Consider the following 144,179-nt stretch of genomic DNA (forward strand, 5'->3'; position numbering starts at 1 on the left):
CACACACACACACACACACACACACACACACACACACACACACACACACACGGTGCCTCACGTCCTAGAAATGCTATCTCTGCATTATAAACACCAGCTCTGCCACGCTGACCAGGGAGAAAAGGAGTGACAGCACAAGTAGACATTTTTTTTTCCCCATCATTACGTCACCGAAGCTGCCGGCTACACTCTGCTCCTGCATTCGTTCTGGTCCCCTTCACGACGCCATGTTGACTATTGGCGGATGCGGTCTCAAAGGCATCACTGAGCATGCGTAGAACTAGCCGCCGTCCCAGTTTAAGCGACAGAGACAGTTAGTAGGTCCCAGGCGGAAGTGTTTTTCTCGGCCGTTCTCCTAATGGTCTGCTCAGCATCCCGCAGAAAATCTGGTTGAGTAATGTTGAGGGGCTAGCTCATGGGGTCGCGAGCTGATTGGTGGGTAGTTCTAAGGGATGAATGAATGGAGGTTCATGAGGGTCATTGATATGGGAAACTGGGAGGTGGAATGATGGGAGCTTGAGAGAACAGTGAATCGGGATCAGTAGACTTAATAGTGGACGAAGTTATGAGGCTAGTTAGGATTAATTAAGTCTTATTAAACTTTGGCTTTTACACATTTTCCAGCACAGCGGTCTCCCCTCTTTGGATGCGCCCCCACGTCTCCTTCTGCCAGTATAACCCTCGCGGGAGTCGCAGGGAAGGGCGTTGGATTGATCTAAAGACTTCTTTGCAGCGCCTGAGCCCCAGTGAGGTGAGGGAGAAGAAAAAAGCATCTATAGAGCCTTAGCAAGCTCTGCAGTTTGAGGTCTGAGAGAGATAGACAGACACTGAAGTATGTGAATTGAGGTACCATTTGGATAATAGGTAGTTTCGAGTGTATAATAAGTGACATTTGAGTTATAAATTAGTTGGAAAATAGAGGGGAAAAAAACAGGAACCCCTCAATCAAATGTCTATTCTTAGACATACAAAAGCTATGCCTCACTTAATAGTTAACATTTAATTTGTACATTAAAATGTATTCCTGCGATTTTATAAACCTTTTTTAATTTAGGAATTTAATTTGGCTTAACAGTTTTATAACATTTTCTGAATTTTGATTAGAGCTTCATGTACTATAAAACTTGTAGATAATAAGTGTACAGTTCCATACATTATTTTAGCAACCATGTAGCATTTCATTCTGCATTTCTCCTTATTATAATATTATAGGTTATAGAGATAGGATTTCTTAAATTTGACGTTATTAAATTCAGTTCTATGCATCTCAGTGGTATAGTACTGGCTTAGCATGCACAAGGCCCCAGAACTAGGTTCTATCCTCAGTATTACAAGGACATTATGAAACTATACAGGCTGTTATTAAAACATAATTGCAGCTGGACATGATGATGCACCCCTTTAATTCTAGCACTCAGGATGCAGAGGCAAGCAGATCTCTGTGAGTTAAAGGCCAGCCAGGGCTATTTAAAGAGACTCTGACTTAAAAAAAAAACTTAAAATTGCCCATACTCTTCCAGAGTGGCCTTCTGGCCAGCTCACCTGAGGGGGGTTTCTGGGCAGATGATTGTGAGCACTGTAAATCGAATGGTGTCTACTCTGATGTTCTACTCTGCTTATTCCAGCTCAACTTTCATATATCTATTTCCCAAGAAAATCAGGAAATGGCCAAACCCCAGGTAAGTATATTGTCTGTTACTATATTTTATCATAGATGTAATGAGTTATATAGGAATCATTAGCACAAACTAGGAAACTAAATTACTGGGTTCAGAGAAAATGAAAAATTGCCAATTAAGGTCAAGTCAGATTGTTGATGCTTTGAGGGTAACAGATACAGATTCTTCTTGACTTAAAACAATGTTATGTCCTGGAGTTATGTCAACCTAAAATTGAAAATTCATTTATTACCCTTATCCCACTAAACATGATGGCAACATGGTATATAGCAGTATGTATAGTTTATTTCCTGGTGATGACATTGCTTATGGGAGATGTTGTTCTGTGCTGCTGCCTCACATCAAGAGACAGTAGAGTATCTTTAGCCCAGGAGAAATCAAAATTCCAAGTATGGTTTCCACTTAATATATACTATTTTTCAACAATGTAAAGTAAAAAAGAAGTTAATTCTTTAGTTAAGATTATCTGTGAGTTTCCAGTTTGTCTTTGACCTTTCTGATGCTATTGTAACCAGTACCTTGGTTTGCATTACTCATTAGAACAGAGCATACCAAGGCCTCAGCCAATGTTTTCTGAAATTGTGTTTTGGTGCATTTCTTTGCTGTGCATTTCATGTAGAATTGTCTTCAGTAACAGACTGGTAAAAATGTGTTCCTGGTTTCCTAAAGTTATTTCCCACAACATTCCCTAGAGAGAATGGAGATATATTAGTTTGGGAATGAAATCTCTTAGGAAAGCTGCTTCTCTTTCAAATGATTTTCCTGAAATAATTTCCTCAGTTGGATTTTTAATTCTCATGCATCCAGAAGACAAATTCCTCGAGATATTGATAACCTACCATCTTTTTTTTCTATGTTCCCTTTTTTATTGCAGTGAAATCTTGCAGTTGTACAAGTTGATAAATGCTAACAAATGTAGTTTGGTGTAGCTAACAGATCAGTGAGATGGAAGACAATTTTATCTCCCGCAAAACCTGTCTCATGCTGTTCTTTTTTTATTTTAGAAATAATCTTACTTTACATATCAATCCTCCCCATTCCCTCGCCCTCCAATACACCCATCCTAGACACTGACCATCATTTGGGGAAGGGCCTAGACCATCTTTCTTGTATTTGGGCTGCAATAGTATTCCTACATAGGGAATGGGCTCCCAAAGTCCATTTGTGCACTAGGGATAAACACTGGCTCCACTGTTAGAGGTCCCATAGACTTCCCTGGCCTCCTAACTGGCACCCACATTCAGAGGGCTTGGTTCAGTTCAATGCTGGTCCCCCAGTTTTACTACTAGGGTCTCTGTGCTCTCACTATGTCGGGTCAACTGTTTCTGTGGGTTTCTCCAACATGGTCTTGGCTCCTTTGCTCATCCCTCCCCCCTCTCCGCAATTGGATTCCAGGAATATGGCTCAGTGTTTAGCTGTGGGTGCCTGCTTCTGCTTCGATCCGCTACTGGATGAAGGCTCTGGGATCGCAATCAAGGTAGTCATCAGTCTCATTATAGGGGAAGGGCATCAGAGGCAGCCTCTCCACTACTACCAAGATTCTTAGTTGGGGTCATTCCCTAGTGCCAGACCTCTCTCTAAGCCTATACTGTCTCCATCTATCCTTTCTTGTTCTCCTCTATTCCTCCCCTGTCTCAGTCATCCTGATCCCTCTTGTTCTCCTCCCCCCTCTTCTACTCCCCTTCTCCTTTTCCTACCTCCCTCCTCTCTCCATGGCCCCTCCCCTCCACCCCCTGCTCCCAATTTGCTCAGGGGTTTTTGTCCCTTTTCCCTTCTTTGGTGGACCATGTGTTTTTCTCTTGGGGTCCTCCTTGTTTCCTAGTGTCTCTGGTGGTGTGGATTGTAGTTGGTAGTCCTTTGCTCTATGTCTAATATCCATATATGAGTGAGTACATACCATGCTTGTCTTTCTGTGACCGGGTAATCTCAGGATGGTTTCTTCCAGTTCTATCCATTTGCCTGCAGATTTCAAGATTTCATTGTTTTTTTCCAATGAATAATAAATACTCCACTGTGTAAATGTACCACATTTTCTCCATCTAGTCTTCAGTTGAGAGGCATTTAGGTTGCTTCCAGGTTCTGGCTATTACGAATAATGCTGCTATGAACATAGTTCAACATGTGTCCTTGTTGTAAGAATGTGCATTCTTTGGGTATATGCCCAAGAGTGGAATTGCTGCATCTTGAGGTAGACTGATTCCCATTTTCCTGGAGAAACTGCCACACTGATTTCCAAAATGGTCATACAAGTGTGCACTCCCACCAGCAATGGAGGAGTGTTTCTCTTTCTTTCGGTGCTGTTCTCTTATAGCAACACAATATGCCATCTGGTAAACTCAGGCAACTATAGATCTATTCTGTGTCATTTTGTTTTCTCAAGTGTGTCACATAAAATGGGACATGTATGTATAACCTTATTTTGAAATTATTTATTTGCTTTTTAGTTGATTTATTTACATACAGTTTGAAGAATATATACATACAGTTCAAAACTAATACAGAGAGGGCCACTTTAACCATTCATTAATCTTTCAGAACTATAGACAATACCACAGATAGGATATTGACATGATCAAGCCCAAAATATTGCATCTCTTTAAGACTCCTTCAAGGCTTCATTCACTGCTCCCTAACACCAGACCTAGACTTCTGGAAACTCCTTTCTGTTCTCTATTTTAGGAGTTTGGTTATTTCATGAATATGATATAAATCAGATGCTCTAGTAACAAAAACTCAGACTACACAAAGCCCTGTCTTTCTTCTCCAAATCAGTTATCTTCTGGGCAGGATGACATATAGCCTGAGACAAGAGAATCATGATTCCTGAGATACCCTGAGATACCCTGAGCTACATCCCCAAAATACAAATGCTGAGGATGTATCCCAGTAGTAGAACACCTACCTAGAGTGGGCAAGTCCCTGGCCTCAATTCCCAACACTACAAAAAATTATTGGTGGTATCTCTGTTCTGATATTGAGTATAATTGTATGTATTTACTGGATATTATGCTGGCTAGTGTGTTTGTTAATTTGATACAAACTAGAGTCACCTGGAGAAGGGTGCTTAATTGAGGAAATGCCTCTGTCTGATTGGCCTTATGGCGCAGCTTCTTAATTAATGATTGATGTGGGAAATTCCAGCCCATTCTGGATGGTGCCTCTCCTAGGTAGATGGTCCTGGGTTATATAAGAAAGCTAAGTGTTTGTAAACAGATTCAAAATGATGCTGTTTACATATTTTGGAATGCTTAGATCAAACCCAATGCACCTATCACATCAAATACTTACCATTTAATTCTGTCTAACCGAGCATATTCTGTACTTCGACCAGTATCTTCCTGATCCCCTCCAGCGTTGATATTAACCCTTCTGCTTTTTGCTGCTATTTAGTTTGATTTTTTAGATTTCACATGTAAGTACTAATATATAGTATTTGTTCATTAGGCATAGCAGACTCCAGGTTCATCCACATTGTAATAATGACATAATTTCCTGGATTTTTTGAGACAGGGTCTAACTGTCTAACCTTGGCTAGTCTGAAACTCCCTATGTAGACCAGGTGGTCAGGCTGTCCTCAAACTCACAGATATATGCCTACCTTTGCCTAAGTTTTGTAATTAAAGGCATATACTCTTATCTTGAGTATTGTGATTAGTGCTGCCATCATGTTGGGGATGTAGATGTCTCCTGAACATAATTCAAATATTTTGTCTACACAGAGAAGCCAAATTACTGGATTATATGGAAATTCTATTTTCAGTTTCTTTTCGAAATCTTTACCTTGATTTCTATAATGGTTGTACTAATTTATATTCCTACCAACCATGGATAGAAGTTCTCTTTTCTTTATGTCCTTGCTAACCCTTGTTATATTTTTGATAATAGTTGTTCTAATAACTCATGGTTCTAATTTGTATTTCTGTAATGACTAGTGATATTGAATATTTTTTCACATTATCTGTTGGTCATTTATGTATCTTTTTCAGACAGTGTTCCAGACTAGCAATGAACTTGCTATGTAGCTTAGGCTTGCCTCCTAAGTGTGGTTTACAGGTGCATGTCACCATGCTTGCCTGTGTCTTTTATCTTAGAAACATGTTCAGATTACTTATTTTCTTTTTTATTTATTTATAAGTTTCTCTTCATTTTACATACCAACCACAGTTCCCTTCCTTCCCCTCCTCCCGCTAACCCTTATCTTTCCCCCACCCAACCTTCCCATTCACTCTTCAGTAAGGGTAAGACCTCCCATGGAGTCAACAAAGTCTGGCATATCAAGTTGAGGGAGGACCAAGCCGCTCCCCCTGTGGCGATGCTCATTTTCAAGTGAAGTTGTTTACTTGCTATTGAGTTGAGTTATTTGTATTTTGTGGTTATTAATACCTTATCAGAAATAATTGCTTTTAAATAATTTAAATATAGTTTTAAATATTTTCTCCCAATCTACAGGTTTACATCTCCATTCGGTTAACTATTTCTTTCTAATGCAGAAGTTTTTTTGTTTTATCCTTTACCTATTATTATTTTTGTTGTTGAGTCTTAGAGGTCAGATCCCAAACCAATTACTGCCCAGACTGATGTTATATAGTTTTACACCTGTATTTCTTAATTTTTTTTAATTTTAAGGTCTTGATATTGAACCCAGCATTGTAGTTTGAATGAAAATGACCCCATAGGCTCATAGGCACTGGTGCTATTTGGAAGTGTGGCCTTCTTGAAGGAAGTGTGTCACTGGAGCCAGGCTTTGAGGTCTCAGAAACTCAAGCCAGGCCTAGTATGTCTCAGTCGCTCCCTGCTGCTTGCAGATCCAAATGTACAACTCTCAGCTCCTTCTCCAGCAGCATGTCTGCCTGTATGTTTCATGCTTCCTGCCATGGTATTAATGCACTAAACCTATGAAAACTGCAAACCAGCCCCAAATAAATGTTTTCCTTTATAAGAGTTGTCGTGGTTATAAGACTGTCTCTTCACAGCAATGGAGACCCTAACTAAGACCACCACATAGGCCTGAAACTGGCTATATTATCCTGTCTGGTCAGAAATTCTCTCAGCATTTGAGCATTATGATGACAGACATGTGCCACCATGGACAATTCCTGTGTTTTCTTCTAAGAGTTGTCTATTTTGTTCTGTTGATTTGTGTATCTGTCTTCCATCAGTACTACAGTGTCTTCATTAATGAACCTTAAAAATAAATGTTAAAATTAGGTAATGAGAAGTCTCTAACTTTATTCTATGTTGCCAAAATTCCTTTCCTTTTGTCTTCCTGCATAGATTTTAGGATAATCTTGCTTATATGTTTTACAATATCTTGCTAGGACTGTGATAGAAATCAAGTAACATTGAAAGGCATTGTAGGAGAATTGACATCCACGAATACAGTATACCTCTCCATTTATTTAGATCTTTAATTGTCTCATTGATGCTTTGTTGTTTTCAGCATACAGATCCTATAAATGTATTTTGTTCTGCTGAGGCTATCGTGAGAAGATACCACAGTTGATAAAGGTATAGTTCACTCATCAGTACCACTAAAAGTGACTTAAACAAACCAAAACTCATCGTCCTTGGTGGCTCTAGAGACTGGAAGTACAAGATCAGGTGTCAATAGGGCTCGTTTCTGGTGAAGTGTCTTCCTGACTTTCTGGTGGCTACCTTTTTGCTTGTCTTTATGCCATCTTTCTTGTGTGCATACCATAGGGGAAAAGGAGGGCAGGGAACTACATTTGCTGTCCTTCCTCTATGAGCTCACACCTATAAGATGAAGACCCACTCTTCTGACTTCATGTAACCCTAATTATCTTCTTAATCCCCCCTAAACACTACCAAGTTGTGGATTAGGATTTAAATGTATAGTTTTTGAAGGATACATTTTCAGTCGATAATGATATTATACATTGTAATGAGTTTGATTATGATCTTTTCATTATCTGTATATGATGTAGTTTGATCATTTTCATTCTCCTTTACCATCTCTTGTCCCCTTCCCACAATGCTCTAACTTTTCTCAGATAATCCCCCTACTTGGATATCTTTTTTTTTTCTTTTGCTCACCCAATGAGTTTCCTTAGGGTTATATACAGGACCATAGGTGAGAGGTTATTTACTGGAGCATGATGAACACCTTACCAGTGGCTACCCCACTGAAGAAAATGCCTCTTTCTCCCCACAGCAACCAATACCTGCCAATAGATCCTTAGAGAGGAGTGGGCCTTATTAGCTCCTCCCCCGAGAAAACCATTTAAAAATTCTCAGAGAATAACCACAGATGTGTCAACAGATGCAGAAAAGGCTTTGAAACTTCAAGAGTGTTTCATGATTAAAAAATATCCTCACCGGGCGTTGGTGGCGCACGCCTTTAATCCCAGCACTTGGGAGGCAGAGGCAGGTGGATCTCTGTGAGTTCGAGGCCAGCCTGGTCTACAGAGCTAGTTCCAGGGCAGCCTCCAAAACAATACAGAGAAACCCTGTCTCAAAAAACCAAAAAAAAATCCTCAGAAAAATAGAAAAAGAAGAAATGTTCTGGCCTTGATATGAAAAAAATCTTTAAAACTTCTAGAGAAAACATCAAATTGAATAACGCAAGCCTAGATTCAAACACAAGGCCAGCATGTTTGCTTTCCCCCGTTGCTGCTAAACAGCCTGAGAAAGCAATCCAGTGCAAATGTGCAGGAAAAAGGCATCATGAGTTTAAAACTAAAGTATCTCTGTTCAAGGAAGATATGAATAGAACATGTCGAAAACTCCAAGGACTCTATCAAGAAAAAAAATCTAAGGCTATTAACAGTGCTCAGCTGAATCCCAGGATACAAGGTCAACAAACAAGAATCAATCACAATTCTACAGACAGATGGTGACTACTGGAAAATAAGCATTTAAAAACAAAATCATTATAATAACTTTAAAAATGAAACACATACATATATATGAAGAAAACACATCATTATATGGTATTCTAACCCACCCAAAAGCCTGTGGCTGGGGAGGTCATAGGCCCTAGAAGGTAAACTGCAGCAGTTTTGCCAAATGAACATGATATGCCTGTCAAAGTGACTTCTAAATAGTTCTGTTTATCCTCATAGATTTGTCCTGCTGTCAGTTTTGGTCAAGGATGCTTCTTTTTACAGTGGGCAACAACTGTATAATTCTACTGATTGAATTTTAAATATAGAACCATCTTTGGGTCCCTGAAATGAATCCTACTTGATCATGGTATATTATTCTTTTTTGCGTATTTATAAGTCCAAATTGCTAGTATTTTAACAGTCACTGTTGTTCTCATTAGAGATGTGACTTTGTTTGTTTGTTTCTTTGTTTGTTTTAGTGCCAGGGCTACAACACTCTTCACAGATTCGGGTGAGGGCCTAAGGATTGAAATAAAGACAAAGGACAGCGGGTCATTCTTGCAATGAGAATGCCATTTATTGCAACAAGAGAGGAGCATTATATACCAGTTAGCAGGCACGATGGAAAACTACCAAAGTCAGAAGTTCATGTCCCCAGGGCCCTCTGGCAATAATGATGGACAGATAACAGGAACTTGCATTCAGGCAATAAGGATGGGTGGATAACAGGAACTTGCATTCAGGCTTCATTGGAAGATGGGAAACAAGTATTTGCTAAATAAGTTCCTAGTCACAAGCTGGTCAGCAGATCCATATGGGGGCAGGGTCCAACAATTCCCCCTCTTTTTTATGTATACAAATGAGCATTTGTCTTAGGTTGTCCGGGACATTAACGTCTGCTTTACCCATCATTGAAAAGCCTGCCCAGGCCCCGCAGACCCTCTGTCTTACGTTAACAGATGCCCCCCCAGTCTTACCTGTCAATGATTGTTTATTTGTCTTGTAGGCTCAGCCAGGCCTGTACTGAGGGGTAATCTGCTGTCAAGGAAAGCATGATATGTTTTGTTTGAAAATGGCGCTGGACTTGTGGCCTTCCCATGCTGCAAAGGCAGACTAGAGGTAAAACTGTGTTGCCCAGGGCCATAATCCCGAAGGCTAGCGACCCACTCCATACCTTAATTAACTGACCTGTCATCTATAGTCCCTTTAAGAGGGAGTCTCCCACAAGGGGAGGCACCCTGGTCTCAAAAATCTTAATTTGGGAAAATTGAGAGAAATTTGTTTTTATTTAAAGTGCCCAATTGTACTAGAGAAATATTATTTTGGGAACTTAGGGTAGAGGCAACCTCTCCTGGGAGTTTATCCAGCGTGCCTGCCATAGCAACTGATTCAGAGATAAACTGTAGCTGCCATGGCAGCAGCCACAGTAGCAGCCACGATAGCCACCATGATGTCAAAGTCTCTCTCCTGAGTGTTCCACTGGCATAGGCACGATACTAGCAACACGGACCACCGAGGTTGATATTTCACCATTCCAACAGCTTCTGAAGTGGCATTTTGGAATCAGGACAGGCGGGTTTCTGATGAAGGCCCAATAAGTCTTCTGATAGCTGGTGTGTAAGAACAACAGCTCTAACAGTGCATAACACCCCCAAGGACAGGTATCTTGTCCAATCCTTGAACGTTAACTGTAAAAGTTTTTATCTATGTTCCGTTCAAATACTGAGAAGGGGCTTTTGTCACTCATCACAGTCCATACTAGTGTCCAGTTGTTCTAAACAGGTCCTTTTTTCCCCAAAGGGAAAAACTGGCAAAATGAATTTTGTGTTTTAAGATGTCCAGTTCTTTGTCAGCTCCAAGATGAAGACTCACAGGTTTGGGAAGTCGAGGTAGTAGGCCTGTTGAGAAACTGGAAATCTTGAACTGACTGTTTTAAGGGTCAGGAACACTGGTTCATCAGATCTCACTCAAACTGGCTTGGGCAGGCTTTCACGGTCTCAGGTCCGGTTTTTCTGCGCTCTACACGTCTCACTAAATGGTCTGGCAGCCATCAAGCTTTATTCTTTTCCTATAAGAAAACAGAAACATTCCCTCCACCCCAAATTGGGTCTTTTTCACTGTCTGGTGTATGGATGTCCCCATCTGACCTGAGCAAAAGTTGTTAGAATTCCATCATGTTAGAATCTTTTTGTAGTAGATTGTTCACTGGCATCCACATTTAACAATTTTTAAACGAAGTGTTATGTACACCTACTTTTAGGAATGGGGTGGTAGTGGTGGTTTTTTAATCAGGGTCATGACATGATGCTCAGAATGTTGTTTAGAAGAATGGTATGCAATTATAGAATGTCTAGAAATCTTCCTTTTGTCTTTCTACTTCTGTTGTCTCTTAATTTCTTTCTGATCTGGTAGCATACTTAGTATGATTTCAGTTATTTTAAGTATGTTAAAGCTTGCTTTGTGATAGAGTCTCATTTGTTAATAAGTCACATGTTCTTGAAAAAGTCTGTTTTTAGTGGAGTGTTCTGGATGTCATTTGCATACATTCAATGGAGTTAACATAATTCTATATCTTTGTTAAATTTCTGTTTACTGGTTCTATGAGGTAATAAGAAAGGAGCACTCACTGAAGTGTCAAATTTGTCTATTTCTCCTGTCAGTTTCAGTTTTCAAGTACTCTGTGTGTGTGTGTGTGTGTGTGTGTGTGTGTGTGCTATGCATATGTGTTCACATATGTGGATGTATCTGTATGTGAATATGCATGTGCAGCCAGAAAGCAACATCAGGTGTCTTCCTTTTTTTGTGTATGGTAAGACCTAAAATGACAGACATCTTCCCAACCCTGCTTCACAAAATGTAAAGATCTCTTGTTAGATACACTTTCAGGAGCACTGTTGGAGGTGGTGTGTTTTTTAGACAGTGTCTTACTATGTAACTTCGTCTGGACTCAAACTCCCTGTGTCCTTCAAGCAAGCGTTGATCTCATAGTTCTTCTACCTCAGCTTTTGTAGTACTAAGATCACATGAGTGTGCAACTACTCCTGGCTTTGGGACTGATAGTTTTTGGTTTGGTTGGTTTGATTGTTTGGTTGGTTGGGTTTTGTTTTGCTTTGTTTTGTTTTTTGCCCTTATGTAATGTCAGACACTCTCTTGGGTGATTTTTTTCTTAATTTCTCACTCAAGTTCTACTTTGGCTGTTATGAATATGGTCACTCTAGTTTTTCTTTGATTGGTATTTCAATAAAATATTTTTCCATTCCTTTAACCTTTTTTCATTTATTTTATGTATACAGGTGTCTTATCTGCATCTATGTCTGTGCACCATGTGCATGCCTCATGCCCATGGAGGCCAGAATAGGGCATCAGATTTCTTGTAAGTGGAGTTACAAATGGTTGTGTGTATTGGGAATTGAACCCAGGTCCTCTGGAAGAAAAGGCCATGCTCTTACCCATTAAGCTATCTCTTCAGACTCATCTCTTTTTGCTGACAGTCTCTATATCTAGTACCAACTGACCTCAAACTTACTGTTTAGTCCAGGCTGGCCTCAAACTCAAGATCCTGTCTTTAACTACCAAATGCTGAAATTACAGGTATGCACCACCTTACCTAGCTGGTCCTTACTTTTTATCCAACTAGTATTATTACATTTGAAGAGTGTTCTTGTAGATAACAATGTAGTTTGAGTCATTAGTCTGTTGGAGCTATCATAACAAAGTACCACAGACTAAGTGCTTAAACGTCAAAAGTTTCTCTTTCAACAGGTCTAGTGGCTGGGAATTCCAAGATCAATGTTCTCTCTGACTTATTGTTTGGTTAGGGCCTGCTTTCTACTTGCAGGTGGCCTACTTGTTGTGACCTTGTTTTTCAACTCTTCACAATGTTCCTCTTCTTATACAGATCTTTATTGGCTCTGCTTTCATACCTTCCTTTAACTTTTCTTTTTCCTCTTATGGCAGTGCCTGAGATTGAATGTGGGCTTTGTGCTTGCTAGGCACGCACTCTACCAGTGATCTCTAGCCTTAACCCTTCATTTAAAGTTTAGTTCTCTCTAGAAATATCCTATCTGCAAATGTAATATATGAACGAGGCTCCAATATATGAACTGAATAGCATACAATTCAGTGCCTAATAATGCATAATATTTTTAACCCACTTGAAAATTTTCATTTAATTGGTGTATTTTAGTCATTTTACCTTTAATGTAATTATTGATACCCTTGGATTTAGGTGTACCATTTCATTATTCATTCACTGGTGTTTTTTTCCATTTTACTTGGTAGTGATTCCTCTTGTGTTGTAGAATATTATATTATTTTGAGGTATGTTGCTTTTGTTTATGTTCTGGAACATTTGTTCAATGATGCAAAGATGTGTTTGATTAAATATAATTCACCTGTGGTCAGGAGGCTGGGACAGCAAACAGCTGACAGGAAGCTGTAGGGAGGAGCCAGGTGGAGAAGCGTTTATAAGGAGGGGTGAGAAAAAGCATGAGGACTTCTTGGGAGACAAGAAGAGGTGAGCTAGGTGAGCTGCTTGCTATCAGCCTCTCTGGGAAGCAGGATTCTACCTCAACCTTTGAATCTTGAGTTCTTTAGCAGGACAGAGATTTAAATAAGTTTTCTTAGTGGCTTTGAAAGAAGCGTCAGTGCCTGAGGGAACAGAATTTCCTCAAGCCTTTGGCTCTTATGGCATAGCTGCTGCTGGTAGCAGCAGAGTTGCAGCTGCTGACTAGGATAGCAGCAACAATTAAAAAGAAAGACAACACTCTTGCTGCCTTTAATTTTTTAAAACCTTTTTTTGTATCACATAGTTTTTTATCTATCTGTGTGTGCTGAGAATTGAACCCAGAATCCCTAGTATGCCAAGCATACTTCTCCACTGAGTATTCTGTATTATTTTTTGAGACAGGGTCTTTCTATGTAGCCCAGTGATTTCTATTATATTAAGTTTGTCAAAGCTTGTTTCCCAGTTCATACATACTTAAAAAAAAGTATGCTCTGTTCTTTAGTAAGATATTCTGTGTGTGTTAGCAGTCAGTGGTATTGTTTAGTTGTATACCCTTTTGTTTGTTTGGTTGGGTTTTAGTTGTTTTGAGACAGTCTCACTCTGTAGCCCGTGAATGGCCTTGAGCTCACAGAGATCTGCCTGTTCTGCTTCATGGGTGCTGGGATTAAAGTCCTGTGTTGATTTTCTATCTACTGATTCTTTCCATTTCAGGATGTATTGGAACTTGATATACAGCCCCAAACTGGTCTCGAACTTGAGATCCCCCTGCCTCCTCTTCTTCCTAAGCATTGAGATTGCAAGTAAGTACCACCACACCTGGCCCTTGGCTGTATATTAGACTATATATCTATTTACATAATTTCTTTTTTTTGTGTTTGCTATAGAGGTTATCATGTTTACTTCCCTTTATACAGTATGATTAATGTTAATATTTTTACCTCTTTAGCAGGATGTATGAATTTGGCTATTATAAGTCTCCTTTCTGTTTTGGTTGCCATAGTTCCACATGCATTGAAAATTACACTGAACACTGTTACGTTGTTTTTGTCTCTTTGTTTTGGGGTGTTGTTTTTATGTAGAGTTTCAGTATGTTTGCTGTGAAGTCCCAATTTCCTAGGTTCATTTGATCTTCCTGCCTTGGCTTCTTGAGTAGGTGCCACAGCCGTATGCTACTACATATGGCTTCACATTGTTATAATTAGTGCTTTCAACATTTTCATATTTTAGAGGATTGAAGACAAATGACGTTATTATATTTATCTTTTTAAACAACCCACTGTGCTGTTCTTCCTTTGTTGTTGATGATTCAGATTTCCCTCTGTAATCAGTTGTCTGTCTGTAAAGTGCTTTTAGTAATTATTTTCTGATTAAGTCTACTGGCAACATATTTTTCCTTTATTTGAATATCTTTATTTCACTTTTATTCCTAAAGGAAATTTCCATATCACATGTAGTTTTTTCAATGTACCATCATTTCTTATTTATGTTTTGTTTGTGCATACATTGTGCTTGTGGAGGACAGAACACAACTTACAGAAGTCAGTCCTCTCCTACATTGTAGGTTTCAGGCATTGAACTCAGGCTATCAGGCTTGGAGACAAGTATGCTTACCTGATGAGATATTTCACTACACTAAGCGATCATTCTTTGTGGCACTTCAACATGCTGTTGTGCTTCCCTCTGCACTCTGTAACTTCTGATAAATATACAGTCATTTGAATAGTTAATTCCCCTATATGTATTATTTTCCTTTGGGTGTATGTTTCAGCAGTTTTATGATAATGTTTCTGTGTATGAAATCCTTTGTTTTTATCCTATAACAGACTGTTCTACCTCCTAAACCTGAAGACCCTGTGTTTTGTCAAATTTGAGACACAATGAGGAATTATTCTGTCAAATACATTTCTGAGTCACCCTCTTTCTCCCCGGCTTCTGGAACTCTGATAAACTGAGATTGGTATTATCCTTCGTGGTCCCAGAGATGTTCTTCTTTCCCTTGCTCACCCTAGTGCTTCCTTCCCCATTTTCCAGACTGGACAATTTGTGTTTACCTTGGGAGACTTTGCTCTTTTTTCCTAGTGTCTCCATTGTGCTATTGTGTCCTTCCAATGGGAGCTTAGTTTAGTTATTGTCCTCTCCAATTTTATTTATTTTTTAATTAATATTATTTAAATTAAACACAGTCTTATTTTACATACTAATCCCAGTTCCCCCTCCCTCCTGCCCTCCCATTCCCCTCACCTACCTCCCATCCCACCCTGTCCTCTTCAATTTTAAAAAGGTCCATTTTGTTCTTCATTAGATCTTTTGTTTCTTTGCTAAGACCCTAATGACTCCCTAAGCATTTGTCCTTCTTAATGTTTTTAACATTTTTTATCATTTTTTATTTTAATTTTAAATACCTTGTTTTACATGTCAATCCCAGTTCCCTCTCCCTCCCGTCCTCCCGCACTCCCCTTCCCCCTCACCCTCCCACCCTATTGCCACTTCCTTCCACATAGGGGATATCTAGAGTCTGTCATTTCACTCCGGGAAGGGTCCAGGCACTCCCCCTAAGAGTCCAGGCTGAGAGAGCATCCCTCTTTGTGTTATGGGCACACAATGACTGTTTGTATTCCAGGGATAGACACTGTTCCACTGCTCAGGGCCCCATAGGTTGCCCAGGCCTTCTCGCTGACACTAACATTTGGGAGGTCCAGATCAGTCCCATGCTGGCCTCCCCGCTGTCGGTCTGGGGTCCAAGAGCTCTCCCTTGTTCAGATCAACTGTCTCTGCTGGCTTTGCCAGCCCATTCTTTGCCAATTTGCTCATCACTCCTCTCTCTCTGTCACTGGGTTCCTTGGGTTCAGTTCAGTGCTTAATTGTGTGTTTGCCTCTGCTTCCATCAGTCACTGGATGGAGGCTCCCAGATGGTTATAGACATCAAGTTCATTATCAGGAATGGACATTCGAGGTGGTCTCTCCACTATTGCTTAGCTTGCCAATTGGTGTTATCCCTTTAGATCACTAGAGGTCACTCTGGTCCCTGATCTGTCTTCTAATCTATGATTCCCTCTTCCCCCTATTCTATCCCTACCCACTCAACTTCCTGTTCCCCCATGACCTACTCTCTCTTCCTCTTCTCTCCCCCTCTTCTTCCCAGGTCCCACTCTCCCCCACCCCCTCGCCGTGTTCCCCATCCATTCAGAGGATCTTGTCTCAATCCTCTTCTCTTGGGTACTATGCATATATGCATATCTTTTAGGTTTTTTCTTGTTTCCCAGACTCTCTATTAGTGGAAGTGCAGACTGGCACTATCCTGATCCATGTCTAAAACCCATATATGAGTGAGTACATACCATGTTTGTCTTTTTACGACTGGGTTACCTCACTCAGGATGGTTTCTTCCAGTGCTATCCATTTACCTGAGAATTTCAAGATTCCATTGTTTTTTTCTGCTGAGTAATACTCCATTGTGTAAATGTACCACATTTTCTCTATCGACTCTTCATTTGAGGGGCATCTAGGTTGCTTCCACGTTCTGGCTATTACAAATAATGCAGCTATGAACATAGTGGAGCAGATGCCCTTATTGTATGAATTTGCCTCATTTGGATATATGCCTAAGAGTGGAATTGCTGGGTCTAGTGGTAGATTAATTCCCATTTTCCTGAGGAATCTCCATACTGATTTCCAAAGAGGCTGTACGAGTTGGCACTCCCACCAGCAGTGGAGTAGAGTTCCCCTCTCTCCACATCCTCTGCAGCATAAATTGTCGTTGGAGTTTTTGATTTTAGCCATTCTGACAGGAGTAAGATGGTATCTCAGAGTTGTTTTGATTTGCATTTCCCTGATAGCTAAGGATGTTGAGCACTTTCTTAAGTGTCTCTTGGCCATTTTAGCCAAGTTCTGTACCCCACCTTTTAATTGGATCCTTTGGTGTTTTGGAGACGTGTTTCTTGAGTTCTTTGTAAATTTTGGAGATTAGCCCTCTGTCAGATGTGGGGTTAGTGAATATTTTTCCCATTCTGTGGACTGCCTTTTTGTCTTGTTGACTGTGTCTATTGCCTTACAGAAGCTTTTTAGTTTCAGGAGGTCCCATTTGTTAATTGTCAATCTCAGTGTTTGTGCCACTGGTGTTATGTTTAGGAAGTGGTCTCCTGTACCAACTCGTTGAAGAGTATTTCCCAATTTCTCTTATAAAAGTTTCAGTGTGGCTGGATTTATGTTGAGATCTTTGATCCATTTGGACTTAAGTTTTGTACAAGGCGATAAACATGGATCTATCTGCAGTCTTCTGCATACCAGTACCCAGTTATGCCAGCACCATTTGTTGAAGATGCTTTCTTTTTTCCATTCTACAGTTTAATCTTCTTTGTCAAAAATCAAGTGTTCATAGGTGTGTGGGTTAAAATTAGGATTTTCAATTTGTTTCCATTGGTCTACCTGCCTATTTTTGTGCCAATACCAAGCTGTTTTCAGGACTATGGCTCTATAATAGAGCTAGAAGTCAGGTATGGTGATACCTCCTGAAGTTCCTTTATTGTATAGGGTGGTTTTGGCTATCCTGGGCCTTTTGTTTTTCCATATAAAGTTGATTAATTTTCTTTCCAGGTCCTTGAAGAATTGTGATGGAATTTTGATAGGGATTGCATTGAATCTGTAGACTGCTTTTGGCAAGATTACCATTTTTATTATGTTGATCCTACCAATCCAAGAGCATGGGAGATCTTTCCATTTTCTGGTATCCTCTTTGATTTCTTTCTTTAAAGACACAAAGTTCTTGATATACAGGTCTTTCACTTCCTTGGTTTACATTATCCCCAGATATTTAATGCTGTTTTGCCTATTGTAAATGGTGATGTTTCTCTGATTTCTTTCTCAGTCACTTCATCATCTGTATATAATAGGGCCACTGATTTTTTTGAGTTTACCTTGTATCCTGCCACATTGCTGAAGGTGTTTATCAGCTCTAGGAGTTCCCTTGCAGAGTTTTTTGGGTCACTTAGGTAAACTATCATATCATCTGCAAATAGTGAAAGTTTGACTTCTTCTTTTCCTATTTGTATCCCCTTTATCTCCTTTTGTTGTCTTATTGCTGTAGCTAGAACTTAAAGTACAATATTGAAGAGATATGGAGTGGACAGCCTTGTCTTGTTCCTGATTTTAGAGGAATTGTGTTGAGTTTCTCTCCATTTAGTTTGATGTTAGCTGTTGGTTTACTGTATATTGCTTTTATTATATTCAGGTATGTTCCTGTTATCCCTGATCTCTCTAGGACCTTTATCATGAAGGGGTGCTGGATTTTGTCAATGGCTTTTTCAGCGTCTAGTGAGATGATCATGTGGTTTTTCTTTTGCAGTTTGTTTATATGGTGGATTACATTGATAGATTTTCTAATGTTGAACCATCCCTGCATTCCTGGGATGAAGCCTACTTGATCATGGTGGATGATTTTTCTGATGTGTTCTTGAATCCGGTTTGCGAGTATTTTATTGAGTATTTTTGCATCGATGTTCATGAGGGAAATTGGTCTATAGTTCTCTTTCTTAGTTGTGTCTTTGGGTGGCTTGGGTATCAAGGTAATTGTAGCCTCGTAAAAAGAGTTTGGCAGTGAGCCTCCTGCTTCTATTGTGTGGAATACTTTGAGGAGTATTGGAATTAGCTCTTCTTTGAATTTCTGATAGAATTCTGCACTGAAGCCATCTGGGCCTGGGCTTTTTTTGTTTGGGAGACTTTTGATGACTGCTTCTATTTCATTAGGGGTTATATGTCTGTTTAGATTGTTTATCTGCTCTTGATTTAGTTTTAGCAAGTGATATCTATCCAGGAAATTGTCCATTTCCTTTAAATTTTCAAATTTTGTGGAGTACAGATTTTCAAAGTATGCCCTGATGATTCTCTGGATTTCCTCAGAGTCCGTTGTTATGTCCCCTTTTTCATTCCTGATTTTGTTAATTAGCATGCTCTCTCTCTGTCTTTTGGTTAGTTTGGACAGAGGTTTGTCTATTTTGTTGATTTTCTCAAAGAACCAACTCTTTGTTTCATTGATTCTTCTCAGTGTTTTCCTGGTTTCTAATTTATTGATTTCAGCCCTCAATTTGATTATTTCCTGGCATCTGCTCCTCCTGGGTGAGTTTGCTTCTTTTTGTTCTAGAACATTCAGCTGTGCTATTAATTCTCTAGTATGACTGTTCTCCAGTTTTTTCATGTGAGAACTTAGTGCTATAAACTTTCCTCTCAGCACTGCTTTCAAAGTGTCCCATAAGTTTGTGTATGTTGTGTCTTCATTCTCAGTGAAATCGAGGAAGTCTTTAATTTCTTTTTTTTTTATTTCTTCCTTTACCCAGGGATGGTGCAATTGTGCATTGTTCAATCTCCATGAGTTTGTAGGGTTTCTGCGATTTGTGTTATTGTTGAATTCTAATATTAATGCATGGTGGTCTGATAAGATACAGGGGGTTTTCCCAATTTTTTTGTATCTGTAGAGATTTGCTATGTTTCCTATTATGTGGTCAATTTTAGAGAAGGTTCCATGTGGTGCCGAGAAGAAGGTATATCCCTTTGTATTTGGGTGGAATGTTCTATAGATGTCTGTTAAACCCAGTTGCGTCATAACTTCTATTAGTTCTTTTGTTTCTTTGTTAAGTTTCTGTCTGGACGTCCTGTCTAGCGGTGAGAGCAGAGTGTTGAAGTCTCCTACTATTAGTGTGTGAGATTTTATGTGCATTTTGAGCTTTAGTAATGTTTGTTTCACGAATGTAGGTGCCTTTGTATTTGGGGCGTAGATGTTTAAAATTAAGACTTCATCTTGATGTACTTTTCCTTTGATGAATTTGAAGTGTCCTTCTTCAACTCTTTTGATTGATTTTAATTTGAAGTCTAGTTTGTTAGATATTAGGATTGCTACACCCGCTTGTTTCTTGGGACCGTTTGATTGGAAGATCTTTTCCCAACCCTTTACTCTGAGATAACGTCTGTCTTTGATGTTGAGATGTGTTTCTTGTATGCAGCAGAAGGAAGGGTTCTGTCTTCGCATCCATTCTGCTAGTCTGTGTCTTTTTATAGGCAAGTTGAGGCCGTTGACATTAAGGGATATTAATGACCATTGATTGATGATTCTTGTTTGTGCTTGATTTATTGTTAGTGAAGTTATTTTGTGTAGTTTCTCCTCCCTTTTTCTTTTGGTGTTTTGTAAAGTGGGATTATATATTGCCTGTGTCTTTGTGAATGTAGTTATCTTCCTTGGATCTAGGTTTTCCTTCTAGCACTTTCTGTAGAGATGGATTCATGGATACGTATTGTTTAAATCTGGCTTTGTCATGGAATATTTTGTTTTCTCCATCTATGGTAATTGAGAGCTTTGCTGGATATAGTAGTCTGGGCTGGCATCCTTGTTCCCTTAGCGTTTGTAGGACATCTGTCCAGGATCTTCTGGCTTTCCTCGTTTCCATTGAGAAGTCAGGTATAATTCAGATAGGTCTGCCTTTGTATGTTACTTGGCCTTTTTCTTTAGCTGCTCTTAATATTTTCTCTTTACTCTGTAGGTTTGATGTTTGGATTATTATATGGCGAGGTGACTTCTTTTTCTGGTCCAGCCTATTTGGTGTTCTGTAAGATTCTTGTATTTTCATAGGCATATCTTTCTGTGGGTTAGGGAAGTTTTCTTCTATGATTTTGTTGAATATGTTTTCTGTACCTTTGAGTTGTATTTCTTCGTCTTCTTCTGTACCTATTATTCTCAGGTTTGGCTTCTTCACAGTGTCCCATATTTCCTGGATATTTTGTGTTAAGGATTTGTTGGTTTTGAGATTTTCTTTGGTTGACGACTCTATATCCTCTAATGAGTCTTCAACACCTGTGATTCTCTCTTCTATCTCTTGTATTCTATTGGTGATACTTGCATCTGTAGTTCCTGATCGTTTACCCAGCTTTTCTATTTCCAGCATCCCTTCGTTCTGTGTTTTCTGTATCGTTTCTATTTCAGCTTTCAATCCTTCTACTGTTTGAATTGTTTCCTTAATTTTTTTGGTTTTTTTTTTCTTGGTGCTCTTTAGATTCTCTGAGAGATTTGTTTATTTCTTGAATTTTTCCCCCATTTCATGGATGTTTTGTTTGTTTTTTCTTCTATTTCTTTAAGGGATTTCCTCGTTTCTTCTTTGAGGGTCTCCATCATCTTCCTGAAATAAGTTTTAAGGTCTGTCTCCTCTGCTCCGTCTATGTAGTGCTTTTCTGGTCTTGCTGGTTTTGGATCCCTAGATTCTGGTGGGGTCATGTTGGTCTTTCTATTGCCGAGTGAGCTCTTAGTCTGTCTTCTTCCCATCTCTTCTTCCAGTGGGTGCTGGTGGGGTCTTTCCGTCTCCACTGGTCTCCTTCCTTCCTGAAGCTGAAGCGGAGTTTGGGGCCTGGAAGGGCTGATGTCTTTCCTGAAGCTGGGCTGGCTGGGGTTTGGGGCTTGGAAGGGCTGATGTCTTTCCTGTGTGCACTGGTCTTCTGGATGCCAGGAGCGGCCCCGGAAGATCAAGGGGATGGGTGTTGGGTAGGGGATCCCCGCCGGAGACCCTATCTCATCTGAAGCTGGACTCGCTGGGGTTTGGGGCTTGGAAGGGCTGATGTCTTTCCTGTGTGGGCGGGTCTTCTGGATGCCAGGAGCGGCCCTGGAAGATCAAGGGGATGGGTGTTGGACGGGGGATCCCTGCTGGAGACCCAATCTCACCTGAAGCTGGACTCGCTCTGTTTTTAACATTTTAACATCTTTATTAATTCCTGTTAGAGTCAGTTCTTTGTCTTTTAATGTGAGTTAAGATTTTCCTGCTTTCTTGAATATATACTATTAATTTGGGGTTGTGTTCATAAGTTTTATGAAATTCCAGGTTTTTTGTGAATCCTAAAGAGAATGTTAGTTGTCTGTTTGTAATAGGCAGTTAACACAATTGAGTGCAGGCTGCAAGTTGTAGTCTGCTGTCTGTGGTTCAGTTTTCTATGTCTATTCAGTTTTCAAACCTTAACAATTTCATTTGTATCTGTCATGTATGCCTAATAGCCTGTTCTGGGATGTGGCTGCCCCTTCTTAGTTCAGTTCTCAAAAGGTTTGTTTTTCTGTTTCAAATTAGCTGCCCACATGCACAGCTTGAAAGTGAACCCAGGAGCAGATAGTGATTTTATGGGATTATGTTCCTAAATTCCTTCTCCCTGTAAGTTCCCAGGTACTTTTTAGGTCCCTGCAGCCCTTCTTTACTGTCTTCTGTGGAGCCTGGGGAACTCTCTGGCACTGTAGTGTCTCAGGACAGGGAGATTCTCTTCCCTCTTTTAAAATCATTACATTTAGTAGGGGTGAAGGGAGACACACATTTGCCATGGCACTTGTGTAAAGGTCAGAGGACAACTTGTAGGAATCGCTTCTCTTCTTTTTTGTTCCCAGAAGAGAGCAAGAATCTAGTCCCCTTCTCTTCTCTTCTTAAATTGTATGACTTCTGGGCCTGAATTCAAGTTGTCAGGCTTGTTAGCAAGTGCCTTTTCCTGCTGAGCCATCTTGCTGGCTCCTTCTCTGGATTTTAGGAGACTATACCAGATTCCACTGCTGCTGTGTGTTCTCTGTTTTGCAAGTGAAGCTGCTGGGTTTTCTGCTGCTTGATGTATGAGGAAAAGGATGGATAAAAATTCAGGGATGAACGTTAAAGGTTCCCTTCACTTAAAGCCAGACAAGGAGGTCACTTAAAGATCTTTGTCTGTGTCCATACTATCTTCTTGGCTATGCTACCTTTATCCTGGACCAGAGAATACCAGAGAAAAGTGGAAATCACAATCCATTAAGTTCTGGCATTTCTCCTTAATCTTCCTGGTGCTTATTACTTTTTCGACTCATCTAAATGCTGTTTCCTGCCTTCTGTCCAGGTTTCATGCCTCTACTAAGTGGGAGACACAGGGGGAATGTGGTCACTCCAGTTTACTTGGAAGCATGGTGCTACACTGGGCTGACCACTGTCAACTGGTACATGCTTATATACTTCAAATGCATGGGTCAACCTGATGGGACCTCATCATGCACTATTCTCAGCTGTTGTGTTGCTGGACTGGTAGACAGATGTGGACAGTGGTGGAAGTATTGGTATTGTCTGTTTCATTCTAATTTCTGTTGGGATAGATCTCTGATCCTAGGCATTTTCTCTTTAAGGGTAAAAAATCTTTGTCATTAGAAATGCAACAGAAGGACCCTACAAACCAATCTAAACTACTTAGAAAAGCAAAAGGGAATTGAATATCAAAAGGTGTGATTTATAAAGTGAATCCAGGAGCAGATAGTGAAGAGAAGACTTCTCTTCCTGGTTTGATCAATGCCTCCAAGGAAGTTTGTTCATTATATGTATAACCTTATTCATTGCTCTCCATCCACCCCTATTTCCTTCCATTTTCCTCCTCTGTATTTGTATCTAGTCAGTCATCCTTCTGATCTGTGTACTGTTGTTCTTCCTGATAGTCTACAAACACTCTTATAACCTTTGTGATTAAAGAACTTCTTTTAGATTTTGGTTTGATTTTAGTTGGAGTTCTCATCATGTTTCCTGGGCTGGACTTTAAACACCTGGTCTAAGTGATCCTCCTGTGCTGGCTGGCCTTCCAAGTTGCTAGAATTACAAGTATGTTCTCCCATGCTTGATTTTGACTTTAAAAATTTTTTTTATTTATGTTTTATTTTTTGGCATCGGTCTTCTGATAACATTGTTTTAGTTTTCCTTATCTGATTTTTTTTTGGATTTTCAAGACAGGGTTTTTCTGTGTATCTTTGTAGCCTGCCCTAGAACTAGATCTGTAGACCAGGCTGGCCTCAAACTCACAGAGATCCACCTGTCTCTGCCTCCTGAGTGCTGGGATTAAAGGTGTGCCTCACCACCTCCCAGCTGAAATATTTTAATTTCCTTTTCTTTCCTGAGGAATAACAATTTGTGGTTGAAAATTTCTGTTTCTTTTAGCATTTGAAAAGTATTAGGGCTACCTCTTCCTGATCTCCTTCCATAGAAATTTGTCATATAGATCCTGCACCCTTATAGGTAATGCTTTCTCTCTAACTGCTTTCAAGATTTGTTTGTCTTTATGTTTTTTCCATTTTTCTAATTTCATTTTACATTCCAACCACAGTTCTCCCTCCTACCCTGCTCATCTTCCCCCTAGCCCACCCCCAGTCCACTCTTCCTCATGGGTAAGGGCTCCATTAGGAGTCAACATAGTCTGGCACAATAGGTTGGGGCAGGGCCAGGCCCCTCTCCCATGCATTAAGACTGAGCATGGCATTCCACCATGGCTAGCTCATGTATCTTGATTATATTGTGGTCCTATTGCCACATATGTGGGAGACAGTTGTGAAGCCTGGACTATCAGCAGGGCCCCTGACAGTAGGACCACAATACAAACCTGGTACATGAGCTAGCTTGTTGGAGCCCATTCCTTAGGGTAGGATGCCATGTTCAGTGGCTTTGTCAAAAATCAGGTGTTCATAGGTGTGTGGATTGATATCAGGGTCTTCAATTTTATTCCATTGATCCACCTGTCTGTTTTTATGCCAATACCAAGCTGTTTTTATAGTGATGCCTCCAGAAGTTCCTCTATTGTACAGGATTTAGGATTGTTTTAGTTATTCTGGGTTTTTTGTTTTTCCATATGAACTTAAGTATTGTTTTTTCAAGGTCTGTGAAAAATTGTGTTGGGATTTTGATGGGGATTGCATTGAATCTATAGGTTGCTTTTTGGTAAGATAGCCATTTTTATGATGTTGATCCTGCATATCCAAGAACATGGGAGATCTTTCCATTTTCTGATATCCTCTTCAGTGTCTTCAAAGTTCTTGTAATAAACGTCTTTCACGTGTTTGGTTAGAGTTTCCCCAAGATATTTTATATTTGTGGTTGTTGTAAGGGTGATGTTTCTTTGATTTCTTTCTCAGCCCCTTTGTCATTTCTATATAGGAGGGCTATTGATTTATTTGAGTTAGTCTTATATTCTGCCACATTACTGTAGGTGTTTATCAGTTGTAGTAGTTTCCAGGTAGAATTTTGGGGGTCACTTATATATACTATCATATTATCAGCAAATAGTGAAAGTTTGACTTCTTCCTTTCCAACTTGTATCCCCTTGATCTCCTTTTGTTGTCTTATTACTCTAGCTAGAACATCAGATACTATACTGAATAGATAAGGAGAGAGTGAACAGCCCTGTTATAATGTCCTGAGTAGAATGTTTGTATGAAGAGTATCTACTTTATCCACCTGGAAAGATGCAAATGAACACACTACTTTCTAGGAATAAGCTCAGTTTTCTTCTTCCTACCTCTGCCATGTGTGAGTGCTCAACTCAAGTTTGCTCTCTAGAGAGCAAACAACATCTGGGGTTAACAGTACAACAAAATGCTCATGTATAACCAATGATCCAAACACTCCGGATTCATGTTATAGATTCAATTGTCTACAGGATTTTCACTAATGAACAGGGCTCTGGACATACTAAATGATCACACAAATCATTGCCTTTTGAGATTTTTGGGTACTTTTACAGTTTAATTTGAAAACAGAATTTTTGTAACAAATTATTTTTAACCAAATCATATCTTGAAAACTGCTTATATAGAAAACCCAGGGAATAAAGTTAACTGCTCATTGTGGAAGGCCTTATATCACATTATTACAGTAGAAAATACAGGAGGTAGAAGGTTACTGACAAACCAATGGCATCAGATTCAGTTCTACAGCCCCTGCAGCTCCTTACACACGGCTTCAGAAACCAAACCCATCATTTCCAGGAACCATAAAAACAGTTAAAATAAAAATTGCCTTGAAAGCCCTTATATCATGCTTGATATAGGGAGGTAGGAAGATGTAAGAACCAGGACACATGAGACATGACATTTTATCTACAACTCCTGTTTGCTTTACTGAGGATGTTGTTTCAAAATTCAGTCACCTTCTTCACCTTTAGACTCCGATTCCTCTTCAGCATTTTTGAGCCATTCTATAAACTTCTTCATCTGCTCAAGGAGGACACTTTCCCCCTTTGCAACATGTGCATCTTTATACCACTTCAGAATGGGCTCTTCACTCAGGACTACAGCTTTATAAAAAAAAAAGCACCACTATTTTCTGGAAGGCTTTCATGAAGTGAATGTTGTCATAGCAGTACTCCTGAATCTTCAGTAACAGAGTCAGCTCAGACTGACCCTGGGTAGTAAAGGCAGCGAGCAGAGGGCTGTATTGCTTCAAGTGCTTGATGGCTTGTTCTGCTACAAGCTCCTCTTTTTTGTTCCATTCCACGGTGCTCATCACATTGACCAGACTATCCCAATGACAACTGGTTATGGGATATTATTTTTTTCATCTCCTCCTTGACATACAAAGTTATGTCCTTGAAGGGATCCCCGCGGGACATCTGCTCCTGAAGCTCCTTCTGGAGCTCCTTCCGTGCCCCGATGGTCTGCTGGTTGCGGAAATATTCCGAAAGCTCTTTCAAGCCTGCCTCAGTGAAATACTTGGTGAAGTGCTCCATGCTTTGCTTATTGGCAGGGAACAGCTCCATCAGTCTGTTGTCCATGCTGACTTTCCAGAGACTTGCAGCCACTGCATTGATGTCTTTTTCATTTATCCATGATTTAAAGAGCTTTAGAGCAAATGCTGCTGAAACCCCTTCTTTCACCAAATTCTCATTATAAAAGCTGTTAAGAATGGATACATTAAGTGTTCCATTAGCCAAAAGAACCCCAGTCAACATAGTGAGCTTGTTCCTCTCTGACTCTGAAAATCCCTTTAGGAAGAGCAATAACTTATTAACTTCATCTTCAAAACCATTCTCCAGGTATTTGTAGTGCCTTATTAACTTGTTAAAAACCTGAGCAAATGCTTGCATGGACTCTAGGTCTTCTTGAGCTGCAAACACACAGACATCTGTGCACATCATGTCATCTGCCATTTTACCCTCTAGGGCCAGCATTCTGCCAGCCACCAAAATGTCAAAGAGTGTTTCTGCATAGCTACTGCTTCCAAATCAGTACCAGTTTCAGTTAAGCCTTGAATAATACAGTCTTGAAACTGAGTAGGGTCAAACCTCTCTTTTTCATCTCTTTTTCTGGTTTTAAAACACTGGCCTGAGGTATGGGGGGGGGATGAAACTGGAACATGTTCCCCTAAGTGAAACAATTATTCAGTGGAGTACAAACAATTTGTCATTGTCTTTTTAATCACAAGGCAAACTTCATTATACTATTGACATCCCTACTTAATTACATTAATGAGCTATTTCTATGTGTTTAAATATGTTAAGGAATTTTTAAATTAAGTTATTTGAAATGGTTGTGTTTGAAAATCAACCCAAAATTATAATGTAACATAGTATTACACTGGTAATGTGTATAGAGATAGCATTTATAATTCTGAAGTACTACTTATAGATTTAAGGCATATAACATGACATCTTTACTTCAGAATTTGTTTGATGATACCTGTGTCTTATATGAAATAAACAAGGTGGTGTAACTTAGAAAAAAAACACTGGTCTGATAGCGTTGGTTTTGGCTGGTTTTGATTATTCATAAAAGACACCCGAATTTAATGCAAAGAGAAAAGAGCCAGAAATCCCTGAGCTGGCGGCAACTGTGGTGCTGTCGCCTCTGTGACTGGCTTGTAGTTCTCTTTCATTGTTGCATCTTTGTGTGTTTGGGGTATCAGGGTTACTGTGACCTCATAAAAGAAATTTGGCAGTGTTCCTTCTCTTTCTATTGTGTGTAACAATTTGAGGAGTGTTAGAGTTACCTCTTCTTTGAAATTCTGGTAGAATTCTGTACGGAAGCCAACTGGTCCTGGGATAATTTTGGTTGAGAGACGTTTAATGACTGCTTCTATTTCATTAGGGGTTATACCTCTATTTAAAGTATTTATCTGGTCATGATTTAATTTTTGTATGTAGAACCTATCTAGAAAACTGTCCATTTTCTTTTAAATTTTCCAGTTTTGTGGAGTATAGGTTTTTGAAGTATAATCTGATGGTTCTCTGGATTTTCTCGGTGCCTATTGTTATGTCCCCCTTTTCATTTCTGATTTTGTTAATTTGGATATTCTCTCTCTGCCTTTTGGCTAGTTTGGATAAGGGTTTGTCTGTCTTGTTGATTTTTTCAAAGAATCAACTCTTTGTTTCATTGATTCTATTTTTCTCTGTTTCTTTTTTATTGATTTCAGCCATCAATTTGATTATTTCCTGGTGTCTACTCTTCCTGGTCAAGTTTGCTTGTTTTGTTCTAGAGATTTCAAGTATTTTGTTAATTCACTAGTGTGGAATTTCTCTGACTTCTTTATGTAGGCATTTAGTGCTATGAATTTTCCTCTTAGCACTGCTTTCACAGTGTCCCATGAATTTGGGTATGTTGTACATGTGTTTTCATTGAATTCTAGGAAGTCTTTAACTTCTTTCTTTCTTTCTTTGACCCAGGGGTAATTCAGTTGGGCATTATGCAGTTTCCATGTGTTTGTAGGTTTTCTAGAATTTGTGTTGTTGTTGAATTCTAATTTTAAGCCCCGGTGATCTGATAAGATAAAGGGGTTATTCCAGTCTTTTTGTGTTTGTGGAGATTTGCTTTGTGACCAAGTATGTGGTCAATTTTAGAGAAGGTTCTATGGGGTGCTCAGAATAAGGTGTATTCTTTTGTGTTTGGGTGGAATGTTCTATAGATGTCTGCTAAGCCCATTCAAGTCATAACATGTTAGGTCCCTTATTCTTCTGTTAATTTTCTGTTTGGCAGTTCTTTCCACTGGTTAGAGTGGGGTGTTAAAGTTTCCCACTATTAGTGTATGGGGTTTGGTGTGTGATTTAAGCCTTAGTAATATTTCTTTTATGAATGTGGATGCCCTTGCATTTGTGGCATATATGTTCTGGATTAAGACTTCTTCATGGGTTTTTACTATGATTAATTTGAAATGTTCTTCATAATCTCTTTTGATTAATTTTAGTTTGAAGTCTAATTTATTAGGTATTAGGATAGCTACACCAGCTTGCTTCTTAGGCCTATTTGATCAGAAAGCCTTTTCCCAGCCCTTTATTCTGAGGTAATATCTGTCTTGGACGTTGAGGTGTGTCTCATATATGCAGCAGAAGGATGGATTCTGTCTTGGTATCTATTCTGTTAGCCTGTGTCTTTTTATAGGTGAGTTCAGTCCGTTGATATTAAAGGATATCAATGACTAGTGACTGTTGATTCAGTTATTTTTTGGTGGTTCAGTGTGTGTTTCCTTTCTTTAGGATTTGCTTGTGTGGATTTATTTATTGCCTTGCTTTCCTGGGTACCCCTGATCTACTTGGGTTGAAGTTTTCCTTCTAGTGCTTTCTGTAGGGCTGGATTTGTGGATAGGTATTGAAATCTGGTTTTCTCATGAAATATCCTGTTTTCTCCATCTATGGTAATTGATAGTTTTTTTTGTCTTAATATTCTTTGGTTTTTTTTTGTTTTTTATCATTTTTTATTTTAATTTTAAATAGCTTGTTTTACATGTCAATCCCAGTTCCCTCTCCCTCCCCTCTTCCCGCACTCCCCTTCCCCCCTCCCTCCCACCCTATTGCCAAATCCTTCCACATAGGGGATATCTGGAGTCTGTCATTTTACTCTTGGTAGGGTCAAGACACTCCCCTAAGAGTCCAGGCTGAGAGAGCATCTCTCTTTGTGCTATAGGCACATGAAGACAGTGTGTATACCAGGGATAGACACTGATCCACAGCTCAGGGCCCCATAGGTTGCCCAGGCCTTCTCACTGACACTCACATTTGAGGGGTCCAGATCAGTCCCATGCTGGCCTCCCCACTGTCGGTCTGGGGTCCAAGAGCACTCCCCTGTTCAGATCAGCTGTCTCTGCTGGTTTTGCCAGCCCATTCTTTGCCAATTTGCTCATCACTCCTCTCTCTCTGTCACTGGGTTCCTTGGGTTCAGTTCAGTGATTAGTTGTGTGTTTGCCTCTGCTTCCATCAGTCACAGGATGAAGGCTCCCGATGGTTATAGACATCAAGTTCATTATCAGGAATGGACATTCGAGGTGGTCCCTCCACTATTGCTTAGCTTGCCAATTGATTTTATACCTTTAGATCACTCGAGGTCGAGGTCACTCTGGTGCCTGATCTGTCTTCGATCCTATGATTCCCTCTTCCCCCTATTCTACCCCCACCCCCTCAACTTCCTGTTCCCCCATGACCAACTCCCTTCCTCTTTACCCCCTCTATTCTTCCCAGGTCCCACTCCCCCCCACCCCTCGCCATGTTCCCCATCCATTCAGAGGATCTTGTCTCCATCCTCTTCTCTTGGATACTATGCATATATGCATATCTTTTAGGTTCTTTCTTGTTTCCCAGACTCTCTATCTGTGGAAGTACAGACTGGCACTATCCTGATCCATATCTAGAATCCATATATGAGTGAGTACATACCATGTTTGTCTTTTTGCGACTGGGTTACCTCACTCAGGATGGTTTCTTCCAGTGCTATCCATTTCCCTGCGAATTTCAAGATTCCATTGTTTTTTTTCTGCTGAGTAATACTCCATTGTGTAAATGTACCACATTTTCTCTATCCACTCTTCAGTTGAGGGGCATCTAGGTTGCTTCCAGGTTCTGGCTATTACAAACAATGCTGCTATGAACATAGTGGAGCAGATGCCCTTGTTGTATGAACCTGCCTCATTTGGATAAATGCCTAAGAGTGGAATTGCTGGGTCTAGTGGTAGATTAATTCCCATTTTCCTGAGGAATCTCCATACTGATTTCCAAAGAGGCTGTATGAGTCGGCATTCCCACCAGCAGTGGAGGAGTGTTCCTCTCTCTCCACATCCTCTCCAGCATAAATTGTCTTCAGTGTTTTTGATTCTAGCCATTCTGACAGGAGTAAGATGGTATCTCAGAGTTGTTTTGATTTGCATTTCCCTGATGGCTAAGGATGTTGAGCACTTTCTTAAGTGTCTCTTGGCCATTTTAGCCTCTTCTACTGAGAATTCTCTATTTAGCTCTGTAACCCACCTTTCAAGTGGATCCTTTGGTGTTTTGGAGACTTGTTTCTTGAGTTCTTTGTAAATTTTGGAGATTAGCCCTCTGTCAGATGTAGGGTTAGTGAATATCTTTTCCCATTCTGTGGCCTGCCTTTTTGTCTTTTTGACTGTGTCCTTTGCCTTACAGAAGCTTTTTAGTTTCAGAAGGTCCCATTTGTTAATTGTCGATCTCAGTGCCTGTGCCACTGGTGTTATGTTTAGGAAGTGGTCTCCTGTACCAACTCGTTGAAGAGCATCTCCCACTTTCTCTTCTAAAAGTTTCAGTGTGGCTGGATGTATGTTGAGATCTTTGATCCATTTGGACTTAAGTTTTGTACAAGGCGATAAACATGGATCTATCTGCAGTCTTCTGCATACAATAAAGGAACTTCAGGAGGCATCACCATACCTGACTTCAAGCTCTATTATAGAGCTATAGTCCTGAAAACAGCTTGGTATTGGCACAAAAATAGGCAGGTAGACCAATGGAACCGAATCGAAAGCCCTAATTTTAACCCACACACCTATGAACACCTGATTTTTGACAAAGAAGCTAAAACTGTACAGTGGAAAAAAGAAAGCATCTTCAACAAATGGTGCTGGCATAATTGAAAGTTTTTTTGGGCGTAATATAGTCTGGGTTGGCATCCATGGTCTCTTACAGTCTGCATAATGTGTGTCCAGGACCTTCTGGCTGTAAGGGTTTACACTGAGAAGTTGGGTGTTATTCTGAAGGGTCTGCCTTTATACGTTACTTGAGCCTTTTCCTTTGCAGCTTTTAATATTCCTTCTTATGTATATTTTGTGTTTTGATTATTATGTGACAAGAGGACTTTTTTAATCCAGTGTATTTGGTGTTCTGTAAGCTTCTTATATCTTCATAGGCATTTCCTTCTTTAGGTGGGAAAGCTTTCTTCTATTATTTTGTTGAATATATTTTCTGTGCCTTTGAACTGACATTCTTCTCTTTCTTCTGTCCCTATTATTCTTAGGTTTGGTCTTTTCGTGATATCCCAGATTTCATGGACATTTTGTTTTATAACTTTGTTGGTTTTTTATTTAAATTTAAATTACAAACAAGGTTGCTTCACAAGTCAATTCCAGGTCCCTCTCCATTTCCCTCCCCTCCTCCCATGCACCCCCAACCCCCCCCAATATCCCCTCATTTCCTCAGGGAGGGTGAGGCCCTCCATGTGGATGTCCATAGTCTGTCATTTCATCCAGGGCAGGGCCTAGACCCTCCCCCAAGAGTTCAGGGTGAGAGTGCATCTCACATTGTTGGATGGGCGTCCAAAGTCCATTTGTATACCGGGGATAAATACTGATCTACTGCCCAAGGCTCAATAGATTACCTAGGCCTCCTCACTGACACCCACATTCAGGGGGTCTTGATCAGTCCCATGCTGGATTCCCAGGCGTCAGTCTGGGATTCAAGAGCTAACCATTGTCAGGTCAGCTGTTTCTGGGGGTTAAACCAGCCCAGTCTTAATGACTTTGGTCATCAGTCCTCTCTGTCACTGGATTCCTTGAGTTCAGCTCAGTGCTTAGCCGTGGGAGTCTGCCTCTTCTTCCATCAGCCACTGAATGAAGGTTCTGTTTCCCAGACTCTCTGGCCATGGGATTGTAGGCTGGCACTCCCCAGATCTATGTCTAAAATCCATATATGAGAGAGTACATGCCATGTTTCTCTTTTTGTGACTGGGTTACCTCGCTCAGGATGGTTTCTTCTAGTGCCATCCATTTGCCTGCAAATTTCAGGATTGCATTGTTTTTTTTTTTTCTGCTGAATAGTACTCCATTGTGTGAATGTACCACATTTTCTCTATCCACTCTTTGGTTGAGGGGCATCTAGGTTGCTTCCAAGTTCTGGCTTTTACAAATTATGCTGCTATGAATATAGTGGAACAGACATCCTTGTTGTATGAATGGGCATCTTTTGGATATATGCCTAAGAGTGGAGTTGCTGGGTCTTGTGGTAGGTTTATTCCCATTTTTCTGAGGAATCTCCATACTGATTTCCAAAGTAGCTGAACAAGTTGGCACTCCCACCAGCAATAGAGGAGTGTTCCCCTTTTACCACATCCTCTCCAGCATAAATTGTCATTAGTGTTTTTGATTTTAGCCATTCTGAAAGGAGTGAGATGGTATCTCAGAGTTGTTTTGATTTGCATTTCCTGGATGGCTAAGGATGTTGAGGACTTTCTCAAGTGTCTCTCAGCCATTTTAGACTCCTCTATTGAAAATTCTCTATTTAGTTCTGTAGCCCACTTTTTAATTGGATCCTTTGGTGTTTTGGAGACTTGCTTCTTGAGTTCTTTGTAAATTTTGGAGATCAGCCCTCTGTCAGATGTGGGGTTAGTGAATATTTTTCCCATTCTGTGGGCTACGTTTTTGTCTTGCTGACTGTGTCCTTTGCCTTACAGAAGCTTCTCAGTTTCAGGAGATCCCATTTATTAATTGTTGATCTCACTGACTGTGCTACTGGTGTTATGTTCAGGAAGCAGTCTCCTGTACCAATTCGTTCAATGGTACCATCTACTTTCTCAGAGGTTCAGTGTGGCTGGATTTATGTTGAGGTCTTTGATCCATTTGGACTTAAGTTTTGTGCATGGCGATAAACATGGATCGATCCGCAGTCTTCTACATGCCAGCATCCAGTTATGCCAGCACCATTTGTTGAAGATGCTTTCTCTTTTTCCATTGTATATTTTTAGCTTCTTTGTCAAAGATCAGATGTTCATACATGTGTGGGTTAATATCAGGGTTTTAAATTGGATTTTTTTCTTCATATCCTTTACCCATATTGTCTCCTGAAATTATTGCTTTTAAGAATGGCATCCATTAGGTCTCCATTTACTTAGAAACATATTCCCAGTCATTGTATCTTTTCAGTGTAAACAAACACTTCAGAAAATTATGTTTTTACGTTTTTATAGTTTTCAAATAAACCTCTTTTTTGTAACAAAAAACAAAAAAAAGAGTACTTGTAAATCCCAGTGCTATTGTGAACAGGTCCCCGGGGGATATGGCAGTGGATGATTATAATATACCGTTTATAACATACTATTTTACCCCGGTGTAGGCTTAATATTTGAGTTTCTTCTCTTTTAGCCAGTGTATCTCATCCCAGAAACTTGTCCATACACTGACCTGTGTAGTGTATTCCCACATGATAGTCTTCAGAACAGGAAAACTTATATTCAAGTGTGCCAGTCAGGTGAGACCTTAGGAAGATAGTTAATCAAAACTCCAACAGCGTAACAGAGGTGAAACTTAAATGAGGGCGTTATAATACCTCACAGCATCAATAGGAAAAGGAGAGCCATCTGGGATATAACTCGGGTGCAGTACAAAAGAAAGAGGATTCTGTGGGTCATAGCCTTTCTTAGGGTTTATGAGGTTTAAAGCAAACTGGAACAAGGTTCCTGGAGTCATATTGTGACATTGTGACAGCATATCTGAAGTCTATGAATTATGTGGGGATCAATGGGTTAAATCTAGTAGGTTGTACCTAGCTGTGCCATTGAGGGGTGGCCACTAAAAACTAAGATAGGTAAGGTATAAGGTAGACCAGTGTTACTAGCCTTAAGGAACTCAGAGGAGTAGAGAACTGTATGAAAAGAGACTGAGCCCTGCTTCTGATGTAAGAAGTTCAAATGGATACTCAAGTAACATAAAATGATAGGAGTTTTCTACTCAGAAGAGAAGCCATACTTGCTAGGCTAGACTAAGTTTCTCTTATGTCAGGTTTACCCCTGAAGGATCTATGCCTAGTCACAATAGGAGATGGGGTTCTTGGCCAGCAGGAATGAAGAGTATTTCCCATCTGGGTGCTTGTGTTGGTCTCCCATGAAGTCTTGCTTGTTTGCCAACAAAGACAGTAAAGAACAAAAGCACTTTCTCTGCTGCAGGCCCCCAGCTGATCTCTGCTGCTGTTCCCTTCTTGTCTGATGTTGGTAGAGGGCCACCTGTTGATCTGGGGAAAGGTTGAGGCACCTACATAACTTTCTATTTTATTAGCAGGTTGGAGGTTTAGAGAAACTGGGCCTACGTCTCTTCCATTGTTGTTGGGTGTGGGTAGTCATAATATAGTCTGGCACTTTTGTGAAGTCCTTGGATCCCTAACCAGACTGCTTTCCATGCTTCCTCCTCTGAGAGTCCTTTTTGGAGTGCCTTGTACTTTCAGGGCTTGTAGTTATACTTCATGCAGTTATTGAGTGACAAGTGATGGAGCCATCTTTCCACATCCCACTGGAGAACTACATTTTCCTTCTTAATTACATGTGATTGACAAACACACCGAATATCTATAACCAAAAATCTGATATCTGAAATGCTCCAAAATCTAACTTTTTTTTGAGTGCCAGTATTATAGAAGTGGAAAATTTCACACTTGATCTATGTGATATAATGGCTCAAAGTCAAAAATGCATGCACACTAAAAATATACCAGGAATTTTCTTTCAGGCTATATTAAATATATATATATGCATATGTTGCTAAAATTCCTTCCTAGGGGAGATGTAAATCAGCATCTACTCCTCCTCCCAAGCTCACAACAAATCCAGGAACAATTCCAAGTTCACTCTTGGGGAACCAAGCACTTTACTGGGCTTAGGGGAACATAGTGGAGGCATTATTTATAGGGATGTGAGCACTTCTCCCCCTATTGGTCATACCTGGAAAACCTTGCTCAACAGGAATGAGGGCTTCCTAATAGGCTAGGCAGATAGATACTTGCACTAGGCATTCCAGCCTTTATCTTTTACCTTTAGGCACTGCAGTCCCAGAGTCGTTTAGTGGATAGTTATGAATCTGACTTCAAGGCATGCTCTTCACTGCCATCAGTGGTGAACAGAGGAGCAACTGTGTGTGTGTGTGTGTGTGCGTGCTTGCTCTTGCTTATATGTACATGAACTGCACACTTTCCTTGAGTTCATACATTACTGCATTAATCTTTCCAGCTATCCTTTATTCCATGTTTGTGTCTCCTGCTCCATTCTCCAGCAGTGAAAGCACTGGCTCCTAGCATCAATATATTTGCTCAATATTATACAAATTCTAGAGTCAGATTTCCTGCACCTGCGTCACCAAGGAAAGGCATCTTATTTAGTATAGTATGTGACTTGTCTGTATGTCTCCTGTCTGCACTGAAGATAGGTAAAGTATACAGTTCCAAAGTTACTTTACACTAGTTTTTTCCCACTTTTTTCTACTCAGTGTCAAGTTATTTATTATATTGGTAGATTCAAACTTTTAGTTTATATTCTACTTAGATTTTATTTCTTCCCAACATCATAAATTTAATTTTATTTATAACTTTGTATATAAATATTAATAGAGTTTTAGAATTTTTATGTGCATGGGTGTTTTGTCTCCACATATATTTGTGCACCACATGTGTGTCTGGTGCCTAAAGAAACCAGAAGAAATCATTGAATCTACTGGAACTACAGTTACAGACAGTTTAAGCCACCAAGTGTGTTCTGGGACTGGAACCCAGGTTCTCCTTGAGAGTAACCTGTGTTCTTAACAGCTAAGCTATCTCTTGAACCCCTTGATGTATTTTTTAAAAGACAAAATTATAGAAAAAGACAAAGAATTGTCACTACTCCTGCATCTCTTCTGTTCCATTTTCACTCTGCCTTTGAGACACTCAGTCTCATTAATTTTCAGTTTTTGTTTCTTTAGTTTTTTTTATTTAAATGAGAATTTGGAGAGATGGCTTGATAAATATAATGTTTGCTTCATAAGCATAAGGACCTGATCCTCCAACAACCATGTAAAAGCCAGGCATTGTGATACACATCTGTCACCCCAGTATCAGGAAAATAGGCAAATACTCAGGGGTTTGCTGGCCAGAGGAATCACATGTTCCAGGTTCAGTGATAGGCTCTTTAAATATGAGGTTTGGAGCTACAGAGTCGGCTCAGGAGTATGTAGTTTGTGGTTACTAGCCTGTCTGTCTGTTTTGTGTGTCTTATTTGTCTGTCCTTGTTGTATCTGTCCCCAACAAAGGACTTTGTTCAGTATTTAGTGAACAGCACAGAAAACATGGCATAAAAAAATAACAAAGAATTCTGTGTAGAAATCCTTAACAGAGGTTCACAAAGGGAGTAGTTAATTCATTGACACCAGATGACCACAGATAGCACTCAAAACTACAGACAGACCAACCTATATCCATACATTGCTTTCAGAATTTACAGAAGATAATTGTTTTGTTTAAGGTTGCTTCCAACCAGTTGGGTTTGTATTTACAACAACACACACATACACACAAATTATTCTGGGTGTGGAGCATAGAAAAGTTAAAACTTTGCATTTAGCTTAGGTTGTAAAATCTAACTACATGGGAAATCCAAAGCACAGTAAAGTTGTCTACATTGCTCTCATAAAAGCAGGTTAAACTTAAACAGGCTGAGTACACAGTGAGATAACAGATTCAGTACATAGTCTTAAATTATCTCAAGGCATACTTTTAACTTGGCTGTAAAATCAAAACAGTCATTTTGTAGTCAAGAGATAATTTCATAAAAAATGTGTCAACATAGACATACAAATAAATAAACGTTTAAAAATGGGATGGATAGAAATTGAGGAAGAAACCCAAATTTAGCCTCTTGCTTCTACACACACACACACACACACACACACACACACACACACACACACACACGTATACCATACACATGTATGCATATAAACACACATACAAAAAAGCAGATAGGAGAAATGGATATGACTTTGAGCAGAGTACTTGCCTTTTATCCACAAAGACCTGGATTCAATTCCAGCACCAGACAACTCACCACTTGGGAGGCAGAGGTGGGCAGATCAGGAGTTCAAGGCAAGCCTTGGCTAGATAGTGAGTTTAAAGCCAGCATGGGATACATTGAGACCCAGTGTACTGGCTAGTTTTATGTCAATTTGACAGAAGCTAGAGTTATCTGAAAGGAGGGACCCTCAGTTGAGAAAAGCTGTAAGGCATTTTATTGATTAGTGATTGATGGGGGAAGGTCCAGTCAATTGTGGGCTGTGGCATCCCTGGGCTGGTGGTTCTGGGTTCTATAAGAAAGCAGACTGAGCAAGCCATGGGGAGCAAGCCAGGGAACAGCTCTCCTCCATAGCCTCTGCATGAACTCCTGTCTCCAGATTCCTGTCCCATTTGAGCTCCTGTCCTGACTTCCTTCAGTGATGAACGACAATGTGGAAGTGTAAGATAAATAAACCCTTTCCTCCCCAATTTGCTTTTGGTCATAGTGTTTCTTCACAGCAGTAGAAACCCTAAATAGGACAGAAGTTGCTGCCAATACAGTGGAGTATTACCATAACAAACTTGACCATGTGTTTTGGGGAAGATTGTGGAAGGATTTTGGAACTTTGGACTAAAAAAGCCTTTTAGTCTCTGTGTTGAAAGCTTGAGCTCAGTGGGCTTGGAAGATAATAATGTTGAGGGCAATGCAGACAGTGGAGGCCTGACTTGTGAATTTTCGGGGGGATTTAAATATTCTGACAGGGCCATTTGTTATTTTGAATTAAAATTCAGTGCTTTGGTTACCTGGGGCTGAATAATTGTCTGTGACTAGCAGTTTACCAGAATTACTAAAGTGAAGCCTTTGCTGGGAAATCAGCAGTGATTGACCATTTCGAGGCCAGCCTGGTCTACAGAATGAGTTCCAGGACAGCCTCCAAAACAATACAGAGAAACCCTGTCTCAAAAACCAAAAAAAGAAAGAAAGAAAGAAAGAAAGAAAGAAAGAAAGAAAGAAAGAAAGAAAGAAAGAAAGAAAGAAAGAAAGAAAGAAAGAAAGAAAGAAAGAAAGAGAGACCAGCACCACCGAGCCACCGAGGTGAAATTTTCTGGGAAGTGTTTCCTGAGAGTCAGCACACAGAAGCTGTGCTCCAGACATGGCCAAAGTTGTACCTTGTGATGGCAACTGAACTTGGCAGTGTAAGAGTCACCCAGGTTTGAAGGTGTGAAGGGGTCATGGAGAGCAGCTGAGGCCTGGCACTGTGCGGCAAGGCTGGAGTCCTGAAGAGAGCTGTTTTGGGAGCTTGATCCATTTAGCCAATAACATTTGGAGTGACTCTCCCTATGTACATTTTTTTAAACATACTGTGACCTGTTTAGAGGTTTCTTTTTGTCTGAATCTGTCTTTATTGTGTATCTGTAATGTTTTTTGATCATTGATTTAAACTGGTAAGCAGGTGTGACTTAGGACCAAAGTGACAGCTTTGGCTGCTGGCTTCTACCCGCTCAGCTTTCCAGCACAGCAAAGGTACCCAGGAGATTGGCACTTACTGCCCCCCCTACACACACCTCTGGGATCTATGCTGCTACCAGGTACCATGCAGCTGACCCACAAACCTTTTTTGTCTGTATGAGTAAGAGTGAAATCCACCACACAGCACACTGCATGGCTTGGAGATGCCTCTGTATATCTTAGTGGGAAACCACCATGCTATGCTAAAGCCAAAATGCCACAGTGTCTTTGTACTGAGTCCTACATGAGAGAAACAATTAGGAAGCTGTTTTGGGCTCCCTTTATGTGTTCTACAACCCCTTTTTATTTTAAGCTTTCTCAGGCCATATGGAAATTCGAGAGCCCTACGTTGGGTGACAAATATAGCCAGTTTTCTTTCCTGACAGCCAGTCCACAGGTGCTTATAAAATAATCACTCAGAAACTTAATATTAGTTATAATTATTTGGCTGATGGCTCAGGCTTATTACTGATAGCTCTTACATATAAATTATCCCATTCCTATTACTCTGTGGATCACCATGTGGCCTGTAGCTTACTGGTGCTGCTCAGACACATTTCTCCTCCTGCGGCTGCTGGCGTCTGCCTCCACCCTGCCTTATTTCTCCCTATATGTCTGCTTGGATTTCTCACCTAGCTGTATTCTGCCCAGCCATAGTATTCATCAACCAATTAAAGCAAAACATATTCACAGAGTACAGAAGGACATTCCACATCAGAGCGCCAAGAGAGACTATTGGTGAAAGTCCAGCCCAGTTGCAGCAGAAGACCCCAGCATTTTGGAGATGCCTGTACCATGGGATGACCACCAAGAACAGCAGCAGCAGTGGAGTGGAGCCAACCAGAGCCTAGAAGACAAGCTGTGTGTGCTGCAGGGGGTGGAGATAAAGAAATGACCCAAGCCCTTAGAGAAGCCCAGAAGATCATGAGTGACTTCCAAATAATTAGACACTGGTTATTTACACTTTTGGAGTTTGGTTCTGCTTGTTCAGATTGTGACTATGCCATGGTTCTTTCCTCTTGAAGTAGTAAAGTATTTAAATTTAGTATTCTTTTTACAGGAGCCCACAGTTGAGAGACTTTAAAATCTTTGAAGACTTTGTATTTTACAGAGACTGAATTTTTAAGTGTTTTAATTTTTTTAAAGACTGGGACTTTCAAAATTTGCAATGTTTACATTATAATGCTGGGATACCCATGGATGCTTGCATATGTTATATTTATAGCTACATAGTACTATTAGTAGATGCACCCATTTGTTTAAACACTATAAGGGAATGTAATTTTTGCAATATTTTTCAATTAAGAGTACTATACAATAAATTATCTTATGCATATGCTTGTGTTGCCTTTTTGTGCAGTTATATCGTCTATATAAATTCCTATATATGGCAATACTAGATGACAAATAAGTTTGTTTGTTTGGGGAGCTATTGTTACATTCTTTTCTATTCCATTATCACCAACAATACATGATTGTGCCACCACTGCATAAACACAATACATTCTTTACCTGTAATTTACCTGTAATTAATCTCATAGATACAAAATGGCATCATTCTAATCTTTACTGGTTCTGAGTGAAGCAGTGTGGTTTTTTTTTATTGTTTTGTTTTGGTTTGTTTTGGTTTGGTTTTTTTGGTATGAGTGCTCTGTCTTCATACATGTCTGCAGGACAGAAGAGGGCACCAGATCCCATTTATAAATGATTGGGAGCCACCATGTGGTTGCTGGGAATTGAACTCAGGACTTCTGGAACAGCAGATCTTAACCTCTGAACCATCTATCCAGCCCACTGAATACTTTTTCTATATTTATGAACTCTTAAAAGATCTTTGTTTTTTTTAACCAAGCATGATGACATATGCCATTAATCCTAGCACTTGGAAAGCAGAGGTAGGAGGATCTCTGTTCAAGGCCAGCCTGGTTTACATAGATCCAAGACAGCCAGAGCTACATAGTGAAACCCTGTCTCAAAAAAAATTCTGTCAATTACTTGGTCTTTTTTTCTTGATCTTTAAGAGTTCCTTATGCATCAAATATATTGACTTTCTAAAAATTATTGACTTTATTTGTTTATTTAGTACACACATGTGCATGTGAGTATGTATGTGGGCATTTGCACTATAGCATATATGTGAATATCAAAGGACAACTTGTAGGAGTCACTTCTCTTCTTCTACAATGTGGGTTCCAGAGATCAAACTCTGGTCACCAGACTTGGTAGGAAACACCTTTACCTGCTGAGCCATCTTAGTGGCTGGATATAAACTTTTTGCCTGTAACATATGGTGCAACAGTTTCACTCCTAATTTGTTATTTGTTCTGGATTTAAGTCTTTGAAAAAGACTTTTAAAAAAATGTTGTCGTTATATTTCGTCAATGTTTTATTACATCTGGATTTTTATTCATGCTTAGAAAGTCCATCCATAAAGTCAGGTCATGGGTGCACTAGTATTCTTTTCAGTACTTTTGTATGACTTTTTTATATTTGTTTATTCTTGAACATAGAATGATATACAGACCTAATTGAACTTCTTCTAACTGATTCTCCAGTTTTACCACCTCTATCACCATTTATTAAAAAGTGAGTTATATGTGCTGGGCACAGTGGTCCATGCCTATAAATCCCCAGTACTCAGACAGCTGAGGCAGGAATATAGGGCCTTCATAGCCAGTCTGGGCTACATAACAAGACCCTGTCTCCAAAACAATGTGGTTTTTTAATAATTTATTTGTATTTTATGTGCATTGGTGTATTGCCTGCATATGTCTGTGTAAGAATGTTGGATCCCCTAGAACCCAGGACCACCAGCCCAGGGGTGGCACCACCCACAATGGTCTGGACCTTCCCACATCAGTCATGAAGCATCAGTCAAGAAAATACCCACAGGCTTGCCTACAGGCCAGACTTATAGTGGCATTTTCTCAATTGAGATTCCTTCTTCCCAGATGATTTTAGCTTGTAACAAGTTGACATGAAACTAGCCAATATACATGTAAATAGCCCTTGGTGATGGTAAGTAAGTTATCCTCAATCCTAATATTTTTGGGTGGTGTGTGTAAAATAGGAAATGGTTAGTAAATTTGTTTCATTGTTTTTCTTTTTAAAAAGAAAGGGGGTTGGAGAGATAGCCCAGTGTCTAAGAGCACTGACTACTCTGGCTGTTCTTCAAAGGACCTGGGTTCAATCCCCAGCACCTACAACTGTCTGTAACTCTAGTTACAGGGGATGTGGCATCCTCACACATGCATGCAGGAAAAACCCCATTGTACATTTAAAAAACTTTAAGGGGCTGGAGAGTTGGCTCAGTGGTTAAGAGCACTGGCTGGTCTTCCAGAAGTCCTGAGTTCAATCCTCAGCAACCACATGGTGTCTCACAAGCATCTATAATGAGATCTGGTGCCCTCTTCTGGCATAAAGTTGTACATGCAGATAGAGCACTTTTGTACATAAAATAAATCTTTTTTAAAAAAAAGAGTGGGGGTGTATATATGCTATAACATGTGTGGAGGTCAGAGGAAAAATTGTGGAGGTTGGTCTCTACTTCTTTGATGTGGTTTCTAAGGCTAAAGTCAGATCATCAGGCTTGATGGCAAGAGCCTTTACCCACTAAGCCATCTTATCATTTTTATTTCTTAAAAAGAATGACTATTATTGGAAGAGGTATACGCCATAGCATACCTGTAAAAGTGAGAGGCCAACCTTTGGAGTCAACTTCCTCCTGCCTTTATGTTGGTTCCAGGGATTAAACTCAGGTCACCAGGTTTCTGTGACAAACATGTTACTCTTTAATCCTCATTTCAGTATTTTTGTACTAACACTTTAAAATTATTCTTACAAATTTTCTCTTATCTATTTGTGATGGTAAGAATCAAACCCAGCACCTTGTACATGTTGTCTTAGTCAGTATTCTGCTGTTATGAAGAACACCATAGCCATGGCAACTCTTATAAAGGAAAGCATCTAATAAGTTTCAGAGGATCAGTCCATTATCATGATGGTGGGAAGCATGGCTGCATGAAGGCAGACGTGATGCTGGAGAAGTACCAGAGAGTTCTACATCTGGATCCATAGGTAGCAGGAAGAGAGAGCCCTTCCTTGGGCTTTTGAAACCTTAAAACCCACCTCCAATGACACACTTCCATCAACAACATCATGCCTACTCCAACAAGGCCACACTCCTAATTCCTCTGAAGTAGTGCCACTCCCTGATGACCGCTCCTTGATTCAAATATATGTGCCTATGGATGCCATTCTTATTTAAACCACCACACATGTGCTAAGCAAGTGCTTCTACTGTTGAGCTGTACTTAAGGCACTTTTCTATTTAAATGGTGAATTATACTAATGAGTTTCTCTTTTATTGGGCCATCATTTTATTCCTAGAATAAATTTCATTTGGTTGTGTTGTATTATTAATGTGGTTTATATTTAAAAGTTTCACAAATGAAATTGGTCTGCTCTTTTCCTGTTTAGTACAATCTCCAACCCATTTACATACCAATTTGATTCAAGTAAACAGTGGAAGCTTTTCATTGTCCTTTCTCAGGAAGAATTTCTGGTAGTGTTGGAATTATCTTTAAAGGTTGGGTAAGTTTCCTATGTGAGACTTTTGCAGGTTAGTTCCTTGATAACTATATAATGAAGTCTACTTCGCTTAAGCTGACTTTCTTTGCTAGGATGAATTTTGTTCATTTGTATTTTTTAAAATATCTATTTATCTAGATTTTCAAATTGATACATGCTAAAATATGTGACATTTTTTAAATGTTGCTAATTTGCATATTTAGAGTATATATTTGCACATTTTTCTAATTAGATCAGCTAGTAGTTTATATTTTGATGTTCTTTTAAAGAGGTAATATTTTAATTTACTAGCTTATTATTGGTATGTTTTGTTGGCATATGCTTTTCTTAAAGTTTCACTTAAATCTTAGTTCTTTTAATAAGTCTGATTTTTGCTTGCTTTTGTGTGGTCCCCCTAAATTTTTTTAATTGGAAATTTTTTTCTGTTTTTATTCTTCTTCATCTGGCATTTAAAGGTTTGAGTTTTATTTTAATCACTGCATTCTGTATCTCATGAAATTTGATAATGAGCTTTTCTTATCCCTTTTAGAAATTTTGGATCATAGTTCCCTTTCCCAGAGGAGTTAATAGAAGTTTGATTTAATTTCCAGTAGAAAATATATTATTACAATTTTTAATTTTACTACATTTTATCAGAGTAATATCTCTATAGCAATAGAACTTACTAATTTGTCCTTCAATGTATGGCCCATTTATGTCTATGACACTGAGAAAAAATTCGTATCCAATATTATAAAATTTGCCTTACTAAAAATGTAGCGTAGGTCTTCAGTAATCAACCTTGTCTACATCATCTGACTTGTATTAAAAGTAGTTCTTCAGTATGTTTCATTTTCTCTCTGCATGTATATTCATAAGTGTGTTTTGTGCATTGTAAAGCTGAGCATTAGACATGTTTTTTGTGATATTTAATATATTTTGGCTTTGAGGCTTGAATTCTGAAGTCAGAATCTCTTTCTCTTAGACACACACAAACACACACACACACACACACACACATGCACACATGCACGTACGCACGCACCCGTCTAGCCTCAAACTTTAAATAACACTGAGTATAGGCATACCCCATCATACCTGGTTTTATGTAGTGCTGAGAAACGAAGACCTTGTCCATGCCACCACCAGCACTATAGCTTCAGCACTTTATTTATTTATTTGTTTATTTGCTTGTTTGATTGTTTATTTATTTATTTTGGTTTTTCGAGGCAGGGTTTCTCTGAGTAACAGCCCTGGCTGTCCTGGAACTCACTTTGTAGACCAGGCTGGCCTCAAACTACCAGAGATCCACCTGTTTCTGCCTCCCGAGTGCTGGGATTAAAAAGCCATGTGACCATTACCCAACTGTGTCTTTTTAATTGTTTGTCTTTTTTCTTTTAGAATTTCATGTATGAGTACTGTATTGACATCATATCCCTACTTCCTCTCCTCCCTCCATCCCCTCACTCCCTCTCAAATTCATTGTCTTTTATTCTTTAATTAGCATTATTACTTTTTATATGTGTATAATACATAGTGGTACCACACATATACATTTTAAAATGCAGCCTGCTGAGTCTCTTTATGTATGTATGTTTGGCCAGACCATTTGGAATTGGAGAAGACCGATTATCTCTCTCTCTCAGCAACCATTAATTGCCTGTGGCTCTTCATTTATGGATAGGGCTTTGTGAAATTTCCCCTAACTACATGGGCATGCCAACTAGTGTTCCATTTTTCAGATATGTTTAGACAGCCATATTGTGATATTTCATAAGTATAATTTCTGTCATACATAGAAGATACTGTCTCACAGTATCTGGCTCTCAACAATCCTGCTCCTTCTGTGATGTTCCCTGAGCCTTAGGTATAGGTGTTGTATTATTTATCCATTGGGGATGGGCACCTCATGGTTGGTTGTTCTCTCACTTGTGGCTTTCTGTAAAGGTCTCTATCTGCTGCAAAAAGAAGCTTAGGGAGAGCATTGTCACCCCAAGTGACATAATTGTATTTAAACTGTGTGTATGTATATATGTATGTATAAACTACATATATATGTATATACTTATACATATTATAGATATGTCATTTTAAGTAAATGTAAAATGATTCCCTGTAACATTGTCAAAATTACTTAGTAGTATTTACCTTTGCTCCATGCTTTTCCTCTGTATTGCCTCTCTCCCACCTCCCCTGTTAAAATGTCCTTCCCCCATTTTTCCCATTTCCTTCTTCATAGCGCAAGTTTCCTCCTACTTTCCTCTCTAACCCCCTCATCCTTTCTTACTTTCCTGCAATCTAGATTATTTCTAGGTTATATACTCACATCTGAAGATTGGGAGCTATGGTCCACAACTAAGAGAGAACATGAAATACTTCTCTACCTGGGTCTGTGTTACCTCACTCAGTATATCTTTTTAGTTCCATTCATTTACCTGCAAACTTCACCATTTTATTTTTCGTTACGTCTGGATAGAACTTCACTGTATATATGTACCACATTATTCGTTTATCTGCTGAAGAGCATTTAAGTTGTTTCCATTTCCTAGATATTGTAATCAGAGGCACAGCTGAGCAAGTGTCTGTGGAGTAGGATGTCAAGTCCTTTGGGCATATGCCAAGGAGTGGTATAGCTGGGTCATATTATAGATTTGTTTTTAGATTTCGGAAAATTCTCCACACTGATTTCTAGGATGGCTGCACCAGTATGCAGTCCCACCATCAGTGTATTAGGGTTTCTCTTTTGGCCATATCCTTGCCAGCATTTGTTCTCAATTTTTTTCTTGATCTTATACATTCTGACTGTGGTAATATAAAATCTCAATGTAGTTTTAATTCCTATTTCCATAATTGCTAAGGATGTTAAACACTTGATATATTTCCTAGCCATTTTAATTCTTCTTTGGGGAACTCTCTATTTAGATCCATAGGGCATTTTATTTTAGCTTTTTCCATGTGTTTTCTTAATTGTGGTTTTTTTTAAGTTCCTTATATAGTTTGAATCTAATCTTGTTAGACACTTAGCTGTCAAAATTTCATTCCCACTCTGTGGGCTCCCTCCTTACTTGATTGACTGTTTCCTTTACTATACAGAAGTTATTTTTGTTGATTTTTTATTAATTTTTTATTCCAATCACAGTCCCCCCCTCCTTCTCTCCCAAACCCTCCACCCCCCCACTCCTCCCATCTGCTACATGGAGAGGGTAATACCTCCCCTAGGAAGTCTACTAAATCTGTCCCATCATCTAGTTAAGGCAGGACCAGGGCACCTCTCCACCCCCCACACCCCTGTATCTAGGATGGGCAAGATATCTCTCCATATAGAATGGGTTCCACTATCTTGGACCTACTGCCAGTGGCCTCATATATGGTCCCACTTCTCAGTTGTTGACCTTAATTTGGGGGCAAATTGAGGCCCATTCAGAAAGTCATTTACTACTCCTATATCTTGTAGGGTACTACCTATATTATCTTCTAGCAGATTCCGCATTTCAAGTTTCATATTGAGATCTCTAGTCCATTTGCAATTGATTTTTTGCAGAATGATAGATGTAAGTCTGACTCCATTTTTCTGCACTAGACATGCAGATTCTCCAACACTGTTTTTTTTTCCTCTGGTATGTATTTTTAGTGTCTTTGTCAAACATCAAGTGTCTGTAGTTACATTCACTCATGTTTGGGTCTTTTGTTTTGTTCCATTGATCTTAATGTTGTGACATACGATACTGTTTTGTTTTGTTTTTGTAAAACTCTGTAATGTATCTGGAAATATGGAATGGCAATCTCTCCGGAATTTTTTGTTGCTTTATGGTGGCATTCTCCTACCCCTCCAGATTGTTTTGGCTATCCTGGATCTTTGATGGTTCCATATTCATTTTAGGACTTTTCAGAAAATTTCTGTGAAGAATTTTGTGGAGTGTTTTGATTTAGAATAGCATTGAATCTGTAAGTTGCTTTTGGTAGGATGGTCATTTTAAAAACATTCATTCTACCAATGTGTGAGCATGGGAGGTCTTTCTGTCTTCTAGTGCCTTCCTCAATCTCTTTCTTCAGAGACTGGAAGTTTTCATTGTAGACGTTTTTTTTTTAACCTCTCTAATTAGGTTGATCCTAGATGTTTTTGAGATGAGTATGGATGGGAGTGTCAATCGCTTTCCTGCTGTGTTTGTGTAGAAAAGCTTCTGAATTTTGTAAGTTAATTTTTTACTCTGCCACTTTGCTGAAATTGTTGAGCATTACTAGATATTTTCTAGTGGAATTTTGGGGACCTCTTATGTATATTACCTTATGTATATATCATCTGCTAATAGGGATAGTGTGATTTCTCTTTTGCTATTTGTATCTTTTTCATTTCCTTCTCTTGATTTGAACACTATATTGAAAAGCAGAGAAGATAGTGAACAGCCATGTCTCATTCCTTATAGTAATAGGATTGCTACATGTTTTTCTCCATTTGTAATAATGCTGGCTATAGGTTTGTTATATATAGCCTTTATTATGTGGAATTATGTTCCATCAGTCCTACTCTCTCTAGGACTTTTTTATTAATAAATTTTATTTAAGTTAGAAACAATCTTGTTTTACCTATCAATCCCAGTTCCCTCTCCCTCCCATTCTCCCATGCCCCCAACAAAACCCCATCCCACCCCCATCCACTCCCAAGGGAGGGTGAGGCCTTCCATGAGAGATCATCAAAATCTGTCATGTCATTTGGGGCTGGGGGTAAGCCCATCCCTGTGTATCTAGGCTGAGAGAATATCCTTCCAAGGGGAATGGGCTCCCAAAGTTCGTTCATGCACTAGGGTTACATCCTGGTTCCACTGCCAGAGGCCCCATAGAATACCCAGTGCTCCTAGCTGACACTCATGTTCAGGGGACCTGGTTTGGTTCTATGGTGGTTCCTCAGTTGTCAGACTGGGGTCCATGAGTTCCCACTTGCTCAAGTCAGCTGTTTCTGGGGTTTTTCCCAGCATGGTCTTGACCCCTTTGTTTGTCATTCCTCCCTCTCTGAAACTGGATTCCAGGAATTTGGCTCAGTGCTTAGCTGTGAGTCTCTGCTTCTGCTTCCATCAGCTACTGGATGAAGGCTCTAGGATGGCACATAAGATAAACATCATTCTCATTATAGGAGATGGACATTTAAGGTACCCTCTTCAAATTTCTTAGGCTCCTAGTTGGGGTCATCCTTGTGGATCTCTGTATAATTCCCTAATGCCAGATTTCTCTTTAAACCTATAGTGGCTCCTACTATTGATGTGTCTCTTTTCTTGTTCTCTGTTCCTCTCCCCCACTCAATCTTCCTGTTCACTCACGTTCTCCTACTCCCCCTCCCCCCATGCTCCCCATTTGTTCAGGGGCTCTTGTCCTTTTCCACTTCACTGGGGGATGTGTATGTCTCTTACAGTACTTGTTGTTTCCTAGCTTCTCTGGAGGTGTGAATTGTAGGGTGGTAATCCATTTCTCTATTTCTAATATCCATATATGAGTGAGTACATAGCATATTTGTCTTTATGTGACTGGATTACCTCACTTAGGATGGTTTCTTCTAGTTCCATCCATTTGCCTGCAAATTTTAAGATTCCATTGTTTTTTTCCGCTAAGTAGTACTCCATTGTGTAAATGTACCACATTTTCTGTATCCATTCTTCAGTTGAGGGGCATCTAGGTTGCTTCCAGGTTCTGCACTATGACTTTTATCATGAAGAAATTCTGGGTTTTGTCAATGGCCTTTTCTGCAACTATTAAATTGTTCATGTGATTTTTGTCTTTAATTCCATTTATTGGCCTGGAACTATGTAGACCAGGCTACCTTTGGCTTCAGAGATCTGCCTGCCTCTGCCTCCCACATGCTAGGAGTAAAGGTATGCACCACCACACCTGACACAGAAAGCTTTTATTTCTTACGAGTCTTTTTAAGTTGTTGGTCTCTACTTGGTCTGACTTTGGCTTAGATTAATCTAGAAATTTGTCCATTTCTTTCAGATTGTCTAAAGAATGTTTATGTTTTTTTAAATATTCCCTTTCAATACTCATTTATGCCTATTCAAAGATTTGGCCTTTTCACAGTGCCCCATAGCTCTAGTTTTTCTTCTGCTATCATAATCATCATTATATAGTTTGATCTTGTTGTGGATGGGAGTTATTTGGTTGATTTTCATCTTTTTAAATGTATTGAAACTTATCTTGTGGTGTAACATACCTGGGAGCAAGAAAAGAGATACCTTAATAGAGGGAGCCAGTATAGGTTGAAAGAGAATATCCTCAATTCAAAAACTCCTCCCACAGATGTTTCCCTCTGGCTATAGACATTCTATTATATGATAAATGTTTGGATATCATCTTTTGTCCCAGGCAGTTTCTTCACATTATTACATTGCCTTATAGTCTTGTATTTTAATTTTTAAAAATTTCCTGTGTGTGTGTGTGTGTGTGTGTGTGTGTGTGTGTGTGTGTGTGTGCGCGCACGAGCAAACAATGTGTGTGTATGTTCATGGGTATGGTTGCAATCACACACATGCCACAGTGCGTAGTTGTCAGTTCTAACCTTCTGCCTTCTTTGAGACAGGGTCTTCCTTTTTTTCCAGAGTTTTAAGGCCTTTCCATTCTTTTTTATCTTTGTTTTATTTAAATTAGAAACAAGCTTGCTTCACATGTCAATTCCAGCTCCCTCTTCCTCTCCTTCTCCCCCGTCCCCCAACCAGCCCCCCACGACCCAATACTCACTCCTTTCCCCAGGGAGGGTGAGGCCCTCCATGGGGGATCTTCAGAGTCTGTCATTTCATCCAGGGTAGGGACTAGGCCCTCCCCCAAGTGTCCAGGCTGAGAGAGCATTACTCAGTGTGAGATGGGCACACAAAGTCCATATAAATACTGATCTACTACCCAAGGCCCCATAGATTGCCTGAGTCTCCTCACTGACACCCACATTCAGGGGGTCTGGATCATGCTGGCCTTTCAGCTATCAGTCTAGTGTCCAAGAGCTCCCCTTTGTTCAGGTCAGCTGTCTCTGTGGGTTTCACCAGCCTAGTCTTGACCCCTTTGCTCATCACTCCTCCCTCTCTGTCACTGGGTTCCAGGAGTTCACTTCAGTGTTTCGCTGTGGGTGTCTGCCTCTGCTCCCATCAGTCACTGGATGAAGGCTCTAGGATGGCGTATAAGGTAGTCGTCAAACTCATTATCAGCGAGGGGCATTTAAGATAGCCTCTCCACTATTGCTTAGTTTGCCAGTTGGTGTTATCCTTGTAGATCTCTGGAAATCTCACCAGTGCCAGATCTCTCCTCAAACCTATAATGACTTCCCTCTATTATGGTATCTCTCATCCTGCTCTCCTCTATTCTTCCCCCGACTCAACCTTCCTGCTTCCTCATGTCCTCCTCTCCCTCCTTCTTCTTCCCCTCTCTTTTTTCCAGGCTCCCTTCCCCCTCTCCCCCATGCTCCCAATCTGCTCAAGATATCTTGCCTCATTCCCCTTCTCTGGTGTACCATACATATCTCTCTTGGGGTCCTCCCTGTTTCCCAAAGTCTCTGGCAGTGGGATTGTAGGCTAGCAATCCCCTGCTTCATGTCTAAAATCCATATATGAGTGAGTACATACCATGTTTGTTTTTTTGTGACTGGGCTCAGGGTGGCTTCTTATAGTGCCATCCATTTGCCTGCAAATTTCAAGATCCCATTGTTTCTCCCCCCCCACCCCCCGCGCCGCTGGATAGTACTCCATTGTGTAAATGTACCACATTTTCTAGGTTGCTTCCATGTTCTGGCTATTACAAATAATGCTTCTATGAACATAGTGGAACAGAGGTCCTTGTTGTATGAATGGGCCTCTTTTGGGTATATGCCTAAGAGTGGAGTTGCTGGGTCTTGTGGTAGGTTTATTCCCATTTTCCTGAGGAATCTCCATACTGATTTACAAAGTGGCTGAACAAGTTGGCACTCCCACCAGCAATGCAGGAGTGTTCCCCCTTTTACCACATCCTTTCCAGCATAAATTGTCATTGGAGTTTTTATTTTAGCCATTCTGACAGGAGTAAGATGGTATCTCAGAGTTGTTTTGATTTGCATTTCCCTGATGGCTAAGGATGCTGAGCACTTTCTTAAGTGTCTCTCAGCCATTTTAGACTCCTCTATTGAGAATTCTGTAGCCCACTTTTTAATTGGATCCTTTGGTATTCTGGAGACTTGCTTCTTGAGTTCTTTGTAAGTTTTGGAGATCAGCCCTCTGTCAGATGTGGGCTTGGTGAATATCTTTTCCCATTCTGTGGGCTGCGTTTTTGTCTTGCTGACTGTGTCCTTTGCCTTACAGAAGCTTCTCAGTTTCAGGAGGTCCCATTTGTTAATTATCGATCTCGGGTCTTTCTTTTTTTTCTTTTCTTTTTGGTTTTTTGAGACAGGGTTTCTCTGTATTGTTTTGGAGGCTGTCCTGGAACTCGCTCTGTAGACCAGGCTGGCCTCAAACTCACAGAGATCTGCCTGCCTCTGCCTCCTGAGTGCTGGGATTAAAGGCGGGCACCACCAATGGAGACAGGGTCTTTCTTTCATTGTTCATTGCTGTATATTCTAGTATAACTGGCACACAAGCTTCCAGGGATTCTTCTCCCTCTGTCTCCCATCTTAGAAACCTTGGGATTTCAGACACACACTACTTTTTCACTTGGATTTTAGGGTTTCAAGCACCTTACCCACTGTGCTATCTCCCTGCCCTACCCTGTAGTCTTTTTAGAACATTGCCCACTGCTTTTCTACTCTGAATCAAAGTTAGATAAAACAGAATACAACCACCCGGCACCAGTTCTTTTAGTAGCCCCTAAACAGGTTAGGAATGGACATATTCATATATTAATAAAGTCTTCTCTACTCCCTCTACACCCAGGACTAGGTAAGCACAAGCTACTACTATTGATCATCAGTAGGGGTAGAGCAAGGGCAAAGGTAATCAACTATGCTGTAAGGCTTTCCTGTATTCTTTGTGTTGCTTTTTTCTTGGTTCTATCTTTGTGTGGTTGCTGCAAATCTGTGACTGTTTTCCCAGAGTTACATTTGATTTGGTCTCTTTCTTATTTTTAATTTTTAATGCACTTATTATTTATTTATTTATTTTAATTTTTATTCATTCTGTGTGTGTGTGTGTGTGTGTGTGTGTGTCCAGGCATGGAAGTAAGAGGAAAACTCTTCTTCCACCACTTAAGTGGGTCCTGGGATGGAACTCAGAGTTATCTTCTTTGATGTTTTGATGTCATCATTGTGGGTTGAATTTTTTGTCACCTCAAATGGTTTCAGTGTTGGGAATTGATCTTGGGTTTGTACTACTGAGCTATAAACCCAGCTCAGTCACAAAATGTCATCATATTTTCCATTGTTTTTAACAAAGTTTGATCAATTTGTTGTTTGGACATCCTGGGGTTCAAGTGACCTCCGTGATGTTTAGTTCACGATCTGGCAGTGAAGTACAATGAAGCAACTTCAATATATGACTTTTGCTTTGGGCACTGCTAAAAGGGATTTTACATAATCTAACTTGATTTTGTTTTATCCCATTCTTTGTCTAGCATTGTATTCATTGTTTTTCCTGTTGCTGTGACAAAATACCTGGCAAAATCAGTAAATAGATAAGGTTTTATTGTGGATCATCATTTCAGAGTGTCTCAGTCCACAGTGGAGTTGATTGCAGTCTGGGTGTATGGTGGAGGCATCAAGAGCAGGAAGCAGAGGACACGGGTCAAAACCAGAACTAGAACCTTAGAGCCCTACCTTCTAGTAACCTACTTTCCCTGAGTACCACCTCCTAAAGACTCCATAACCTCCCAAACAGTGCTCCCAGCTAAGGAGCAAAAGTTCAAAGCATTGTGGGATACATTTCATATTTGAACTATAGCATGCATGACCCTAATTTCCCTTCTGTGTTTTGCCTGCCACTACCAAATCATCAAATGTTTCTTTATTCCTTTGTTTGCGTTGTCTCCTTCAGAAGTAATGCTTTTCATGATTGTTACCTTAGGTCATGGACAGTTTTCCTACAGCTAGCAGTCCTTTGCTATAGCACATCAGGGGTTTTTGATACTTTCATACACATAGATGGCAAGGCATTGGGCATCTTTCTAAACATAATCTCAGCTTCATTTACTCACTCTGCTCTGGCTTTTCAGACCCTTCTTGTGTTCCTGAATAGTTCATGGCAAGAGTTTGAAAGACAACTGACGTGTATGTTTGGGGTTTTTTTTGTTTGTTTGTTTGCTTGTTAGTTTGGGGCTTATAGGTAATTGGAGCATTTTGTAGTAGTCTCTAATTTGTATTATACATTATACTGAAAGTATTGGTTATGAATGCTACTATGTGTTATGTTATGATAAGCAGCAAAGCTTATTGGGAAGTTTATGGACATATTTGAGGGATTTTTGGTAAGTTTTTTTTCTAAATGCTGAAGATTCAACTCAAGCCTTTCTACATGCTAGACAAGTGCTCTGCTACAGAGCTACATCTCTTAAGCCCCTATATGGAAAGGTTTGGATTTATACAAATGTTTTTATTCTAGACTACTCGAAAGCTTCTTGTTTTTAATTTTGAGAAGCTGATATATAATTTACATGCAATAAAATAGATCCTTTGAGTGTATAGTTGTGTTAACCCATAGCTGTATAACCACCACCACAATGGAGGCAAGAGTTCTGTAATTACCTTTGTAGTCAGCCCCTGATGCACCTGCTCTTCTAACCACTGTTATATTTCTTGTCTCCACAGTTTTTAACTTTCCCATTAGTTACATTGGTGGAACCATGGAACAGATAGCTGCTTGAGCCTGGCTTCTTTTGTTTATTTATTATTATTTATTATTTTATTTTATTTATTATCATCTGTGTCATTAATTCATGCATTTTTGTTATTGAATAGCATGCCATCACATGGATTCAAGTTTGTTCATTTTCTGACTGAAAAGTGCTTAGGTTGTTTCATGTTTGGGTGATAAAAAAGTAAGTGTTCATTTCCAAGCTTTTGGAAGCTATGTGACTTCCATTTCTCTGGGGGTAAATACACCTAGAAACATTATTATTGGATTGATCGATAGTATATTCTTAACTGCACAAACACTTGGGAAACTGTTGCCAAAAGCCTGTGCTATTTCTACCTTCATGTCTGTGAAAACAGAGATCCAGTTTTTCCATATCTATACTTCTTGATTGTGAGGTCTCCTATTCTAACAGGTATGTGGTGGCATCTCATTCATTGCGGTTTTAATTTTCAGATACCTGATGACTAATGATGTTGAACAACTTTTTATTATTTATTTGTCATTTATATGTCTTGTTTGGTGAAATACTCTACTTTTTTGTTTTAATAGTAGTTTTTATATTCGTAGATAGTTCTTATATCTTATTTGTGTTTTATACTCTCAATAGTATAGTAGTATTTTTATGCTATCAGATAGCTGATCTGTGTAATATTTACTTCTATTCTGGGGCTTCTCTGAAAATTTTGTGTTACTTGGTTTATCAGGATTTAATGGATTTTATCCCATCTTTTCCCCTACAAATACTATGGGTTTAAATACTACGTTTAGGTCAGTGACATCTTTTTGAGGGGTACTTTTATGTTGCAGTTATTTTATAATCACCTGTTGGAATAATTTTCAGGAAGCTAGAGGGAGGAACTGAAGCACAGACTATGGAAGAATGCTCCTTATGGGCTTGCTATTTCTACCTTGCTTGGCTACTTTTATCATACACTCAGGGCTACCTGCCTAGGGATGTTGCTGCCATAGTGGACTGGGCCATCACCCATCAATTAGCAATTAAGAAAATGTATCGCCAGGCGGTGGTGGCGCACGCCTTTAATCCCAGCACTCGGGAGGCAGAGGCAGGTGGATCTCTGTGAGTTCGAGGCCAGGCTGAACCGACAGCCTCAAAAACAATACAGAGAAACCCTGTCTCGTAAAACCAAAAAAAGAAAAAAAAAGAAAAAAAGAAAATGTATCACAGATATGCCAGTAGGCCAAACCTAATGGAGGTAATTACTCAGTTGAGATTCCTCTCTCTAGGCAAAGCCTAACCAGCACACATATATTATGGTATATTAATTGGCATAATTATAACTTTTGTGGGAGACTCAATGATGCCTCAGTGTGGCTTAAATTTTCAATTACTTGAATATGGCTTGCCTTTTCACTGTTATACTTAAGTCTTATAACATTTGCACATCTTTTTCTTTATGAAGAGTGTTTTTTCACGTCTCACAATTTGGCCTCTGGCAAATTTTGTTTTTTAAAAAATTTCCTGTGTTATTGTTTTGACTTGCTGAAACCCAGCTAAAGTTGGGCAAGGGAATTCCCACAAGGAAGCTCCCCAATGTGTTTGGAGATAAGGCCAATCAGAGCACTAACGAGGTATTAGATAAGCAGGTTATCTGCCCCCAAAAGTTTATTAAGGAAACTCCTCACAATGGGTAGTGAGATAAAGGGACAACCAATATGTATTTGCATTGAGTAGGTCGTTGTGCAGGGCTTATATGTGGGCTTAAGGGATTTGAGGTAAAATTCTTGCAGAGTTTGAGACAATAATATAACTATATGTATCAATATCTGGTAATGTTGAGGGCCTCAGCTTGGGTTCAGTCCTACGGGGAAGAACTTTTGACTAGCTGGATCACAGAGCAATCAGGGTACTCTGCTTTTTTATCAAAATCAAAAGCTGATTGGAGATGGGGTGGTTACAGATGTACAGATTAATGGAACTGGGCAGCCTTCAGGCATTTTATAGGCACCTCATTGTTACTTCTCACATTACACTTAAGGTTTCCCTGTAACTGAAGGCAAAGGAGGTTCAGTCTTGTTTTTCCCACATATGTATCCAACAATACACTCTTGTTTATTGAAGAGCTCCTTCTTACTGCTTAATGCACCAACTTTTGTCATAAGCCACCTGACTATACATATATAAATTCTGTTTTGAAAGGATTTATTTTTAATTTATGAGTATGTCTTTGTGTGCCATGTATATGCAGGTACCCATGGGTGCCACAAGAGGGCATACATAGGCTGTTGTGAGCTGCTTGATGTAGGTGCTAAGAAGCAAACTTACTTCTTCTGGAACAACAGCAAGCACTCTTAACCACTGAGCCATCTCTCCAGCCCCTGTACACACTTGGATTCTATTGTTCTCCTAGATACCTATCCTTATGGTATGATAAGATATCATTTTAAATATTTAATCACCTAATACAATAGTTTTCTCATGATTTGTGATTCTCCATCAAAGTAGGCTATTAGTGTGCTGTGAAGAAGACATCTTGATGAACTGGAAGCTCAATTAGAATTTTCCTCATATTATTATCACTAAGTGTTCAGCGTTTTAGAATAAAAGAAACTTCCTGTTATAGGAACTAGTGACATTTAAGGATGTAGCTGTGGATTTCACCCAGGAGGAGTGGCAATACCTGAGCCCTCCACAGAGGACCCTGTACAGAGATGTGATGCTTGAAAACTACAGCAACCTTGTCTCTGTGGGTAAGATGGCATCTTCAAGTAATTGTTTGATGGTTATTATATTCAGTGGGGGGACCTTTGCTTGCTTGATTTCATATTTTTCTTTCCTTAAGTGAAATACAAAATATTGGTTAAATTGTTTGTATCAAGTGATAGGTCCCTTGTGCTGACCACAGACTGCAAATTCTTCTGTTTCAGGCTCTGAAGACCAAGGAGGTATCTATCATTTATCATCCTTAGAACAGCAGGTTACTAAACCAGATCTCATTATCCAGCTGGAGGTAGAAGAACCAGAGCCAGATGGGGAAATTTCGGTTTGGAACTTTCCAGGTAGTATCTTAGTGCAGCCCTCTGTCCTGTTTTTCTTGTAAGCTAGATCAGATTCAGAGTTTGCTTTCTTCTCTTTTTCCTTCCTCAGTATTTCCAGCAGGAAGTTTGTCATGCACAGTTGTCTTTGGTTTATGCTATTAGTTACTGATAATTGCTGATTAGGCCAGTTAATTCAGTAAGAGCTGAAAAATGGTGAATTTATTTTTATTTTTAAATTTAAATTAGAAGCAAGGTTGCTTCACATGTCAATCCCAGGTCCCTCTCCTTTTCCCTCCTCTCCTCCCATGTCCACTACCAACCCCCCCACTCCCCAGAGAGGGTGAGGGCCTCCATGGGGTGTCCATAGTCTGTCATTTCATCCAAGGCAGGGCCTAGACCCTCCCCCAAGAGTCCAGGGTGAGAGTGCATCTCACATTGTTGGATGGGCACCCGAAGTCCATTTGTATGCCAGGGATAAATACTGATCTACTGCCCAAGGCACAATAGATTACCTAAGCCTCCTCACTGACTCCCACATTCAGGGGGTCTTGATCAGTCCCATGCTGGATTTCCAGGCATCAGCCTGGGATTCAAGAGCTAACCATTGTCAGGTCAGCTGTTTCTGGGGGTTAAACCAGCCCAGTCTTAACACCTTTGGTCATCAGTCCTCCCTCTCTGTCACTGGGTTCCTTGAGTTCAGCTCAGTGCTTAGCCGTGGGAGTCTGCCTCTGCTTCCATCAGCCACAGGATAAAGGTTCTGTTCCCCAGACTCTCTGCCCATGGGATTGTAGTCTGGCACTCCCCAGATCTATGTCTAAAATCCATATATGAGAGAGTACATGCCATGTTTCTCTTTTTGTGACTGGGTTACCTCACTCAGGATGGTTTCTTCTAGTGCCATCCATTTGCCTGCAGAATTTTTAATTTTTTTATTCTTGAGAATCTCATACATTCATACAATGAAATATGATTACACTTATCCCACCATTTCTCAACTCCTATTCCCCCCCATAGAACTCTAAACAGATCTTCCTCCCAACTTTATATCTTTTTTTTCTTACAAATATGTCCAGTTTCTGCTGTCCATATGTTCATGGATGTAAGGAAACTCAGTTGTGGTTACCTGCACAAGATCAAGCCACCCAAATTGCAGCATAAATAGAGGGTAGGTGATCGCCAGCCTCACTCCATACCAGCATAAATAGAGGGTAGGTGATCGCCAGCCTCACTCCATACCAGCATAAATAGAGGGTAGGTGATCGCCAGCCTCACTCCATACCAGCATAAATAGAGGGTAGGTGATCGCCAACCTCACTCCATACCAGAGAACTATTGGATGGAAGAGGGAGATTTACTCTTCTTTAAGGATATGGCCATTGGTAGGGCTCCCATGATTCAATGATGAGATTTTAATTCTCTTATTTATTATTTAGCTAGAATACTTCTATGAAAACAAATTGTCAAGGTCTAGCATGGTGGCACAGGCCTTTAATCCCAGGACTCGGGAGGCACAGACAGGGCCAGCCTAGTCTGTATTATGAGACCTTGTCTCAAAAAGATGGAGAAATTCTCTCTCAATTATTATTTGGTTACTACCAGTTACATATTCTACAGAAAAGAGAAAAGGTGATTGAAGTTTTGATTATCATTATTCAAAATAATTTTTGTGGGGCTGAAGAGATGGCTCAGCAGTTAACACCTCGTTCTACTCTTCCAAAAGACTTGAGTTTGGTTCTTAGCACCCATGTCAATAATTCACCAACACCTAAAATTCAGCTCCAGGGGACCCAAAACCCTCTTTATGCCCCTATGGTAACCCACAGTCATGTGCACATACTGACACACTGACACATGAACATAAAGATAAATACATTTTAAAACAATAATATTTTCCTAAGACAGGGTTTCTCTGTGTAGCCCTGGCCATTCTGGAATTCTCTGTCTCTCTGTAGACAAGGGTGGGCTTGAACTCAAACATTTGCCTGCCTCTGGCACCCAAGTGCTGGGATTAAAGGCATGCACCATCACCACCTGGCAAAAAAATAACAATTTTTTAAATATTTTTATTGTAGAGACACTCTTATTTGCATATCCATCCCCCCATTCCCTCACCTTCACATGCTCCCATGCTTCCCACCAACTCCCCCATCCCACCCCCCACCAACTCTCCAGGTATAATGAGACCATCCAAGGGGATCATCAAGTTCATCACTTCATTTGGGGGAGGTCCCAGGCCCTCCTTTCGGTATCTGGGCTGCAATAGTATCCCTCCATAGGGAATGGGCTCCCAAAGTCCATTTGTGACCTAGGAATAAACACTGGCTCCACTGTTAGAGGTTCCATAGACTGCCTTGACCTCCTAGCTGGTACCCACATTCAGAGGGCCTGGTTCAGAACAATTTAGGACTAGGGTCTGTGTGCTCTCACTAGGTCAGGTCAACCGTTTCTGCAGGTATCTCCAATTCCGTCTTGGTTCATTTGCTTATCTCATCTCCCTCTCCACAACTGGATTCCTGGAGAATGGCTCAGTGCTCAGCTGTGGGTGCTTGTCTCTGCATCCATCAGCTACTTGGTCCAGGCTCTAGGAATGGTAACCAAGGTAGTCATCAATCTCATAGGGGAAGGGCATCAAAGGCAGCCTCTCCACCAATGCCTAGATTCCTTAGTTGGGATCTACCCTGTGGATCCCCTACCATTTCCTCTGTGCCAGAACTCTCTCCAAACCTGTACTGGCTCCCTATATCAGGACATCTCCTTTCTTGCTTTCAAAGTGTCCCATAAGTTTGGGTATGTTGCGTCTTCATTCTCATTAATTTCCAGGAAGTCTTCGGTTCCTTTTTTTATTTCTTCCTTGACGCAGGGATGGTGCAATTGTGCATTGTTCAATTTCCATGAGTTTGTAGGGTTTCTATGATTTGTGTTGTTGTTGAATTCTAACTTTAAAGCATGGTGATCTGATAAGATGCAGGAGATTATTCCAATTTTTTTGTATCTGGAGATTTTCTATGTTGCCGAGTATGTGGTCTATTTTAGAGAAGGTTCCATGTGGAGCTGAGAAGAAGGTATGTTCTTTTGTGTTTGGATGGAATGTTCTATAGAGGTCTGTTAATCCCAATTGGGTCATAACTTCTGTTATTTCTTTTGTTTCTTTGTTAATTTTCTGTCTGGTGGTCCTGTCTAATGGTAAAAGCAGAGTGTTGAAGTCTCCTACTATTAGTGTGAGGTTTTATGTGTGATTTGAGCTTTAACAATGTTTCTTTTATAAATGTGGATTCCTTTGTATTTGTAGCATAGATGTTCAGGATTGAGACTTCATCTTGATGGACTTTTCCTGTGATGAATATGAAATAACCTTCTTCATCTCTTTTGATTGATTTTAATTTTAAAAATTTATTAGATATTAGGATTGCTATACCACCTTGTTTCTTGGGTCCATTTGATTGTAAAATCTTTTCCCAACCCTTTACTCTGAGGTTATGTCTGTCTTTGACGTTGAAATGTGTTTCTTATATGCAGCAGAAGGATGAATTCTGTCTTCGTATCCACTCTGTTATCCTGTGTCTTTTTATAGGCAACTTAAGACCATTGACATTGAGGGATATTAATGACCACTGATTGTTGACTTTTGTTTGTTTTGGATTTGTTGTTGGTGATGGTATTATGTGTGGGTTTCTCCCTCTTTTTTCTTTTTGGTGTTTGGTAAAATGGGATTATCTATTGCCTATATTTTTGTGAGTGTAGTTATCTTCATTGGGTTGGAGTTTTCCTTCCAGTACTTTCTGTAGGGCTGGATTTGTGCATATAAATTGTTTAAATCTGGTTTGGTCATGGAATATCTTGTTTTCTCCATCTATAGTAATTGAAAGCTTTGCTGGGTACAGTAGTCTGGGCTGGCATTTTTAAATGATTTTTAGCAACATCTGTAGGTGATCAATGAGTTATATCTTTTTAATTAAAATTTTCATACAAGCTTATATTGTATGTTAAGCATATTTCCCTTCTGACTAAGAGTTACTATTGCTGTGATGAAACTCCATGACCAAAAGCAAATTGAGGAGAAAAAGGTTTATTTGGTTTATACATACATATCAGTTTTCATCGCTGAAGGAAGTCAGGTAATGAATTCAAATAGGGCAGGAACCTAGAGGCAGGAACTGAAGCACAGGCCTTAGAGGGGTACTATATCCTGGCTCACTCCCTGTGGCTTGCTTAGCCTGATTTCTTACAGAACCCAGGATCACCTGCCCAGAGATAACACCACCACAATGGGCAGAGCCCTCTGATATCAATCATTAATTAAAATTAATTTCACTTAATTTAAAATGGGCTTGCCTGCAGCCTGTTCTAAAGAAGCCATTTTCTCAATCAAGGTTCTCACTTCTCAGATGACTATAGCTTGTGTCAAGTTGATATAAAACCAGCCAGCAAACCTTCAAACTGCTCCACTTTCCCTTTTCTGCCCTTTTGACCTCCCACTAGTCTTTCTTGTTCCCCTAGATGGTTATGTATATGTTTTTATGTAATGCATAAAAATCTATGAACCACGAATGAGAGCAGATGCTTGCATTTTTGCAGACTGGCTTAACTCACTTATTATGATTATCTCTAGTTACATGCCTTTTCCTGCAAATGGCATGATTCCATTATTTCTAACTGAAAAAAATCTATTATCCATATATACTCTTTACCTACTTCTCTATTGGACAAGGTAGGTTTTCCTTAAACTATTAATTTAAATTAAAATTTAATTTAACTTGTGAGTAGTGCTACAGTAGACTTTGATGTACAAGGATCTCTGTATGTACCACCAACCAGTTTCCAAATAACCACCCAGAGACTTATTATTAATTGTATATGCTCAGCTGATAGCTCAGTTTTCAATACCTGTCTATTCTAACTTAAATTAACCCATATTTCTTATCTATGCCCTGCCACATGGCTCAGTGCCTTCTCTCAGTATGGCAAGTTCATCTCCCTGCTTCCTCTGCGTCTCCTTGTGACTCCCAAGACTCCTCCCTTCGTCTACTTCTTCCCAACATTCTCTTAGTCTGGTGCCCCAACCTAACTTTATCCTGCCCAGCTATAGGTCAGTCAGCTTCTTTATTAAACCAATCACAACGACATGTAGTCACATAGTATTTATAAATATTCCACAGATCTCTGTGATATGTGTGATATGATGATTTTGAGTTCTTTGGGTAAATACCCAAGAATTGTGTAGCTGTGTTAAATTATATCCTTTTCTGTGGATATATGCATGTATAGCTTCCCAGATGTAAGCATTCTTAAGTCCTTTTTTGTGGCAGGTTCTCAATGTTTTATCCAGGCTAGCTTCAGACTTATAATCTCCTGCCTCAGCTTCAACAGTACTTACATTACAGTTATGACTCATTGTGACAGAACAAACATTTTGCTATAAGGAGTTGCCTTGGTATTCTTATGAGTCAAACTATCCCCCCTTTGGTTAGTGGAAACCCTTAAAGTTGGCCACCAAGCTCCATATCACCCATCCCAAGGCATAATACACAAAGACAGGACAGACTGATAAGACAAGACATAAGCAACAAAGACAACAATAACAATTGGTGTCGCACAGAAGTTTTACCAGTCTGACCAAGAGAATTTAAAAGATGGCAGGCTGTTTTAGTTGCCTCTTTGCACAACCTGTGGACTAACTGATGTCCCCACATTGGGCCTTTCAAAACTCTATAAGTTTGGTCCCCAATGTCCTGTAAGGCTTTCTTCTGCAGCCTAGGCTTTAGAACCCTACTGATAGCACCAAGGTGCTGGGCCACCCCGAGTTTGATTCCATCCCACTATCATTGGGGCATGAAATTCAAGGCAGGTCAGAAAACAACTCGTGACTCTAGCCAAACTAACCAAAAATAACCGGAATGCTATGAGGCATCTCCCTGTGCCCTGAACAGAGTATTTTGTGGGTGTCGTCAGACTCATTTCATCCCAAGGAGGGTACTCCAAAACCAGAAATCAGGCAGAAAAGTGTCACAGTGCTAAAAGAAAAAAAAAGAGCTTCTGTGGCCTCCAAAAAAATGTGTGCTACTTCCTTTTCGGAGCATGGGCATTCACTGTGAGGAGGCAGGCAGTTCTCTATGTAACAGCCCTGGAATTCTCTTTGTAGATCAGTCTGGCCTCAGACCCACAGAGATTGCCTGTAAAGGTGTGCTCCCTCCCTGCCACACACTTGTCCTGGGTGTGTGTTTCTGTATGAATCTGATGATTATGTTCTCAAGATCTGAGAAGAATTGTTTTGTAGATTGATTTTTGGTAGGATGACCATGTTACTATACCAATCCTAATGTCCATGAGCATTGGAGATCTTTCCATCTTCTGATATCTTCAATTTCTTTCTTTCTTTTTTTTTTGTTTTTTTTTTTTTTTGAGACAGGGATTTTCTGTGCAGCTTTGTAAACCAGGCTGGCTTCAAACTCACAGAGAATCCGCCTGCCTATGTCTCCCAAGTGCTGGGACTAAAGGTGTGTGCCACCACCACCTGGCTATCTTCAATTTCTTAATTTTTTTTAATCATACAAGTCTTTCACTTGCTTGGTTAGAGTACCCTAAATGTTTTATATTATTTGAGACTATTGCAAAAGGTGCCACAACTTGAATCTTAATGAAATCTCTTTTAGACATTTTCATTCATAAAGGTTAGCGACTGTGCATAAAATTCTTTAAAGAAAACAAAATCATCATGTCTTAAAATTGATACTTCTAGATCAAATTCTAGGTTTTTAATTTTTATTACATTTTTGTGTGTATGCTATGTACACAAGTGCATTCTTAGGCACACATACATGTCATAGGATTGGTGTGAAGGTCAGAAGAAATTTTGCAAGAGTGATTTCCCTTGTTACATTATGTGGGTTCCCAGAATTAAACTAAGGTCACAAATATCTTTGCCTGCTAAATAATCTCACAAGCCCTAATTATTTTCGATTAATTTTTCATCTATTATGCATGTATAGTACATTGAGCTGATTGAAGTAATGACGTTAGTGCCTCTGAGAACCGAAACTTCTCACTAGGAAAGAGAAATGACAAGGTATCTACCATTATTCAGATTTGCTGATGGTTATATAATGTTACTGTTTACATGGTTCTGAAGTGAAATCTAGAAAACAATATTATTAAGAACAGCTTGGGGCTAGGGAAATGGTTCAGTGGATAAAATGTTTGGTGCCAAGTCTGATGTCCTCGATTCAGTTCCCAAGACCCACAGGGTAGAGGGCAAGAACTGACTTCTGCAAGTTTTCCTTGGGCCACCACATATGTGGTGTGGTGTGTGTGCCCCCCAACATACAAAATAAATAAATGTATTTTAAAGAGGAACAATTCAGCTTCTTTCCCTCTCTTCCCTACTCATGGAATTTAGTTTATCTTCCCATTGTTTCCTTACAACAGTGACCCTGTATGAATATACCTAAACATTGACCTATTGACCTAAAACCATACTCTACTATATACAGGGTGTTTTGTTTCATTTGGTGTGTTTTTTGAGACAGGGTCTCACTGTTACACCCTGACTGACCTGGGATTCACTATGTAGACCAGGCTGGCTTTGAACTCACAGAAATCTCCCAGGTACTGAGATTAAAGATGTGCATCATCACACTTTGCCCCTATGCACAGTTTAATTTGCCCCTTCTGACTTAGTACTTGAGAATACATCAGATTGTATCTTATATAAACTCATTATTTCTTTTATAGTAATATAGTGTGGCTCTACATAACTCATAATAACAGTAAGGGTTTGGTTTAGTAAACATTTTAAGTATTTCATTTGTACTATAGAAGCTGTATTGTTATGTATTTGAATTCCCCTGAATATCCATTTTGGTGAGCACTGTTTTTAGGTGGGAAAATTATACAAATAGATTATATCACATGAAAAGCTGAGTCAGGATTTGTTCCTGATCTAGACCTAAACCACATGACCTAAACCACAGGGGTCATACTACTTATGACCACCTAAGGAGGTTCTGGTTTGACTACCTCTAAATGAAACTCATAAGACCCCTTCCTGTGATTCAATGTCCATCACTTGCTAAGAACATGTACTTTTTTGCTACTGTACTATAGAATCTAAGTATAAACTTGACTAGTAGTTGTACTCTACCTGTTTCAACTTTTCTCCATGCTTGAAGATTTTCATATACAATCTTTGAAATTACAGAGGCTGGAGATGAAGCTCAGTACTTAAGAGCACTTGTGTTATTCTTTCACAGGGCCTGGGTTCAGTTCCTGGCATTCACAACCATCCATAATTCCAGTTCCAAGGAATCTGAGTACTTCTTCTGACCTATGTGAGCACCAGGAATACCTGGTACACATACATGTAGGCAAAACACTTATACATATAAAATAAATAAGTCTAAAAAGTTAAGTAAACTGCAAACCATAACTCATATATATATACATATATATATATATCTGCAAAAATGTGTGCTATATTTTGTTGGATTCAGGATACCACTGGTTTTAAGACATGCCACTAAGAAAGAAATATTGCCACTAAGTTATAGCATGTGGACAGCATTGATTTTAAGGTACATTTAGATTCAGAGATGTTAAATGTGAAATATTTTATAGATTATGAAATTAAAGGCACAGATTTGCAATTTAACTGTCTAAATGAGTGGTCCAGATTATTAAGTATATTAGGTGTTAATCAAAACTCAAATTATATAGAAATGTCAGTAAGCTTTTGTAAAATAACAAAACTACCTCTTGAAAGTTATCTAGATTCTGAATATAGTAAAATATAGAAGGCAGGAAGATAATATAGATACCTAAGCATCACAAGTCATATATTAAAATAAGCAAAGTTTTTAGGTGAAGTAGAGTAGACAGTAGCTGAGACAGTGGTGTTGAAAAATTATATGCATTGAGGGAGATATACTTGTGAACCCCAATTGAGAAAATTCTAGTTTTGTTGAGCTCACTAATCTAGATTTTATGTCACATGGATCCAGGATTATTAGTACTGAATTTAGGAAGTACAATGCTACATTTTTCCCTAGATGTAGGCAGTATATGTCAGGAGTAGTCAGAAGTTCATACAACTATGCCAGGTGTGTTGGTGCGTACCTTTAACACCAGCACTTAGGAGGCTGAGGCAGGTGGATATCTATGAGTTCAAGGTGAGTTCAGGGGCCCCAGGTCTGCATGGGGAGACCCTATCTCAAAGAAAAGTTCATGTAACTAAGAATTGAGGGTGAGAGATGAAATAATAGGAGAGCTAAGAATCTGAAATGTTATGAGAAGTTTTTCTTCGTCATAAAAAGGCAGTACATGAGAGTTTATGATAAGATCCTCTCTCTCCCCTGTCACTCTGATAAAATGATATGATAGTTTCATCTGAATCACAGGTAAAGCTCTTACAAGTTACACTTAGAAGGAGCCAAACCCAATCTAAGTTCTGCTAGATCTGCATCTCAGGTGGTCAGTATCAGTACAGCAGTAACAGTTGAAGTCATGGCATTTCTGAAAAAGGTCTATTCACCATAATGACAAGTATACACATGATTTATTGTGCTTTTTTCTAGAAGTCTGCCACATTAATGGACAATTTGAGAGGCAACATCAGGATAATCAAGATAAGTATCTGTCGATGCAAGTTGGATTCCCTAATGACAAAGTAATTACCAAGAATGACCAGAACTATATTGAATTTGGAAACACATTTCATCTGAGCACAAGCCTTGTTGTTCCAATGCAAAGATCACATAAATTTGAATCATTTGGAAATAATATGGTGGACAATGTAAGCCTATTTAATAGAAGCTCTCCAGAAAACAAACATGATACTGGGTGTGCAAAATTATTCCATACAGAATATGAAAAACCTAATTTCATAGTGAAACCTTGTGGATACAAAGAATATGAAAAAAGTCTCAGGCAAAAGAAAGGTCTTAGCCTTCATCAGAGAATTAAAAATGGAGAGAAGCCTTTTGAATGTACTGCATGTCAGAAAACCTTCAGCAAAAAGTCACACCTCATTGTACATTGGAGAACTCATACAGGAGAGAAACCATTTGAATGTACTGAATGTGGGAAAGCTTTTAGCCAAAAGTCTCAGCTCATTATACACCTCAGAACCCATACTGGAGAAAGACCCTTTGCATGTCCAGAATGTGGGAAAGCCTTCCGAGAAAAGTCAACTGTTATCATACATTATAGAACTCATACAGGAGAGAAACCTTATGAATGTAATGAATGTGGGAAAGCCTTCACTCAGAAGTCAAACCTCATTGTTCATCAAAAAACTCACACAGGAGAGAAAACCTATGAGTGTACCAAGTGTGGGGAATCTTTCATAGAAAAAGTTGACCTAATTATACACCATAGTACTCACACAGGAAAGAAGCCTCATGAATGTAATGAGTGTAAGAAAACATTCAGTGATAAGTCAACCCTCATTATACATCAGAGAACTCACACTGGAGAGAAACCTCATAAATGTACTGAATGTGGGAAGTCTTTCAATGAGAAATCAACCCTTATTGTGCACCAAAGAACTCACACTGGTGAGAAGCCCTATGAATGTGATGTATGTGGGAAAACTTTCACACAAAAGTCAAATCTAGGTGTGCATCAAAGAACTCATTCAGGAGAAAAACCATTTGAGTGTAATGAATGTGAGAAAGCCTTCTCTCAGAAATCCTATCTCATGCTACATCAGCGAGGCCACACTGGAGAGAAGCCCTATGAATGTAATGAATGTGAAAAGGCATTTTCTCAGAAGTCCTATCTCATTATACATCAAAGAACTCATACAGAAGAAAAACCCTATAAATGTAGTGAGTGTGGAAAAGCATTCCGAGAAAAGTCAAAACTCATTATCCATCAGAGGATCCACACAGGAGAGAAACCCTATGAATGCCTTGTGTGCTGGAAAGCTTTTAGCCAGAAGTCGCAGCTCATCATCCATCAGAGAACACACACAGGAGAAAAGCCCTATGAGTGCACAGAATGTGGCAAAGCATTCAGGGAAAAATCCACATTCACTGTACATCAGAGAACTCACACTGGAGAGAAGCCTTATAAGTGTGCAGAATGTGGGAAAGCCTTTACCCAGAAATCCAACCTTATTGTACATCAGAGGACCCATGCAGGGAAGAAAGCCCATGGGAGAGGCCACACCCACAAGTCAAAGCTCACTACACAATGTGGGACAAAGCAATAGTATCTTTCATATACCCAAAGGAAAGATGTGTTGATTTAGCGTTTAAACAAATTTCTTTTCATCTGTTTTCACCCTAATGCAGGTTGAAAAAGAAACAGATGCATAACTTCTTTGGAAACCAGTGCAATCACAGGGCTGTCAAACTAAAAGGCAATTATACACAAGTGCAGGAGATTTCAGGGCTTCAAAAGGGAGGCAGCATAGCTAAGGACTCTCAACTGAGGTTTGAGTTATGCTTTAAGGTACATGAGCAGAGACACTGTGACAAAGACTGTGAGGCCTGAGGAGAAACATGCAGACAGACCTTAGATTTACAAACAGTCATCTGACAGGTTTAAGGAACAGCTGGTGGTGGGGAAGCTGGGAAACATAAATGGATAGAGTTGGTCTTGTCTACTGATTTGGGGAAAGAAAGGTCTGAAAGAAAGAACTAATGTAAGCTAAGGGGTTTCTCGGTTGTTTGAAAAAGTCATCTGTCTAGAATGTGGCCCTGGCATCTTCCCCCACAAAACCTCTTGCAAACAGCAAGCACGGGAGCAACTCTTCTCATTCAAAGGAAGGCATTTAAAACTAATCAAAATCACAAGTCCATTTCCACTTCTAAGGATACATATTCTCACATGTGTACAAAATGATCAAAACATGCAGTGTTTGAAAACAAAAGATTAGAAGCTGTCGAAATGGTATCACCTGGATTCTGCTTCCTGAAACTGTGACATATTCGTACATCAAACTCAAGAGACAAAGAATGAACAAAAAACACATGGATATCATTTCTGTAGTGATTTAGGATAGTCTCCAAGTTACCTCATTAGATAGAAAAAGCAATGTGCAGTGAGTATGATGTGCTACAATTTGTATATAAAAAGGAGGAAATGGTAAGTACAGAATGACTGTATAAGCTGTTTCTGGAAATGAATACGAAAATCTGATTACCATTATCTTACTGAAGGGAAAGGGACAGTAGGTGACTACTAGGGAGATGAAACCTGGAGACACCTGTATATTCTCTCATAGCCTTGGAAAGTTGTTCAGTGTGAATATACCACCTTTTTGAAAAATAAATCTTTAAAGCTGTATTTTATTCCTTTAATAATTAACTCTAGGTACAGAATTCATAACACTTAATATATATAAGCTCAACAGACTTTTCAAACTGGCAAACAGAGGAGCAAATATTCAGTCAATTCCTAGGATATGTAGGCATTCTTCCCTAAGAATCAAGTAAAGTGATTCTAAGGTTACCTGAGACCATATTACATAAGCCTAAAATAACTGAAACTGGAACACATTTCCTATTCAGGGTACACAGTGACACCTGTGAGAAGTTATTAAAGTTCATCGATATCTTTTCAAATATTAAAATGATTTAAATCATTACACACACACACACTGTTTTCACAAGAAGCATACAACACCAATTCAATCAGAGGCAGAGTAACTTGCTCCAAATATTACACTAGTGCCAGTAATGTGGATTTTCCAAGATCAGAGATGAAATTGAGATTCATGAGAACAATATAACAACATTTACTGCAGAACAAGAGGTCTTGTTTGTGAATTACTTTATTTGTAGGCCTCTTACTAATACTATTATTCATTGAGTCTGTTTCTAGCATTAGAAGGCAACCCAAGCTATGTAAAACCTGGAGTTCAGTGGGGTTTATACTTATCATAACAGATGAATTAGACTTGAGTCTGCCTTTCTAGGCCACCTTTTTTTAAAAGAGTGTGTGCATGCACATGCTTGTGTACATGTATATATTCATGTTGAGGCCAGAGAGTCATCCTCCTAGCTTTTTTTGTTTATGCATGCCCATATTTATTTTCCAGAGTCAAATCCTAGGAATTAAATTGCTTTGATATAGATTTCTAAATTGCATTTAGAAAGTTTAATACAACTGCTCTCATTAATTCTCTCTCAAACTCCATAGTCTGAGTCAAACAGTACTTAATGTATAAATATTTGCCAAACTTGGACCCTCTGTAAGAGATCTCTTAACCACTGGGACTCTTAATTCTGGGGGGGAAGTGAACAGTAGGCCGAGGTTGCGGTGTGTGTGTGGTGGGAGGCTTCAGTGCTGTAGTTCAAACATAGGATTTGCTAATGTGAAGTGCTCTCTGCTGCATCCTTGCCCTCACTTTATTTTTGAACTCTGTAATTCACATATGTCCAATTGTAGGTGAAAGAAATGTAGGGCTGACTAGCTTGTTCCTGGTGCAGTCTACAGAAAAGATGCTTGAATAACAATTACTAAGCTTGCTACGTTATGAAACAGACATAAATGAAATGTATGTATATGGAAGAAACATGTACAAATAGTTTAAGTAGAAGATCATGAAGGCCCAGCAGGTCTTTAATCCCAGCACTCAGGAAGCACAGGCAGGCAGATCTCTGTGAGTTTGAGGCCAGCCTAGTCTATATAGTGAGTTCCAGGACAGCTTTGTAGAGACCCTCTCTCAAGGGAAAAAAGAAAAACAAAAGCCCTGCAAATCACAGGCACACATTTGTCTAGGTGCAATGTAATCAAATCAATTTCTGTTATCCTAAAGTACTCCAGTGTTAAAATTTTTAATTAAATTATAAACATACTGGAAATAGATGAGTATACAGACCAGGGGCATTGATGAGGGACTCCTGGTACCAGCTGATGAGGGAGGTCAATGCAATATGGAAAATAATATATTTATTTACTAGAGAAAGAACTTACACACAAGCTGGAAGATCAGTAGCGTGGCAGGCTTCCAAGAGAGAGAGGTTTTCCTTTCTCTTTCTTTAAATATCTCACCTGTGCCCATCCCCCTGTCCTCGCCCTTTTGGATGTGGACAGTATTGTGGGCTCACCCCTACAGGGCATTTGTCTAAAACTAGAATAAACACTGCCTATTGTGTAATACTGGCATCTCAAGATCATATCTCTTCAATGACCAGCTAGAAATCCTCAAACTCACTAGACACTGCAGTAAGGATGTTTTGTTTTGAATTTTTCAATAGTTCTATAAAATTGTTTTTGGTTTTTCAAGACATGGTTTCTCTGTGTAGCTTTGGAGCATCTCCTAGCACTTGCTCTGTAGACCAGGCTGGCCTCGAACTCATGGAGATTCACCTGCCTCTGCCTCCCAAGTGCTTGGATTAAAGGTGGGTGCCACCACCACCCGGCTAGTTCTATAAAATTTTGTACAATGTGTTTACATCATATTCACCTGCCCCCTCCCAACTCCTCCCAAATCAACATCCCTTTATCTAGCCACCTGTACTGGCTGGGATTTTTTGTCAACTTGACACAATCTAGAGTCATCAAAAAGGAAGTAGCTTCAGTTACGGAAATATCTCCATGAGATCTAGCTATAAGACTTTTTCTCAATTAGTGATCAGTGGCAGAGGTTCTAGCCCTCTGTAGGTAATACAATCCTTGGGCAGGTGAACCTATGTTCTATAAGAAAGCAGACTGAACAAGCCAGGGGAAGCAAGCCAGTAAGTGAAGCATGAATCTAATTAACCTTAATCAATAAAAAAAATCGAGAGTCAAATATTGGGGTAAAAGCTGAAAGATCAGAGAAGCAGAGCAACAGCCACCAGGGACTTCTTATCTCTCTGGATCCTCAGACCAAAAAGGGCCAAGACCCTGTCTCTGCCCTACCTTCTCACTTCCTTTCCACTGTCTGTATAGGCTTCAGACCTCTGGTTAACTACTGGCTAGCTCCATCCTCTGATCTCCAGGCAAACTTTATTTTACAGAACTCACATATCACACATTTCTCTTTCTGTATAAATAAAAAGCGAAGGTTCTAACTAACAAAAAACTGTATAAAATAAAATAACTATATATAAATATATACAGTCAATAATTACATTAACAATGCCTAGCATTTAACAAATTCAAAGAAAATACTCCATTATCTATTCTATCTTGGTGAGTCCAAAGAGTTGTACCTATTTCACCTTCTATTCTAACTTGCATTATCAACCCAAAACAATCATTTGTTGTCTCTCAACCTTATACACTTTACACCTCTTGTGAGTTTCTTTTCTGAAATTTTTAACAAGGAAAACTATAATTATCTAGTCTTCAACTCCATCAGAGACACAAAAAGGAAATAATATTAATTGAATAAACAGGAAATGCAAGCAAGCAACTTCCAAACAATGTGAGAAATGACAGAAACAGCTGGCTGCCTGTACAGTCACCCAAAGTTCCTCTGCAATGTTGGGACATTCATCTTCTACAAGCCTAGAATATCTGATAGACTTTTCTGTGAAGCAAGATATTCTTTGATGCCCATTGTCTTTGAAGTAGATTGGTGCTGCTAGGAGCAGACATGTCTCATTATCATAAAAAACTAATGTTATTAAAACATCTTAAATTCCATATTCTGTAGATCTCTAAGTGTTTGAAGACCACTTGCCTATCTAAAATATATCTTCTTGACCTTGAAAACATACCTAACATGACTACAAGTTTGATTGTAATAGGTGACTAACAATGGCCCTGTATTTCTTTATTATCCTAAATAGTTTGTAATAACTTTCAAGAACTAGAAATTTATTTAACATTGTTAGATGAGCTGTATAGGTACAATACCTTGAACAACAATAGAAACATATATACAGTATATCCTAACAATCCATATCAATGTAAAATATTTAAGACTAGTAGTTCCATTTTTGGTTTAAAAGTAGATTCAATAATCTACCTTTTCTATCATTTAAATATCCCCCCTTTTCTTTTTAGAACAAAATCCCTGAATCTAATCTCCTTTGTTCAGCTTTTTTCCTGACCATTACCAATAACAACTTGTAACCAACACCCCTAAACAATGACAAATATCCATAACCCATTGAATGACCAAAAACCACCCATCTCACCTCTTGGGAATGTGGGCCTCATGTTCTTAAATGTACTACTTGTTGTTTGGGGTAAGTCAGCACCTTTAGGCAACCCTGAAAAAAACTGAGATAATTATCAACTCCTGGGAGAGCTAGCTGTACCATTTCTTATCAAGTCTCTTCATAATGGGAAAATGCAGGACTTATCTCAAGTCCATGCTCTAAGTAGTCTGTGAGGCTAGACCATCTCAGCTAATCACCTTGAAATTTTCCTGAGCAGTTTTTAGTTCAAAGCTGATCTTTGCATGGTGTTTGTCAGCTTAGTGGTGTTATCATAATCCTGGTGGAATCCTCATCGTGGGACCCCATCCTCCTTTTGGAGACTTCAAAGGTGACTATTAGGCATGATCATGGTTCACTGCAGTAAACTTAAACATTTTAAATGTCATATTCAGCAGAGCTCAAAGGTTAAAGAACCATAATTCCTAGTTACCCGATAAAGACTCAAACCCAAAATCATGTATAGGAAGGTAGATGAAGACTTTTTCTAGAATTAGTATTATATATGATGAAAAGTATAAATATATATGTATATACATATAAAATATATATGAATGTTGAAATAATATTTATACCTTAAGAAACGCTTTAAAGAGACAAAATAAAACCAAAGGATTATGAGATCAATGGCAGTAGAATATTCCCTTAGTTTTGACTTTTCTTCTATCCCATACCAGGTGGCTCTTCTGACATGTTACAGAGATTTTGGATTTTCCTTTTACAAGCATACTTGGGTTTAGAGAAGGAGAGATCCATGCTCCAACTCGAAAGACAGCTTTAAATTTTAATTAAACTAGGACTACAGAAAGACCATTTGCATTTAGTATCTGTACAGAACAACAGAAACAAACATTTGGGAAGATTTATGAAATTTTACCCTGTTGAAAATGTGATATACCAATAGTCCAATTTATTTTTTCTTGGGACATTTTCTCTGGATGATTTCTCATTTTCTTCATATGCCTTATTTGTTTAGTGGTCTTCAGATTTCTTAGTTGGCTGACTTCACCCACACACACACCCACACACACAAAACAAAACCATGCCCCAACCCTAACTTTGGGGAGGTTCCCTTTGCAAGTTATATCTTATAAAATGAAAAGCATTTATTAGTTGTATAAATTAGTTTAGATTGAATGGCCATGATGTTTGATGAACTATCATCTTTTCTAATTAAGAGGTCTCTCTTGTTCAAATCTAATCTTTATCAATTTTGATGGTATCCATAAATTTATTTTTGTCCTATGGAAACAAAGCAAAACCTCTTCCCCAACATAATAGATATCCTGATTTCCATTCTGAGGTTAATGCATCTTTAAAGTATATAGACTGATTTAATTCAGTAGATTTTTTTTCTATTATCCAGTGACCCTCCACAGCTGTCATTGCTTTCTCATTAGCATTTAGAAAATTCAAAGTTAATAAAGCATTATGCAGTCTATTTCTGGGGGTCTTTATTACTCCTTTCTGTATTTTTTAGGGCTAAATTTGATCTTTCTATAACTGTTTGCCCTGTAGGATTGTTTGGTATACCTATAATATGCTTTATATTGTAATATGCAAAAAACTGTTTCATTTTACTGGAGATATGCTGGAACATTGTCAGTATTAATTTGTACAGGTATTCCCATGATGGCCATGACTTCTAACATGTGTAATTGAAGAATCAGCCTTTTCAGAACTCAAAGCAATTGCCCATTGAAATCCTGAATGTGTATCTATGGTGTACATATTTTAATTTTCCAAATTCTGCAAAATGAAACACATCCATCTGCCAAATTTAATTTCTTTGAGTACCCTTTGGGTTACTTCCTGCAAGTAGTGGTTTTTTGGTTGTATAAAGAACAAGAAGGACATTTCTTCATAATTTCCTTGGCTTCTTACCAAGTGATGGAAAAATGTTTTTTTGAAATTCTTGATTTTCACATGACATGTTTTGCTTGTCTTGATACCTTTTTTATTTAAATTAGAAACAAGCTTGCTTCACATGTCAATCCCAGCTCCCTCTCCCTCCCCTCTTCCCCCACCCACCTTCAATCCATTCCACCCCCACCCAATCCCCACTTCTCTCCCCAGGGAGGGTGAGGCCCTCCATGGGGGAATCTCCAGAGTCTGTCATTTCATCTGGGGCAAGGCCTAGGCCCTCCCCCATGTGTCCAGGCTGAGAGAGCATTCCTCTGTGTAGAATGGGCTACCAAAGTCCATTCATATGCCAGAGATAAATATTAATCTACTACCCAAGGCCACATAGATTGCCAAGGCCTCCTCACTGACACCCAAAATGAGGGGGTCTGGAAAAGTCCCATGCTGGCCTCTCAGTTATCAGTCTGAGGTCCATGAGCCCCACCTTATTCAGGTCAGCTGTTTCTCTGGGTTTCACCAGCCTGGTCTTGTCCCCTTTGCCCACCACTCCTCCCTCTCTGCAACTGGATTCCAAGCGTTCATTTCACTGTTTAGCTATGGGTATCTACCTCTGCTTCCATCAGCCACTGGATGAAGGCTCTAGGATGGCATAAAAGGTAGTCGTCAATCTCATTATTGGGGAAGAGGTTTTAAGGTAGACTCTCCACTCTTGCTTAGATTGCCTGTTGGTGTCATTCTTGTAGATCTCTGGAAATCTCACTAGTGCCAGATCTCTCCTCAAACCTATAATGACTGTCTCTATTATAGTATCTCCCATTCTGGTCTCCTCTGTTCTTCCCCCCAACTCAACCTTCCTGCTCCCCATGTCTTCCTCTCCCCTCCTCTTCTCCCCCTATCTTTTCCCCAGCTCCCTCTCCCCTCCCCCATGCTCCCAATCTGCTCAGGAGATCCTGTCCCATTCCCCTTCTCTGGGGTACCATGCATATCTCTCTTAGGGTCTTCCCTGTTTCCCAGAGTCTCTGGCAGTGGAATTGTAGACTGGAACTCCCCTGATTCATGTCTAAAATCCATATAAGAGTGAGTACATACCATGTTTGCCTTTTTGTGACTGGGTTACCTCACTCAGGATGGTTTCTTGTAGTGCCATCCATTTGCCTGCAAATTTCAAGATTCCATTGTTTTTTTTTTCTGCTGAGTAGTATTCCATTGTGTAAATGTACCACATTTTCTCTATCCACTCTTCAGTTGAGGGTCATCTAGGTTGCTTCCAGGTTCTGGCTATTACAAATAATGCTGCTATGAACATGGTGGAACAGAGGTCCTTATTGTATGAATGTGCATCTTCTGGGTATATGCCTAAGAGTGGAATTGCTGGATCTTGTGGTAGACTGATTTCCATTTTTCTGAGGAATCTCCATACTGATTTCCAAAGTGGCTGTATGAGTTGGCACTCCCACCAGCAGTGGAGAAGTGTTCCCCTTTCTTCACATCCTCTCCAGCATAAACTGTCACTGGTGTTTTTTATTTTAGCTATTCTTGACATTGTCAGGGGCCTCCAGCCATCAGTCAGCTAGGCTGTATCACGTACTCATAGAGAAGACAGTGACACTAAGACCACCCTGCCACCCCTTCTGACATAAAGCAAATTCCAAGAAACAAGCCTGGGGTTTACCAGTCATTTAAAGATTAGCTTAATTGGAAAACTACAAGGTCCTCAGGAGATAGGCCTGAGCAGTAGTAAATTGTAATAGATAGGATTGGACCCTGCTGTCAGGTTACCAAGCAACATAGGAGTTCCTACCCCTGACCTCTTGCCCTGTAGATTAGGTAGCCAGGCAACTCAGCAGACCACCTCTCCCACTGACCTCTTGCCCCTGCAGCAGCAAGTAAACCTTCCCCCCTTCCCCTCCTCACTTCTCCTATATAAATCCCTTTGGGATGAAATAAAATTGTCACCTTGATCAGAATCCTGTCTTGGCGTCCATTCCTGTATCCCCTGTCCTCCATCTTTCTCCTAGGTGTCCACCAGACCCACGTTGAAGGTCCTGCGGGTTGGGACATGACATGACATTTATTAAATGAAATTCTGAGGCTTCTAGTACATTTCTTACCAATAGTTTATCAATTTCATCACTAACTTGTACTAGAGGGCCTGGTAGACCTGTGTGGGATCTAATACATGTTATATATAAGCAATTATTTCTATTTCTGATTATTTCTTGTAACTGAATAAATAACAAAATCAATTCTGTATCATCTGGTATAAATGCAGCAGTTTTAATATGTAAAACAAATCTTTATGCATATTGAGTCAGTAACTATATTAAGAGATTCTGGAAAATCTAATAATACCATGACAATAGCATGTAATTCTGACTTTTGAACAGAATCATAAGGCTTTGAGCTACTTTATTAAAATTTCCTAGTTTATAACCTGCCTTTTCTGATTTGTGTGCATCCGTATAGCATTTAGGGGGTTCCAGAAATTGGTATTCCCCATACAATGTCAGGAAGGATCCAGTTAGTTCTCTTTATTAAATGAATTCTCTTTCTTTTGGGATATTTTTTGTTAATCTCTCCCAAAAAATACTGCAAGCTGTTTGTTAATGTTCATTTTTTTGCCCATAAAAAGGAGATTTCAGCATTTATAACAGATACTACAAATTCTGCTGGGTCTATTCTGGCTAACTGACAAAGTCTCAATTTTCCATTTAGAATCAACTCAGAAACCTTTTCTACATATTTCTTTAATTTTTTTACTCTGTTGGTATGGTAAAAAATACATTCTGAGATAGTATCTTCTCTATATATTAAAATTCCTGTAGGAGATGTGTAGAAGTTAAAACAACCAGGATACAACCCAGCTCTGGATCCAAACAATCCATATGTGTATACTGTAATTTCTTTTCTACCAAAGCCAATTCTCTCTCAGCCTCAACTGGTAATTTTCTTGAACTATTTAAGTCCTTGTCACCTTGTAAAGTTTGAAATAAATTACTCACTTCTTGAGTTGTTAATTCAGTTGTGAGACATATTCAGTTAATGATTTGCAGAAATTTTTGAAAGTCTTTAAGAACTTGCAATTGATCTCTCCTGACTTGTACCTTTTAGGATTGAATTCTTTTGTAGACTTATTTTATATCCTAGGTAATTAATAGAATCTCCTATTTGTATTTTTCAGGAGCAATTTGTAATCCCCAACAAGGCAAAATTTTCTTTACTACTTCAAGCAACTAGTAAGATATCATGTATATAATGGTAATTTATAGATTGAGGAAACTGCTTATGTATTATTTCCAAGGGCTGTTATACAAAATATTGGCACAGAATGGATTGTTTAACATCCCTTGTGGTAGGAACTTCCACTGTATCTTCCAACAGACTGAGAATCATTATAAGTAGTCATTGTGAAGGCAAATTTTTCTCTATCCTTTTCTTATAAAGGTATAGTAAAGAAACAGTCTTTTAAATTAATAACTATAATAGACCATCCTTTAGGTAATACAGAGGCAGGGGAATTCTAGGCTGTAGAGAGCCCATTGACTGAATTTATTTGTGGCTCTCAAATCTGTTAACATTCTCCATTTTTCAGATTTCTTTTTAATAACAAATACAGGAGAATTCCAAGGACTGTTCAATTCTTCAATATGCTGAGCATTTAGCTGCTCCTATACCAGTTATTCTAAGGCCTGCAATTTTTCTGATGTCAAAGGCCATTATTCTAACCAGACAAGTCTGTCAGTTTATGGTTTGTTTCTAAGATTAGAGGAATGTTAATCTGAGAATTATTACATTGCTATAACAAATCATGTCCCCATAAATTCATTGCTATGTTAGCCACATCTGACTTTAATTTTCCTCTCTGTCCTTCTGGCCCTATACATTCCACCTAATGGGGATGCCCTTTTGTATGCTGTTAATATATGTTTCTCTTATTGGTTGGTGAATAAAACACTGATTGGTCAGTAGTCAGACAGGAGATATAGGAAGGGCTACAAGACAAGAATTCTGGGGAGAGGACACAGGGAGCAGTTGCCAGGAAGATGCCATGTAGCCACCCAAAGAGAACCAGGTCCAGCCATTCTCCAGTAAAATAAGACCATGTAAAAATACATAAATGTCCAAAGATCCACAAGGATGACCCCAACTAAGAATCTAAGCAGTAGTGGAGAGGCTACCTTAAATGCCCTTCCCTGATAATGAGATTGATGACTACCTTAAATGCCGTCCAAGAGTCTTCATCCAGTACCTGATGGAAGCAGAGGCAGACACCAACAGCTAAACACTGAACTGAACTCCTGGAATTCACTTGCAGAAAGAAAGGAGGGATGAGCAAAGTGGCCATGACCAGAGTGGAGAAACCCACAGAAACAGCTGACCTGACCTAATGAGAACACACAGACCCCAGTTGTAAAGCCGTGGAGCCAGCATTGAACCAAACCAAGCCCTCTGAATGTGGGTGCCAGTTAGGAGGCCTGAACAGTCTATGGGACCTCTGACAGTGGAACCAGTTTTTGCGAGACAAGGTTTATCCCTTGTGCACAAATGGACTTTGGAGGCCATTTCCCATGAAGGGATATTCTCTCAGCCCAGATACACGGAAGACAATCTAGATCCTCCCTCAAATTATATGACAAATTTTGATGATCCCTCATGGAAGGCCTCACCCTCCTGAGGAGTGGATGGGGGTGGGATGGGGGGTTGGTGGGGGACATGGAAGGACAGATGGGAGAGAACTTGGATTGTTTTGCAAAATAAGGTTTCTAAATTAAATAAATGAATTTTAAAAATACATAGATTAATAGTTATGAGTTAATAATTAAAAGAGAGCTAGCCAGTAAGAAGCCTAAGCCAGCAGCCAAACAGTTTATAAGTAATATAAGCCTCTGTGTGTTTATTTGGGACTAAACAGCTGTGGGACCAGGTTGGACAGAAACTCCATCACACTTGGTTTTACCTGAGATAACGTTCCAATTGTTGGGAGCGATCATTGTTATTTAAAACCTCTTGTAAATATCATCAGTCTTTCTTAAGATTAGTCTGTCCCCTCCTGTGCTTCCCTATGAATAGAACCTGGGCTCACAGGAATACCTGATAGCAATCTACAGTTAGGTTACTCAACCCTCATAGAGAGTACATGACTCTGGACCACCCTGCTACCTGTCAAATTCCAGAAACAGACCTTCGGCTTATCTGATTAGTCACTAGGGCGTAGGCTTAAACAACAGAAGGTAGAATGTGAAAGATAAAGTTAGAATCTGCAGTTAGGTTACCAGAGGACACAGGATGACCTACACATCCCACTGACCTTCGCTCTGCCAGGCTCATGGCAGCTGCAGCACACCCTCCATTCCTTCCCCTCCTCCCTTCCCCTATATAAATCCCTTTGGGATGAAATAAAGCTGTCGCCTTGATCAGAATCCTGTCTTGGCGTCCATTCTTGTATCCCCTGGCCCCCATCTTTCTCCTAGGTGTCTACCAAACCCACATCAAGTGTCCTGTGGGTCGGGATATTACAGTCCCTAAAAGCTGACATTTACCACCCAAAGAGGACAATTTGGATACCATGATTCTGATGCAATTATTGTTACATTCACACTTGTGTCTATAAGACCTTCAATTACAAAGTTATTTTTTTTTTTTTTGGTTTTTGCGAGACAAGGTTTCTCTATTGTTTTGGAGGCTGTCCTGGAACTCACTCTGTAGACCAGACTGGCCTCAAACTCACAGAGATCTGCCTGCCTCTGCCTCCCGAGTGCTGGGATTAAAGGCGTGCGCCACCAACGCCCGGCTTTTTTATTTGTATTTTTAACTTTGGTCTTTGATCATGTATAGAAGTTTGTCAAAATATTTGTTTTACAGTTTCTTCTGAATTTTTTGTCTTATCTTCTAAAGCTGTTCTATCATCCAGATAAGTATGTTTTATGTTTTTTGGGTTTTTTTACAATAGACATTAGGTCCTTTAATTTTTCTGGGGAGGAGTTTCCCCCACAGTGACTGGGAATGAATGAACCAAATTTGATACAGGGACCTTCAAGAAGACTGCCAAGGCATTTCCTGTTGGCAAAGGGTTACCTTTTCTGTCCCGTGTTGATCTGCATTCATTGGTTCAATTTTTGCCTTTGCCACACCCTCCAAATATCCCATAAGGGTGGGGTCTTTTGTTTGGATTATTCTTAGAAAAAAAAACATTGTTTCTATGATCACTCTGCCTACAGTCCCTTTTTGGTTTGCCTAGTTTGCCACAATTAAAACACCTGACATTTTTATTTTTCTTCACTGACATTTTGATTTTTCCTCAAGCCTCTGGAAATCACCTCTCCTATCCAAGCATCATCATGGTTATGAGACTCAACATTGTCTGTATCTTGGATCCATTCCTCTATGGGTACTGATCTTGCATTTAAAGGCCTATTTATCCTTTTGCATTGTGAATTAACATTTTCAAAAGACATATTCAATTATTATTTGTCTAGCTTCTGAATTCAGAATCATTTTATTTACTGCTAAAGTCAATATTTGTAAAAAAAAAAAAATCAGTGAAGATTCTTTCGGGCCCTGTATAACTTTAGTAAATGACTCATTTCTCTTTCTAACTTCTTCAATTCTGTCCCAAACATTTAAACGCTACTGCATGGCATAGAGCCAAGGTGTGGTCATCATATAGAGACTGTCTTTGTACATCAGCAGAATCACCTTCTCCCAGAAGTTGATATTGGAAAATTTCAATACCTCTAGCCCTACTTCATCGTTCAATGGTCCTAGCCTCATCTTTCCACCAGGTTTTCCACTGCAATTGTGGACCAGGCTCAAATACTGCTGTAACCAAACCTTTACAGTCTTATGGGATAATTTTGTTGCCAGTTGGCCATGAGTTTAACATCTGCTTCACAAAAGATGAATACATATCATATGAGACCATCAATTCCTTTATTCTCCTCAAAACTAACAATTCCACAGGAATCCAGTCAGCTCTTACACAACCTTGGGGATACCTATCATTTGTCATTTCCTGTAAGGTGACTGAATAAATTAAGTTTGGTTGTTTTAAAACCTTGGGTTCTTCCTCTCTAAACTTATGATGTAATGCTGAGGTTGGTTCTCCTTTAAATTCCTCTGTCTGGGTGTATCTCTATGATTGGTTTTAATTAAGTTTTTCTAAGACTTGTATCATGGCACTCATATCAACCAAGTTTTTAGGGATAAAATAAGAATTATCAAAGTAATAATTAACTTTATAACAATCCCAGTTTTGGTGATTATTCCTTCATTTAATTGTTCCATTTTTAAACTATCCATTGTATAATCATACAGAGACCTAACTCCCTCCACTGTAATAGTGTTTCTCATTTTTTACGTGGGGGAAAAACTCTCTCTCTTTTGTCAACTAATTCCTCCATTTAGGAATTTCCAATTTTCTCAGCAACTCTGCTGAAGATGATGGTGAAGTGTGAGGCTGACTGCTGCTACAACAGTAGAAGCCTGAGTGAGTTTCAAAGCTAGTGTGACAGCAGCCTGAGGAGGGGGTCCAAGAAAAGCCCACAACTAATCAGGAAAGGGAATCCTCTGTCTGAAAAATGCACACGGGGTATCATGGGGAAGAAGCATGTGTGAATGGTAGCTGCCTAAAGGTAGAGCTGGCCGGTGGAGAGGGGATCACTCCTGCAACATTTGGAGTCCAATTGCCTGTGAAGTTTGCTGCAGAGAGGGTGCAACACCAGACTTGCTCAGAGAGGGCTTGGGAAAAAGAAAGAAAACCTAGCCAGTAGAGTGATGACTTCAGCAGGAGCCCCTTCATGCAGCCCCACCATGTGTCAGTAGCTGCAAAGCCACAGGAAAATGAATTTTTTGACTCCTGTCTGTATAAACCTCCAGATCTCTATGATTAACTAGTGTCTAACTCCTCCTTCTGATCTCCAGGCAACTTTATTTGTCAGAACACAAACAAAATACCACACAACAAGTAAGAAGCACCCCTCCATGGCCTCTGCATCAGCTCCTGCCTCTAGAATCCTGCCCTGTTAGAGTTCTTGTCCTGACTTCCTTCAATAATGAATAGGAATATGGAATTATAATCCAAATAAGTCCTTTTCTCCCCAACTTGCATTTTGGTCATGATGTTTTGATGCAGCAATAGAAACCCAAAGTAAGGGACCACCCAATTTTGTACCATTTGAACACTGATCAAGTCCATTTTGTGCTAGTCATATATTCTTTTATATATGATGTAGCACAAATAATAAAATTCCAGAGACAGATATTAGGGTTGAAGCTGAAGATCAGAAAAGCTAAGCATCCAGCCACTAGCTCTTTCCTCTGCTGTAGACCGAAATGGGTGATCCTGTCTCTACAACCCCTCAGAGTGCAATGCAGACTGCCCTGCTCTCCACCAAGTTTCAGACTGCAATCCTCGAGTTCCTGTCTCCTCTCACCTTATATCCCTTTACCTTCCCAGTCATATCACTCCTGTCTCCACCTCCCTAGTGCTGGGATTAAAGGTGTATGATCTTAAATGTTTAGATCACCTCTGTATGAGCTGTTTCTCTTTTAGACTGAATCAATTTCATGTAGTTCAGTGTGGCCTTGAACTAACGGAGATTTGTCTGTCTCTGTTTCCTGAGTCCTGGGATTAAAGGTATGTACCACCACCGCCTGGCCTCTATGGCTAGCTAGTATGGCTACTGGGATTAAAGGTGTGTATCACCACTGCCTGGCTATATGGCTGTGGCTAGCTTTACATTTTGATTGCCACTGGCTTTATTAGATCATAAGCAATGTATCCCCATAGTATACGAGCCATGAATGATGATAAGGAATCAGTGTCTTCTGGGCACAGGAAGGCACATATGAACTTACATGTATAAGACAATGTAATTCCAATGTGAGGACAGAATGAGCATGAAGTAACAACCCTAATTGAGGAGCAGTTGCAAAGAGCCCATTTTCTGTAAGAGTGTAGCCCCTGGTAAGTTGACTATGCTCCAGTGGAAGACCACACATTCAAGGATTAGCTTTTTGATGGCATAAGATATACAGTTTGCTAGCATGGTGGCACATAGTTAATCCCAGCACTTGGGAGGCAGGGACAGGGGGATCTCTGAGTTCATAGCCAGCCTGGTCTACAGAGCAAGTTCTAGGATATCTGGGCTAAACAGAGAAATCCTTTCTCAAAAAAATCTACACAGTTAATCAGATAATGTATTGGCAAGTTTATCATAGAAGGCCTTAAAGGGTAGTAAAATCAAGAATGCTACTGCAACAATGTGGCATGGCATTGTTCTGTACCATGTTGTACTCCACTTTTATGAATTCCCCCTGTGTACCACTAGAATGGCCAAGCAATAACACCAGTATGTGGGTGAAAGCGCTTGATGAAGACTGACTTCAAGGTATCTGAGTGTCCATCTACCTAAGAAAGGTCAGCCACCCACTTGGCTTCCACTATATAGATCTTGAACCTTGTGAGATCTGTGGCATGAACATGAGGAGAACAATGTGCCACCCAGACTATAATGGGAAGAGTTCTCTGTGTGGGTTACTGATTTGGAGGACTCAGAGAAGAAAATATCCCTTAAGACCCTAATGGCAGGTAGGTGAAATGGTAAGGCAAGGGATGTTAGGCTAAGTTCTGACCCTATACACCCATTCACAATTATTGTAGTAGTCAGTTATTTGTTGAAGATATTATATTTGAAATTCCTCCATATAGGAATATCAAGATCATACACTTGGGCTATGCAGCTAAATAATTAGACTACATTCAATGGCTCTTATTCTCCTCCCCATTCAAGGACTCAGGGAGGTGGTTACCCTATTAAATTCAACTAGGATACAGATGCTGGGCCTTAGGACTGCCTAAGAAGCCCAGCCAGGTTGGGGACCAACCTCCTTCAGACTCCAGACAGCTGCCACAAGATGGGTGAGGACAGTAGCATTCACACTGCTGCATTTTGGACCATCTACTAAAGTAACCCTATGAAGATTAGGACCATAGTCCATTATGCTTTGTTAGTAGGGATTTCTGTGACTTGAACAGGTGGTCGGAAGGCCTCATAAGTTCCTGTGTAAACTCATAAGTTGAGTGTAAACAGAAAATACTAGCCGACACCAAAGATTCCAACAACTAGTGGGATATTAGAGTGAGCACACAAAGTGATAGGAGGCATTCACCATGCTGACATAGTCCAGAGTTCACAAAGCTGCTTCCCAGGGAGCTCTGAATTAGTTCTGCTCCTGGTCCTTGTTACTATGCATGGTGGGAAATATTATCAGTTTCATCACATAGTGCAATGGGCCACACCTATTGAGTCCCATTTAAATGACACATATATATAGCACAAGGCAGCCAGCATTAGGACCAGCTCATGATTATGGTCATGATTGGTGCAATCAAATTAAAAACCCAAAGCTAAAAATAAGATAAATTGAAAACAGAATAAGGATGTCAAGAGATTGAAAAGGGGGTAGATTTGGCCAGTGTATGGTATGTGCATGAATATAAATAATAAATGGACTCTGTTATCATGTATAATTAATACATGTTAGTAAAATGTTTTCAATAGGGGCCAACAATATGGACCATTGGGTAGAAGCTCAGTAGGCAAGCCTAACAAACTAATTTGATCCCTGGAAATCAAACAGTAGAAGGAGAGAACAGACTCGTGCAAGTTATTCTCCAACCGCCACAAGTGTGAACCATGGCATGCATGCACCTATACACAATTAATTAATTATAAAATGAATCCCCCAATGAACCCAATTGCACATCATATTGTCAATAAGAAGCAAAGTGCCTGTAGCAGCTCCCCTACCTCATCTCAAGTGGATGCTACAGATTTTTCCCTCTTAGTTTTCCCCCACTCTTTGCTTTACCACCCTCAACACACCCAACTCCAGCAGGCACACCCTACAAACAGGCTACTTGAGTCAGGGAAACAGGTAGACAAACTGCAAACTCACCTCTCTTTCTGCTTCTCAAAATCTAACCCCCCCATCTCTGCAACAGAATATTTGCTGCAGACTCCCCTCCCTTCCTGCACCCATCTCCAGGTGATCCCACAGATCGTCCACTCCTAAACTCCTTCACCCACTACTTGCATTATTCCAGCTCCCAACTCCATCAGGCATTTCCTGGGAACCCACAAGGAAGCAAATAGGATAACTAGAGATTCTCACCTCTTTCTGCTTCTCCAGGTCCAATCCCCAGCTTTCTAGCAGATCTTCTGCGCCTTCTCCTCACTACCTACCCCCATTCCCAGGGGACTACCTAAGCAGATTCCCATGGAGAATCCAGATTTTCGCCTCCTTTTGAAACCACACCACCACCCCAGCACATCCTAAGTCTCAGGTACCAATACCCAGAAAGACATATTTCTGGAACCTCCAGTGCCCACAAAGACACCCAAAGATTTTCCAACAGGCAAGACACAGTCATCACACTCTCCTAAGAACCAGAGAAGAAACAAAGAACAAATCAAGGAACAAAACACCCATCCATCAAAGGTAAGGCCAAATGTCAACACCTAGAATGACAATCTTCCCAATCCAAGAGGATGCCAACATAAAAACACAATGACAGCCAGTACAAGATGTCACATCTAAAACTCAGCAACCCTACCACAGCAGGCCGAGTATTTCAATATATTCGAAGCACAAATAAAAGACCTTAAAAAGCTTATGCTTTTTCCAAACTAGCTCTTATAAATTAATTAACCCATATTTTTTAATCTGTGTTCTGCCACATATCTCCATTACCTCTTCTTAGTTTGACATATCTGACTTGCTCCAAGTCTGCTGGCAAAATTTCACACCTGTATTCCTCCTCCCAATTTCTCTATCTCTGTCTCTCTGTGGGGAAATCCTGCCTATTCTCTCCTGCTTAGCTGCTGGTCACTGATACCTCTCAACATCAATGGTCTTGTTCCCCAAGAAAAAGACGTAGATTAACATAATGAATGGGAAAACAGGATCCATGATTCTGCTGTATCCAAGAAACACACCTTAACAACAAGGGTTAAAGGTTGTTGAACTCAGGGTAAAAGCTTGTAGAAGAATATTCCAAGAAAATGGATCTAAAAAACAAGCTGGTGCAGGCATATTAATATCTTAAGAAATAGACTTTAAACCAAAACTAATCAGAAGAGACAGGGCAGGACACTTAATCAGAAGAGACAGGGCAGGACACTACATACTCAACAAAGGACGTTGTAATTCTTAACATCTGTACCCCAAACACAAGTACATCAAGTTTGTAAAAACAATCATAAATCACATATAGACCCTTGCACACTGATAGTGGGAGATCCCAGTACCCTACTGAAGTAGGCCATCCAGGAAAAAAAAACTAAACACGGAAAGGCAGGAGATAAGAAAAATTATAAACTAAATGGACCTAATAGATACTTACAGAAATTTTACCCAAACAAAAAAGAATATACCTTATAAATTAACAATATTCTTGGACACAAAGGAAGTCTCAACAGATCCAAGGAAATTGAAAAACCTCACTGCATCCTTTCAGACCACCATGGATTAAAGTTGGACAGCAACAATAACAGAAACAACAAAAAGCTTACAAACTCACGGAAACTGAATAACTCTCTACTGAATGAAAAAATGGCTCAAGACAGAAATGAAGAGAGCGTAGACTTTCTAGAATTGAATGAAAATGAACTCATAACATGCCAAAACTTATTGGACACAATGAAGGCAGTTCTGAAAGGCAAGTTCATAGTACTAAGTGTCTACATAAAAACACTGAAGAGACTCATACTAGCAATTTAACAACACATCTGAAATCTCTAAGAAATCACACCCAAAAGGAGTAGACAGCAAGAAATAATGAAACTCAGGCCTAAAATCAATAAAAGAGAAACAAAGAGAATAATACAAAGAATTAATGAAACAAAGAGTTGGTACTTTGAGAAAATCAATAAGATCAACAAACAAAATAAGATCCAAGTTAACTAAAAGGCATAGAAATAATATCCAAATTAACAAAATCAAAATGAAAAGGGAGACAAAACAACAAACACTGGGGAAATCCAGAATCGTAAGGACATACTTTAAAAACCTGTACTATACCAAATTGGGAAATTTAAAAGAAATAATTTTCTCACACCATCTGCCCTCCGCTCTCTGCTTGAGGTGAGTGTGGGCTCTTCTTGGGGGCCCAACTCCTCCCATTGCCCACTCCTTGGATCTTCCTGGGCCTGGTCCAAACATAGGGTAGACCCGCTCCAACAGGACGGACCACCCTGAGTCTGGCCACACATCAGTCTTGTTCCCCCCATACCCTCCGCCCTCTGCCCACCACTTGAGTCATGGCCTCACTACACTCTCCATTTGAGAGAGGAGAAGACCAGGAGAGTCCAGATCATCCAGAGTTGCAGACACTGAAGTATTGGCCCACATACATCACCAGGAGACTAGAAGTGAGGGAGAGACCTCACCTGCACCCACTCGAAAAAGGGATGGGAAGACAACAGTATAAGAACACACTCAACAACGGAAAGACCAATATGACACCACCAGAATCTAGGGACTCCACACCAGCAAGACCTGAAAAGCTCAACACAGGTAAAGCAGACGAGAAGGACCTTAAAAACTATTTTATGATGATGATAGAGACACTTAAAGTGGAAACGAGAAAATTCCTTAAAGAAATAGAAGAAAACGTGTTTTCTGCCCCTTTTAAAGTGGGTTTCTTCACATTCTTCTATACCTATTATTCTTAGGTTTGGTCTTTTCATAGTGTCCCATATTTCCTGGATATTTTGTGTTAGGGATTTGTTGGACTTAAGATTTTCTTTGGTCGATGAATCTGTTTCTTCTAGTGAATCTTCAACACCAGAGATTCTCTCTTCCATCTCTTGTACTCTGTTTGTTCTGCTTGTATCTATAGTACCTGACCATTTGCCCAGCTTTTCTATTTCCAGCATTCCTTCAGACTGTCCTTTTTTTTAATGTCTCTATTTCAGCTTTCAACTCTTGCACTGTTTGAATTGTTTCTTGCAATTTTTGGTTTGTCTTTTCCTCCATTTCATGCATTTTTGTATTTTTGGCTTGTTTTTTCCTTTTAAGGGATTTTTCCATATCCTCCTTGAGGGCCTCTATCATTTTCATGAAGTTGTTTTTAAGGTCATTCTCTTCTGCTTCATTTCCATTGGAATGTTCGAGTCTTGCTGGTGTAGAGTCTCTAGACTCCGGCAGTGTCATATTTGTTTTTCTGTTGCTGAATGTGTTTTTATATTGTTTTCTTCCCATCCCTTCTTCCAGTGGGTGCAGAAAGAGCCTCTTCTTCTCCTGGTGTGTACATAACCAGGGGTCCCTTCCGGTGGGTGCAAGCAAGTCCAATACTCTGGTAGCTCTCCTCTTCCTGGTCACATGGGCAAAGAAATGGACTAGGATGCTGGGGTGTGTTGGCTCCCACAGGAATGGGAAATGCAATGGTAGTCCCCAGGCACAGGAAGGTGGTCTGGGAAAGAGGCCTCGGTTTACCTAATCCTATGTGCAGAGAAATGAACTAGGATGCTGGAGGGTGTTGTTGTTTCCCACCAGGATGGGAACCCCAGTGGCAGTCCCCAGACACAGGAAGGTGGCCTGGAAAACTCCATTTATCTTACCAGACCATCATGCTTTAAAGTTAGAATTCAACAACAACACAAACTACAGAAAACCTAAAAATTCATGGAAATTGAACAACGCACAATTGTACCATTCCTTGGTCAATGAAGAAATAAAAAAAGAAATTAAAGACTTCCTAGAATTCAATGAGAATGAAGACACAACATACCCAAATTTAGGAGACACTTTGAAAGCAGTACTAACAGGAAATTTCATAGCACTAAGTGCCCACATGAAGAAACTGGAGAATAATCACACTATAGAATTAACAGCACAACCGAAAGCTCTATAACAAAAAGAAGCAAACTCACCCCAGAGGAGTAGATGCCAGGAAATAATAAAATTGAGGGCTGAACTCAATAAAGTAGAAACTAGGAAAACAATACAAAGAATCAATGTAACGAAGAGTTGGTTCTTTGAGAAAATCAACAAGATAGACAAACCTTTATCCAATCTTACCAAATGGCAGAGTATGACCATCCAAATTAACAAAATAAGAAATGAAAGGGGGGACATAACAACAGACACTGAGGAAACCCAGGGAATTAGATCATACTTTAAAACCCTGATGTCCCTCAACTGAGGAGTGGATAGAGAAAATGTGGTACATTTATACAATGGAATACTATTCAGCAGAAAAAAAAAAACAATGGAATCTTGAAATTTGAAATTTGCAGGCAAATGGATAGCACTACAAGAAACCATCCTGAGTGAGGTAACCCAGTGACAAAAAGACAAACATCGTATGTACTCACTCATATATGGATTTTAGACATGAATCAGGGGAGTGCCAACCTACAATCCCACTGCCAGAGAGGTAAGGAAACAGGCAGGACCCTAAGAGAGACATACATCGTACCCCAGAGAAGGTGGAATGAGGCAAGATCACCTGAGCAGATTGGGAGCACAGGGTGGGGGAGGGGAAACGGAGCCAGGAAAAGGAGAGGGAGAGAGAAGGAAGAGAGAGGAGGATATGGGGAGCACGAAGTTTGAGTTGGGGGAAGAATAGAGGAGAGCAGGAAAGGAGATACTATAATAGAGGGAGCCATTCTAGGTTTGAGGCGATCTGGCACTAATGAGATCTCCAGAGATCTACAAGGATGACACCAACTGGCAAACTAATTAGTAGTGGAGAGACTACATTAAATGCCCCTCCCTAAAAATGATTTTGAAGACTGTCTTACATACCATCCTAGAACCTCCATCCAGTGACAAAAGGAAGCAGAGGCAGACACCCACAGCTAAACACTGAAGTGAACTCCTGGAAGCCAGTGGCAGAAAAGGAGGAGTGATGAGCAAAGCAGTCAAGACTGGGATGGTGAAACCTAGAGAAACAGCTGACCTGAACAAGGGAGAGACCTTGGACCCCAGACTGATGGCTGAGAGGCCAGCATGGGACTGATCCAGAACACCTGAATGTGGGTGTCAATGAGGAGACTCAGGCAATCTATGGGGTTTTGGGGTAGTAGATCAGTATTTATCCCTGGCAGACAAATGGACTTTGGGGACCCATCCCACAATGAGGGATGCTTTCTCAATCTGGACACTTTGGAGAGAGTGTGGACCCTCCCAGGAACGAAATGACAGACTCTAGAGACCACCCATGGAGGGCCTTACCCTCCCTAGGGAATGAAGTGGGGATTGGGTGGGGGGCTAGGGAGGCTGGTGGGGGGAGTGGGTGTGGCGTGGAGGGAGAGGGACTAACATGAGAAGCAAGCTTGTTCCTAATTTAAATATATAATTTAAAAGTGTAATAAAAAAGTCCCCCAACCGAAAAAAGCCCAGAGCCAGATGGTTTCAGTGTAGAATTCTACCAGAAATTCAAAGAACAGTTTACACCAATTCTCCTCAAAGTACTTCACACAATAGAAGCATAAGGGATATTGCCAAACACTTTTTATAAGACTTCAATAACCTTGATACCCAAGTCACACAAAGACACAACTAAGAAAGAGAACTTCAGACCAATATCCATCATGAACATTGATGCAAAAATACTCAACAAAATACTGGCAAATCAGATCCAATAACACATCAGAAAAATCATCCAACATGATCAAGTAGACATCATCCCAGAGATGCAGGAATGGTTCAATATATGAAAATCCATCAATGTAATCCACCATATAAACAAACTGAAAAGAAAAATCACATGATCATCTCACTAGATGCTGAAAAGGCCTTCAGAATCCAACAACCCTTCATGATAAAGGTCTTGCAGAGATCTGGAATAACAGGAACATACCTGAACATAATAAAAGCTATATACAGCAAACCAACAGCCAACATCAAACTAAATGGAGAGAAACTCAATGCCATTCCTCTAAAATCAGGGACAAGACAAGACTGTCCACTCTCTCCATACCTCTTCAATATTGCACTTGAAGTTCTAGCTACAGCAATAAGACAACAAAAAGAGATCAAGGGGATACACATTGGAAAGGAAGAGGTCAAACTTACACTATTTGCAGATGATATGATAGTTTTCATAAGTGACCCAAAAAAAACTCTACCAGAACTCAGCAAAGTGTCAGGATACAAGAGCAACTCAAAAAAATCAGTAGCCCTACTATATACAGATGATAAAAGGGCTGAGAAAGAAATCGGAGAAACATCACCCTTTACAATTGCCACAAACAACATAACATACCTTGGAGTAACACTAACCATACAAGTGAAAGACCTGTATCGCAAGAACTTTGAGTCTTTTAGGAAAGAAAGTAAAGAAGATATCAGAAAATGGAAAGATCTCCCATGGCCTTGGATAGGTAGGATCAACATAGTAAAAATGGCAATCTTGCCAAAAAGCAATCTACAGATTCAATGCAATCCCCATCAAAATACCAGCACAGACCTTGAAAGAACCATAATCAACATCATATGAAAAACAAAAGACCCAGGATCCTCAAAGCAACCCTGTACATTAAAGGAACTTCTGAAGGCATCACCATCCCTGACTTCAAGCTCTATTACAGAGCTATAGTCCTGAAAACAGCTTGGTATTAGCACAAAAATAGACAGGTAGACCAATGGAATTGAATTGAACACCCCACTATTAACCCATACACCTGATCTTTGACAAAGAAGCTAAAATTATACAATGAGAAAAAGAAAGCATCTTCAACAAATAGTACTGGCAAAACTGGATGCTGATATGTAGAAGACTGCAGATAGATCCATGTCTATCGCCATGCACAAAACTTAAGTCCAAATGGATCAAAGACCTCAACATAAATCCAGCAACACTGAACCTCTTAGAAGAGAAAGTGGGAGGCACCCTTGAATGAATTGGTACAGGAGATCGCTTCCTGAACATAACATCAGTGGCACAGACATTGAGATTGACAACTAATAATACATGGGACCTCCTGAAACTGAGAAGCTTCTGTAAGGTAAAGGACACAGTCAACAAAACAAAATGGGAGCCCATAGAATGGGAAAAGATGTTCACCAACCCCACATCTGACAGAGGGTTGTTACAGTGAAGTCAAGAATCCAACCTCGAAAACACCAAATAATCCAATTAAAAAGTGGGGTGCAGAACTAAATAGAAAATTCTCAATACAGGAATCTAAAATGACTGAGAGACACTTAAGAAGTGTTCAACATCCTTAGCCATCAGGGAAATGCAAATCAAAACAACTCTGAGATACCATCTTACTCCTGTCAGAATGGCTAAAATCAAAAACACCCATGACAGTCTATGCTGGAGAGGATGTAGAGAAAGAGGAACACTCCTCCATTGCTGGTGGGAGTGCATACTTGTACGACCACTTTGGAAATCAGTATGGTGGTTTCTCAGGACAATGGGAATCAGTCTACCTCAAGATCCAGCAATTCATCTCTTGGGCAAATACCCAAAGAATGCACATTCATACAACAAGGACACATGTTAAATCATGTTCATTGCAGCGTTGTTTGTAATAGCCAGAACCTTGAAGCAACCTAGATGCACTCACCTGAAGAATGGATAGTGAAAATGTGGTACATTTACACAATGCGGTATTACTCAGCAGAAAAAAACAATGAAATCTTGAAATTTGCAGGCAAATGGATGACACTAGAAGAAACCATCCTGAGTGAGGTAACCCAGTCACAGAAAGACAAACAGGGTATGTACTCACTCATATATGGATTTTAGACATAGAGCAAAGGATAACCAGCCTACAAACCTCACCACCAGGGAAACTAGGAAACAAGGAAGACCCCAAGAGAAGAACTCATGGTCCCCCAGAGAAGGGAGGGGGACAATAACCCCTGAGAAAATTGCGAGCATGAGGGAAGAGAGAAGGTAGGAAGGGAAGAGGGGGGAAAAGGGAGGGGTGAGGAGAACAGGAGAGAACAGGAGGACTGAGGCAGGGGAGGAATAGAGGAGGGCAAGAAAGGAGATTCCTTGATAGAGGGAGCCAGCACAGGTGTGGAGAGAGGTCTGGAACAGGGGAAAAGTTAGGGAATCCACAGGGATGACCCCAACTAAGAATCTAGGCAGTGGTGGAGAAGCTGCCTTTGATGCCCTTCCCCTATAATGAGATCGATGACTACCTTGGTTGCCATTCCTAGAGCCTTCATCCAGTAGCTGATCGAAGCAGAAACAGGCACCCACAGCTAAACACTGAGCCATACTCCTGGAATCCAGTTGTGGAGAGGGAAGAGGGATGAGCAAAGGAACCAAGACTGTGCTGGAGAAACCTGCAGAAACAGTTGACCTGACCTAGTAAGAGCACAGAGACCCTAGTTAAAGCTAGGGAACCAGCATTGGACCAACCCAGCCCTCTGAACGTGGATGCCAGCTAGGAGGTTAAGGCAGTCTATGGGACCTCTAACAGTGGAGTCAGTGTTTATTCCTAGTGCACAAACGGACTTTGGGAGCGCATTCCCTGTGAAGGAATACTATTGCAGCCCAGACACAAGAAAGAGTGCCTAGACCCTCCCCCAAATGATGTGATGGACTTTGATGGTCCCCTTTGGAGGACCTCACTATCCTTGGAGAGTGGGTGGGGGTAGGTTTGGAGGGTCAGTGGGGAGTATGGGAGGATGGAAGGGCTATGGAATGGGGGGATTGATCTGTAAATAAGAGTGCTTCTAAAATAAAATTTAAAAACTTTAACTTATTTTAGCCTCCAAACTAGAGGAACAGAATATAAATTAATGAATATATGTATTTCATGTGTTTGAACATTGAATCAATGAAAGCATAATATAGTTAAGAAATATTTTGAGAAAATAAAAAGAAAACAATGGGTTAATTTTATTATTTTCAACCTAAAGATTGGATCAGACAGAACAAATTAGCTCGCTCTTAAAATGCTGAAGTTAAAAAAAAATGGGGAATGACACTTGTCCTCTAAGTGAGTTGCTCACTCTTAAAATGCTTCAGCATTTTGGGGAATGACACTTGTCCTCTAAGTGAGTTACCTAGACATACACATGAGTGAACTTGTGGCTAGAAATGTGGTGATTTTATTTTCATTCAATTAACCTGCAAAGATAAAACCAGCTCTGCATATCTTGTTAAGCAATGAAAATTTGTAATTATAGCAAACTATGCTGAGATTGTATCGTTTGAAGCAGGGTATGTGAATTCAAACCTCATTTTCAACCCCTGCTATTTCTATGCTGCACACATTTTTATGTTTTATGTATTCTTTGAGAATTTTATGCAATATATTTTGATCATATCCTTTCTCTTCCTTCAGAAAAGATCTTGACAATAGCCCAGGACCTCTACCACATCAAAATACTGTATTTCCACTGGTTCTCTTTGTTTATCTAAAAATTTCTCAGTGACTTCTTTTTTTCTAAGCACGTGATATTTCCTACCTTAAACTGAAACCATTGTAAACTCAAATCCAGATGCTGAGGCCCATAAAGAATCTATTGTATCATAAAACAATTAAAAAGAGCATGCCTAATGAAAAAATAAATAAATAATTTTCTCAATATGTATATATCACTTACCAAAGATAAATCAAGACCAGATATGCAATTTAAAAAGTCATATAACACCTATTGAAATAGCAGCAGTTATTAAGAGTCTCTCAACCAAAAAACCCCAGGGCCATATGGGTTTAGAGAAGAATTCTATCAGACATTCAAGGAAGAATTAATGTCAGTACTCTTCAAGCTATTTGACAAAATAGAAACAGAAGGAATGTTGCCTGATTCATTTCATAAGGCCACAATCACCCCAACACCCTAAACACATAAACATCCAACAAAAATGAAAATTACAGAATGATTTACCTTATGAACATAGATGCAAAAATTACTCAATAAAATACTTGCAAGCCAAATCCAAGAATACATCAAAAAGATCATCCACCAGGACCAAGTAGACATTAACACAGAGATAAAGGCAAGGTTCAAAATACATACATTTGTAAATATAATCCAGCATACAAACAAACTGAAAGAAAAAAATCACATGATCATATCATTACATGTAGAAAAGGCCTTTGAGAAAATGCAACACCTCTTCATGATAAAAGTCCCGGAGAGACTAGGGATACAAGGGATATACCTAAACATAATAAAGACAGTTTTACAGCAAAGTTGTAGCCAACATAAAATTAAATGGAGAGAAAGTCAAAGAAATGCCTCTAAAATCAGGAACAAGACAAGGCTGTCTACTCTCCCCATATGTATTCAATATAGTACTTGAAATTTTAGCTAGAGCAGTAAGACAACGGCCCACACAGAGCAATGGCATCTAAAGTACAAAGAATAAGGGGAAGGACTTCGTACTGCAGCTTAAACAAGAATAGCCAGCCCAGAGCTTAGAGTTTTCTTGCTGCTTTTGCCTAATTCTGATTGAAAATGTTTTTTTGTTTTTCACTAATAATGGAAATAATTCATTATCCATGGTCCCTTCAAGGAAAAAAGAAAAAAGTAAAACAACCAATTCTGTCAGGTCACAAAGCACTAAGTAAACGCCATTTGCATTTCCAGAGGTATTATTCATTTTATGGAGGATGTTCTCTTCTCTTGAATTAATGTTTAATTTTCATAGTAAATAAACTAAAGTCAAAATTCTTGATATTAAACTATATTATTGGGTGTGCTCTTGCCTGTTTTGCCATTACTGAAAATTTGGCTCTGCTCTGTAAGTTGCTTTCTGACATTCTTGGCTAAATGCTATAAAAACATAACACCTAAAACAAAATGAGTTGTTAGCTTATTACTAAACTGATGCTAACACTAACTTATTTCAAAGATTAACTTCAGTGGTACACAGAGCATTGACTTATCCTGATCTTAGAAAGGTTTTGGTTGAGTCTTTGGCTTTGAAAATGGAAATGCAAAATGTCAGAAAGCCATAAGGTCTTCAAAAACTCAGGGATCTCCTCTAGAAGAATGGATTAGGGCCACTGCTGACATTGGATATACTGCTTACAATGCCACAGGCTGAGAACACGAGCATCTGAGGGGGTCGAAACCCACAGGTTGAGAAGGCAAGCATCTGATGGGTGAAAGCCTCCAAGTTCTCAGCTACAGCCCCTTCCCAGGTATTTCTTCTCTCTTCCCTGGGAGTTAAAGTCCACCAAGACCAAAATAAGAAAATATGCTGCGTCTTGGATTCCTTTCTCTGCAACGCTGTCACGTTGCCATTCCTGACAGTCATGTAAGGTTCAAAGAAGGGATGTGATAAATTCCTAAGATCTTGCAACCTAAGCCCAAGAAACTGACATGGAATAGCTACAGAAGCTAGGAACTTACATTTCTAAAAAAAGGAGATTTTATTGTCACAGTATCATGACAGCTGGGCTTTTGTAAAAACTGTTTTTTGAGATTACAATATAATTATATCATTTCCTCCTTCTTTTCCCTCCCTCCAAACACTCCCATGAACTCATCCTTGCTCTTCTTCAAATGCATGGCCTCTTGTTTTGCTAGGCTGAGCTTTCTGATTAGTGCATTTATTTATTACTGGCTCTGTGTGTGGTGAGGGGAAGCAGCGCGTGCGTGCAGTGGAGGGCAGAGAACAGCTTGTGGGAGTTGGTTATCACCTTCTACCATGTGGGTTCCAGGGCACCTTTCTCCAGTAAGCCATCTTGATAGCCTTGTTTGTTTTATTAACTAATTGTATTAATATATGAATCTCAAACATCTCCTTGTTTTTGGAAATATGATAACATCCTTTAGAAAAAGAAAACTCAGCCGGGCAGTGGTGGTGCACACCTTTAATTCCAGAACTCCAGAAGGTAAAGGCAAGTAAATCTCTGTGAATTCAAGGCTAGCTTGGTCTACAGAGTGAGCTCCAGGACAGGCGTCAAAGCTACACAGAGAAACCCTGTCTCAGAAAATCAAAAGAAAAAAAAACCCCAATGATTCAAACTTTTAAAAAGGCCTAATAAAGAGCTCGATAAGCATTGAGCCTGAGGTGTACATACTATAACCAGCAGTATTCCTTTGAGTAATCTGAAGTAAATGGAAAGCACAAAAAGATAATTACAACTGTTATAGCATAAAAATTACAAAACAGGGCATTGTTACTGTGATTTGTACCATAACTTAGCACATGATTTGTACATCATGATGTTATGAGGTGAGCTTGTGCTTTGGACTTGAAGATATATGTTGATCTTTTGGGTTTTATACTAGTTATAAAGGCAACATCATCTCCATCAAGCACAAGTGAGGTGACCTACATGAAAGGATTCTGTAAAATGTCATACACATGCTGTATCATGGATTCTGATATTACCTAACTCACTTGAAAAGTGGTCACTGCACCAGTGACAGAAGCTAAGAGAATCTAAGACATGAGCTTAGCTGTATGAGCATGTTTCATGGCACAGTTTTTATCTTTCCCGTTATCTCTTTTCAGCTCCTTCATTCTACAATATTACAAATGTCACCTTTAAAATAGTATTGATTGTGAATTACAAAAGATTTTTAAAAGATGTATATCTTTGTATATAAAGATATATAAAGTTATATATGCCCTCTGGATTGATTTATAGTAACAGAGTTCAAGTCCACAAAAACCCTGAAGTAGGACTTTTTTTTTTTTTTTTTTTTTTTTTTGGTTTATCGAGACAGTGTTTCTCTGTATTGTTTTGGAGGCTGTCCTGGAAACTCACTGTATAGACCAGGCTGGCCTCGAACTCACAGAGATCCACCTGCCTCTGCCTCTCAAGTACTGGGTCAAGTAGGTCTTTTCAAGAGGTGAAATCGTTATGCCAAGTTCACGAGACCTCAAAAAGAGCATCAAGGAGCCAAACGCACAAGGTTTATTGGTAAGCTATAAGCCTCGGCAGGGACCCTGTCCAGCAAACTGGTGCAGTAGCTGCAGGAAAAGGATGCCTGGCCTCAATTACAAGAGATTATAAAGGAACAAACCGCAAGCAGGGTGGTCTGTGTATTGGCGTTTCAGGGTTGGGTAAGAGTAGGTGGCCTTTAGATTCATTGACTGAGGTCTAGGGGAACTTCAAAATTGTTACTAACAGTTGCCCTCAAGGACATTTGTGACAAGCAGATATTGTTTACCAGAATTAGTCACTGTTTTGACTTTTTGGACTGGGGCAGGCTCAGTTTGTGGGGTTTTTTTCCTTAGAACTGTTTATGGCTCCTTGGCTAGAGTTCAATCAGCCTTGTGCCATGCAGGGAATTTCTCAAGGTGGCTTTTCTTAGGATGGAGTTAACTCTATCCTCTCCAGTTGACTCTGCCTTCTGTTCCTACTGCACTTACTTTCTAAGTGACATAATTAAAGGCCTGTGTCTCCATACCCTGTCTATGTTATGCTAGTTATTGAACCCAGAGCTGTGTGTATGCTAGGTAAGCATTCTCCCAATTGGGACACACCCCCTGCCCTCACAAGAGATGCAAACTAAGGCATGCCTCAGAGATAATTCACAGTAGAAAATACAGTCACTTCATACAGTAAAGTATTTAGCAATCATAGTAATAAAAATGTAGATGGATACAACACTTATCTTATTAATATGAAATCATAAAGATTTCACCATCATGAAGTAAGTATTCCTCCTTCTAATAGAAAATACTAATACCAAAATGCTGGCAGAGGCCACAGTATACATTGTAGATATACATGTTGCTGTTAATAATGTGAAATTCAGAAAGTACTTTTTCAGTGTAAGACCCATTCAGATATTCTTGATTCTGTATACAGAGAATATATGTGAAGGGGAAAACAGCAAAAACAACAGAGTTTTTAAGACTGTTAAAGCTGTGCAACAATATGAAACAATTTGGATTCATATTGAGATTTTGAACATGTGGTTACCCGTATTTAAACCTCAGTCATCATAGCTTTGTCCTTCCCATTTAAACAAGTGGGTATGCTCTGTGCTGTGTAGTCACTAGCACACTGTACACTGCAGCATTCTGGAGTTTTCACAAATAGAGAAATTAAGAATGTCAGTTGGTACATGTCACCCGCTGTAGTAGTGCAAAATGCCATGCTATTCTAAGCCTCCTGTTAAGGCATTCAATTTGTAGCATAACACATTATGATAACAACAGCTTTAAATGTAAATTAGGAAGAATATAATGGGTTTCCCCTCAAACTTCTGAATTTTGCTAGGCAACTAGCAAACTTACCAGTGATCAACCAAGGTCGTAGTTCGTGCTCTCCTCAGAACAGAAGCAGAAAATTCTGTAGGATGGAGGAACACTTTGTCTCACCAAATCCCTGTGGCTCTTTAGCCAGTCAGTCATTCTGTCAAAAGGAGAGCTTGGGGCGGGGGACAGAGATGATTATTTTCCTGTCCTCTGAAGTTTCTTGATGCTTCATATAAGCAATGAGAAGCTGTGTGATGAAGCATGGTCCCTAAAGGAACACATTATTTCTCCTGCAGCTGTGTTCCAACAAATAAATACATACCATACAGGACGTGAATTGTGAAGTTGTCAAGGTATGGCTATCCTAAACTGCACATGGAAGCAGGTAGTGTCTGTATTTCACAGTATTAACATTTTCCGAGTCAAAGAAGGTTTCCATATTATTGAGTTCCTTTGACATTCAAAAATTGTTGTGCAATTAGGAGTTATTATAGCCTAACAAAATCAGAAATTAATCATTACAACTGTGTTTATGATTTTCCCAAGAATGGAGACTATTTTTCCTTCCCTCCCTCTTCCCTCAGCCCAACTTTTCCTCTGAATCACAGTACATAAACCTCCAGTTCTCCTCTCACTTGGTCCCATTTCATGATAGGGTTTTATATGGAGAAGCAGTGCAAAGTGGATTTCAACATGAAGCTTTCCTGGAAGTACACCTGGGACATGTCTGCTATTTTATCTTTATGACACAGTTACAATACACTAAAGACTTAGATTCAACTTCAAAGAGTGTACTATAATTTGTCACAGGCCCTGTGCTAGCAGTCACATGTGAGAGATGACTCCAAACAGTGACTGTTACTGGAGTAAATAGCACAGATACCCCACATTGTGATATTATTTTGAAAGCTCATTTTGCAAAGGTAGTTAGAGCAATCTATCCCTTGATTTCATGATGTTTTTAAAACAACTGGAGGAGCATTTAGGCAGAAGCTCATTATGGGCGTCTGGAAGTCTGAACAGGAGGAGAGACTCAGTGATACCAAAGCTCCTTTCTATTTCTATGACACTGACCCTAAAAACAAGACTCCAAGGTAGTCTTACAAATAACAAAATAAAGGCAGTATAAAGTCACCCCTGAAATGCTACTGCTATATTAAGAGATATCCCCTTTATTTTGCAAAAATTACCAATTAACATGAGTTCATGAGAACAGACTTGAGGCCAGCAGTAGAGCACCTCTGACATCATGAAGATCACCACCAAGTCATGTACACATCTGGATAAGATCACCACCAGGTCACATACACATCTGGATATCAGCAATAGATCAGCTGAGTCATTAGATATTTGGTTTAGTTGTCAGAAAGAGAATGGTTAAAGAATAGGGATAGTGATGAGAGGAGGAAGGTAATACGAATAAGCAGTTATTTTGAAAATAGTAACTTAAGTATTCTGTAAGAATTATTGATTGATGCGAGGGAACTGGTATTACATGCCTTCACCTGAGAGGCTGTGGAAATCAACAATGCGTTAGAAATTGTGAACCACACTGTGTCCTCTGGCAACTTAGATCATATCTGGGCTGAAATGTATGTTCTATTGTCTTCCAAACTGATATTATTTAAGCTCTCTATTTGCTAAAAGGTTCATATAAAATATTTCTCCACCAAGTCTCACCCTAGTCTGTCTTCTTACCGCTTATGTGGAAGGCACTGGCATTCCACTAACATTTCAAAGCATTAACAATGGCACTACCTCTCTCTTCTACTTTGTGTTTACTAGCAGGCAGCAATGATATCTGCGCAATGGTTCACTGATGACTTGTTGCCCTCTGTCATAGACTCTTCTGTTGCACTTGTGACCTCCACTAGCACTTTATTTAGCACCTTGGGAGCTCCTCTAAAAACCTCTGAAATATAAAATTCCCTCCAAATTTAGACTGTAGTGCATTGTAACTATCTTTCTAGGTGACTAGAGTCAATTTTCTTTCTTAAATCAGTGTTTATAATTCTCCCATTTCCTCCTTCCTCCACTTTCACCTCATAAGTAGCATCTCTCCTTGCCTCCTCATCATCCTGTGACCTTCTTTCATGTCTTACATTAGTAAGCAGGGTCCTTCTCATGAGTTTTTAAGGAATGAATGCATGCTCAGGCAAAGCAGGAGCAAGGTCCTTGTGTGACCAGCAGCAAGTAAACACTTGAATACACTAGCTATCAGACATTCACTTCTGTGCTAGTAGGAGGTAGAACTTTAAAAGCAAGTAGGACATAATCTGCTTTGCAAAGGAATTCACAGTCCAATGTCACTTTAACATCTTTCCAAGTCTGCTTTTTGCATCATTGCTATTGGTGCAAATGCCCCATCTTTTTTGGATAAAGAAGTTTACTATTAATTACTTTTGCTATTTTTATTGGCTATTATTCAACTCTTGTTAAATACTTTATAAATAACATTTTATTTTGTATGGTTTATCTTTTTCAGTAGAACAAAATCATATAAAGAATGATGCATTTATTTGGGACCTAGTAGTGGCATGGACATTGGTGAAACTGCATATGAATTCACATATTAACAGTAATTTATGAAATCACATATTATCAGTAATTTATGCAAAGTATCAAGATTCTAGTTTATCAGTTATCATATTCAAATATGCATCTAGTGGTGAGCTGTGCTTTTAAGAAGGAATCCATGGTAATTATGTATTCCCAGCATGTACCTTCCCAGTTTCATTTGCCTATTATATATAGCTTTCCCCAGCAGAAGCTTAATTGGAAGCCATGCAGCTGTTTCATGCAGTAGCTGCATAACACACTTGAGGGAATGCAATTTGCTTTTACCTTCACCATCTTTTCAACCAACTGAGGGAAAGGCATTACAAAGTCAGATGACTAACATCATATAAATACAGTTAATCAAATTTTTATTCAGTTCATTTGAAATTCAGGATCAAACATTTAGCTTTAATAAATAGTTTCATTAGATTTAGCTTTTTGTCTCAGGCTGCTAAGTTTTTTTGAAAATAAGAAATATGTTCTTTTTTCCTGTATAGTTTTTTTCACAGTCATGTTATATATTAATGTATTTCAGATCCACCTAATTCTACAAAATTATCATCTCCTGTGTCCTCCTATCCAAACCTTCCAGATTCTATCACCTCTCTCAATTGTGCAAGCCTCAGATCTTCCCTGAGTAATAATCAGAGAGTGTTATTGAGGTTCTATGACACCTATTAACACTGATCACACCCACACTCTTGCCTTCCCATCATCCCCAAACTCTGCCACACAGATCTTGAACCACTTCTTTAAGCAGAAGAAAACTTTGTTTTTTATGCTCTGATCTTTTTAAACATACATTTTTATTTATTTTTTAGATTTTTTGTGAAATTGGTGAATTTTTATTCAGTGTGGACAGAGTGATTATAGCCTTGACTGCTCTGGTGGTTACAAATAAGAGTCTTTACAGGCTGAGAAATGCTCTGAGGTCAATTATAAAGAATATGTGTTAGGAAATCTGAACTTTCATTTGGTTTAAACATGACTTTGTAATGCATTAGAAGTTGAAGATCATAGCATATATTAATGCTAAATTTAGTGTTCCTGATGAAAGTAGTTACATGCGCAGAGTGAGTCTGGGAGGCTGCTCATGAGTGCAAGGAACATGTTCTTCTTTGCTTGTTCATACACTTCATACTCTGACTGTAAAGATGGCTAAATATTCAGACACCGAATCAATTCTACCCAAAGTAGTATATGATACCATGGAAGAAAGTACATGGGGGCCCCAGCTTTTTTGTAATTTCTTCTAAATTATAAGCAAAAAGGGCTGGGGAAGCCGGGTGTTGGTGGTGCAAGCCTTTAATCCCAGCACTCGGGAGGGAAAAGCAGGCAGATCTCTGTGAGTTCGAGGCCAGCCTGGTCTACAGGACAGCCTCCAAAACAGTACAGAGAAACCCTGTCTCGAAAAACCAAAAGGGGGGGGGCTGGGAAGTTAGCTCAGTGGTGGAACACTTGCCTAACATGGTCAAAATCCTTGGCTTGATTGATCCCTAGCACTACAAAATACAAAAATTAAAATAAATGAGAATATAAAATGTAGAAAAATAGCAACTGAGAAGAGAATAAATGCCAAGTGTCTTCTAATTTTTAATTTTGCTGAGACCTGTTTATGAAAAAAGGCAATGGAAATAGCACAGCCTCTACAAAAAAGTTCTCATATAGCCTACCATTTGATTTATTGTTCGAGACAGCATATTTTCTTTTTTTTTTCTTCAAAACCTTTTAAAACTTGAATTCATACAATCTGAAAACTACAACTACAAATCACACTGAGTCTTTTAACTGCTAGAAAACATTTCACTAATGGATAAGAACAGGGAGCAATCTGTGATTCCTGGCTATGCTATTTTATCTGTGGCTTGATTTGGCGGTTTCCTCCTTGATGACGATCTCCCTGTGGCCTCTGACCCCAGGAACCCCACAGACGGCTCTGGTGTTCCCTGCCGAGGTGCCAGACTGGGAGAGACTGGCATGCCTCTCCGCCAACCCCTCTGCAGTAATCGGGTTTTACCCCCTCCCCCCACTCCAATGACTGGTTTCAGCATCAGGAGTTAATGGAGCTCCCACCCCACAGCTGCTAATAACCGGATAAAAGCAGTCTGCAACCAGTCAGAAGCCAGAAACGCTAAGAGCCAGGGGATAGGGAGGGCTCATGGGGTGGATTAGGAGGGGAGGGGAGGGGGACAGGGCGAGTGATTGACAGCGGCTCCTTCTAACTAGGTTGTGCAGGGCTGTCCTGTGACCTCTAACACTGTGTCCTCTGGGGTCATGGGAGTGATTGCAAGGCAGGTCCCCTAAGTGTCAATCATCAATCTGTCAATCATCTATCTATATGTCAATCATCCAACTATGCTTCAATTCCTATTTAAATACGCAAATAATCAACAACGAAATTAACGTATATGTAAATGAGCCCTCAAAGTCTCTGGAGACAGAGATCACTCACAAGCAGTCAGGTCAAAGCAATAACTATATTTTTATTTATAATACAACGCTGAGTTAGATGAGCCTCTTCAAACTTTGGCCCCACAGATGGGATAGGAAGTGGCTCCCCTCCCTCACCCGCCCCCAGACGCCCCCATTGCCTCCCCTGCCCAAGGAACCATCTGGAGCAGCCTGGGGCCAGTCTAACCTGCAGCTGCTGTCAGCACCATTCCACAAATGATAAAAAAGGAAATGAGTGTTGAGGCCTGCATACAACTGCTTTCATGCCCAGGCTGGAGAAGCAGGAAAATGTGCTGACCCCCCCCCACCACCCCTGCCTGACCTTGCCCTAATTACTGGGAAGAAACTGCCAGATACCCTCCATGTGGTAAGGAACCAATCAGAAGTTAGCTGCAGGGCTTTGGATGTGCTTTACTGATAATCATGGAATGCAGTAGGTAGCAATGGCTCTTGGATGACCTCCAGGCAAAGCAACCTTTCTGCAGCTGCAGCTGACCAATCAACTCAGGACAGGTTCCCCCAGGCCAGAGTTGAGCCAATGCTGAGACTGTTACTAAGCAACTATCAAACCCTCAGACACCCTCCTTGATCTACACCAATATATGCCCTGCCTCACTGCTGCTCCAGGTCCCTCCTGCTCCACCCGCTGTGTCGGATGAACTGACAGGGGACCTGAGTTAACCTGTAAATTAAAGAGACTCTTTGCTTTTGCATCAGATCTGGCCTCTTAGTGGTTTTGGGGGCTCAGAGTCTGGGCACACTATTTTATATTTTATATATTATTTCATTCTATTTTATTTTATATTTTGTATACCAATGAATGGGTTATTTTTCTGCAAAATTTTCATTTTATTTTACTCAGCTTTGAAAATACTATTTTCCACGTGGTTTTTACTTTGTATAGGTCATTTTTGAAATTTGTATCTCATGTATCACTTTATGTGATGTTTTATATGTTCCTGATTATTTTCTGGTGTTTTTGAGATGAGATTTTTCTTTAATTCATGTTGTATTTTAATTCATATTTGATATAGTTCATAGATTGTTTTACTGTGCATGTTTTTTGCTTTATTAATCTATATTATTTAATGTGGATTCATATTTTTCATGTTATTTCAATGATTTTTTTATTCATTATTCTATGTATTATGGGATTCCTTACTTTACATATCATTTCAAAATCTTTTATTCCTTTTTTATAGCTCATGTATTATTTCTCTGTGCAGGCTTTTTTATATTTTACGTATTATATCAGTCATTTTCTGCACAAGTTTGTAATTTTCATGTTATTTCTTATTTTATTATTTTCTTCCTTATTTCACATATCATTTTATGTAATAATTTAAGGTCCTATTATACATTGTTTTCTATATTTTCCTCACGAATTGTCTGTATTTTCATCAATAGATATAATATTTCATTGATTGACATATTTATTCGATTTTCATAGCTTATCCAAGTCACATTTCCGTGGCTGCTGATGCCATTGAGTATCACATGCTGTGGACACAATATCACCCGGGGAATGTCAAAGGTTAACTACAGCCTATTTCCCATCAACCCCTGGTGCCTCTGGGACCTTCCCTGGCCTTGTAGATGAGGAAGACAGAAATATTTACTTATTTTCAATTTTAATCATTATTTTGAAGATTCATTTGATTCTTCATTTTGGCCTGAGGCTATGAACACACTTGAAGGGGAAGTTGGGAAGCTGGAGGTGGAATTTCAGGGGGTTGTACAGACTACTATATATTCTGGTAACCGAGTGCCACTGAATGGCATGATGGGGTGTGGGCACAGGCCCTGGGAAATGAATAAATCAGAACTGTAAAATAAATGTTTAGTAAATCAGAATTTTAAAATAAAATATCTAGAGATAAGTAAATGTTTCAAATAATAATTGAAGATTTTAAATTAAATATTAATATTTAAATTCTGTACTAGTAGATCACGTGTTTTGAAACACATATTCTAAGCATGAATTTTCAATAAATATTTGAAATGAATATTTTAAAAATTAATTTTACACATTGTGAAAAATTGATTAATATTTTAAATAAATATGTTGTTGAAATAAACGAATAAAAAAATGACTTTCTCATTCCCTCTCCCTGCTACCGCCATCGATCCTCCTCCAAAGTGGCAGCCAAAACTGGAAAGTGGAAGTCAGGAGCCAAAAATTGTTTATAAAATGACTGAGTCCATGACAGAGTTTTTGCCATCCTGGCACCATTATTGGTTGTGATTCGCGGGGTCAGGTGATGGGAAGTCGTGGACCTGGGGGCTGAATCTAAACAGAAATGATGATAAGTCATATTACTACAAAATTATTAACATAGAAATTATAATACTGTTTATTATAATTAACATCTCTTTATGTATGCAAAAAATTAAAATGTGAGGTGAGATTCTTACGGTGAACTTGGCCTTCCCCTGTCAGTTATCCCTCAAGACACGTCCAGAGCCCTCCTGTCAGTCATTCCCTCAAGACACACCCACAGTCCTCCTATCAATCACCCCTCAGAACAAGCCCAAAGACTTCCCTTGTGTCAATCATGCCTCAGGACATGTGCAGCCGTCCAGTCAGTCAAGTCTCAGGACACGCCCAGAGCCCTGCTGTCAGTCACCCCTCAGGACACGCCCACTACCTCCAGGCTGAATTCGCAGTCACCCCCTAGCGGAAGGCTTTGGGTGCTGGGATCACAAGCCTCTGCCTGGGGCCTGACTAGCTGAAACTGGAGGCGCGTGGCCTCGCGGGGTAACGTGTCCGGGTGTAGCCGGTTTGGGGGAATCCCATTGGGAGTCAGTCGAGAAATCCGGGAACTGCAAGCCGGAAGTTCCTTACCAATCCCCCCCCCCCCCCGTCCTCCCAGCAGCCCAAGCCCCGCGGCTCCCGGAGCTCCACGGTCACGCAAGGCAGGGCCGGCCTTGTGGGGAGAGGGGCGGGAGACACCCGGGTTCCCAGCAGGCATCGCGCGCGAATCCTTAGAGAAGCCCGGGCGGGGCATCAGGTCACCACGCTCTCGCTTGGGCGTTCCCAGCATGCCACGCGCGCGCGACCTTCCCCGCGTCCCAGGAACCTGCCTCAGTTTACCCTCCCATGCCACGGGTGCGGGATGCAAGGCAGGGGGGATAATGACAAATGTGCTAGGTCGGAGTTGGCACGGTGGTCGCGACCCCCAGAGGGTCCCGTACGCGCATGCGCCACTCAGTGCATGGAGCGGGTGGTTCTTTCCATAATTCTGTGCCTGCGGGCCCCGCTTCCCCGGTCGTATCCTGGAGTCGCGGGGTATTCGGGGCGAAGCAGCAGGGACCGCCAAGGGCGCCGGAAACACATGCAGCCCGAGTAAGACCAGTTCCGGCTGGGAAAACTCCGGGCCGCGGGGTCCAGGGCTTTGTGTCCGGGTGAGGGGGCGGGGTCTGCGTGGTGCTTCCCTTCGCGTCCGCAGGAGAAAAATCCCGATGATTTTCCGTGCACGCCCCAAAAAAATCCTAAGATCTCAATTTTATTCTTTTTTTTTTGTCGCTTTCTGGGGAGTTTGACTCCTGACATCACAGCGGGTTTTTGTTTTTGTTCCCATAAGTCGCGGTGGCGCCAAGGACGATTTCCGGGAAGGAGAAAATTGTAATTTAAAAAAGCCCCCAAACTTCCGAAATCAGCAAAACAAAAATATGGAATTAAATTTTAAAAATCTGTTTCCGGAAGGGTACAGCGCTTAAGTGCTATTTCCGTGCAGCGGGAAGCGCTGAACTGCGTCGGCCAGACGAGCTCGTGGGAAATTAATAATTAGGAATTAAAATTTCTATTTTCAAACGTGATAATAAAAGAAAAGTCAAAATATTTTTAGCATTTTAAAGTGTGAAAGAAAAAAATGTAAAGTATATTTTGTTCCCAGGAAATGGGAGGCTGGTCGGAAGTTGAGAGGGGGCGGAGCCACCTGTCGATTTGGTGTCTCAATGAACTGTCCAAGAAGTCACCCTGAAAACCAGACTGACAATTCACTGAGTGACACTAGAACAAAAGTGAGGAAAGGGGCTGGGAGGGGGCAGAGCTGTCTACTCAGTGTCAATCAATGAATTGTCAATAAATTCACCCTGGGACCTTGACAGTTAACTGACTGACATCTGGCAAGAACCGTCATTCATCGACTAACCCTAGAACATGTCTGCCACCCCAGGCTAGCCCTGAGCGCTCCCCGGCTTCTCTCCTCCCAGGATTCCTTGCACACCGAGCCTCCCTGCAGTGCTCCTGCTGCTCCTCCTTTGAACTGCACTGGAAGTCTGACTATACCCCTGTGCCTGCTACATCCCCACCAAGGTCCACTGCAACTTCCAGCCTCTGGTACCACTTCACCTCGGGGATCCTCTGTGATGTGGAGAGGATCAACATGGTTCACATGCAGGTTCCCGGGTGTCGGGAGGATGACCTGGGATTTGAACTTGGAATCGAACTCAGATCCTTGAATTTGGCCACAGTCGCCCCCAGGTCTCTAAACACATCTGGCTTCCCTCGGAGACTGGGGATTCAAACTCTGGTCTTCATACTTGCCCGCAGTTGACTCCAGCCCTGGAGCCCTATAGTGCACTCTGATAAAGTGCATGAGCTGATCAGCATTCACCTTCCCAGACCTGGAATTCGAACTGGGATCCTTCCTGACACTTGGCCACAGTTCCCTAACCACACTCAGCCCAATAATGTAACCCTGTATCATGCATGTGCAGAACCATGAGCTTCTACCCTCCAACACCTGAGATTCAAACTTGGATCCCTGTGGTTAGCTGCAGTCGCATCTAGCCCTGGAGGTCTATATCCTCTTTAGACCCTAAGCCCTATAATGCACCCCAGTGAGACAAATTGCACTTTTGGCTTTCCTCAGGGACTTGGAATTCGAACTGAGATCCTTTATGACATTTGGCCATAGTCATCTTCATCCTCCAGCCTTATACTGCACTCCAATATCATGCTTGTGCAGAATCTCCTTTATCCTCGAACCTTGGATTTGAACTTGAATCCTACCCTTTTGCCGCAGTCACCTGCAGCCCCTGAGCCCTATAGTGTACCCCAGGCACTCACAAATGCACATATGCCTACCCCCACACACCAGGATTTGAATTTGTATCCTCAAGTCCTGAGCCCTATAGTGTACCCCTGTAACATACACACTTCCGTTTTCCCGCCTGCAGAGACTGGGCATTTGAACTCATAATCTGACATTTGGCGGCAATCCCCTAAGTACACTCAGCCCTAGAGTGCATGCATGTGCAGAATCGTCTCTGTCCTGGCAATCTCGGAATTTGAACACAGCCTCATGTTTGGCTGCAGTCCCCACCAGGTCCTCAGCTATACAGTGCATCCCCTTAACTCACATATGCCATTCTGGCGTCTCAGCCCATGGAGACAAGGGATTCGAACCCAGATCCTCATGTTTGGCCACAGTTCCTTTACTGCACTTAGCTTTATAGTGAACTCTGGTAACTCACATCTGCACTTCTGACTTTCCCTCCTCCCCCAGGGACCAGGGATTCAAACTCATATCCTAGTATATGGCGGCAGTCATCCCCAGCCCCTGAGCCCTATAGTGCACCCCGGAAACTCACATATGCATTTGTGGCTTCCCTGCCCCCAGGGACCAGGCATTCAAACTCAGATCCTGACATTTGGCTGCAGTCACCTAAGTACACTCAGCCCTAGAGTATCACCCCCCCCATTTTCGATTGTTCATTTGTTGTTTGCTGCTCACTGACTCTGTTGTAGATGGTCTCTCCAGCTGTCGGTGACTGATTGGTTAAGGTTGTTAGTTGATTATTAGTTGATCGTTGACTGATTATCGTTTGGTTGATTATCAGTTGATTGTTGATTGATATTATCAGTTGGCCATTGATGACCTCTGGATGGAAGGGTGGTTTTCGATCAGGATGTTTGTTGATTGATGATCAATTGTTGATTTTCAGTTGTTGTTGGAATACTGACTTATTGTTTATTGATCTTTGGGGTCGGTTATGGATTGATTGTGCATATTGTTTGATTTTTTATTGATCATTATTTTTTATAATCATTGGTTATGGATTGCCAGCTATATGGATTGGTTGTTGATGATTGATTGGTTACTGATTTTTTTTTTTTTTGGTTTTTACGAGACAGGGTTTCTCTGTATTGTTTTGGAGGCTATCGGTCCAGCCCGGCCTCGAACTCACAGAGATCCGCCTGCCTCTGCCTCCCGAGTGCTGGGATTAAAGGCGTGCGCCGCCACCGCCTGGCCTGATTGTTTATTATTGATGGGGTATTGACTGAAGATTGGCTGAGTATTGACTGACTACTGGTCGCTTGTTTATTGAATTAATTTATTATTGATTGACTTTGGGCTGTTTGTTGATTGATTGGCTATCAGTAGTTTGTTGACTGATGGTGAAAGTCATGCTGTCACACCTGGGAATGGCACATAGGTGTGTTGTAAATGGAGCTCCTTAGACAGCAAGGCCCTTTGGAGAATCTCATCCATTTGTCAAGGACCTATAAATACAGTACTGCAGACTCCTGCGCTGACCTTGGGAAGCTCATGGGCTCCAGGCTTCTCTAACTTTTGCTATGCTTAATCCTATGGTAACTCTTAGTTTTGCTTTGTTAGTTGTGGTTATGCCTGTATTAAGTGGGAATTATAGAAAAATTACATTTCTCTGATCTGTTACAGAAACCAGTTTCTCCGGTCGTCCCTGGCTGCCTCTGCAGTTACCTAAGTAAGAGGAACTCACTAAGGTTAATGATTATTGCTTATTCAATTCCAAAAGAGAAAGATATACTTCAAAGAACTTACGTTTCTTAAAAGATGACATTAAAAACCTTATAGGAACACAGAAGGAAAAAGAGATAGCATGTGAAAGGTCAGACATCTCTCTGGCACCAAGACATGAACACTTAGATACTTTTCCAATATCAAAGGATCAATAAAGGAATCTAAAACTCTGAGTTCCTTTAAAAGAAAAGTACATGTAGAAATTGCCAGGAAGAATGGAAGCTTAGTCTCAATAGTTAATATATTTAGATATTGATCATTATTATCTTGAGAATTTATAATAGGATTATAACTGTAATCCATATAATAATGATGATATACAGATTACTCAGAAACTGGTATACACCTGAAAATGATACTCTAGGTATCACAATATATTCAGCTGATTTCATATTGTTAACTGATAATCACTGGACTTAAATAACTTACTTTGTAACTGCATGTTTGTTGCTGGCTGGGGCACAGTGTGAATAAGATGTACCTAGCTAGATATAAACATTTGGCTGCTATATAATTATATGGGGTAAAGATCAATGATGTCAAGGGAGTGGGAAGGAAGAAAAACTAAAATGTTAACAATTCTTGGAAAATGATTTGAAACTGCTCATTTTGACTGCATTAGAACTGTACAAATAAAGGCAGCCTGAGCTGAAAGACAACCTGTGGTCAGACTCATCATTTTTCACCAACTTCATACATCCTTCCTGCTGGAGCTGGACTCCGGTAGATTGATTCTTTGTTGACTACTAATTATCAATTCACTGCTGGTCATTTGCTAAGTGCTGAATATCGATTCACCATTGGTTGTTGGTTGAGTATTGATTATTGATAACTGTCAGCCGTTTGTTGAATGACTATTTGTAAATAGAGTTCTTAGTTGGTCTAAATAGTAAATCCCAGAGTCAATTATAGAGGAAAATGCTGAGAGATCAGAGAGAAGGAGCAAGCCAAATCCACCTTTACCTCCTAGTGTCTCAGCAGACAAGAAAGGGAGTTCCTAATTTCTTCCTGCTTATATCCTTTCTCCACCCAACTATCTCACTTCGTTTGCACCCAGTCATCTCACTTCCTGTCTGTACAGACCTCCAGACTTCACTGATGCTCAGATTCACTCAGACTGCCATGCTCTCGACTTGGCTAAAGACTAACTCTCAAACTGAATGCCTTTTATACCTTTCAAACCCTGGGATTAAAGGCATGAGCTCTGATTCACTCTCTGGTAACCCAGGGTTGTCTTGGACTCAGAGATCCATCTCCCTCTTAATCCTGAGTCCTGGGATTAAAGGTGTGTATCACCACAACCTGATCTCTATAGCTTGAGGATGGCTTTGCTTTCTGAATCCTCAGGCAAGCTTTAATAAATCATAAACAATATATCACCACAACTATTGATTATTGATTGACTACCAGCTGTTTATTGAGTGGCTAATCATCGATTGATAACCGACTGGCTGTGGGTCATTTGTTGATTGACTATTGGTCATCAGTTGTTTGCTGATTGGCTATCGATTATCCACCATTTGTTGATTGGCTATTGATTATCCATCAAATCCCTCCCCTCACTGTTCAGGGAATCCTGCCAAAGAGGAGGTGGAAAGAGTGTTTGGAGATGGAAAGATGGTTTGGAGGACACAAGGAAAACAAGGCCCTCTGATTCAACTAAGCAAGGTGCATATGAGCTCACAGAGACTGAAGAACCAAGCACTAGTCCTACACAGGTCTGCACCAGGTCTTATGCATATATATTATAGCTACTAGCTTAGTATTTTTGTGGGACTCTGCCTACTGATTATTGATCATTGATTGACTATCAACCCTGCCCACCATCCCCACAGGTTCAACAGCATCCAGAACCTGCCCATCGTGGCCTTCATCAGGATGATGCAGCTGGAGATATCAATGCTTCATGGGAACAGAGATAGAGAGATTCCGGATGGGGCCCTGCAGGTGGGCGCTTAGTGCCGGGTAATCCTGGCCTCAGGTGCTCAGTGTGGGGTATTCCCCAGCCTCGCTTGCTCACTGAGGGTGCTTCCTGACCTTGGGAGCTCAGTGATGAGTACTCCCTGGCCTTGGTTGCTCACTAAGTTTACTCCCTGGTCTCAGGTGCTCAGTACCAGGTACTCCTGGCCTCACATCATCACTCAAGGCCACTTCCCATCTGATGGGAGATGTTCTTCTGTATAGTTTCCCTTATTGGTTGATGAATAAAACACTGACTTGCCAGGCAGGAAAATAGGTGGGGCTAGAAAAGGAGGAGGATTCTGGGAAAGGTAGGCAGAGTGAATCCATCACAATTGCTGCCAGAGGAGTAACACCATGCCGGGCATTACCGGGTAATCCATAGCCTCGTGAAAGTACATAGATTGATAGAAATGGGTTAATAATTAAGACAGAGCTAGCCAACAGTTTCATAATTAATATAGCATCTCAGTGTGTTTATTTGGGGCTGACATGGCTGTGGGACCAGGCTGGTGGGGAGAACCATCTGTAACACCCATCCTCATGTCATTATTCATGGCCTCATATTTGCATCATTGACCTCACCTTCGATGTCATCACTCATGGCCACTCCCTGGCCTCATGTCATCACTGAGGAATCAGTTTACCTCCAGACCCAACAATACCACTATTGGGCATATTCCCAAGGGATGCGCATTCATACCACAAGGACATCTGTTCAACTAATAGCCAGAAACTGGAAACGATCTAGCTATCCCTCAACCAAAGAATGGATAAAGAAATGTGGTACATTTAAACATAAGTGATATTAGCTATGAAGTAAAGGATAACCATGTGTCCCGACCCACAGGACATTCAATGTGGGTCTGGTAGACACCTAGGAGAAAGATGGAGGACAGGGGATACAGGAATGGACGCCAAGACAGGATTCTGATCAAGGCGACAATTTTATTTCATCCCAAAGGGATTTATATAGGAGAAGTGAGGAGGGGAAGGGGGGAAGGTGTGCGTGCTGCTGCAGGGGCAAGAGGTCAGTGGGAGAGGTGGTCTGCTGTGTTGCCTGGCTACCTAATCTACAGGGCAAGAGATCAGGGGTAGGAATTCCTATGTCGCTTGGTAACCTCACAGCAGGGTCCAATCCTATCTATTACAATTTACTACTGCTCAGGCCTGTTTCCTGAAGACCTTGTAGTTTTTCCAATTAAGCTAATCTTTAATTGACAGGTAAACCGCAGGCTTGTTTCTTGGAATTTGCTTTATGTCAGAAGGGGTGGCAGGGTGGTCTTAGTGTCACGTCTTCTCTATGAGTACATGATACAGCCTAGCTGACTGATGGCTGGAGGTCCCTGACAACCATGCTACAATCCACAGACCCAGAGAGGCTAAGTAACAAGGAGGGCTCAAGGGGGAATGAATGAATCTTCCTGGGAAGGGGAAATAGAGTAGACATTGCAAGTAGAGGAGGAGGTGAGATAGAGCAGAAACAGGAGAGATGAGGTGGGAGGATGGAGGGAGAAAGTACTGGGAAAGACAACTGGAATATGGGGAATCTCAGGGACAAGATAGAAACCTATTTCAATGGAAATTCCCAGTAATCTATGAAAGTGACCCCTTGCTAAGACTCCTAGCAATAGGGATATGGCTAGCAATGGGGGATATGGAGCCTGAACTGGCCATCTCCTGTAACCAGGCAAGATTTATAGTGGAGGGATTGGGATACTAAACGAGCCACATAAATTTCAACCTGCAATTTGTCCCACCTACAAGATGTACTGGGGTATAAGTGGCACAGAAATTGTGGACATGGCCAACAAATAAGTGGTTCAGCTTGAGACCCATGCCATGAGTGGGAGCCCACTCCTGCCTGACACTACCTGGAGGGCCAGGTCCCAGAGGTGGGATAGCCCAGAGACCTATGATAGAACCAAACACAACTGGCAAAAAAAAAGTCAATGAAATGATTCCTAATGATATTCTGCTATACTCATAGATTGTTGTCTAGCCCAATTGTCATCGGAGAGGCTTCATCCAGCAACTGATGGAAACAGATGCAGAGACCCACAGCCAAATATTAGGAGGAGTTTGGGAATCCTGCAGAAGAGGAGGAAAAAATATTGTAGGAGCCAGAGGGATCTAGGTCATCAAAGGAAAACCCACAGAATCAATTTACTGGGCTCATAGTGCCTCACAGAGACTGAACCAGCAACTAAGGAGCCTGCAGGGAACTGACCTAGGCCCTCTGCATATATGTTAAAGTTGTGTAGCTTGGTCTTCTTGTGGGACTCCTAACAGTGGGAGCAGCGGTTGTCTCTGACTCTTTTGCTGGCTTTTAGGACCTTTATCATCATTCTAGGGTATCTTGTGCAACCTTCAACTTGATATGCTGTTTTGTTGAAATCCATGGGAGGTCTGTCCTCTGATAGAAACAGAGGAGTGGATGGGGAGGAAGAGGCAAGAGGATAGGTGGGGGAATGTCAAGGAGGAGGGAAACAGTGGTTGGGTTATGAAAAATTAGAATAGGATAGGATAGATGATTGATAGATTGATATAGTTAAACAAACAAATAAATAAATGCAACCCAAAGAAAGTAAAGCAATTTTATGTGTTAGAGAAAGCTGAGGATATAGGAGAAAGATGGATAAGACAATTTTGACTATATAGATTTGTACTTTTCACTTTTTTGTATATACTACTAAAACATTAAATTTAAAATTAAACAATTATCCAGGCATGGTAGCATACATTAATCTCAGCACTCAAAGGCAGGTGGATTTCTGTGTGTTATATGCCAGTCTGACCTATACAGTAAGTTTCAGAGCAGCAAAGGCTGCACGGTAAGACCCTTCCTAAAAAAATTAAATGGTCACTGCAAGTATAAAATAACAATAATAGGGTATTTATGGGAATGTTCTAAAACTTTTAAGGTATTTAAATAAAAGTTATAATACTATTAAGGATGTACAATAGAAGATTTAGGAGATAAATTGTTTTTAACCAATTTGAAGGAAAATAAGAGATAGTGGTGTCAGACATGGTGGCACATATCTATAGTCTCAGAAGGCTAAAAGCAGAAGGGTTACAAGCCCAAGGCCAGTCCAGGTATCTTAGCAAAACCCTATTTCAAATTTTAAAAATTAAAAAGTTGTGGTGGGGACTGAAGAGATGCCTCCCTGCTTAAGAGAATCTAGCTGCTTTCCAAAGGACCTGGATTTGATTTTCAGCATTCATATGTCAGCTAAGAAGAAGTAATTCCAGTCCCAGGAAATCTGACGCCCTTTTCTGGTCTTTATGGGCAGAAACATACATGCAGGCCAAACACCCATGCACTTAAAATAATAAAGTGTTCTTTAAAAAGGTTTGGATATAGCTTCATGAGGACCCTACTAGAATGTAGCTTCAAATAGTTGTGAAAATTGTATCAGGGCTGGGGGGACATGCATACAAAATATGTTTTTCATTAAGGCTCACAAGTTCAGAATAAAAAAAATCCTACCCCCTAGGTGTCTCTTCTTTTCCCCTCATTTCATAGGCCTTGGAATGTCTCCCTGGCTGAGGAGGATCTTGGGTGATCACCATGTTAATGCTATCCCTGGGGTCTCTTATTGGTAACTCTGCTCAGGATCCCCAGATCTGTTGAAGTCTGTACACTTAACAGGACCTTCTAGGGTCAAGAGGAAGATACTGATACAGAAGACCAGCCCACACAGGAAAGACATCAGCCCTTTCAAGCCCCAAACCCCAGCGAGTCCAGCTTCAGGTGAGATTGGGTCTCCGGCGGGGATCCCCCCGCCCAACACCCATCTCCTTGATCTTCCGGGGCTGCTCCTGGCATCTGGAAGACCGGTCCACGCAGGAAAGACATCAGCCCTTCCAGGCCCCAAACTCCAGCGAGCCCAGCTTCAGGAAAGACATCAGACCTTCTAAGCCCCAAACTCCGTGTCAGCATCCCCAGCTTCAGCTACAGGAAGGAAGGAGATCAGTGGAGACAGAAAGACCCCACCAGCACCCACTGGAAGAGATGAGAAGACAGAATAAGAGCTCACTCAGCAATAGAAAGACCAACATGACCCCACCAGAATCTAGGGATCCAACACCAGCAAGACCCGAAAAGCACTACATAGACAAAGAAGAGGAGACAGACCTTAAAAATCATTTCATGAAGATGATGGAGACCCTCAAAGAAGAAACAAGGAAATCCCTTAAAGAAATAGAAGAAAAAACAAACAAAAAATCCATGAAATGGGGGGAAAATTCAAGAAATAAACAAATCTCTCAAAGAATCTAAAGAGCACCAAGAAAAAACAACCAAAAAAATGAAGGAAACAACTCAAACAGTTGAAGGATTGAAAGCTGAAATAGAAACGATAAAGAAAACACAGAATGAAGGGATGCTGGAAATAGAAAAGCTGGGTAAACGATCAGGAACTACAGATGCAAGTATCACCAATAGAATACAAGAGATAGAAGAGAGAATCTCAGGTGTTGAAGACTCATTAGAAGATATAGAGTCATCAACGAAAGAAAATCTCAAAACCAACAAATCCTTAACACAAAATATCCAGGAAATATGGGACACCGTGAAGAAGCCAAACCTGAGAATAATAGGTATAGAAGAAGGCGAAGAAATACAACTCAAAGGTACAGAAAACATATTCAACAAAATCATAGAAGAAAACTTCCCTAACCTACAGAAAGATATGCCTATGAAAATACAAGAATCTTACAGAACACCAAATAGGCTGGACCACAAAAAGAAGTCATCTCGTCATATAATAATCCAAACATCAAACCTACAGAGTAAAGAGAAAATATTAAGAGCAGCTAAAGAAAAAGGCCAAGTAACATACAAAGGCAGACCTATCCGAATTACACCTGACTTCTCAATGGAAACGATGAAAGCCAGAAGATCCTGGACAGATGTCCTACAAACACTAAGGGAACAAGGATGCCAGCCCAGACTACTATATCCAGCAAAGCTCTCAATTACCATAGATGGAGAAAACAAAATATTCCATGACAAAGCCAGATTTAAACAATACGTATCCATGAATCCAGCTCTACATAAAGTGCTAGAAGGAAAACCTAGATCCAAGGAAGATAACTACATTCACAAAGACACAGGCAATATATAATCCCACTTTACAAAACACCAAAAGAAAAAGGGAGGAGAAACTATACAAAATAACTTCACTAACAATAAATCAAGCACGAACAAGAATCATCAATCAATGGTCATTAATATCCCTCAATGTCAACGGCCTCAACTTGCCTATAAAAATACACAGACTAGCAGAATGGATACGAAGACAGAACCCTTCCTTCTGCTGCATACAAGAAATACATCTCAACATCAAAGACAGACGTTACCTCAGAGTAAATGGTTGGGAAAAGATCTTCCAATCAAACGGTCCCAAGAAACAAGCGGGTGTAGCAATCCTAATATCTAACAAACTAGACTTCAAATTAAAATCAATCAAAAGAGATGAAGAAGGACACTTCAAATTCATCAAAGGAAAAGTACATCAAGATGAAGTCTCAATTTTAAATATCTACGCCCCAAATACAAAGGCACCTACATTCGTGAAAGAAACATTACTAAAGCTCAAAATGCACATAACACTCCGCTCTCACCGCTAGACAGGACCTCCAGACAGAAACTTAACAAAGAAACAAAAGAACTAATAGAAGTTATGACCCAACTGGGTTTAACAGACATCTATAGAACATTTCACCCAAATACAAAGGGATATACCTTCTTCTCGGCACCACATGGAACCTTCTCTAAAATTGACCACATAATAGGAAACATAGCAAATCTCTACAGATACAAAAAAAATTGGAAAAACCCCCTGTATCTTATCAGACCACCATGCATTAACATTAGAATTCAACAATAACACAAATCGCAGAAACCCTACAAACTCATGGAGATTGAACAATGCACAATTGCACCATCCCTGGGTAAAGGAAGAAATGAAAAAAAAGAAATTAAAGACTTCCTCGATTTCACTGAGAATGAAGACACAACATATACAAACTTATGGGACACTTTGAAAGCAGCGCTGAGAGGAAAGTTTATAGCACTAAGTGCCCACATGAAAAAACTGGAGAACAGTCATACTAGAGAATTAATAGCACAGCTGAATGTTCTAGAACAAAAAGAAGCAAACTCACCCAGGAGGAGCAGACGCCAGGAAATAATCAAATTGAGGGCAGAAATCAATCAAGTAGAAACCAGGAAAACACTGAGAAGAATCAATGAAACAAAGAGTTGGTTCTTTGAGAAAATCAACAAAATAGATAAACCTCTGTCCAAACTAACCAAAAGACAGAGAGAGAGCATGCTAATTAACAAAATCAGGAATGAAAAAGGGGACATAACAACGGACTCTGAGGAAATCCAGAGAATCATCAGGGCATACTTTGAAAATCTGTACTCCACAAAATTTGAAAATTTACAGGAAATAGACAATTTCCTGGATAGATATCACTTGCCAAAACTAAATCAAGAGCAGATAAACAATCTAAACAGACCTATAACCCCTAATGAAATAGAAGCAGTCATCAAAAGTCTCCCAAACAAAAAAGCCCAGGCCCAGATGGCTTCAGTGCAGAATTCTACCAGAAATTCAAAGAAGAGCTAATTCCAATACTCCTCAAAGTATTCCACACAATAGAAGCAGGAGGCTCACTGCCAAACTCTTTTTACGAGGCTACAATTACCTTGATACCCAAGCCACACAAAGACACAACTAAGAAAGAGAACTATAGACCAATTTCCCTCATGAACATCGATGCAAAAATACTCAATAAAATACTCGCAAACCGGATTCATCAGAAAAATCATCCACCATGATCAAGTAGGCTTCATCCCATGAATGCAGGGATGGTTCAACATTAGAAAATCTATCAATGTAATCCACCATATAAACAAACTGCAAAAGAAAAACCACATGATCATCTCACTAGATGCTGAAAAAGCCTTTGACAAAAATCCAGCACCCCTTCATGATAAAGGTCCTAGAGAGATCAGGGATAACAGGAACATACCTGAATATAATAAAAGCAATATACAGTAAACCAACAGCTAACATCAAACTAAATAGAGACAAACTCAAAGCAATTCCTCTAAAATCAGGAACAAGACAAGGCTGTCCACTCTCTCCATATCTCTTCAATATTGTACTTGAAGTTCTAGCTACAGCAATAAGACAACAAAAGGAGATAAAGAGGATACAAATAGGAAAAGAAGAAGTCAAACTTTCACTATTTGCAGATGACATGATAGTTTACATAAGTGACCCAAAAAACTCCGCAAGGGAACTCCTAGAGCTGATAAACACCTTCAGCAATGTGGCAGGATACAAGGTAAACTCAAAAAAATTAATGGCCCTATCATATACAGATGATGAAGTGACTGAGAAAGAAATCAGAGAAACACCACTCTTTACAATAGCCCAAAACAGCATCAAATATCTAGGGATAATGTTAACCAAGGAAGTGAAAGACATGTATATCAAGAACTTTGTGTCTTTAAAGAAAGAAATCAAAGAGAATACCAGAAAATGGAAAGATCTCCCATGCTCTTGGATTGGTAGGATCAACATAATAAAAATGACAATCTTGCCAAAAGCAGTCTACAGATTCAATGCAATCCCTATCAAAATTCCATCACAATTCTTCAAGGACCTGGAAAGAAAATTAATCAACTTTATATGGAAAAACAAAAGGCCCAGGATAGCCAAAACAACCCTATACAATAAAGGAACTTCAGGAGGCATCACCATACCTGACTTCAAGCTCTATTATAGAGCTATAGTCCTGAAAACAACTTGGTATTGGCACAAAAATAGGCAGGTAGACCAATGGAACCAAATTGAAAACACTAATTTTAACCCACACACCTATGAACACTTGATTTTTGACAAAGAAGCTAAAACTGTACAATGGAAAAAAGAAAGCATCTTCAACAAATGGTGCTGGCATAACTGGGTACTGGTATGCAGAAGACTGCAGATAGATCCATGTTTATCGCCTTGTACAAAACTTAAGTCCAAATGGATCAAAGATCTCAACATAAATCCAGCCACACTGAAACTTTTAGAAGAGAAAGTGGGAGATACTCTTCAACGAGTTGGTACAGGAGACCACTTCCTAAACATAAACCAGTGGCACAAACACTGAGATCAACAATTAACAAATGGGACCTCCTGAAACTAAAAAGCTTCTGTAAGGCAAAAGACACAGTCAACAAGACAAAAAGGCAGTCGACAGAATGGGAAAAGATATTCACTAACCCCACATCTGACAGAGGGCTAATCTCCAAAATTTACAAAGAACTCAAGAAGCAAGTCTCCAAAACACCAAAGGACCCAATTAAAAGGTAGGGTACAGAACTAAATAGAGAATTCTCAATAGAGGATGCTAAAATGGCCAAGAGACACTTAAGAAAGTGCTCAACATCCTTAGCTATCAGGGAAATGCAAATCAAAACAACTCTGAGATACCATCTTACTCCTGTCAGAATGGCTAAAATCAAAAACTCCAACGACAATTTATGCTGGAGAGGATGTGGAGAGAGGGGAACTCTACTCCACTGCTGGTGGGAGTGTCAACTCGTACAGCCTCTTTGGAAATCAGTATGGAGATTCCTCCGGAAAATGGGAATTAATCTACCACAAGACCCAGCAATTCCACTCTTAGGCATATATCCAAATGACGCAAATTCATACAACAAGGGCATCTGCTCCACTATGTTCATAGCAGCATTATTTGTAATAGCCAGAACCTGGAAGCAACCTAGATGACCCTCAACTCAACAGTGGATAGAGAAAATGTGGTACATTTACACAATGGAGTATTACTCAGCAGAAAAAAACAATGTAATCTTGAAATTCGCAGGTAAATGGATAGCACTGGAAGAAACCATCCTGAATGAGGTAACCCAGTCGCAAAAAGACAGACCTGGTATGTACCCATTCATATATGGGTTTTAGACATGGATCAGGATAGTGCCAGTCTGTACTTCCACTAATAGAGAGTCTGGGAAACAGGAAAGAACCTAAAAGATATGCATATATGCATAGTACCCAAGAGAAGAGGATGGAGACAAGATCCTCTGAATGGATGGGGAACACAGCAAGGGGTGGGGGGAGTGGGAGCTGGGAAGAAGAGAGGGGGAGAAGAGGAAGAGAGAGTAGGTCATAGGGGAACAGGAAGTTGAGTGGGTGGGGGTAGAATAGGGGGAAGAGGGAATCATAGAAGACAGATCAGGCACCAGAGTGACCTTGAGTGATCTAAAGGGATAACACCAATTGGCAAGCTAAGCAATAGTGGAGAGACCACCTCGAATGCCCATTCCTGATAATGAACTTGATGTCTATAACCATCCTGGAGCCTTCATCCTGTGACTGATGGAAGCAGAGGCAAACACACAATTAATCACTGAACTGAACCCAAGGAACCCAGTGACAGTGAGAGAGGAGTGATGAGCAAATTGGCAAAGAATGGGCTGGCAAAACCAGCAGAGACAGCTGATCTGAACAGGGGAGAGCTGTTGGACCCCAGACCGACAGCGGGGAGGCCAGCATGGGACTGATCTGGACCCCCCCAAATGTGAGTGTCAGTGAGAAGGCCTGGGCAACCTATGGGGCCCTGAGCTGTGGATCAGTGTCTATCCCTGGTATACAAACTGTCTTCGTGTGCCTATAGCACAAAGAGGGATGCTCTCTCAGCCTGGACTCTTAGGGGAGTGCCTGGACCCTACCCAGAGTAAAATGACAGACTCTAGATATCCCCTATGTGGAAGGATTTGGCAATAGGGTGGGAGGCTGGGGGGAAGGGGAGTGCGGGAGGAGGGGAGGAAGAGGGAACTGGGATTGTCATGTAAAACAAGCTATTTAAAATTAAAATAAAAATGATTAAAAAAAAAAGAGGAATATCCTATAGTCTTTGCCACAGGGTTTCCAATTGGGATCCCACAGAATACTCAAAGATACCTGATAGTGTGAAAATTATGAGAATCACACATTTGCTACTAAACATATGATAATGCCAAAGTACAGTTCAACCCACTGGATACTGTAGTACATTATCTATTGGATACCCACAGGAGACAAAGTTCCAGAAATATCAATTCAAAGTGGACTATGAGGAAGTGTGTGAGATTTCGAATAAGATTAATAAAAATTTAAATTTTAGCTCTGTCACTACTTAGGTATGATATTATAAAAATGTTTCTTGAGTTTTACTTTTAAATGAATAAAAACTACTTCAAGTGATTGTGAAAATTAAAATGGGATGATGTTTATAAGGCATTTAGCATAAGACTGGCACAGTGAAAACAGATCACATATCAGCAAGCAGGTAGTCTTAAACAAGTTGAGCATTCTGAATCTCAATGTCTCAAATTCAATAAAATCCAAAACTTTTAAAATACTGACATGATATGGAGATGTAAAATTCCACATGATTGTGAAGGACCACAGTCACAAAAAAAGATGCAAAAAATACTACATAAATTACCTTTAAGTTAAGATGTAAGGTAGAAATGAAACATATAAGAAATACAAGAAATTCAATTATAGGTTTGGATTTCAGCCCCTACCTCTTCATGTTAAATGAAAGTGGTCCAAAATCGGAAAAAGAAACAGAAAATACAAAACATTTCTGATCCCAAGATTTCCAGAAAAAGACTAATTACCCTGTGTAAGGACCCATGTAATATGCAAAGGCAGGTAGATATGTACTATAATTTGCATAAAACTTTTCATCTGCATATTAATAATTCTTGTTTTATACTATATATTTGCAGAAACAGAAGGTTAGTAATTACAATTTAGAACCAGTCTACCTTACTTCAAAGTTCATGTACATAGCTGGGTATAGTGGCACACACCTCTAATCCTGGCACTCAGGAGGCAAAGGCAGGCAGATCTCTGAGGTAGCCTGATCTACATAGCAAGTTCCAGGACAGCCAGGAATATATACACAAAGAAACACTGTTTCAAAAAAACCAAAACGAGAGAGAGAGAGAGAGAGAGAGAGAGAGAGAGAGAGAGAGGGAGGGAGGGAGGGAGGGAGGGAGGGAGGGAGGGAGGGAGGGAGGGAGGGAGGGAGGGAGGGAGGGAGGGAAGAGCAAATACAATGAGATGGAGAGAAAGACTCAGCAGTTAAAAGCACTGACTGCTCTTCCAGAGACCCATGTTTGGTTCCCAGCACTCACATGGTGGGTAACCACTGTTTCTAACTCCAGCCCCAGGGGATCTATGTCCTTTTCTAGCCACCCCATTGCATGCATGTGCTGTAAAAAGATATGAGTGTGTATGAAAAATACCCACACACATAAAATAAAAATAAATAAATCTCAAAAAATAGACAACACAAATAAGTGAGTTTGAAACAGACCAAGGTAGGGTGGGGACCGATGATGATATAACACAGCAATAATAAATAACTTCTAAAAAGTAAAAAGAAATAGTAGACAATGTATATACAACATGAGAAATAATGCATTGGTGAATTCTCTAAATTTTCTTTTTCATCACCTAAAGATACTGAAGGAACTTATACACAATCCTCAACAGAAACATAAGAATGACAACAAAATGGCTTCAAGAAATGCCCCTTCATAAAAGATTAAGAAAAGCTGGCATAATGTAACAGAAAATATGAGAGATTTTGACAAGTTTAAAATATGTACTTTTAATGTTCAGCTATTTCTAGAATGGCATTAATGTTTGTTTTTATGAGACAGGAAGATTTCACTAATTAGCCCATGCTTGCCTCAAACTATATTAGCTGAAACTAGCCTTGAATTCATAACCCTATCTCACCCTCCTATGGAGGGTGTACCATGGGTGTAGGATTGCAGCGTTGAAATTCATGTTCTTTTCAAGAGACAACTGAATATTTTGCAAGATAGAAAAATACCTGGGATCATAGACATTATAAAACAGAAAGATAGCTGGACAGTGGTGGTGCGCGCCTTTAATCCCAGCACTCGGGAGGCAGAGACAGGCGGATCTCTGTGGGTTTGAGACCAGCCTGGTCTACAAGAGCGAGTTCCAGGACAGACTCCAAAGCCACAGAGAAACCCTGTCTCAATTCCCCCCCCCAAAAAAACCCCAGAAAGATAAGAAAATTTCCAAGCACTTGAAACTTGAAATATTGTCATAGAATCTATGGGCCAAAGATGTCTTAAGGGGAATTTAAAAAGCAATAAATGAAAATACAACACATTCAAATCTATACAATGTTGGTAAAGCAACATTGAGAGGGAAATTTACAGAACTAAATGTTTATATTAGAAAAAAATTGGGGGGCGCGGGAGAAGCAGGAGGTCAGGCAGCAGTTCTGTGACCATGTGCAGTATCACATGGCCCAAGAAGGAGGCCAAGTGCAGACAAGGTTGTCAGTGAAATCCACACCTGCCAAATGCCAATAAAGCCAGATAAGGCCCCAAGAAATAATAAATCATCATACAAAAATGTGTAAGTAAACAAGGGAAGAGGGGAACAAAGAGCAAACAGATTGAAGTGGCTTACCAAGTTCTGCTTATAGAAAATGAAGAAACTGAAAACCAGGAGATTGCAGACTCCACTGAACTCCAAGTAAATAGCCAAGTTGGACTAGCCATGTCTACCAGTGGATCTTTGTCCCCCTTCTTAGACAATCTAGAGCATTATATCAAATATTTTGTAAAAGCAGGGCTTTTTAGTAGCTTTAGAAATAATTTTAAAGGGGGGAATCCCATCCTTCCTATTTTCTAAGAGTAAATGACTTTGTCTTTTATTCTTCTCTCATACATACACCACAACCACAACCTCTCCTCCTTCCACTCTTTTCAGTGCCCCCACTCATCTCCCCTCTCCCAGATCCACTGTCCTCCATTTCCCTCCAGAAATAAGCAGGCTTCCCAGAGACATCGACCAAATTACACAAGTAAATGAGTTTTTAAGAGGTGAAATCAGTGCTGGACCGGTGACTCCGGTTAAGAGTATAACAGGCCCTCCCCTGGGAGCAGATAGGAGGTGGGGGATAGAGGTGGGAGGGGTAGGAGAAGAGGAGGGAGGGGGAACTGGGATTGGAATGTAAAAAATATATTAATAAAAAAAGTGTAACAGGGCCCCAGACCTTAGTACACCTGATTCCATGATGGAAACACCATTCAGGCGGTAAAACTCAGCACACAGACAGCACCATCTGCCAAAACTAAAACAAAGGCCTAATCCATCAAAGCCAATAGTTCTGGGAAAGCCTCTAAATATATTAACCTTTCTTTTTTGCTTCTTTACTTCTGCTTCTGGCTAACTGTTCCTGTTAACATAAGTATGGTAACTCAAAACATTAGTTTTGTGCTTAAAACTTTGTCCTGTGAAAGGCTCCGTCCGGGCTACACTGCAATCCCAAACACCCAATGTAGTCACTGGCTGACTAACAAAGAATTTCTATTGGCTTAAAGCCATGTCTGAGCAGTCTTCTCTGGTGAATACCCCACAACAAAGAGCACTAGCGGGTCTTACAGATGACTTGGGTTTGATTCCCAGCACCCACATGGTGGCTCACAACCATCCACAAAACCAGTTACAGGGGATCCAACACCTTCTGACTTCTGCAGGCACCAAGTATGCACGTGGAACACAGATATACATGCAAGCAAAACACTCAATCATAAAGCAAGTCTAAAAGAGGTGAAATCGCTTGCTGATTTGTTGTTGTTTGGTTTGATTTTGGGTTTTGGTACAACCAGAAGGCAGTGGGATATTGAATCATGGGAGATTGTGGTTATTGCAGGGGTGTTTTAGTTAGGATTTCTATTGCTGTGAAGAGACACCATGACCACAGCAACTCTTACAAACATTTAACTGGAGGTAACTGACAGTTTCAGAGGTTTAGCACATTATCCTCATGGAACATGGCAGCATGTAGGCAGACATAGTGCTGGAGAAGGAGCTGAAAGTTCTACATCTTGATCTACAGGCAACAAGAAGTGAACTGTGTACCACACTGAGTGTAGTTTGAGCAAATGAGACTTCAAAGCCTACCTCCACAGTGACATACTTCCTCCAACAAAGCCACACCTTCTAATAGTGCCACTCCTTATGGGAGTTATTTTCTTTCAAACCACCATAAAGAGTCAGTTAACATTCCATAGAAGGTGCTTAGTTTTATATTCTATAATACAAAGCATACTAAATGGCAATTCAGAGGCTCAGTTGTATAGTTAATGTGTATCAAATATTTTAAATTACTTCTAGTCTTGTGTTTTTAGACGATTAAACACACACACACACACACACACACACGTGAACTGTGTGCCCTCTGTAACATGTCTGGTTATGATGGTCCAGTTTTCCTAACAATCTTAGTGCTGTGAAAGACTGAAAATTTGAGTATGTAGTGTATATGACATAAAATTATGAATCAGTGGAAGTAGAAATAGGAGTATTTGACAATGTTGTTACATGAGGTCATCTTCAGAAAAATTTGCTGCCAAGGTTGAAGCTGGAGGTTCATGAGAATAACTGTTTGAGAAGACACACAATATATAGCTAGTTATATGAAGTGAAATGTCTGTGTATTGATCCTTAACCAATAAAACCTCAATGAAGGTGAGATGGCTTAGCAGATAAAGGTGGAAGGAAAAAACTCAATACTTTGGGTATTGACCACATATGAGCCCTCCACATACTGGACACACACTACACAATAACAGTGTCATACTAATGCTCCGAGGACGTGCCACAAAGGGGTGGGAAATGGTGTAGAAAGCATTACTAAATTCCTAACCCTAACCCCTGCTCTGACTATAGGCCTTGCCTGTGGGGTTTCATCGACCGCAAAATCTCAGTTAGGCAAGGCCCTGAGACCCCAGACCCCAGAATGGCGTTTGCTTCTTCTGAGCCTTTACATGTGTGCTGCCATTACCTGTAGACGGTTTCTGTTCTACCTGATCCCACAGCCGTTTAATACCAAATACACACACACAGAGGCTTATATTAATTATAAACCAATTGGCCAATGGCTTGGGCTTCTTATTTGCTAGCTCTCTCTTAATTAGTAACCTATTTCTATTAAACTATGTATTATCATGAGGCTGTGGCTTACTCATAATGCTCTGGCATGTTACTCCTTTGGTGGCTACATGGTGTCTCTCTGGGAGCTCCTCTCTGTGTTCCTCTTCCCAGAATTCTCATTTGGTAACCCTACCTATCTTCCTGCCTGGCTACTTCAGTGTTTTAGTCATTAACCAATAAGAGACATCTATATTCACACCATACAGAAGGACCTCTTCCCCTATCAGTTACCTTTCTCTGGTATCTGGCATGGTGTGAATGGCTGCCTGTAGTGTAATGTGTTTAGCTCATGGAAATATCCTGTTCTACTGGGCATTTTTACCTGTGGATTATTATGAAGATGATTCCTTCATAAACTGTACTGTAATTGATAATAATGTTAGCTTATACAAAATTTTGAAAAATAAAAGTAAATACAAAGAATAATTATACAGCTAGGGCCAATGAGTTTCACTTAAGGAGCTACATAGATTGTAGCTCAAGTTAATGGTTAAGAGAAACAGTTGTGTACCAGGAGCCTGGCTGGCTCACATTCCTTCGATCTTAGTGCTGAAAGACTCAATCACAGGTTTCAGTGTGCATCAATAGCTGAAACAAAGCCTTCTAATAACTTCAGGTCATGTTCTGTTAATACGTAACAAGCTACTAAGATATAATTGTATATGGGTTATTGGAGTGCCTTTTTTTAAAATCATGTAACAGAGATAAAAAAACATGTTTTTACCTGTACTCTGTATGAATTTAGCAGAATCACTGTTTTGTAGAAGTACCCTGACCTTGAAGAATCCTTGTGGAAAACAGTGATTGTTTTGCTGAGGGGGCTTTGCAGCCATCCTATGACTTTGGTTACAAGACGCCTCAGGTACACCTGAGGCTCTTTATATTACTGTGTATTGCACACAATGCATAATAAAGGACTAGCATGTGGCACTCTCCTTCAGTAAGACATGCCTTCTAGCTATGATAGCCCATTAATTACTCAAACTAAGCTCAAATTGTTTCCTTTCCAGGGAATCTTTTTGTTAGAAGGGTCTTGCTGAAAGCCATTGAGTTCTTAGCTGAGAAAAATATTTTAAGGAAACTTGATGTTAGGTGGAGCATAGGCTTCCTGGAACTGTCATTCTAGTCATTCCCTATGGCATCTGTTTAACAATCTAGAATGTGGGGCTAGAGTCAGGTCAGCAGTTAAGAGCACGGGCTGCTCTTCCAGAGGACCCAGATCTGATTCCCAGCACCCACATGGAAGCTCACAACTGTCTTTAGCTCCAGACCTAGGAGATTCAACGCCCTCCCCTGAACTCCAAATGCACCAGGCACGCACATGGTACACAGACATACATGCAGACAAAACACCATACACATAAAATAAAAATCTTAAAATTTTCTGGAATGAACTAGGTGTCCCAGTCCCCCTGGCAATTAACTTGACAGAGACTGTTGTAATTTAAGAAAAGCAGTGCAAGAAAGATGCCATATAAGAAGGTTAAAGCAGAGGGGGTTTTTATTAGGGAAAGGGATCATAGAAATGAGAAAGGGAAGAGGAGAAACCAGCCTCCCGAGACAGAAGGCGTAGGAGAGAGACAACAGGAAAGAGGGGGAGAAAGAGAACGAGGTGGAGAGGCAGAGGGAGAGAGGGGGGAACAGCAGAGAGAGGGAGAGAAAGAAAAGAGAGAAGGATGGGAGGTGAGCAGGGCCCTTTTAAAAGGGAACATAGTGAATATGAACTGTGACATGATCCCAGACTATTGTTACATTGGAATCACTTAATTGGTATATCCTGCTACCCCATACTGCCTGTCTGCCTGCGTTGGAAATCAAGAACTGATTAATGACAGGGACCAGTCCATATAGCGGGGGCAGAAGTAAATCTTCGCCAGGGCCACAAAGTGAGAGTTTTCTTTCTCTCTGTGGAAAAGGATGGAAAAGACTGACCTTATTTTGTCTAGGCAAAGGTGGTGCAATCATTTTTCCAGTGTCCTGTAGTCTGTCCACAGTCTGAGCCAAGTCCTGCCTGGCAGCAGGCGTCGCATTTGAGCATCTTGCTCACTGGTCAGCATCATCACAATCCGTGGTGCCCCAAAATCTTCTTTAGAGACCTTGGGTCACTGTCAGGATCTGGGATTCTCTGTCTGATATTATAAGCTTTTTAAATGCCATATTCTGCAGATCTCTATAGTACTAAAAGTCTGCCTAGGCAAATCTGAATGGCCAACTTTGTATTTAACTACTTGTTTTAAGCTTAACCTTTGAAAGCATATACAGGGGACTAAATAAGGGTTATCCTTGCTATTAATCATCAGTACTTAGCTTGACTATAACCAACAAACTTGTTTATTTATAAGGATGGCTAGTAACCTGTATTTCTTAACATCTTACAATAAGTTAGCAGCTCTTACAAAACTAGGACTTTATGCCGTCAGGTTTACTTTTAAAAATTTAATGCTTTGATCATTTAAAGAAGTTTCCCATGTTGTGATAAATCCCTATTACAAAATATTTCTGTTGCTATCAATGCAAACATCTGACATACAGATGGTACTAGGCTACCCTTGTTTGTTTGTTTTTAACCCCCAAAGAATTGAGACCCATGGTCTTAGAAGCTATTTTAAGCCCTTTGTTAAACTTAGGTTATTGTCTTACTGTACCATAAGAAATGAACATCTCAACTTTTGATTAGCATATGGAGCTTATGGCTGTGATCTTAAATCTTAGTACAAACAATTTAAACATTACAAAACGGTTTTTAAAAACAATTAAAAATCCTTTAAATGTCTTTTTTCAATATCAAAACTAAAGCACCCTTTATGTCTTTAAAACCATTATCACGTGGGTGACTGTTAAATTTATGTTATCAATTCCCAGTGTTACTATTTTTAACCTTTTAACTAGTTTTAATCTTTAACAGATTTAACTATAAAAGTTTTAATGCCATCTACATCAGAAAGACATCTGAATTTCTGATAATCTGAATTTAATGACCGGAGCTCAGAGATAAATTTTGAGCTATGTCTATAAATGACTGGCTGCTGACAGCATTAGACAGCAAAAATATCCAAACCATTTTTGTTTCAGTTCTATGCTTGTAACAAAACTTACGTTTATACCAGAAAACACAGACAGAACTTTTTAACAAGTATATATAATTTTATTTTGAGAAATAAACACAATTATTAAACAGAATTAACTTGGTATGGTCAAAATTTTTAACCCATATTACCAATTTTTAAATTTAGTATTTGCAGATATGAGAGCCCACAGCAAACAGTTTACATCATCCTCTGACCCTTTTTTATAACTTTTTTCTGACCTTTTACGACTTTCTTTTGACCCTCTATAACTTTTTACATTACTTTTAGTCTCTTTCTCTGATTCCCTCAGACGTCTCCATCCCAGACAAATCTCTCCTTTTTTCTTTGTCTCATTCTTTTCTTACCCTCTTATAAGTGACTCTTATTCAGGGGGTGCATGGATTAAGTGAACACCTTTTCTTTTTATTTCCTTCTAAATTCTGAATGTACCTTCTTAGTATGGTGCCTGCCCCTGAGCAACTCCTTACAGCTCTCTTGGGTCTGGCCAATTGTTTCTCCTGTTGTGCCTTTTATCGTCCAGAGACCATACTCTCAACACCTGAAGCTCTTTCTGATGCTCTCTGTGCTGCTTTGGTGTATTTTGTAACCCTTCGAATTTGCACCCCCACTTGACATGTCCTCTACACCCACTGTTTTATATCAAATTTGGTCTTTTTTGCATCAGACTGATTATAACAAGTCTATACACAGCCATCATATCTACACACCATCCAATTTTTTAGCCTCATTTCTCCATCTCAGTCCTCAGTAGGAACCAAAGTGTTGGCCCAAACTTCACTCTCTGCCCCTGACAGGAAAACTTTATATGGCTCTTATTTCTTTTTAGTTGACATAAAAACCTTTACCTAGAGTCTGCCCACACTTCACTCTTGGACCCCCCCTTCTCTCCGTCCTCTGCTTGAGTTGAGTGTGGACTCTTCTCAGGGCCCCAACTCCCTACACTCCCCTCTTTGGATCTTCTTGGGCCTGCTCCATGCTTAGAGTGGACCCACCCTGGCAGAAAGGACCACCATGAGTCTGTCCACACTTCAGTCTTGGACCCCTTCTGCTCCCCCACCCCCTGCTTGAGGTGAGTGTGGGCTCTGCTAGGGGCCCCAACTTCCTACATGCCCGTACTTGGGTCTTTCTGGATCTGCTCCGAGCCTAGAATGGACCTGCCCCAACAGAAAGGACCACCCTGAGTCTGGCCACACCTCAGACTTGCCCCGCCCTCACCCTCTACTTACGGAGAGTGTGGGCTCTTCTCGGGGGCCCCAACTCTCTACATCCCCCTCCTTGGATCTTCCTGGGCCTGCCCCTTGCCTAGAGTGTCTCAGACATCCCCGCAACCATTCTGAGACCCATCGGAGTATTGGACCTTCTTGAACCCACTGGAAGAGAACCTTAGACCAGTACCCACCAGGAGAAGAAGAGACCCCACATGCACCCACTGGAAGAAGGGATAGGAAGACAAAAATATAAAAACACATTCAACAACAGAAAAACCAATATGACACCACCAGTGTCTAGGGACTCTACACCAGCAAGATCTGAATATCCCAACACAGATGAAACAGAAGAGAATGACCTTAAAACCAACCTCATGAAAATGGTAGAGGCCCTCAAAGAGGCTATGAGATAAACAATAGGAAATAGATTCATCGACCAAAGAAACTCTTAAATCCAACAAATCTTAACACAAATTATCCAGGAAATATGGGACACCAAGAAAAGACCAACTGTAAGAATAATAGGTATAGAAGAAGACTCATAGGTGCAGAAAACATATTCAAATTGAGCAGGCCAGGGGGAGCAAGCCAGTAAGCAGCAGTTCTTCATGGTCTCTGCATCAGTGCCTACCTCCAGGTTTCTGCCATGAGTTCCTATTTCAATAGCATATGGAAGTATAAGCTGATATAAACCCTTTCCTCCCCAAGTTGCTTTTGATCATAGTGTTTATCACAATTGAAAGCAAACTAAGACAGCATATAAATAATTTTACCATTATTAAAGATGAAAAATTAGCCAGGCGGTGGTGGCGCATGCCTTTAATCCCAGCACCCGGGAGGCAGAGTGAGTTCGAGACCAGCCTGGTCTACAAGTGCTAGTTCCAGGACAGCCTCCAAACACACAGAGAAACCCTGTCTCGAACAACCAAAAAAAAGGATGAAAAATTATACAGTAGTAAAACATATATTCTTGGGTTTTTTTTTTTTTTGGTTTTTTGAGACAGGGTTTCTCTTTATTGTTTTGGAGGCTGTCCTGGAACTCACTCTGTAGACCAGGCTGGCCTCGAACTCACAGAGATCCGCCTGCCTCTGCCTCCCGAGTGCTGGGATTAAAGGCGTGCGCCACCAACGCCCGGCTATTCTTGTTTTTTTTACAGCATGAAGAATCAAATTCTAAACAACGGTGGAGAAGCTAGCTTAAAAGCCCTTCCCCTATAATGAGAATGATGACTACCTTATATGCCATCCTAGAGCCTTCATCTGGTAGCTGATGGAAGTAGAAGCAGACACCCACAGCTAAGCACTGAGCCAAACTCTTGGAATCCAGTTGTTGGGGGCGGGGGGGGGGGAGGGAGTGATGAGCACAGGGGTCAAGACCATGCTAGAGAAACAGCTGACCTGAGAAAGTGGGAACTCATGTACCTCAGTCTGAGAGCTAGGGAACCAACTTAGGACCAAACCAGGCTCCCTGAACGTGGGTATCAGCTAGGATAGGAGGACTTTGGGAGTCCATTCCCCATGAGGAGATACTCTCTTAGCCTAGATACATGGGAGGAGGGCTAGGCAGACTTAGCAGACTTTGATGATCCCCCCATGAAAGGCCTCATCCTCCCTGCGGAGTGGATGGGAGATGGGATGGGAGTGGGGTTATGGGGGTATGGGAAGATGGGAGGGAGAGGGAACTGGGATTGATATGGAAAATAAGATTGTTTCTAGTTTAAGTAAAATTTATAAAAAAATTTAAATCTTGGCTGGATATTTGATACTCCAGGACACAGCATCTTTAATTTTAATATTTTAGACTTGATCAATATTTTGATTTTATAAACATGAATTCTAAGAACACTGCTTTGCTTGGGTCCATTTGACTGGAAAACCTTTTCCCAACCCTTTACTCTGAGGTAACATCTGTCTTTGAAGCTAAGGTGTGTTTCTTGTATGCAGCAGAAGGATGGATTCTGTCTTCATATCCATTCTGTTAGCCTGTGACTTTTTATAGGTGAGTTAAGACCATTGACATTGAGGGATATTAATGACCACTGATTGTTGATTCTTGTTTGTTTTGAATTTATTGGTGATGTTATTAAGTGGGATTATGTATTGCCTATGTTTTTGTGAATGTAGTTATCTTCATTGGGTTGGAGTTTTCCTTCCAACCTGGTATAGCAATCCTAATATCTAACAAATTAGACTTCCAACTAAAATCAATCAAAAGAGATAAAAAAGGGCATTTCATATTCATCACAGGAAAAGTCCATCAAGATGTAGTCTCAATTCTGAACATCTGTGCCCCACATATGAAGGCACCCACATTCATAAAGAGACATTACTAAAGCTCAAATCACACATAAAACCTCACACACTTATAGTGGGAGACGTCAACACCCTGCTCTTACCACTGGACAGGACTATCAGACAGAAACTTAACAAAGAAACAAAATAACAGAAGTTATGACCCAACTGGGATTAACAGACATCTATAGAACATTCCATCCAAACACAAAAGAATATACCTTCTTCTCAGGGCCACATGGGACCTTTTATAAAATAGGCCACACACTTGGCAAACCTCAACAGGTACAAAAAAATTGGAATAAACCCCTGTATCTTATCAGACCACCATGCTTTAAAGTTAGAATTCAAAAACAACACAAACTGCAGAAACCCTAGAAATTCATGGAAATTGAACAATGTGCAATTTCACCATTCCTGGGTCAAGGAAGAAATAAAAAAAAAGAAATTAAAGACTTCCTAGAATTCAACAAGAATGTAGACACAACATATCCAAACTTATGGGACACTTTGAAAGCAGTGCTAAGAGAAAAAAGTTCATAGCACTAAGTACCCACATGAAGAAACTGGAGAATAGTCACACTAGAGAATTAACAGCATAACTGAAAGCTCTAGAAGAAAAGGAAGCACCCAGGAGGAGTAGATGCCAGGAACACAATCAAATTGAGGGCTGAAATCAATAAAGTAGAAACTAGGAAAACAATTCAAAGAATCAATGTAACGAAGAGTTAGTTCTTCGAGAAAATCAGCAAGATAGACAAACCTTTATCCAAACTTACCAAAAGGCAGAGAGCATGCTAATTAACAAAATCAGAAATGAAAAGAGGGGCATAACAATGGACACTGAGGAAATCCAGAGAATCGTCAGATCATACTTTGAAAACCTGTACTCCACAAAATTTGAAAATTTAAAGGAAATGGACAATTTTCTGGATAGGTATCACTTACCAAAATTAAATCAAGAACAGATAAGCAATTTAAATAGGCCTATAAGACCTAATGAAACAGAAGCAGTCATCAAAAGTCTCCCAATGAAAAAAAGTGCAGAATTCTACCATAAATTTAAAGAACAGCTAATACCAGTTCTCTCCAAAGTATCCCATACAACAGAAGCAGAAGGGTCTTTGCCAAACTCTTTTTTACGAGGCTTCAATTACCTTGGTACACAAGCCACACAAAGACACAACTAAGAAAGAGAACTACAGACCAATATCCCTCAAGAACATTGATGCAAAAATACTCAATAAAACACAGGTAAATCGAATCCAGAAACACATCAGAAAAATCACCCAACATGATCAAGTAGACTTCATCCCAGGGATGCAGGGATGGTTCAATATAAGAAAATCCATCAATGTAATTCACCATATATACAAACTGAAAAAGAAAAATCACAGATCATCTCACTAGACGCTGAAAAAGCCTTTCACAAAATCCAACACCCCTTCATGATAAAGGTCTTGGAGAGATCAAGGGATAACAGGAACTTACCTAAACATAATAAAAGCAATATACAGCAAACCAACAGCCAACATCAAACTAAATGGAGAGAAACTCAACGCAATTCCTCTAGAATTGGGAACAAGACAAGGCTGTCCACTCTCTCTAAATCTCTTCAATATTGTACTTGAAGTTCTAGCTAGAGCAATAAGACAACAAACGCCTTTTGTTTGGAGAGATAAAAGACAAACCTGTGATATATGATATATGAGAGGAGACGTATGATATTGTTTTGCCATGCTAAGGATTGTTTATAAAGGTTTAAGTGGAATAGGCTATATTATACCCATTTTGCTCATAGCAAAAATACTAGCAGAAATTAAGAGATGAGTGAATTGTGAATGGCTTTCCCCTTTTCCTGGTCATTTGTTTACTCGTCTTATAATTCTCTGACGCTTGCCTATACTAATTAGGTTAGCCATGGAGGCAATGCGTTCTTCCATGGCCTCTATCACAGTGACTATTTTTAAAAAATTAGAAGGGATGAGATGTTGGGGGCACAAAGGGCCTTGTTCTCATAAATCACTAGGGAAACTAGGAATGCTAGAAACATGAGGGCCTCTTTTCAATGAAGATAAAATACCTGTTTTCCTGGCCAGAAGGCTGGAAGTGGACGCTGTTAATGATCTGGTGGCCTCACCCAAATGTCAAAATGTTTATCCCAGACTCCCCCTCCCCACTTAGCTCCCAGTTAGTAGTACCTATCTTTAGTGGGGATATCACACGTATTTTATGACCTGCTGACCTCTATGCTATTTTGGTCAGAGACCACATTAGATTCTAGGCCTTTTAGCTATAGAACCCACCCTTAAGGTCACATGTACTTTGCAAAGGAGTTTCTATGTAGTTATACCTGAAGCTTTATTGTGCACCTAGATTGTAATGATTGTTGCCTAGACACCTTTTCCCAAACTGTACTGTTCTAAATATGCTAACAACGAACAGCCTGACATTAGACTCTCCAAAATCTAATTCAGGTAAATGAAGTCAATATGAACCAGGTTTTCACTCTCATCTCTGTCTGTATTGGCACCTGCAGAATCCTTCTCAGACAAACACTTTAAATGAAGAGAACATGCTTCAAAACAGGCATGGTGGGTGGTACACAACTGTAACACATATCTTCTAGGGATGCAAAGAGGTTGAGGGAAAGCCAGATAACAAATCCAAGGATGTTTTACAGTTTCTATGTGTGAAGAGACACCATGACCATGGCAACTCTTATAAAGGAAAACAATTAACTGGGGCTGGCTTAGTTTCAGAGGTTTAGTCCATTGTTATCATGACAAGAAGCATGGCAGTGTGTAGGCAGATGTGGTCCTATATCTTGATCCACAGACAGCAGAAGGAATCCGTGTCTGACACTGGGCATAGCTTGAATATATGAGACCTCAAAGCCCACCCCTACAGTGACAAACTTCCTCCAACAAGACACCTACACCAACAAGGCTACACTTCCTAACAGTGTCACTCCCTATGGGTCAAGCATTCAAACACTGAATCTATGGAGGCCATATCTATTCAAACCATCACCAAGGCCTAGCCTCAGAAATACCATATTTTCTCTTCCCATGTGCCACTAAACAAAGCAAATCACCCAAGCACGCAAACCATCAAGGGCAAAACATGTGGCTACAGGAAAAGGCAAAAATTTGGGATCAATCTCTCACAGCCCAATTGATGGTTACTCACCTCTTTCTGATGTTTTTCTAATAAATACCTCAAATAATATAGCATAATAGTTAAATGAATCAATTTGGAAAGAAATTTACCTAAAATACATAAGAAAAGTTAAACTTGAAAGGGTAACTATAAACCCCTAAAAATGTAGATCAATGACAGAGCTTAACTTCCTAAAATATATGACATTCCATAAAGCTTCATTAATTAAAATAGTGTGGGAGCTAGGTACATGATGCATGCTTGAAATCCTACCATTCAAGAGGAAAAGGAACGAGGGTGGCTAGCTCAAAACCTAAACTACAGAATAAGTTCAAAACCAGCCTATACTAAATAACAATATCATATCTCAAAAACCATACCTAACCAAGCCAACCAAATAAATAAGAGCATGTAATCATGACACTTGAATATACAAGCCACTGAGACAGTGTAAAATGTCTATAATGAAGTTTGTGTATAACTAAAATAGCATCTCAAATCATGAGGGGCAAAGGTGAATATTTAAATAGTATATTCATTTCTTAAGACAGTAAGAAGTTACCACAAACTGGCTGATTTAAACCTACAGAATTTATTCTGTCACAGTTCTAGAGACTAGAAATCCAAAATTGACAGGCAGTGGTGGCAGACGCCTTTGATCCCAGCACTTGGGAGGCAGAGGCAGGAGGATCTCTGTGAGTTCGAGGCCAGCCTGATCTACAGAGCTAGTTTCCAGGACAGCCAGGGCTACACAAAGAAACCCTGTCTTGAAAAAAACATAAATCCAAAATCACAGAGTGAAGTCCTTTTGAAGAAAAGTTATTCCATGCTGTTTCTATTCTGAAACTATTTGATGGCTCTCTCTTAGCTTTTAGGGGGCACCAGAAATCCTTGATATGCTTGGTTTGTACTGCTGTAGTTCCAGAAATCAAGCCCAGGGCCTCACACATGCTAGGTAAACATTCTACCACTAAGCTATTACCTTGACCTTTTAATTTATAAATGTATCACCATTTTCATTGCTGTGACTAGATCTGAAAGAAGAAACCAAGTGAAGAATTTTTTTAGACACACTCAGTTTCAGACACTGCATTCCATAATCAGCTTGTTCTTTTCTTTTTAGGCCTCTTAGCAAGGCAGAAAGTCATGGCAGAAGGATATCATGGAGGAAAGCCACTTATCCCATGGCAGTAAAAATGCAGAAGACTCAGAAGTTAAAAGCATTGGCTGCTCTTCCAGGGGTCCTGCGTTCAACGTGTTCAATTCCCAGCAACCACATGGTAACCCACAACCATCTGTAATGAGATCTGACGCCCTCTTCTGGCTTTCAAAGGGATACATGCAGGCAGAACACAGTATACATAATAGATAGATACAGATAGATAGATAGATAGATAGATAGATAGATAGATAGACAGACAGACAGATTTTTTTAAAAAGCAGAGAGAGACCCAGGAGGCAGAGGCAGGCAGATTTCTGTGAGTTCAAGGACACTTGGTCTACAAAGTGAGTTCCAGGTCAGTCAGGACTATATAGAGAAACCCTGTTTTGAAAACTCAAAAACAACAAAAAGGGCAGAAAAAAGATGGCTATAGGAACAATATATACTTTAAAGGCATGCCCTCAGTGATTTGCTTCGTCCAACTCGGCTCCATTTCCTATTATAAACTCATCAATGAATTAATCCATTAAAGAAATTATTGTCAGCTAATCACTTCTCAACAGTGCCACCTGCTACAAATCAAGCATACAGCACATGAGACTTTAGAGAGGACATTTCATATCTAAACCATAACAATGACTCTAATGTCCATCAGTTTTCACACCACCTCCTATGTCTTTCTCTTCTTTGTCTTAGGAAGATATTTTCCACTAGAATAGGGTCAATTCGGTTAATCTAGGATGGCCCCACTTCAAGATCCTTAATTAAATGTGCAAGTCTTTTTTTCAAACTTATGTCACATTCAAAGATTCTGGGTCTATATATTTTTGGTAAACATTATTCTACACTAAACACAGACATTTGCAAACAGATTAAGCTGGACTTGGTGCCTTACATCTGCAATGCCAGAAGTTGAAAGGCTGCGACAAGAAGATTTTCAGTTCAAGGCCAGTCTAGACTACACAGTGAATTCAATGCCATCCTAATTACCTGCCAAGACCCTGCCTCAAAAAAAACCCTGTAGATAAGTGCTAAATTGGACCCATATCTTATACCATATATACAAACTCTAAATGGATCAAGATTGAAATGGGAAAAATGAAACAATATACAAGTAGTAGAAAAAAACCATGGGTATATTCCTTTCTAATCTGGATTGGGGGAAGCAACTGTAACTGTGCCACAAAGTCAGACATCTCAGAGGGAAAAAATGAGTTGCTAAATGTAAAATGCTTAGAACTATGCATGGAATGATATCTGCTATTTGATGAATAACAAATATAGTTCTAAGAGTCCCACAGGTTTTTGCTCCCTTCTCCTTGACCTCTCCTTCCATCACCCTGTGATAACACTCGTGGCTAAAACTTTACCTCTTCCCCAGTGGTACTGCCCACAAAGTGACTTTCCCACCCTGAACTCCCTTACAACCACTAGGATTTCTTACCAGAAGGGAAGTATCCTGATATCTCTCTCTTCTTCCTAAAAGGTATTTTCTAGAGACTCACTGTATCAACCTGACTCGCCCCATTTCTTCCAGAGCTATCACTCAAAAGAAGATGGGCCCATTCTGAATTTCCACCACTTTCCTATACATACACCTCTTAGGAGGTAAGTTCTGTCTTGCTCTCATGTTATACATAGAGGGGCACTTTAGCTTCTATAAATAACGAAGATCCTAAGCTCAGAACCAAACATGCCCTAGTGTAAAGAGGCACATTTTTTTCCTCCCTGACCCCTTAGTGAAATAAGCAAGGCGACATCTTTATTTATATATGAAGGATATCTTTCCAGGATGGTGGACCCTACAAGTAAGCTCCCCCAAAGTTCTACAATATTACCTGTCTGACAACATACAACACACAACTTAGCTATGCTATTTTTGCTGTGGCATCTATGGTACTCCCATGCTTATGCAAAACCATAGCCATGGAAGGGGAATTTAGGGGATGGGACCCAAATAACTGCTTTTCAGCACACAAGTAAGCAATACTAGCAAGGAGGAGCTCTAAATTTTGAAAGGTTTGGTGCTCAAAGACCACTGAAATGACCTGATGTATGTAATGTGAATGAAGTGTTGTGAGGCAACAATTTCTGAATATTTTAGAAGATTTCCAGTTTGAAACTGGAGTCAAACGGGAGTGCAAAAGGAATTTTTTCTGTCCTTTCAACAATAAAAAAAATCAAGACAAGTTGGAAATTAGCAATTTTTCTTGTGCCCATTAGAAAACTGAAATCACCAGCCAGTAGTGGTATACACCTGTAATCCCAGACAGATTTCTGTGAGTTCAAGGCCAGCCTAGTCTACAAATCGATTTCTAGGATAGCCAAGGCTGTTAAACACAGAAACCCTGTCTCAAAAAAAAGGGAAAAAGAAAGAAATAAAGAAATGAAGGAATAAAGAGAGAGAGAGAGAGAGAGAGAGAGAGAGAGAGAGAGAGAGAGAGAGAGAGAGAGAGAGAGAGAGAGGGAGAGGGAGAGGGAGAGGGAGAGAAAAGAAAACTGAGGTCACACTATATGAAGAGAAACAAGTGAGTTCAGTGGGAAGCAGGACCTGAGCATCTGCTTACCTGGGCTACATGCGAGCTGAATGCCATATAAGCTACTAGAGAGTTTAAACTAGAACTTTTAGTGAACCACTAAGGGTCAAATGTAGGTTAGTGTGACAATGTGAAGTTCTTGGGAACTGCAGACATTGGACATTTCAGTGGTTTTGTAAGTTTTATCACTAGGAACCATACAAAACTCTTACAGTAGAAGGGTCAAAAGAAAGTCCTGTCTTTTCAGGGTGCTGGCTAAGGAAACCACTGTGAAATCCATCCAGATTCACTTCTCACAGAAAAAGTTTTAGTTTCCAGGGGAAACGAACCAAAGCCTATACCCTGCAAACACTGGAGGATTTTATTTCAGAATAGCAAAGATGTTCCTCACACCAAACTTGAGCACCTCACTAACAAGCAAAAGAAACTGACATGTGGCTGGGAAGACAGCAACAGAGATTGTGTCTGAGAATAGGAACAACGAGAGAATCCAAAGCCAAGTGAAAAGACAAAGGCAAGATACAACCAGGAAAGCTTTAAATTAGGGGTACCTATAGCAAAAAAAAAATAACAAGCACAGATCAATTCCTGATAGATAAAACTTGCCACACAAAAGGCCCAAGAAGAGGAAGCATCTATTATCAAGGTTGAAGAAAAGGATATGTACCTCACTATCTATAAGAAAAAAACAGCTAAAGACTCCACCAAATGACTATTAGAACTGATAAAGAAATTCACCAAAGTAGCAGAAAACAAAAATCAACATTAAAAAATTAATGGATTTTCTATATGAATTTACTGAGATAGAAATCATGAAATCAGTCCCATTAACACTAGCTATGAAAAAGAACAAAAAGTCTCATATAATTTCTATCAGAAGATGTAAAGAAATGTCTGTTCACTACAAATGAAAGGGTACCAGCAAGCCAACAGGTGACTAAAAATGAAGTTATTGGCATGGTTTATTGGGACATGGTGACTCAAAGGCAGCTACACAACTGAAAAATTCAGAACAACTCATGGGCAGCTATCCCACTGACTATTCTCATCTGCAGCATGGAGAACTCACAAAAAGCTATACCACTGGATAGTCCCGCTTGCAGCATAGATGACTTGAGAAGCT

At 40.0% G+C, this 144,179-nt stretch overlaps 1 protein-coding gene, 1 long non-coding RNA gene and 1 pseudogene across 7 annotated transcripts; 2 read left to right on the forward strand and 1 right to left on the reverse strand.

Moving 5' to 3' along the window:
* The first annotated feature begins 266 nt into the window (after positions 1–266).
* On the forward strand, positions 267–69,947 carry LOC121135211 (zinc finger protein 182). 6 transcript variants are annotated; one of them, XM_040733652.1, is made up of 6 exons: positions 267–389; positions 625–751; positions 1,626–1,679; positions 57,248–57,374; positions 57,552–57,683; positions 67,229–69,947. In XM_040733652.1, the coding sequence occupies exons 2-6, from the start codon at positions 647–649 to the stop codon at positions 68,866–68,868; spliced, it is 2,058 nt and encodes a 685-aa protein (XP_040589586.1). In that variant the 5' UTR covers positions 267–389; positions 625–646; the 3' UTR covers positions 68,869–69,947. The 6 variants fall into 6 exon arrangements, with proteins under 6 accessions (XP_040589586.1, XP_040589585.1, XP_040589587.1 ...); XM_040733651.1 differs by having other exon boundaries at positions 284–435; XM_040733653.1 differs by lacking the exon at positions 267–389 and having other exon boundaries at positions 1,654–1,679.
* Positions 25,903–27,595, reverse strand: LOC121135212 (annotated as a pseudogene).
* A 38,732-nt stretch (positions 69,948–108,679) lies between the features above and the next one.
* LOC121135243 lies at positions 108,680–113,229 on the forward strand. The gene is made up of 2 exons (XR_005872445.1): positions 108,680–109,125; positions 109,995–113,229. It is a non-coding gene; the product is annotated as an uncharacterized LOC121135243 (long non-coding RNA).
* Positions 113,230–144,179: the final 30,950 nt, after the last annotated feature.

This window comes from Mesocricetus auratus, unplaced genomic scaffold (genome assembly GCF_017639785.1).
Source record: "Mesocricetus auratus isolate SY011 unplaced genomic scaffold, BCM_Maur_2.0 Super-Scaffold_100033, whole genome shotgun sequence".
In the NCBI taxonomy this organism is placed as follows: domain Eukaryota; kingdom Metazoa; phylum Chordata; class Mammalia; order Rodentia; family Cricetidae; genus Mesocricetus; species Mesocricetus auratus.

Coding starts and splice junctions, on each gene's coding strand:
- LOC121135211 (XM_040733651.1), top strand. CDS start 416: ATGGGGTCGCGAGCTGATTG. Junction 436..624: donor ATGGGGTCGCGAGCTGATTG/GTGGGTAGTTCT, acceptor CACATTTTCCAG/CACAGCGGTCTCCCCTCTTT. Junction 752..1,625: donor AGCGCCTGAGCCCCAGTGAG/GTGAGGGAGAAG, acceptor TGCTTATTCCAG/CTCAACTTTCATATATCTAT.